Source organism: Salvelinus alpinus, chromosome 27 (assembly GCF_045679555.1).
Source record: "Salvelinus alpinus chromosome 27, SLU_Salpinus.1, whole genome shotgun sequence".
Taxonomy (NCBI): Eukaryota; Metazoa; Chordata; class Actinopteri; order Salmoniformes; family Salmonidae; genus Salvelinus; species Salvelinus alpinus.
In genome coordinates, this window is record NC_092112.1 from 23336922 (window position 1) to 23468360 (window position 131439).

The window sequence follows — 131439 nt, forward strand, 5'->3', positions numbered from 1 at the left end:
AGCAAATATATAGCCTGCATGACGTCCAGCCCTGATGTCACCTTTCCTTTTGCCCTGTGATCCAGGTTTCGAGATTCTGTATGAAATATGTGTGGGTGGGTTTTTGTCTATTATTGAATCAGTTCTGTGTCAGATTCAATCGCCATTTGGCTAATTGGCTAATTCATTGAGCCTAGGTTACGAGGTTATTTATTGAACATCCTTTTTAACATAATATTCTATTCATGGTATTAATTGAGAACATGGTTCATATTTGTATCTGTGATTTCATAACTCTTTAAATTCACATTGTGGGTCATTTAAATTCTATCGAGGGGCTTTATTATTGTGAAACATTTGGAAATGAAAGTCATTTTATATCAGTAATTCCTATTCATTCAATCATTTGGTCTATTCATATTTCGACATTGGTCCCTTATTCTATTAGCTATTGATCTTAAATACTTTATAAAATTGTAATGTTATATCCTATTGTTATTTATAGGATTTTGTGATTCATTGAGAATGTATGGCAGAGCTGTTTCCATCTGAATGAGGGGAGGCACAGCAAATATATAGCCTGTACGACGTCCGGCCCTGCCTTCCCCTTTCCTTTTTCCCTGTGATCCAGATCGGTCAATAAAGCTAACCATCAAAACCGCAGCACGACTACTTTTTAAGGCGCAAGAACACAACGGAACACACCATCTGACATAGGTGCAGCATGCTGTCTACACCAGCACTTCTCCAGAACATCTCAATCAGCAAACTATGGTTAGGATAGAACATTAATATCCCCAAGGGGAAAATTGTCTTAGACACACAGCACTGCTGTATACAAAATAGACATTACACACTCAACATAATACATACATTGCATGTTACCCTTATCATCATACACTTCTCATATAGCCACATACATAATGCTTTGCACATTTCCTTATTGGGTCAGTGGCATACTAGCATATCTCAGCTTTACTTATTGCTGTTAAGGTATTTGATGGACAGGAGAATGAGGGAGTGCTTATACTTGTTCAACTTACACGTAGGGACCATACAGTATAGCGTCTGCCTGAGGGGAGGAGTTGATACTCAGATTACATGGGAGGGATTTGAAATCATTTTCTGCACTTGTCTGGTAACAATCTGTTAAGGTCATGGATGCTGCCTCACACCCATGACCTTCATGGCAGTTTGTATCAGGCAGGGCATTTTGGGATTTCAGTTAGACTGATAAATTACCAAAGCAGGATGTGATGCAAAATCTCATGATACTCTGTGACTGCATGGAGAGTATCATTTGATATGGCATAACAATCTGGTTTGGCAATTTATCAAGAACATCCTGTCCTAACCATCGTTTGCTCATTGAGATGTTCTGGAAAAGTGCTGGTAGTATGCTAAATAGAGATGGATTCTGTGAGGAAAGATACATGAAATCAGTCAATTTTTCTCTAAAATTTTATCTCTGGTTATCTTCTTTCTCTCCCTAACTTCTTAGGGCTAGGCCCCTTTTTTTCTCAATTTCCGCCTGAATGACGTGCCCAAAGTAAACTGCCTGTTGCTCAGGTCCTGAAGCCAGGATATGCATATAATTGGTACCATTAGAAAGAAAACCCTTTGACGTTTGTAGAAATGTTAAAATAATGTAGGAGAATATAACACAATCCAAAGAAAAACCAACCGGAAATCTTTTTCTTTTGAGAGAACATCCTCTTAGAATGTCAAGTATAAGGTCATTTTGAAAATTAGCTCCCTGGATGCAATTCCTATGGCTTCCACAGGGTGCCAGCAGTCTATGTTCAAGGTTTCAGGCTTGTAACTTCAAAAACGAATAAGAAATATCAGTTTTAGTACAGGTCTTGGAAATTCGTATTTGCGTGCGCCATGAAGATAGGACGCACCTGCTAAAATCAGTTTCTTATTGAACATACTTCTTTCCGTAAGAAATATTATAGTTTGATTACATTTTAGGGTATCTAAGGAGTAAATAGAAACGTATTTTGACTTTTTTGATTTTCGGATTCCTTTCTCTGCAGGTTGAACGAGTGGATTACTCAATTCGATGGCGCCAACTAAACAGACTTTGGGATATAAAGGATTTTATCTAACAAAACGACACTACATGTTATAGCTGGGACCCTTTGGATGACAAATCAGAGGAAGATTTTCAAAAAGTAAGTGAATATTTAATCGCTATTTGTGAATTTATGAAACCTTTGCCGGTGGAAAAATATTTTTAAAGTGGGGCGCCGTCCTCAAACAATCGCATGGCATGTTTTCGCTGTAATAGCTACTGTAAATCGGACAGTGCAGTTATATTAACAAGAATTTAAGCTTTCAACTGATATAAGACACTTATACGTACCTAAATGTTTAATATCCATAATATGTATGATTATTTATTTGAATTGCGCACCCTCCAGCTTCACCGGAAGTTGTCCCGCTAGCGGGACGCCTAGGCCTGAAAAACTGCGATTTTATTCTCAGTAGGGCCAATAGGTGTGGTAAACATGATGGTTTTTAATTTGATTGGTCACAGGGATGAGAGTTCTATTCAAGTCCCCTAGCTCCTCGGTGCCACCAAACACCATTCCAGTCTCATCCACACAGAGTAATGGACAACCCAGGCATATTCCCCTGGAGATCTCTGTCACAGACTGTGTCAAACCTCTGGAAAATAACATTTGAGTCTGCCATTCACCATATACAGTAGTTGATCCGTTTTCATACATGTAAATGCTATCTGACAGTGCAATTAGAGTGGCGCTACCTAATTGTCAGTGTGTGACAGATGGTAGCAGTTATATAAAAAAATATATTTTACCTTTATTTAACTAGGCAAGTCAGTTTAAGAGCACATTCTTATTTACAATGACAGCCTACCAGGGAACAGTGGGTTACCTGCTTATTCAGGTGCAGAATGACAGATTTGTACCTTGTCAGCTCAGGGATTTGATCCAGCTAATCTTTTGATTACTGGCCCAACACTCTAACCACTAGGCTACCTGCAACCCCAAACATAAGGACTCTCCCAATCTCTCATTTGCTACTAGTGGAGATTTGACTTATGACTTGACAGTTCTCCTTGACTCAATAAAAATACAACCATACTGTAACGGATTAGAATACATATGATGAGATCATTCCAAATATATATAAATATCCCCAAAAGTAATGGATTGCAAAGCTGACAGTGACACAGTTTTTCTTATCCAACACATTAGTTTTAGTATCAAAGCGTTTCAAAATCAACTACACAATTAAAGTATGATGGTCACATCCCCATACTGTCCCTGATGTTTAAATGAGCTAAAACTGGAAGTATTATAGTAAATCCTATTAAGTACTGCATAATGTTAATCCATGAAACCAATAAGCAGCTATTAAAAGTTCAAAAATTCACTGTCCAGAAAAAAAGATAGACAAATAACAGGATTACTGATGCTGAAATATACCCTGCTTCACTTGGTTTATTCACAGAGGAACTACAAACCAGATTAAACCCAAAATGTGCCAGGCAACTGTAGGACAATTTCAATCTACTGTAACAGAAAAATGTTTCAAGTATAACACCTTTAACAAGGTTCCCAAAATATAGACTCTCAAAACATGAAATTTGATAGGACCTCAAACAATTGTGTTCGTTTCTGCGGTTAAAATACTACCAAGAGAATTCTGGTGGTGGTGACCACCAGATAAACTCTGTGCTTAAAGGCCCAGTGCAGCAAAAACATGAATATCCTGTGTTTTATATCTATTTCCACACTATGAGGTTGGAATAATACTGTGAAATTGTGAAAATAATGATAATGCCCCTTTAGTGTAGGAGCTGTTTGAAAAGACCAGCTGAAATTTCAGCATGTTGTGGTGGGATGGAGTTTTGGCCAAACTGGTGACATCAGAAGGTGGTACATTAGTTAATAGACCAGTAAGAAAGAGAGTTCCAAACCTCTCTGCCAATAGCAGCTAGTTTTCCCTTGCCAGAAAGCCTAGGCAAAATTCTTTTTTGAGAAATTGCTCTTTGCCCCTGAAGTTAGTTTTATTTATTTTCAACCACTTTATTTCAAAACAATTACAGTAAGGTACAATTTTTTTTACCCAGAAATAATATGATATTGAGATGATAACGACTGCATTGGACCTTTAAAGATGGTCCCAGAGCAGCTCTGAAGTTTGCTCAAATGGTTTTTTTAGACCGTAGAAATCCAAATGAACTTTTGGACTTTATATGAATCATATAGACCATTGATAAAGTGATCGGGTTGCTGTATGATAACGTGATTGAGTTGATGTGTATGCTCTAGAAATGGTACATCAATTTGGTATATCACACTAGTTTGGAATATTTGCTGCTGTGTCTATCTGTGGCGACTGTGCTGTGCATCTCTAGAGGCAGGAGAATGCCCACAGCAAACCCTGAAGTGATAATTCAGTTTTACATACATTTTAGCACATACATTACCAGACTGTAAAGATTGCCATGTCTGTCTTTGGGTCCAACGCACCAAGACAATTACAAAAGTAAGCCATGCATATCAGTCATGCATTGGCTTGAAATTAAACCCAGCCATCGCATTCCTGACACTGTTAACAATATAACCTTGTTTGGGAAATTGGACACAGTGGCAGATACTTATTACTCATCAGTACTAACTCATTATACTGTAGACTAGTGTAATTTTTTTATTTTTTTATTCTCCATTTCCATTTTCTTCTCTCTGGATATGAAAAAAAAAGATATGAAAAAAACTTACAGATGCAATGATCTTTCTGTCTTTGGGTTAAGCCACCCCCCCAACAATCTGTATGTTTCTTTCTTAGTACAAGGACAAGAGGACAATAATTGATTAAATTAGTTAACCTGAAACAAACTAGCTTGTATTGTTTGCATTTATTGAATGCTGATTGCAATCTTGCTGGCCATTGCTCTGCTTAGCCTAAATGTTCCCTACTGAGACAAATTATATTGAAGTAAAATAATTGTTACAACTCACTCATTTTCAGTCTGCAATACTAAAGCAGTGCTGCTAATTACCATACATTATTCAGATGGAATCAAAGGTTTCAAAAACCTCTTGTCGTGAGTCACAAGTAATTTTTGTGAGCCCAGAAAGCTGGCTTCCTGCATTTGGCAGTGTAAGCACAGTTGGATTTCGGCTTTGATTTTCTTTGAAAAGAGAAACGAAGGTTTCAATGCGGATTCTCTGATATTTATACACATAGTCAATTAAAGCCCAAAAGTCTTCAAAAACTGTGGTTTGGAACCAAAATTATTGTTTTATATCCACACATAAAACAAATAAGCAGGTGCCACAAAATTACTAAATACTTTAAGTAAAAAAGTTTTTCCATTTAATATATTTTCATGGCATCCTTTGATGAACATTGAGTTTGACTCTCCCAAACCAAAATGAACAGAACCAAAGTATTTTCTAATAAGTATCTCTAATCACATGTGCAGTATACTATAAGTATATTTCTCTCCTACAGTCCTCCATACCTCCTCTCCAGTGAGGGTGCTCCCTAGACGTAACTGGGGCACCCAATCTTCACATCATTGGACAGGGAAGACATCCCTTAGGCTCGTGGTCCACCCAGAGCAGTCAATAGAAAAATGCGTAGATCCTAATTAGGATTAATACCTTTCTCCAAGGAAGCACAAAGCAAAAAGATCAGCTCCCATGGGGCATGAACCAAATATGACCCAGAGTATCACATCGTTAGGATGTGGTTGCTTGCAACATCTGTGGAGAGAGCTGTGTCAACCAGATACGTGGGCAGAGGGATAACTGTATAGCATGTTGTAAGATATAATGTTTAATCTAAATGCTCCCCTGATTTGTTTTGCTGGTAGTCCCAGAAGCATCCAGAGGTCCACAGAACAGGCTAAAGGTTGGACTCTCAAGCCCGTCACAGTGTGTTTCCTTCCAGCTGGCCTGCTCCCAGTGTTGGAGTCCATGGGAGGACCTGGTGCAACTGTGCCATATGGTCATATGTGACTTGTTTCAGGAAACTAGGTGTATATCGCTCGTCACTACTTCACAGGATAGGCATTTGAACGAAAACTTTTTTCGTAATCAAAATGCGTTTTTTGGCAGAAATGCCTTCTGGAACATGTGAACTTTCATATGCCTTAATAACAAACTTGTAGCCACCTGTAAATACAAACACAATTGTTAAATTACAAGCCTAGTTGGCTGAGGAACCTTCCTGCTAGTCATGATTAGCTGAGATAATGGATGGGCTAGACATGCCAAGAGATAAGTTTGGATTGGTCTATACGCTTCCGTCTATAATGAGCTGCTCAGTATGTGTAGGTCATCCTTTCTAACACTGTTTTTTTTTAAGACAGCTCTCCACTTTCTGGAGGACCGAGTTTTGAAATCAATGGAATGCCTGGTGGAAGCAGAGTATGATAACTAAAGCGATGGAGAAAATTCAGGCAGAGGGAGTCGTATAAAACACCTGTCTATGGATTAAATCTTCAAACTAAGGGCAACCGTGACAGAGAGGGAGAAGTGTTCATCCATGTATACGGTAAGAGAGTCTAGCTAGCTACATTTTCAGATATTATACGTTTCAATTTTGTCAAAAAGTCCTTTTCATTGCAAGTTAAAGTGTACTGGTAGCTAGCTAGCTAACGTTAGCTGGCTGGCTCGCTAGCAAATGTTACATGTATCAAATCAAATCAAATTTTATTTGGCACATACACATGGTTAGCAGATGTTAATGCGAGTGTAGCGAAATGCTTGTGCTTCTAGTTCCGACAATGCAGTAATAACCAACAAGTAATCTAACCTAACAATTCCACAACTACTACCTTATACACACAAGTGTAAAGGGATAAAGAATATGTACATAAAGATATATGAATGAGTGATGGTACAGAACGGCATAGGCAAGATGCAGTAGATGGTATAGTGTACAGTCTATACATATGAGATGAGTAATGTAGGGTATGTAAACATAAAGTGGCATAGTTTAAAGTGGCTAGTGATACATGTATTACATAAAGATGGCAAGATGCAGTGGATGATATACAGTACAGTATATACATATACATATGAGATGAGTAATGTAGGGTGTGTAAACATTATATTAAGTGGCATTGTTTAAAGTGGCTAGTGATACATTTTTACATAATTTCCATCAATTCCCATTATTAAAGTGGCTGCGCCTTCTTCACAACGCTGTCTGTGTGGGTGGACCAATTCAGTTTGTCTGTGATGTGTACACCGAGGAACTTAAAACTTTCCACCTTCTCCACTACTGTCCCGTCGATGTGGATAGGGGGGTGCTCCCTCTGCTGTTTCCTGAAGTCCACAATCATCTCCTTTGTTTTGTTGACGTTGAGTGTGAGGTTATTTTCCTGACACCACACTCCGAGGGCCCTCACCTCATGTATGTTCTGTGTAGTAATATTATTCATATCTCAGAGCCATTTGCATTGCTAGTTATAGCCTAATGTTAACTAGCTAGCTAACATTGAACCTAGTTTGTTAGCTACCTGTAGATTCATGCAGGGTAGTAACATTATGAGTTAGGATTATGGTTCATTGTTTAGCTAGCTAGCTACATGTCTAAACAAAAGACTCCATTACGCAAATAACCATTTCACTGTACCGTTTACACCTTCTGTATCCTGTGCATGTGACAAATAAACTTTGATATAGTGTGTGTTTACCAGAGACGGTATTGTGAAGAACAACATGACCTGCATCAAAATCAAATTATGATATGACGTTAGGCCAACGAGACATTGTACAAGTACAAAAATTCCGGTAGAATTCTTTGCTTTTATTTTGTCAAAATCACAACCATAAGCTATTTTCTGTAATTAGCTCACCATTAACTTGTAAATAATGATCTTGTTGTGAGTTTATTTTCCTGTAAAAATGAATGACAACTGTATACAGACATGTCGATAGACGTAATATAAACCAGCCTTTAGTCTTGAGTTCTTTGATTGTTTAGTACACTACCATACTCACTGTTTAACACATTGCCTCACATGTGAATCCTTAAAGAGATGGGTGGGGCTAAGGCTTAAGAGGGTGTGAATGATGCTGAATGGGTGTAGACAAAGAAGAGCTCTCCAGTAGGTGTACCAAAACATGCTACATAAGACTGAATCGAGCTGGTCGGTCACATATGGCAACCAAGCAACTTGCAGTGACATAGGCCTGAGGATCAACAGTATAAGAACAAACAAGTATAGAGGCCTGTCTTTTATGTGTGTGATTTAGCCCGGCTCTTAACACACTAGTTCCAGGGCTAATTTTCACAGCTGGACCACTCTAGAAGACATCAACACCACTGTCGTGGTCAGCCAAGCAGGACCTTCTGCTCCTCCCAGACCTGCTATCTCCACAATCTTATTCTTCCCCTTCACTCTCAGCCACCAGTGTTCTAAAAAACTGGAAAATTCAAAAACACACTGTACATTTTTGCCAAAACAATGACTGGTAAGGTACAGTAATATGACCTACTCAACAATGGGTGGACTAATAGTGATTTATCTACCTTTAGCGGCTTCCATTTAAAACCCCTGTAACTATTGCCCTGTATGCTGTCCTTGCCTGTGGGTGAGTTTCCACTATCAAAGAGAGATTTCACTTCAGGATGCACAAACAACCCTGGTGGGCGGTGTGAAGTCCACCACCAGCGGATGTTTTCTAACCAATCGGAGTACGATCACCTGATCAGGAGCAGACAGGTAAACCCCTCTCTGCTCTCCTCATTGGGCGCTGATGGAGACAGGTAAACCCCTCTCTGCTCTCATTGGGCGCTGATGGAGACAGGTAAACCCCTCTCTGCTCTCCCCATTGGGCACTGATGGAGACAGGTAAACCCCTCTCTGCTCTCCCCATTGGGCACTGATGGAGACAGCATTAGAACAGAGCCGATCAGTTATAAACACTGTTGTGTGTTAATTGTGATTCTGTCACACCAAAGTTAATTACAGGCACCGGGCTGAGGCAGGGGGGTCCCCACTCTCCTTTTCTCTTGTTGTGTCACCTTTCATTTAATTTCACCAAACATTTAAATAGGCGCCGCACTTGTTGTCTTTTCAGCTCTGGATCACTGTCATCCCTCTGAACTAGCACAACAAACGCACTTCTCCCAGTTCTACCCCAGCCCAGTTGTTGTATCGCATCATCACAAACTCCATTATTGTGGGTAATTACCAGGATCTTGAGGAGTTTGAGTGAAAGTGAAATTACACAAGCAACAAAACATGGATAACATTTCTCAGGGCACTTGACGAGAGGAAAGGGGGGGTCATTAAATGATCATTCAGATTAAAATGTCCCTAAGTACTCCAACACCGGCAGTCTGGCTCCAGCACTTTGCCCTTTGTTTACCAGTTGTTTGCTGAAGGCTCTTTGCGGTCAGGCTGAACAAATGGCTGTCAGTCCTCTTTATCAACAGGTTATGAGAAAAACACAGTATGGGAGCAGACATGCTGCTTACAAGTATCTCCTGACTTTGCTGGACTGAACACACCGCAATTAACATATCACTCTTAGTAAGCAGGTGTCATTTGCCAATGATTCCATTCGTGTCATGAACTTCCGTACAGCACTCGATGTCACAGGAAGGACAAAAAGATCATCAAGGACATCAACCACCCGAACCACGGCCTGTTCACCCCGTTATCATCCAGAAGCGAGGTCAGTACAGGTGCATCAAAGCTGGGACCGAGAGACTGAAAAACAGCTTCTATCTCAAGGCCATCAGACTGTTAAATAGTCATCACTAGCTGGCTTCCACCCGGTTACGCAACCCTGCACCTTAGAGGCTGCTGCCCTATATACATAGACTTGGAATCACTGGCCACTTTAATAATGTTTAAACAATGTTTACATCGGTTTTACTCATGTGATATGTATATACTGTATCTTAGTCAATGCCACTCTGACATTGCTCAATCTAATATTTATATATTTCTTAATTCCATTCTTTTACTTTAGATTTGTGTGTATTGTTGTGAATTGTTAGATATTACTGCATTGTTGGAGCTAGGAACACAAGCATTTCACTACACCCGCAATAACATCTGCTAAATATGTGTATGTGACCAAAAACATTTGATTTGATTTGATACCACAGTGGGGTAATTTAGAGACCAGGGAGTTGACTTGGAGCCCAACTAACACTATTTAAGCAAATAAAAGAAAGCCCAACAAAAACATATTCAGGGATAGCTTGCATTAAATTGGTGACATACAGTGACTTGCAAAAGTGTTCAGACCCCTTGGATTTCTTCGCATTTTCTTGTTGCAAAGTGGGATTAAATGTGATTTAATTGTTATTTTTTTGTCAACAATCTAAGAAAATTGAAGAAAATTTAAATTTTTTAAAAGATGAATAGAAATTAAATAACTAAAATAAAGTCGTTGCATACGTATTCATCTCCCTGAGTCAATACGTTAGAAACACCTTTGGCATCGATTACATTTTTGCTTTTTCTTGGGTAAGCACACCTGGATTGTGCAATATATGCCTACTATTCTTTTCAAAATTCTTGCCATAGATTTTTCAAGCAAATTTAAGTCAAAACTGTAACTTGGCCACTCAGGAACATTCAACAAAATAAAGTCCCCAGTATTTTCCGATGTCAAGCATATCCATACCATGATGCAGCCACCACCATGCTTGAAAATAAGTAGGCAGATACTGAGTGATGTGTTGTGTTGGATTTGCCCCAAATATAAGGCTTTGCAATTAGTCCAAAAAGTTAATTCTTATGCTGTGTTTTTTGGCAGTAATACTTTCATGTTTTGCTGCATACTATACAATATTTTATTCTGTATATTTGTATTCTTATTTTCACTCTGTCATTTAGGTCGTTATTGTGGAGTCACTACAATGTTGTTGATCCATTCTCAGTTTTCTACCATCACAGACATTTAACTCTGTAGCTGTTTTAAAATCACCAATGGCCTCATGGTAACATCCCTGAGCAGTTGATGTGTCTGGGTGATTTAATATACTGTATAATTCACAGCCTAATTATTATCTTGACCATGCTTAAAGGAGATATGATGTCTGATTTATTATTGTCATCTACCAATCACTGGCCTTCTTTCTGAGGCTTTCAAAAAATCCCTGGTCTTTGTAGTTGAATCTGTGCTTGAAATCCAATACTTGACTGAGGGCACTTAATATGTATGGAGGACAGAGGAAGAGTTAGTCATTCAAAAATCATGTCAACCACTATTATTTCAAACAGAGTTTAAATTATTGTGTGATTTGTTAAGCCACATTTTACTCCTGAACTAATGTAGGCTTGCCTAAACAAAGGGGCTGAATACTTTTGAATCAACTATATTTGTTAGGAATTGCTTATTTATCTAAATAAACATATAATTGTTATTCCACTTTAACATTACAGAGTATTTTGTGTAGATAAAAAAAAGACAATTAAATCAATTTTAATCCCACTTTGTAACACAACAATATGTGAAGAAATCCAATAGGTCTGAATACTTTTGCAAGGCACTGTACCTCGATAATTAAGGATAATAGTGTCTACATAAACACTTAAAATAGTGATTTGGTCTCTCAAGAAATGTGCAAAGTAGAATTGTATCAACAGAAATGTTTTGCCTTTCCCAAACTAGTCCCCTTTTCTTAACTTTTTTTTTATTGATACAGCTTCAAGAGAGGAGAGAAAAAAAGTCTCTCTTCAAAAGGATTGGAGTGGAATAGACTGATAATTAGGAGAGTATGCTTTAATTGCATGAATATGAAACAAAAAGCCCAAACCCCCTAGAGGGGCTGTTTTCCGTTGGGATTTCTGCACCAATTCTAAAATAGATCCTCAACTGTTATCAAACAGGAATTGGTATAGCTACATACATACAGTAATGGCTCCCGTTCTGAGGAAAGCCCTCTAAGAAGCAACTCAAGTGCACTTGCATCATTTTAAAGATCCTATAGGAGCATTTAAGTAAAGAACTAATCATCTCCAGCTCAGATGAAGGATACCTTACAAAAAAACTGCTCGCCGTCCCTTACAGGTCTGATTGTGAGGTTTATAATCTATGCTAACTATAAGGACTGTTGGATGGGTGGTCATAGAGCTCTCCACTGCCTTTCTGATTGGCTATGCTGCAGCGGTGCAGAGGTCAAGGTTCAAGTGACAAAATCTAAGGTTCAAGGAGTTACTCAAAGATAAGAGCCATAGCCGTAGGGCTGCTGCGTTGTAATTTGTTTTCCCTCAACCCAGTTGTAGGCATAATGTTTCAATCACTTTGTCATGTTTGAAGTCTCTACTTGTTTCAGAGGACTTTGCCTGAGCATGCATAATGCAAATCAATGACTGCTTTGTTTCCATTTTATAAATACATGACATCACCTGTAAATGTAGATTAGAAAATGCAGAGCATGTGTCACAGAGAACACAGCTCTACTCTAGAACACTATTGATCCGTGTACTAACATTACGTTCACATGAAGTTCAGAGTGGCCTGATATGTTTACTGAAATATCACATTGTGGTTGAATTGGAGTACTGTGTACCTAGTTTGTGATCAGAGTTGTAAACAGCTCTAATGAACAGCAGGCATATGGTAAAAAAATAAATACATGACCTACCAGAGCATTACCCATACTCTAAAACCACCAGCCATGTTGATGTCTGTTTTAGCTAAACACATCCGTCACTCTAGTCAGCCACTTCTACAGATCTAGGATCTTAATTTGAGCCAGTTTGCTACATCAGGAAAACAATCCTGCAGCAACAGAAAATGTGTATTATTATGCGGTTTAAAATTAATGGACATTTTTGTGTGATAGGGGTCATTATCACAGGCTAAACACCCGAGGAGGACTCCACAGGAATTCAATATAGACCTCAAATAGACATATGATGCAAAGTACATGTATGGTATATATACACAGGGCCTGCAGTGTAAACAGTCACGCTGTAGCAGCACTTTTGTCTCTCTCAGTATGTGTGGATCCAGGGGCGACGGAGGCAAGCAGCAGCAGCAGTAGCAGCAGAGGCCTGACCCACTTTGCTAAGCTGAGCCGCAGCAGAAGAAGAGTTAGCAGTGTGCTGAGGAATGAGCATCTCACACACACACACACCACCCTGTGTGAAGGTGTCAGGCAGATGACAGACGCAGCGCCAGCCCGACAGCATGGTTATGCAGGCGCCTGATGGGCCTTCAGTGCTACTGCTGTGACAGCCCCCTCTCATCGTCACTGAGCTAATCACTCAGCCTGTCTGTCTGTCCACTACACCCCAGCCCCGAGCTAGCTCCACTCCACTCTGCTCATCACATTAGTCATGCAGGGGACAGAGAGAAGGGACAGGGACGCCATTGCATTTACATACTTCTTTGACTATTTAAAAAAAAAGTTGTTTGGAGTTAAAGAGCTTTGTCCACAAAATAAGAGTTCCGATAATTAATTACAAAACATGTTTCTAATTTAAAATCTAATCTCAAAGAGGTGGACACCAATTATTTGGCCTAATTGAAAAGCTAAAAGCAATAAAGCAGCACTCTACAACCCTAATGTGATTCTGGAATAGGTGTAGAATGAAGTGAAGGGTCTGTTATGTTCCCCCTTCTATTTAGATCTTGATGGCCACAATCTACACATCAGCATACATTCTGCTTCACTCTGTGTTGTTGCATTGCATAAAAGTATGTGCGTGTACTAATTCATATCTAGGCCTAATCCTTGCTTCTTTTTGTTGCATAACAGTGAAGCCTATGAAAAGCTTTATTTATTTTTTTTTGGGGGGGGAGCGAGACATATTACCTCCATCTGTGTGTACAGTTCCCTGGTTCCTAAGGCTGGGAGATGAGACGATAAAGTTGTTAGCGAGGACTTTTTTTTATTTTGGAACTTCTACGTTTACCAAGTAAAAATGTGATAATGTCCAAGAAACAGAAAGCTGTATATCTTGGTCTCCTACCAGAGAAAACAGTTTTGAACTCAGCTTCTCTGACTGAGGCAATTAATGTGACAGGAGAGAGCAGCCTGGTCTCATAGACTAGAAGTAACATAGTAAAAGCAAATCCGGGAAACTCAAATGAGTATAATATGTTACGTTTGGTATGGTTACATAAAACAGAATGTTACTTAAGGCAGAAACAAAAAGGGAGTGGTTGGTCGGGGTGGATGTGTGGGCGTATAACGCAAATGTCGCGCAACCCAAAGGTTCCGTGTTTGATTCTCATCACAGACAACTTTAGCATTTCAGCGAATTAGCAACTTTTCAAATACTTACTACATTTTAGCTACTTCGCAAATACTTAGCATGCTAGCGAACCCTTCCCCTAACCCTAATCCTAACCTTAACCATTTAGTTAACCCTTCCCCTAATCCTAACCTTAACCCCAACCGCTAAACCTAACCCCTAGCCTAGCCAACGTTAGCCAGCTAGCTAACAATAGTGTTAGCCACCTAGCTAACATTAGCCACAACAAATTGGAAATCGTAACATATCATACTTTTTGCAAATTTGTAAAATATAGTATGTTTTGGAAATTCATAACATATCATATAAATTGTAATTCGTAACATATCATACGAAATGGATGATGGACATCCAGAAATTAATACATACCATACGAAACATAACATATCATACTGAATGGAGTGTACGGATTAAGAATAATACGAAATGCTCTGAGACTAGGTTGGAGAGAGAGGGAAGGAAAGAACGGAACCAAACATTATTGTACACAGATAGAGACAAAACAAACATTTGAATGAATCTGGTTTCCTTTAACAATGTTACAGAGTTTTTAATCATCTCCAAACCTCCAGGTTGAGAGAAAAGGTCCACAGGGGGAAAAAAAGGGTCAACGTTTCTCCATCTCCTTGAGGGGCTGGGACACTGGCCCCCACCACCCTACACCTCCAGGAGCCCATTGAGGCCCTAGTACATGTCTCCTGCACAAAGGGCTTGTTCTCAGGGACGCACAGGCAGTGGGGATGAGAGAAATCTAGAGGCTAATTATCTCAGACCCAGCTAGGTGGATATGGAGGGGCCTGCCAGGTATGCTCTCAATGGTCTTCTCTGGTAGGCTAGCCTGGGATTAGTGAGGTGGAAAGAGGGAGGCGGACATGCCCCTGTGGCGAGGTAGCCCCAACCAGGCGAGCCCGACCAGCAGGCCTTTATCCGGGTGTGAATGGAGATTGCCTGCCACGATGGCTGACCGCAGAAGGGCCAGGGCCGTGTGCCGGGTAGAGTGTGTTGTCAGTGGTCACCTATTATCCCTGTCTTTTGTTGAGAGATGGTTACTATTGGGGAGCGTGTGGGGGATTTTAAGCATTCTGAGACAGTGCCAGGGCCTGTGAAGGCTAGAGTGGAATGTGATCAGAATCCAGCAGTGTTTAATGCTTTCATTCGTGTGACCTCTTGTCTCCCTGCCTCACCATGCTCCATGTCTCTGAGCCAGTGGAAAGATGAAAGCAGCAGGTTTGGGCCGGGCCCCTCTGGACAGAGCCCCAGCCCCTCTCCCCTGGTTCCATGGTCCACTGAGCTTTACTGGGCCTCACTAGGGTAATGAGCAGGGATCTCCGGCTAGCAGGTTAATGTGCTTTTATTGCCATGGTGGAGATAACAGAGTTGTGATGACTCTACACCTGCTACAGACAGACGGAGAGGGGTGAGAAAAAAGCCACCGTGAAACCTCCCAGAGGGCCTAGAGCTGTCTACTGTATATTGGCAGGAGTGCAGCTGACAGATAAAGCATCTGACAATTACATATCGCTGTGGGACAACAATTAAAAATGACTAAAATGTTTCTCTATCTCTCCCTCATTGTTTTTCCCTCTTGTTTCAGCTTGCTCTTGGATTTTACATAACAGAGAGAGGGTAAAAGAGAAAATTAGACTCGAACAATTCTCTTTCTACCGCCAATTCAACCCACACTCATCCACCAACAATAGAAGCTTGACTGCCTTTCCTGGACTTACTTTCTGTCCTATTCTCCCAACCTCTAGAAATCCTATTCTTTATTGATTATTGGAGGGTTTGCTGATGTAATGTACAAGTGTTTTGTTCACAGACATCTCACCTGATAATTTTTTCTTCTATGGTTAAAAGGGGCAGTGCAGTCAAGACCATGATTTTCATGTTTAATTTTGAGGTCGAATAACACTCTGAAATTGTAAAAATTATGATAATGTCGTTTTTGTGTTAGAGATGAAATTCCTGGAATTTCAGCTTGTTCCGGTGGGATGGAGTTTTTGGCCCAGATAAAGACATCACAATCTGATCTGATTATTTTGACCAATGACTAGTCATCTTTTATTTGTATATGTATCCTCCTACTTTTAATTGGTAAGCAGGTAGGCTCAAGAGTCTATAGGGTCCTATCTGCCAATCAGGGCTGTGTATGTAAATATATTAAAATGTGTATCAACACGCCCCCACGCAATCAGACTGAGCATTTCAATGGTAAAAGGAGGCTGAAGGAAATAAATTCATATACATTTATTTGGAGATATTTTCATGAAGTGAACACACACAGTGATTTAATAGACATACAGTTACATTTAAAAGACTGCATTTGGGCTTTAACTAAAAGTATTTGTTATGAAAAAGCACCTCCATTGTACAGAGTAACCTCTGCTTGAAAGCAATGATGTAACATCCTGAGAATTGTCAGTACAATCACAAGTCAATGGTTGTGCTTAAGTTAATTTTGAACCTAAGAATCAATCCTGTATTCTGGATCCCCTCCACTGTGTTTCAGTCATGTCCTGGCTGCTCAAAGCAGGGCCTCAGAGCTGAATAGCACCGTTGGACATATTTGTGGTCACACTGAAAAGCTGGCCATTTATCTGTTTGCTCTGAAATCCCGGAGTGCACTGTGCTCACCACTCCTCTGGAAGTGGGATTATGTCTCCAAAGGGGCCATTAAATCTCTAAACCCCAATTACACTGCTACCAGTTGATTTATGGGTTTATTTTTAATGACACATTAAAATGCAATTAGCATCTGTATCCAGAATAAACTGTGTGTATCCAATGAAGGTCTTTCAGTATAAATGACATGGATTCCCCTTCACTACATCACCGATTGGCTGTTTGGCAAGACCGTATATTGCCTTGCTGTATTTTACCCGTTTGCTTTAGATTGAACAGAAATGCATTTAATGGGAGTCCATTAAATCCACATGCATTAACTTCAGTAAGAGGAAAATAAAGTAAGGGAAAGTGAGAAAATGAATAAATGACATGTTCTGAACTTGATCTGGATTCTATCGTCTTAATTAGAAAAAGTGGCTATATTCTCTCTCTCTCTCTCTCTCTCTCTTTCTCTCTCTCTGTTACAGTGATTTGCAGTTATGAAATCCTGTTAGCAAATGAAAATGCATTGATTTTTCACAAAATGTATTAAAATTCTCTCTGACATGGAAGCAAGAACATCTCCAAGCAATGACCTCAAGAATTACCACTAGATTTACTGTACGTGCAAACATTTTCCACTCAATACTGCCACTGACCTGCAGTCAGCAAACAAAAGATTATGTCCCTTCAGAAAGATAGTCAACTTTACACATGGTGAAATACAGAAATGGCACAGAGATCAGCAGATTGCGTTCTGGGATGCCGCGGTGCATACTGATCGAACTGCTCGTATTGTATTCTCAGAAAAATTGAATTTGCTTTAGACAGGCCAGAAGACATGCAATGCAAGCCCAGATATGTTATTATTCTGCAGCATTTACCAGGGTTGCATATTGCACTTTGAACCTAATGCTAAGGCCTTCACTCTCTTCATCTCTTAGCTAGGTCCTCTGCATATTTTATATAGCTGGTCGCTTTTCCTCATCAGAAGAGATGTATTGACAAGGGACTAGACCAAAGCAGGGGGCGCTCATCTGTTCCAATATCCCAATCTGCCTGCAACCTCAGTTCACACATCAGTGAGCAGCTCTCCATTGAGAACAAACACGCCAAATGTCTCCATTGATTTGTTATGCTCCCTGCATACTTATGCAATCAGGGGACATGGATAGCCCATATGGTCATACCCCTGCAAAAAGAAATGAGTCGTTAGGATGTACCTGGAATGTCAGGTTATATCATGATCCACTGGACGTCTTTATGACGTCCCCTGTTTGCTGGGGACGTACAATTTCATATAGAATCATCATAAATGCATCAAATACTATACCAGTGACCCCCCTAAGTGACATAAAAGGTGCAGATTAAATTAATTCAATTCCACTATGCTGTAGCCCTTTCCTGCAGTCAAATGTCCAAATCACCCTCTAGTGGCCTCATGGGTGGAATATTATTAAAACATTCCATAATTAATAAGCATTATTTCCAAAAACCCGCAGAGAACCCGGTGTTTCTATGTCAAACGGTTTTGTTATATTTCAGTCTTCTGTGATGTACTGTATATAAAGTGTAATATTGAGGTGCAAACTCAAAATGTAATACATTTCAACTCGATATCTGACATGGTACAGGTGTCTTCTTTTTCTAAGCCCATAACCATGTGTGTGAGGTGGATACTTTTATTTCAAATTATGTTTGGTTAAGACTTCCAAGAAACACTCTGTGTGACCCTGCTTTAGTCCACTGCAGTAAAAGGTTAAAGCCAAACTACTCAGAAAGGATCCTCTTACTGAAGCACTAAAAGGTAATTGAAAGAATGTCTTAAATTGAACCTGATTCTTTAAAAAAAATCATTTTTATCTTTGGCATGGTCTGGTCTTAGGGCACAAGTGTTATGCAGACATATCAGAAGCAACAGGATGTGACTTGGATGTGTGGATGGGTATGAGATCAGAGGAGCAGTCACATGGCTGAGTTAGTGTATGGTGACAACTGGAGTGACCCACTACAGCATTATTTACATGAATACAATTGATCTTGCATCTATCGTTGGCGCGACCTCATACGTAGAGTCTGACTGACAAGAGTCAACAGCATCTTTCCATTGAGAGTCACTGCAGTCTTCCCTTCCCAGCACCTCAAGTAAAATAAGGAATTGTATTTTTATTTTATTTAACTAGGCAAGTCAGTTAAGAACAAATACTTATTTACAATGACGGCCTACACCAGCCAAACCCGGACGATGCTGGGTCAATTGTGCACTGCCCTATGGGACTCCCAATCACAGCCAGTTGTGATACAGCCTGAATTCAAACCAGGGTGTCTGGAGTGACACCTCTAGCACTGAGATGCAGTGCCTTAGACCGCTGCGCCACTCGGGAGCCCAAAAGGAAACATCACTTTAAATCGGAGCCAACCCTTCTATCTATCGCTCAATGTAATTCACTTAAAAACAAGCTGCTTGCCTTAGCACAATCCACACTGCACCACTCCCTCACCGCACCATGAACCAATTAACACAGGTGCATAGAACATATGGAACATATGGGTGGTAGGTAGTAAAGTAATCTTTATGAAAAAAAATTAAATACATTTTGGGAGGAACACGTCATGGAAAGCTGTCTAAATGTTGTAATGTACTGGGGAAGATGATGTTTCTGAGATATTTGTCTTGCTCCTCCTGTATTACTCTTCCATCCTTCATGTGACCATACACAGAACATTAGCACAATGCCATTTGTGTATGGGATATAGGAATACACTGGCCTGGAGAGGGCCAAACTGAGATTTATCAACTGAATACATACTGATAGCTATTATATGAGACACAATAGTACTCACTCACCGAACATCAACTGCAAAGCCTTATACTGCAAAGCCTTATGGGAGAATACTATTTGGAGGATCCTTTTGTCAACGACTACTCCTATCAATCATGCAAATCCCTCTCACCTTGTAATATTTATGATAATGCTACCAATGACATTGTGTTAATTGCAGCCATTTCTCACCTGTTCTGAGGGTGTGACACATATATCAGATAAGATCCTATCACCCCCCCTTCTGCTTGGACTACATCAATCATGTCCCTCCCTTTGAGGGTTATATTACATGGTGATGGAACCAATATTTGTGAATTGAATGCGTTGTCTTCCCCACTTGCATTTCCATTCAGTTGTCAAATGTGGAATTTGATTACTCGTTGACAAAGTTGAGATTTTCGAGACCCATTCTCTTGTGTTTAATGGTATGTAGTGCATAGTTTTTTTTCTGTTGAAAATGCAATGAAATAAAAGCCAGTAAAAAATTACTTTCCTTTTTTTTATGTTATAATGAATGGCAGGCAGGGTCTCAAAATCCAAACTGACAAAATCTTGAGAGACATTTATGAGTCCTACATTTGTGTAGTGGTGTAAAGTAGTTCGGTAAAAATCCTACTTAAGTCATTTTTTGGGGTATCTTTACTTTACTATTTATATTTTTGACAAATTTTACTTTTACTTCACTACATTTTTAAAGAAAATGATTTACTCCAGACATTTTCCCTCGCACCCAAAAGTACTGGTCCAATTCACACACTTATCAAGATAACATCCCTGGTCATTCCTACTGTCTCTGATCTGGCGGACTTACTAAACACAAATGCTTCATTTGTAAATTATGTCTGAGTGTTGGAGTGTGCCCCTAGCAATCTGTAAAAAAAATAATATAAATTTGTTTGCCATCCGGTTTGCTTAATATAAGAAATGTGAAATTATTTACACTTTTACTATTGATACTTAAGTACATTTTAGCAATTACATTTACTTTGATACTTAAGTTTATTTAAAGCCAAATACTTTTAGACTTTCACTCAAGTATTATTTTACTGGGTGACTTTTACATGAGTCCTTTTCTATTAAGCTATCTTTACTTTAATCAAGTATGACAATTGAGTACGCCTTCCACCACTGCATTGGTATTCACTTTACAAAAATATATTCAGTCAGGACCTTTGTTTGGGAAGTTATGGAATTCACTGATTGGTCTTTTTGAAAAATACATAGTTTACTACATCACAATAACAATGTCTTTATCTATATAAATCATAAAAATAACAAATCTGAAAATCCTGAACCTGAACCTTTTCGTTATACATTTAAGACACACTTCATTTTGACTTTCTCAAAACCAGGCAATCGGATTTATAGTTTCTCACTGGTTCCAAATCTGTCACGATCGTGTGGAGGAGAGACGGACCAAAACGCAGCATGTGGAAAATAAGCCATCTTCTTTTATTTTACTACGATGATGAACATGAAACGAAACACTATTACAAACTATACAAAAACAACAAACGACCGTGAAGCTATAAACGTAGTGCACACACACAGGCTACAAACGTTCAACATAGACAATTCCCCACAAACAGCTAAAGCCTATGGTTGCCTTAAATATGGCTCCCAATCAGAGACAACAATAACCAGCTGTCTCTAATTGAGACCCAATTCAGGCAACCATAGACTTTCCTAGATACCTACACTCAACCATAGACACAGCTAGACTACTATACTAAACATAAACCCAACTACTCTAATAAACCCCCTAAACCTTACAACCACCCTAGACACTACAAAAAACACATACATTCCCCATGTCACACCCTGACCTAACCAAAATAATTAAGAAAACAAAGAATACTAAGGCCAGGGCGTGACATAACCCCCCCCTTAAGGTGCGAACTCCGGGCGCACCAGCACAAAGTCTAGGGGAGGGTCTGGGTGGGCTTCCGTCCACGGCGGCGGCTCCGGCACTGGTCGTGGTCCCCACCCCACCATAGTCACTACCCGCTTTCGTAGCCTCCTCCAAATGGCCACCCTCCACATTAACCCCACTGGATTAAGGGGCAGCACCGGACTAAGGGGCAGCACCGGACTAAGGGGCAGCACCGGACTAAGGGGCAGCACCGGACTAAGGGGCAGCACCGGACTAAGGGGCAGCACCGGACTAAGGGGCAGCACCGGACTAAGGGGCAGCACCGGACTAAGGGGCAGCACCGGACTGAGGGACGGCAGCTCCGGACTGAGGGACGGCAGCTCCGGACTGAGGGACGGCAGCTCCGGACTGAGGGACGGCAGCTCCGGACTGAGGGACGGCAGCTCCGGACTGAGGGACGGCAGCTCCGGACTGAGGGACGGATCCTGGCTGGATGACGGCTCTGGCGGATCCTGGCTGGACGGCTCTGGCGGATCCTGGCTGGACGGCTCATGGCTGGCTGACGGATCTGGCTGCTCATGGCTGGCTGACGGATCTGGCTGCTCATGGCTGGCTGACGGCTCTGGACGCTCATGGCTGGCTGACGGCTCTGGACGCTCATGTCTGGCTGGCGGCTCTGGACGCTCATGTCTGGCTGGCGGCTCTGGCAGATCCTGTCTGGTTGGCAGCTCTGGCAGATCCTGTCTGGTTGGCGGCTCTGGCAGATCCTGTCTGGTTGGCGGCTCTGGCAGATCCTGTCTGGTTGGCGGCTCTGGCAGATCCTGTCTGGTTGGCGGCTCTGGCTGGTCATGGCTCGCTGACGGCTCTGGCTGGTCATGGCTCGCTGACGGCTCTGGCTGGTCATGGCTGGCGGAAGGCTCTGGCTGATCCGTTCTGGCGGAAGGCTCTGGCTGATCCGTTCTGGCGGAAGGCTCTGGCTGATCCGGTCTGGCGGAAGGCTCTGGCTGATCCGGTCTGGCGGAAGGCTCTGGCTGATCCAGTCTGGCGGAAGGCTCTGGCTGATCCGGTCTGGCGGAAGGCTCTGGCTGATCCGGTCTGGCGGAAGGCTCTGGCTGATCCGGTCTGGCGGAAGGCTCTGGCTGATCCGGTCTGGCGGAAGGCTCTGGCTGATCCGGTCTGGCGGAAGGCTCTAGCGGCTCCTGTCTGGCGGACGGCTCTAGCGGCTCCTGTCTGGCGGACGGCTCTGTAGGCTCATGGCAGACGGGCGGCTTTGCAGGCTCATGGCAGACGGGCGGCTTTGAAGGCTCAATACATACGGGCAGTTCATGCGGCGCTTGGCAGACGGACAGTTCAGACGGCAGTTCAGGCGCCGCTTGGCAGACGGGCAGTTCAGGCGCCGCTTGGCAGACGGGCAGTTCAGGCACCGTTGGGCAGACGGCAGACTCTGGCCGGCTGAGACGCACTGTAGGCCTGGTGCGTGGTGCCGGAACTGGAGGTACCGGGCTAAGGACACGCACCTTCAGGCTAGTGCGGGGAACAACAACAGGGCACACTGAGTTCTCAAGGCGCACTATAGGACTGGTGCGTGGTACCAGAACTGGTGGTACCGGGCTGAGGGCACGCACCTCAGGACGAGTGCGGGGAGAAGGATCAGTGCGTACAGGGCTCTGGAGACGCACAGGAGGCTTGGTGCGTGGTGCCGGGACTGGAGGCACTGGGCTGGAGACACGCACCACAGGGAGAGTGCGTGGAGGAGGAACAGGGCTCTGGAGACGCACTGGAAGCCTGGTGCGTGGTGTCAGCACTGGTGGTACTGGGCTGGGAACACACACCACAGGGCTAGTGCGAGGAACAGTAACAGGACGCACAGGAGGCTTTGTGCGTGCTGTAGGCACTGTCTTAACCAGACGGCTAGCACGCACCTCAGGACGAGTATGGAGAGCTGTTCCCGGTGACATTAAATCACCAACACGTTCATTCGGACGGATGCCGTGCCTCATGCACCATACCAATACATCCCTCATAACTCTCTCCTCCAATTTCTCCATTAACTCCTTTACTGTCTCTGCGTCACTCTCCTCCAAATCCGCCCTCACCGGCTCCTTACGGTAAGCAGGAGGAGTTGGCTCACGTCTCCCGACTGACCCAACTAAACTACCCGAGAGCCCCCCCCCAAGAAATTTTTGGGTTTGACTTACGGGCTTCCAGCCTTGTTTCCTTGCTGCCTCCTCATATCTCCGCCTCTCTGCTTTCGCTGCCTCCAGCTCAGCTTTGGGGCGGTTATATTCTCCTGGTACTTCGCGGTCCAGAATTTCCTCCCAATTCCAATAGTCCTGTGTAGGTGGGTCCTGTTGTTGTTGCACACGCTGCTTGATCCGATGTTGGTGGGGAATTCTGTCACGATCGTGTGGAGGAGAGACGGACCAAAACGCAGCATGTGGAAAATAAGCCATCTTCTTTTATTTTACTACGATGATGAACATGAAACGAAACACTATTACAAACTATACAAAAACAACAAACGACCGTGAAGCTATAAACGTAGTGCACACACACAGGCTACAAACGTTCAACATAGACAATTTCCCACAAACAGCTAAAGCCTATGGTTGCCTTAAATATGGCTCCCAATCAGAGACAACAATAACCAGCTGTCTCTAATTGAGACCCAATTCAGGCAACCATAGACTTTCCTAGATACCTACACTCAACCATAGACACAGCTAGACTACTATACTAAACATAAACCCAACTACTCTAATAAACCCCCTAAACCTTACAACCACCCTAGACACTACAAAAAACACATACATTCCCCATTTCACACCCTGACCTAACCAAAATAATTAAGAAAACAAAGAATACTAAGGCCAGGGCGTGACAAAATCCTTTTCCAAAGAATGTATTTCTGAAAAAAATCACATTCTACAAGGGTGTATTTGTGCCGTCTGTCTTCTGAAAGACATCTAAAGAACAGGACTAGTGGTTTTATGACTGTCAAACTGGATCTAATTGAACCATGCTGGAAAGAATCCACTAATCCTCTCATTTCATACCCTATAATTGCTCCCCATGTATATCCAATGTCAGACAAGTGAAATATGGGTTCGTGCATGTGTAACAACACCACTAATGATGCCCTTGTACATGTCAAAACTACCATTCCACTTCAGCCACTGAACTCCAACCCCAAATTATGCTGTTATCTATAGAGATAATTGTTTTAGCACTCAAGGGGAATCTGTTGTTTGTCTTGTTATACAAATTAGTGATTAATTTGTGAGTTTTCTCCCATCCTTATCAGAATCCCCACACCACCATCCAGCTCTATATTGGGGGAAATGGATGCATTTAATTGTATTCAAAAGCATCTCTGTTCTGGCTTAGTTTAGCTGTGCTCTTCATCCATATACCCAAATCTCCCTCTGCAGATGTGTGCTGCAGCTGACAGCTGCGTTAGTCACAGAAATAGAATAAACAATTGTAAATGAAACCTCAATTTCTTGTTAACAATTACTGTTGAATGGAGACCAGGAGGTTCATCTAGTAATCATTGAATCTGCATAAACGGGATAAGTAATGAATTATGTAAACTAGAGGCATTCCCCCGAAAAGTAAGACATAGGATGTGATTCCCAAAATGGTTATTCATATAGAAATAAAACCCCTACAAACTGGTTGAGGAAGGCGAGGAAGTGGACAAGAAACATGCCTCCGCAACTGTCATCTCAGATTATAGAACCTTTGAGCAGATACCAAAATAACCAAAATAAAACATCTATATGGAAACATTCCCAGTGCTATGGAGTAATTAACTTCCTGTAGAAATTGTCCATATAGGTCAGGGTGAATTGCCATTAGTTGATTTAGTTTCTTTTCCAGACAGTTCCCTAGCTGAGACTGTACTGAAGTACCATTTACCCTCATCTAAGTCATATTAGAAATATCAATGGCTCCCCACATCTCTCCCCTTAACCCTGGAGGGCTGATCAAGCTGGAATCAGGGCATGATGAATGTTGGTCTGGGCTTACAATTTCCCATGACCCTTTGCACCACACACCATACTTCATTGGAAAATGTGTCTGGTATCTAACCTAGTTTACATTGAATAACACCACAACAAGGTTATTAGGGGATATGTACTCCATACATCAGAGGCTGGAGTTTAAGCAGATATTCAAACAAAGGCAGTACACCATAGAGGGCAGCTTACTGTACTCCATTAGGGCTGGGAATTACCAGGGATCTCACGATATGATATTATCACGATACTTAGGTGCCGATATGATATGTATTGTGATTCTCACGATTCTATAGTGTATGCATTGCGATTCGATGTTCCAAACATATTGCTCACTAGGCTATATGTTTGCGACAGAAAGACAAGACAGAGCATGAGGAAGTTTGTTTTTCAGCCATGGAAATAAAAGCACTGAAAACATGTTGGCTCACTATTTAAGAGGAAGATGAAGAACAAGCTATAGGATGAAAAATACCAGAGTTTTGGTGCAGAAACAGCTGACTAGCGATAAGAAGCAAGGGTTTTTAATTAGTATTTTAGTATTTTTATAAATCAATACATGGAATCAAATATCGATATAACATCATCCAAAAATAATATTGTGGTATGTAACTGTAGCAATTTTTTCATGCATCATAAGTTCATTCAACATAAATTATTGATACAAGTCCGACAAGAGTTATCTTGCAAGGTGCCATTTTAAATACTCTTTGAACTGTTGATTTATCAACTGAGAATCGATCTGTGAGAGGGAAAATACAATGTGTCAGGGGCACAGTAAATAGTACTTTGTACCCTTTCCAAGGACCAAAACAGAACCATGTGTCTTTATTTTCCTCTAGTTCAGCACAGTATTTCCCATTAGACCCATGGGGAGAGCACTGGGCCCTCGGTCAATAGAGGCCCCATTAGGGACCCCCGTGGAGGGTGGGCTCTGGGCATTGAATGGCCTATCCTGGCTGCTGCTCTTAGCGGTGCTGTTGGTGGTGGTGGGTATGGGGAGCCCCTCCAAGCCCTGCGGCACTCATCCATCAGGCCCTAGTTCCTCTCTCCAGCCATACCACAGCTCCCTCTTCCAGCTACACAGCACGAATGGCAGCCTCTCATCTATTCTAGTGGGTTCCAGTGTTATTATGAGCTGTGAATATTGGCTACTGAGGGAGTGAATTTGTCATCTGTGTATATCAAAATCAAGCATCCTGCTAGAGGACAGCTAAGCAGCTGTTGGCCACTGTTTCTGCTGAACTACTATGCGTTCACAGTGTATCAATTCAGGTGTCAATGAATTGTGGCTAATTTCATTTTAGTCTTGTGGAGATTTTCTAGTGCTGTCTTTCACATGCATAGGGTCTCATGTACAGCGCCATACCACTACAAAGGGATATTGCTGTTAATGTACATATCAGACAAACAAATCTTCACAGGAATGTATGGTAATTGTTTCTATAGGGACGGGTATCGTGCATGTGTCGGTTCATAAACAGTCGTGAAGAAATATTTATTCAATATCACTATAGTGGTTACACAAACGCTGTTCTAGCACGTTTACCCAGACACCTCACTACCACCTGAGCTGTTGGCATCTCCTACAGTATTCATTTCCCATTAATAATGTGGTACATCTCATGTGAGATGGAAAGATAATGGTGTCACAATGCTGGCACACATCTCTCTATTGACAATGGGCTACTCTCTGATTTCCCTGCCTCTTCATCCCTCACATTGCTGGCCAATGAGAGGGCGATTTGCAGAGAAGATGCATGATTGACCCTTGACTCTCAGTAGAGTGGCACCCACGCAGTTCATACTACTTGACCTTTGCGTGCCGTGCATGGTGCGGAGCAGGTCTGACTTCACTGATTTCTTTAGCTTTGGTTCCTCCCTCGCATGATTCCCTTGAGGAGAAACCTTTATTGCATCGTTATTTTCCCAGGTTTGATTTATTTATTTCCTCCCTCCTTAGAACCCCACTGAGATTGAATTTGATTTTAATCAATGATCTTTGCACTTTACCTGACTGGCCCTTCCACAATGTTATGCAATGGTCATCATCATACTCTCTCATTACACAGCAGTGACTAGTAAAAGGCAAGGAGATAGATATGGAATATCTATGATGGCGAGTAAACACCATTGACTTCTCTGAACCCAAGAATTCTGATTCTTCAGGTTTCATAACAAGAGCAGCTCAACCCAAATGGCATTTCAAACTCTTCCTCAGCCCAAATATGTTATCATGAATATATTCCTTGATACTATGTGCAGGTACATGGATTTGTGAGGCTCGTCTCCTTCTCCGCTATTGGCCAGCTAATAGCAGATACGCATAACTTACTGTGTCTTTAAAGAAACCATCAGATCTGACAAATCCATCATCCTTCTCCACAGAGGCTTTTGCCAGCCTGTGAAATTGATCATCTGCCCAGGGGATGGCAGTCCGGAGAGGGGGAGCCATATTTTACTAGCCCCTAAATACTTAATGCTGCAAGGTGCCATGTGCCAGGCCATAAAAAGGAATCAGTGTGAATCCAGGCTATTCCCAATCAAATAGTCCGGGGTAGACTGGTATGGGAAAAGCATTTTAAAGGGTTTTCAATAAAGGAGGATAATGTGTCTAACTCGAGTCATGCCAGCGCGTTTCATTAAAAAAGGGAGATATTTTGAAAGCATTTAAAATAAAAAGGCTTATGATTTAGTATTCCTTGGGGTAAGACGAATGTCAGATTTGAATCACAAATTACCATTATCCATTTATCTGCCTTGAGCAAAACGGGTTTCAATCAGCTTTGAGTGAGTTTGCAAAGTTGATGTCTTCATTTGCATCACACTGGACTGATGATTCTTACCTTTAAGCATGTTTGAATGTCAAGCTAGGAAATGACTCTGCTGTCAATGTCATCATCTTAGGTGAGTGCAGAGACACTGTAATTATTATGCGTAAACCTTTCCCTGCACTTTGCCAATTATTTCTCTGCGTTTACATAAAATATAACACAAGCAAAAAAAGAATAACCTTTCTGTTTGTCTGCTGAAGGAAGGTCTTGTCTGAGGTAGATCAGTTAGGCTGATGACAGATTGTCTCTTTGATTCATACAATCAAATATGCAAATAATGTTCAAATATGCAAATCATTATTCAGCTTATATAATTTAAAGCCAAATGTGTGTTTTTCAAATGTTCTTATATTTGAGTTTGAAGCTTTTCATTTGCATATGATCCTGTTCATTTGTCCTTATTTGTCAACCAAAGGATGAATTTCTTACTTGTGAATATGCTTCCAGATGTAGGCCTAATGATCAAACCAGACTGACGATTAAGGCTAAATGGAGATGTTTGAGTTTCAGTGAAATACCTGACAACAACAGAAGACATGTTTCAAAACTGTTTTCAATTACATATAGTTGAAGTCGGAAGTTTACATACTGTAACGGCTCTCGTCGAAAGGAGTGGACCAAAGCGCAGCGTGGAAAGTGTTCATGATTTTTATTTTCAAAAAACACACTTATTTAAAAAAATAACCAAAGTGAAAACGAAAGCGCAAAGTTCTGTCAGGTACAGACACTAAACAGAAAACAAGATCCCACCAAACCCAAACGGAAAATGAGTACTTATATATGATCCCCAATCAGAGACAAAGATAGACAGCTGCCTCTGATTGGGAATCACACTCGGCCAAAACAAAGAAATAGAAAACATAGACTCTCCCACCCGAGTCACACCCTGACCTAACCAAACATAGAGAATAATAGGGATCTCTAAGGTCAGGGTGTGACACATACACCTTAGCCAAATACATTCCACAAGATTCTCACAATAAATTGGGTGAATTTTGGCCCATTCCTCCTGACAGAGCTGGTGTAACTGAGTCAGGTTTTTAGGCCTCCTTGCTCGCACACACTTTTTCAGTTCTGCCCACAAATTTTCTATAGGATTGAGGTCAGGGCTTTGTGATGGCCACTCCAATACCTTGACTTTGTTGTCCTTAAGCCATTTTGCCACAACTTTGGAAGTATACTTTGGGTCATTGTTCATTTGGAAGACCCATTTGCGACCAAGCTTTAACTTCCTGACTGATGTCTTGAGATGTTGCTTCAATATATCCACATAATTTTCCTCCCTCATGAAGTCATCTATTTTGTGAAGTGCACCAGTCCCTCCTGCAGCAAAGCACCCCCACAACATGATGCTGCCACCCCCGTGCTTCACAGTTGGGATGGTGTTCTTCGGCTTGCAAGCCTCCCCCTTTTTCCTCCAATCATAACAATGGTCATTATGGCCAAACAGTTCTATTTTTGTTTCATAATTTCTCCAAAAAGTACGATCTTTGTCCCCATGTGCAGTTGCAAACCGTAGTCTGGCTTTTTTATGGTGGTTTTGGAGCAGTGGCTTCTTCCTTGCTGAGCGGCCTTTCAGGTTATGTCGATATAGGACTCGTTTTACTGTGGATATAGATACTTTTGTACCCGTTTCCTCCAGCATCTTCACTAGGTCCTTTGCTATTGTTCTGGGATTGATTTGCACTTTTTGCACCAAAGTACGTTCATCTCTAGGAGACAGAACGCGTCTCCTTCCTGAGCGGTATGACGGCTGCATGGCCCCATGGTGTTGATACTTGCGTACTATTGTTTGTACAGATGAATGTGGTACCTTCAGATGTTTGGAAATTGATTCCAAGGATGAACCAGAATTGTGGAGGTCTACAATTCTGAGGTCTTGGCTGATTTCTTTTGATTTTCCCATGATGTCAAGCAAAGAGGCACTGAGTTTGAAGGTAGGCCTTGAAATACATCCACAGGTACATCTCCAATTGACTCAAATAATGTCAATTAGCCTATCAGAAGCTTCTAAAGCCATGACATAATTTTCTGGAATTTTCCAAGCTGTTAAAGGCAATCAACTTAGTGTATGTAAACTTCTGACCCACTGTAATTGTGATATAGTGAATTATAAGTGAAATAATCTGTCTGTAAACTATTGTTGGAAAAATTACTTGTGTCATGCACGAAGTAGATGTCCTAACTGACTTGCCAAAACAATAGTTGTTAACTAGAAATTTGTGGAGTGGTTGAAAAACGAGTTTTAATGACTCCAACCTAAGTCTATGTAAACTTCCGACTTCAACTGAATATTAGTATTTTCTTTGTGGAAAAAAATGCTCAATCAATGCTATATTATCCATCTATTTTTTTATTTAACTAGGCAAGTCAGTTAAGAACAAATTCTTACTTACAATGACAGCCTACAGTGGGTTAACTACCTTGTTCCGGGGCAGAATAGCAGATTTTTACCTTGTCAGCTTGGGGATTCGATCCTGCAACCTTTCGGTTACTGGCCAAACACTCTAACCACTAGGCTACCTGCCGCCCCATCTGCATATTTTGCTTAACAGATATCGTCAATTTATAGTCTGTTGGACAAATGTGAGTTGAATCTTCAGTCAAAACCATAATAGCTTTTTTTAAAGTCTCTTAGCTGCCATAAAACCCCCACAAACAAATACACACCTTTGCATGCTCATCATGTCATATTTTAGCATTACTACTCACCTTGGGATCAGACATGATAAATAGTCACGTAACCAGTCAACATCCAATTTTTTCATGTGTGGAAATTGCATATCTGTCCTTGGCTTTTCGTGCTGACAAGTCCACTAGCTCCAGCAGTCATATTTCAAACCAGGAAGTGAGTTATAGAAAGCAGGAAGTCAGATGGTTTAGTTAAGCCTTCCCACTGGGCACACACTGGTTGAATCAACGTTGTTTCCACGTCATTTCAATAAAATTAAGTTGAACCAACGTGGAATAGATGTTGAATTGACTTCTGTCCCCAGTGGGTTACCGTTCATCTGATTTCCATGTACAGCATACTGCCCAGCAGAACACAGCTGGCCATTGGATGATGAGCCCTCATTATTTAAAAGGGTCATGATCTTTTAACCTGCTGAGGCAGACTGGTATTATCCAATCAATGCCAAGTGTATTCTTATATATTTCAACAATATCACTATTGACCTTGGTATTAGATGTGAATTGTATGAATAATGGCAAACTAGTGCTTCAGATTATTGCAGAATTGCGAAATATAAATTATTTATTTCCCTTAATCCTCTATTGGCAGTCTTCCAGTTTTTCTCCCTCTCTGTCTGATGGTTGAGTTAAGTGCAGCATATCTGGGAGATATGAACTTTTCCTATTCTAACATTGAGAAAAGGTTTTCATAGAGAAGATAAGTATTGCAACGCCTCAAGCAACTGATTGAAAATAAAACCCAACTTTTACAGGAAAACTTGCAGAGCTTCTTTTCTATACTTGTTCTGTTGGAGTTCACATGTTTTCAACGTCAATACTATGTCCAATCAGCCTGCAGTCGTGAGAAAAAAACACGATCACATACAACCTCTACCAATGGACCCTAAGCATAAATCTGCCAAACTAGGAACCATGAGGATGGAAGAACACTCTGTGTTGATATTAAATCAGTCCAACTCTACTGTGTATATCAAAATACTCAAACATCTCTGGGTCCATTTCAGATGGCAGGACGATAAGCAGGCTGTAGTGTACTGTAGGGATTTGTGGTGACAGAGGAGTAGCCATAGAGCCTCTCCTACTCACCCAAAAATGCATGGATGGGGGCCAAACTCCCCTAGAAATATACACTATGTATGCATCCCAAATTGCACCCTATTCCCTATATAGGACACAACTTTTGACCAGAGCCCTATGCGCACAGGTCGAAAGTAGTGCACTATAAAGGGAATATGGTGCAATTTGGGATGCAACCCTTAATAATGATTGCATTCCATCAGCCCGTGGGACGAGATGTTGATACCATTCCAACTTAATAAAATAAATATTAGAATAACAGGAGATATAATCCTTATAAATCGATTAAGGTTCCTTTGTATAAAATCCCTCAGGATGGAGCTTAATTAGATGTTTTGTGCAATGTTGGAGGTTTAGTAATGTCTTCTTAATGACACCATCCCAGCTATCTTTCTTCATATAGACTGTACCCTCCCATGTCACTCAGTCTCACACACACACACACACACACACACACACACACACACACACACACACTCTCTATCACAAAAACACAAAACAGTCATGTATCACATTTGTTTGGATTGAATCAAAACTACTTTGATTGTATTCTTACTTTAACTTTCAAAGAACACAGATTAATGATTTACAAAATGGTGTGTGTTGATGAATATATTAAACACTTTGAAACTGTTTAAAAGCAAAGGTTGTACCACATGTTTACATGGAAATCCTTTATAATAGTAGCTATTTATGATGGAAAAGAATCCAATGAGAAACAAAAGATTTCTATAGAGATTGTATTATATTTCCAAAAATATATGTACAGTCTATTACAAAGGTTACAAAGCAAAAAAGAAATGTCCTATGTAACAGGAAATTGTCTAAGAAGTAATGATTTTACATTTCTGCTGTTTGGGGAAAATATTCTTGACCGATGAATACTCAAAACTCTCATCACAGAAAAAATAAATAATACATTGACAATTCATATAACTGTACATTAAACTAAAAGAGAAAATAAAAACAAAATACAATTCTAGATGGAAAACCTGTCTTTGGTCCTAAATGAGAAAGTATGTACAACTGAAATCTTCTGGGTGACAATAATCATCTGCAAGTGAGATAGAAAAATATAGTGCATTTTCAATGTATTCAGAGCTCACTACAGAGTAATGTGTGTAAAAAGACAACTATATAAATAAAAATGTACAGGTTTTACAATTAGAACATATACAAAGTTCCCCTCGGACCTCAGATCTTTCTGACACAATCAACAGTGCTGAACTCTTTGGAATCATCCAACACCTATGCATTGCAAAGGCGTGTCCACAATTTCCAACAGTTTGTCCAAAAGGTTTGAAAATAATAACCATTCAACTTTGTATTTAAAATGTGTTCTCATTCCTGAATCCAATCAACTCACCACACAAACTGCCTTCAGCTTTGTTGAAACAGAACAACACCCCCATATATTCACTTGAACATCCTCAACAAGAAAACGGGTAAGAAACAAAGTAAAAGCGGACAGTAAAAGGTGACTGCCTGTGAAGGTTACAGATTATTTATATGGCAGATCGATTGTATCCAGGTCTTAATCTCAATTTGGCTCAAAATTGTTGTCTCTACAGGACCCCAGACTCAGAGAGAGAGGGAGGAGGGGGAGTGGGGGCCTCCAGCTCCGGGGTGTGAAGGCCCCTAGGGGCCCGCTGTTGAGGATCAGAGCATGGGGGGAGTAGAGAGAGAGAGAGGGAGCCTGCTTGCCTTCCTGTGAACTGGGGACTTTTGTGCTGACTGAATGCCTTTACGCTGGTATTCAATTCAAAGGGCTGGCATGTTCCCAATTGCTGAGCTTTGCTGTATGGATAAAGAATGGGTCTGTCTGTCTGTGACATGGGGCCCAGAGCGGGCTGGGCATGGTCTGATTCCCTGGGTACCCCCCCCCCCCCCACACACACACACACAGGTGTGAGCCCCTTTGGACCGAAGACAATGGAAATTAATCTAGGAAAAAATAGACAAAGTCACTAATGGCTTTATAAAAACTAAGCTTGCAGCCATAGTCCATGATAGTGTTTCAAGGTTGGTTTTCTGAAGACCAATTCATTCTCTACAGGCATATTGAAAGGCGTCTTAAATAAACCATTGGGAAAAGCTGCAGCTTTAAAAATCTGAATCTATGATCAGTCCATAAAGACAGCCTTGGATATAATTGCAATTGGAAATACCTATATTTTCCTTACTTTAAATGACAAAGAAATGAGTGAATCAACCATCAGAGTATACAATGCTGGAGACATATTCAACGTGATAACATTCATTTTGTTGTAGAAAGAGAAGACTGCGATGGCACCATTAGGTTGGCTCTTTAGCACATCTTTGCAGAGCCCATTCCTTATCCCTGTGCCGTGATTAACATACGAAGGGCCAGGTAAGTTAAGAAAAAAAGCCTAGAAAACACTTTTATGCATGTTACATCACTCTGTTTTCCTGGAAAGGTTTGAGCAGAGACACATTAATAAACATGTGACTAGCTCTCCTGACCAGCTAGGGCTGGGAGGGTATGTGATTTTCACAGTATGAGCATCATAATAAGGAGTATCAGGATTTTCAATATATTATGATAATATTAGTTACTGTAGGTACCTCGCACCGAACTGAACGCCTGCAAATCTAGTGTGCTGCAATGGAAAGGATGATGTCATGACTAATATGTGCGACTCTCCGCTGGTTGAATGTCATTTCACTCCACTGTAACAGCCATATATTCCAAACATACTCATACTCTGTGACATTGTTATTAAGTCATTAGCATGTCACGGTATACCATTTCGTAAGTGACATTACTATTTCATTATTTGATAACTTCGGTATTCCGGGGTACTGTACCAATCTATCCTCCCAGCCCTATAATCCAGGTAATCTTCAACTGGAAAAAGGTCAATACATATTCCTTTTTCCTGTTGGTGACAGAACGTTTCCAAACAATGTTCCCAGCACAACTGATATTTCTGTAAAACCAAGCACCATAAAATCTCAGAGGACCATTTCCACCCGGGCTAATTATTGCTCTGTTCAATATTCTACCCTACACTGACTGTGTTAGCCATCACTGTACATACACTTGATTTGATCTATTCAAGTTCAGGATGACAGGATACCACAAAGAAAAAAGGGAACTTGTCCATTCAACCTTACAAAAGACTGTCTCATTGAATCGCTAAAAAACTTGCCATAGAAGTGCCTAAAAATAATGGGAATACATTAGTTTTAAGGGAGAATTACTTGTAGAAAGAACATACACAGCCTTTCATAGATTCACCCTCCACAACTGTATTCACCAAAATAGGAAACAAATACCATTTGCTGCAACAACAAAAAATATGTTTGTTTCGGCATTTCAAACCCTTTCCGGTGGATCAAGTCTCTTTAAGTTTCAATACAACTTTTCTATATTGCTGTCTGGTAACGTTCAAATAAATAATTAAATAAAACATTTCAGATTGAAAGTATATTGGACAATAAGGTAAAATGATTAATGTGGTAAACATAAACATTGCCAATTTGATGCTTGATATTAGATATAAAAGTTGTGATCAATCTGAAATCGATTTGCCTTGTTGGTGTCATACTGTTTCGCAAATTCCTACATACAAATTTGAAATGTTTTCATTATACAACAAGAGCATCTGTCTCCAGAAAAATTCATACAACAAGCCACTCCTGCAAGCTTGAAACAACCAAGTGAATACTACTATCCTTGAAGTCACTGATCTGAGGTGCAGGATACCATTTCCACTTCAAAAGCATCAGGGAGAAAAAACACAACTCACTGCAAACAGTTAAAACAGGCAGTAGTGTCTCAAGACAAACTGGTCAAAGTACCTCTAAATCATCTCCACCAAAATGTTCAGACACCATATTCATCCTCCCTGTCCTTTTGGATGGGAACGTTTACCCTGTTGTCAAGTCCAAAATAAAAGGAAGAAAAAATTGTAACGCGAAAGAAAAATGTTAGATTACTGTACGTATCACACCATATCACTGTGCCTTCTGAAACTAACAAAATGAACAAACTAGAATAAAAAATATTTTAAATAAACACTGCAAGGGAAAAAAGTTTCAGGGGGATTTTTTTTCTTTTTTAAGTGAAATCCATTTTCATGGTGCCCTCCCCCCCAAAAATTCACAAGGTTAAAAGAACAAGGTAATATGGATAAAACTCCTTTTCCAAAGCTCCATCTCTATTTGTGGTTGAGTTTCTCAGAGCGGCATCATGTCCAGGGAGTATTCTCTCAATCTCTCCTTAGTACCCGTTCTAAAGAGGGGTTAAATCCTTTGCCAAGGAACAAAGGAATGATTTTAATTCCGAAACATCCGGAAAAACAAGAGTCAGACACAGGAGACGACGTCACGTCACATGATTTTTTATGATTATCCTGGGAAGTTCTGCCCTAGCGCTGCTCTAGATAGCTCTTTGCCCCCCTGTCCACAGGGGGCACTGTAGTCTATCATCACACCTGGATGCCCGTGCCGTGGAGATTTAGCATCTGGGCTCTCATAGTCTGTATGTTGCTCATGATCTTCTTCTGATGTCCCACTAAAGTGATCCCCAAGCTCATCACATCCCTGCAAGACAAGACAACCAATCATAAATCACAGCACTGTACCACAAAGATGCTCAAAACGTCTCATGATTTATAGCACTAGGTATTTCATTAAAGGAGAAATGGAGGATAAAAAAAATACATGTAAAACTCGACAAGCTTGTTCATGAATCAAAATGATGAAATTTAAATTCAGTTTGGGCATATCCAAGGATATTGAATGAGAAAATAATTATAAGACAACTCTTCAGAACTGGCTATGGTGGCTTTGGCATCCACAAGTGTTTTAAAGTTCAGGTTCATTACTCGATTGACATCCTGGCCACAGATTCCAGTGAGCTGTAGCCTTCGGCGGTGAAGTTGTCTTTGTATCTCTCCATCTTGATGGCCTCCAGCCACTCCCCCACCGAGCGGAACGACGTGAAGTCTGGTGTGCTCTGATCTAACAGGGGACTAATCGGTCTGTGGGATGAGCAAGACAAAGACATTAACATCTTATGCAAAAACATTCCCACAGCAAATACAAATTCAGCTAGAAACAAAACACAAAGACATCCCGGGGTGCAGTAAATTGCAGGTGAAAAATAAATTAACACATTTTTTACACTTCAATATCAAATTCAAAAGTGACTACGCCATCTGATCCTCTTTTTCAGGCAAATATGTGTGCTAAGTAACTATCAAAAACCCTCAACATCAGTTGGATGGCAATTTTCGCTTCAAACCCCCACAAATGGCTACCAGTTTTTTTTACATTTTCAGGGGGGTTACGTTCTCAATTTCCCCCAGAGAGATTGTGTTCATATAATTAATTTGACAAATGTCACAGTGGGGTCCAGAGTTCCCACAGCACCTGAAAGTCCCAGGAACTCATTACAGGGATTGATTTAAAAGCCCTGCTATTGACCATAAAGCCATGGAAGCTGCTTTGGCTTATTGATTCTCAGGGATTTATCTTTCATCTGTGAACTCCTATGGATAAATCAACCACTGGATGCTCTGAATTGTCCACTAATGTAGTTCCATAGGAATGAAATATGAAGAAACAATACATACTTCCAGAGTCTTAAACAGATGTAGGATCTTAATTTGATCACTCTTTTGTTGCTGAGAATTTTCCTGCACCGAAGGAAATCTAGATGAGCTTCGTGATTGACATAAATTCACTGAAAACGCACAGTTATATTAACAATATAGCACTTTTCATGTCTACGTTTGGCTGGCTAATAGCCTAGTATAGACCAAGAAGGCCCGCACACTTTTAAAGCTCCCAATTCACCGCTTTATTGACAACGTTTCCAGCCTAAGCACCAATCAAGCAACATTGTGAACTAAACACAGGATTATTTTGCTGTGACAATATACAGGTAACTGCCAGAAAATAAAGGAAACACAAAAATAAATTATCTTACTAGGGCATTGAAACAGCTTCAATACACCTTGGCATAGATTCTGTAAGTGCCTGGAACTCTATTGGGGGGGGATGTGACACCATTCTTCCATGAGAAATTCCATCATTTGGTGTTTTGTTGATGGTGGTGGAAAAAGCTGTTCAAGAATCTCCCATAAGTGTTCAATTGGGTTGATATCTGGTGACTGAGACAGACATGGCATGCGGTTTACATTGTTTTCAAGCTCATCAAACCATTCAATAACCACTCATGCCCAGTGATCCTATGGGGGCATAGCAATGGTAGCCAAAATAATGTCTTACCCAGCATTTTTATACATGACCCTAAGCATGATGGGATGTTAATTGCTTAATTAACTAAAGAATCACACCTGTGTGGAAGCACATGCTTTCAATATACTTTGTATCCCTCATTTACTCAAGTGTTTCCATTATTTTGGCAGTTACCTGTAGGTCAAATTAAGATTCTACATCTGTAGCAAACATGGTCAAATCTAATAAATGAAGCTGAAAATTCAATTTATTTCATTGGAGTTTTGTAGTGCTCAGTCATAGGGTTAATGAGACAAGCTTTCCTTACCTTGTGCATGTTCCCAAAGGGGTTTTTAAGGTATTGGGATTGCGAATCATCTTATCAAGGATGCCAACTATTTGATCAAATTTGGGTCGATCAGCCCTGTCTTTCTGCCAGCAGTCCAGCATTAGCTGGTGCAGGCCTGGAGGGCAGTCCATGGGAGCAGGGAGGCGGTACCCCTCCTCTATGGCCTTTATCACCTGGGAAAGCCGAAACACAGGAGAGTCATTACCACCACATTAACACAAGTCACCATTTCTGTCACGGCCGTTAATTGAAGTGGACCAAAGCGCAGCGTGGTGAGCGTACATATTCCTTTTTCTAAGAAACAATACAAAAACGACCGTGAAGCTTAAGGGCATAAGTGCCACAAACCAAGACAACTTCCCACACTGAAAGGAGAGAAAAAGGGCTAGCTAAGTATGGTTCCCAAACAATAGACAGCTGTCCCTGATTGAGAACCATACCAGGCCAAAACATAGAAATACAAAATCATAGAAAACAAAAACATAGAATGCCCACCCCAAATCACACCCTGACCAAACCAAATAGACACATAAAAAGGTCAGGGCGTGTCAATTTCCTACAGTTCATTACCATTTCATCCTCTAATCAAGATGTTTGTAAACAGGAAGTGTCAGTACATAAGTCTTTTGTGGTTCCCTATTTACAGACGTGGTACATCGAGGGGAAACAAGCCAAACCGGATGTTCATCGCTCAGTGTCAGCATGTTAAGATGATGGTGAGACACAAGGACACAGAGTAGCAGGACCCAAATGAGGAGCTATTGAGAGTAGCACCCTGTATGTCCCTATATGGCACTGAGATTAGTCACTGGAAGAGCTGTTCCTGTCTGTTATAAAGAACCAATAGACATGATTGTAATTCATTTAGCCAACAGTGGCACTTTTTCCCTTTAGATGCATAATTTATACTGTTTGTCTCATCAATAGGGGGGCATCTGCATATCCTTAAAGCTACATCTATTCTCACTGTGTCAATAGTTAAAAACCAAGTCCATTGAAAGTCTATGGCGTGAGAACATTTAACATTAGGGGCAATGTGAAACTTTGATTTGAGACTCAACTGTCTCTTCCTCTATTCTAGGATTTATTTTCTGCAAATATTAATCTGTTATTCCTGTCAGGGCTATTCAACACTGAACTACGGAAGGAAGAGTGTCGAAACACTGAAACTGTTGAGGAAATGTAAATATTTCTCTTTGTGTATCCCAGAGGAGCTGTTTGCCAACATCTTGACAGAGGAACTGAAATCCCTGACATTGATGCCTGTCAAGCACTAAAATGGCCAATCATGTTTAGCATTTCTACCAGCTGATTGTTCAATCAGCAGGCTTCCCATTAGGAGGAGTTGAGAGTAATATAATCCTTTTTAGTTTTTTCTGCTGAGGAGAAGACTGTTTGTCCTATTGGATTATATCATCTTTAACTTTGCCAAGGGAGACAACTAACACTGGAGCATCTTCCAGACTAGTATTTGCAAACATTGGTGGATTTTGGGCTCCTGAGTGGCGCAGAGGTATAAGGCACTGCATCTCAGTGCAAGAGGCGTCACTACAGACCCTGGTTTGATCCCAGGCTGTATCACAACCGGCCGTGATCGGGAGTCCCATAGGGCGGCTCACATTTGGCCCAGCATCGTCGGGGTTAGGGGAGGGTTGGGCCGGGGTAGGCCGTCATTGTAAAATCATGATTTGTTCTTAACTGACTTGCCTAGTTAAATAAATGTTAAATGTTAAATTAAAAAATGTTACTACTTATAGATGTAGTATCTTAATTTGATCACTCTCATTCGTTCCTGAGTGTTCCTGTTCCTGTAAACTTGTAGTGTATTCTCAGTTTAAAATGGCCTCTAAAGTTTATTTCCACCTTAAAATATCAGACTTGTTTTGCCCTAATGAAAAATGTATCAAGCCCTACAAAACATATCCATTAATTCTAATCCATATAATAATTCACATTTTCAGTTGCTGTAAAATTGGATTAAATTAAGATCCTACATCTGTAAGTATCATCGTTACTGGTGTTTGAATCGGCGGCCAAACGCCTCTAAAGCTACTTTTGCGATCAGCATGATGAACAGCTATGCAATGTTCATCTGTTCCAATTTAGCTGAAACAAAGCAATGACTGCAGTTCAAACTAAAGGCTCTACATGACTAAGTAAATAGCACTGGAATTATTGAACTCAGCTAATGGCAAATTTGGTTTTCATTATCCTAACTCATTAGAAAGGTTAAAAGCCGTTTTGAAGTCAGAAAATTATTTTGTATGCCAAGTAGCTACTCTTTCTTTATATTATCATATATACATTTTATGAATATCAATCTCTGATTAAAACGGAATCAATTAAAACCTAACAATCCACCTCATTCAACTCTGAATAGTAATTGTGGCCCATGTTTAAATCATTTATAAGAATTCTGTTAATTCTGTTTACCCCTGAGCAATATGGTAGCTAGTCCCTGAGCTAAATGTGAAACCTGACATGACATTTGGTGTATAATTGACTTCATGTAAGAGAGCAACTCACATCTTGATTGGACATGTCCCAGTAAGGCCGTTCCCCATAGGACATGACCTCCCACATGACAATGCCATAACTCCACACATCACTAGAGGAAGTGAATTTACGGTACTGGATGGCTTCCATTGCTGTCCATCGAACAGGTATCTTTCCACCCTGTTCAGTAAAATGCAGGTCAATGGCTGGAGTAAAGATCAAATTCATTATATCCTGCATCTTCCCCTAAAACATCAATCAAAATAAAGTTATAACTCTGCACACAGGGTCAGCAAAACTTGAAAACTTCCAAAGCAAAAACTCTACCACATAGACTGCATGCTTTGCATATTGAATAGCTAGCTAGCACAGGCATGCATGGGCATGCATCCATATTTTATACTACATTTTCATGCATTGGCTGTTGGCTGGATTTGAGTATCCAGAGAGAGCGCAAGGTGTCTAGGAAGGGAAAGTAATACGGGGCTGGCTTAATTGACTCACCGTTGTTGTGTAGACAGCCTCGGGATCATCGTCGATCACTCTTGACAGGCCGAAGTCAGATACTTTACATACGAGATTGCTGTTGACAAGGATGTTTCGTGCAGCCAGATCTCGATGGACGTATCCCATGTCAGAGAGATATCTCATCCCCGCTGCTATGCCCCGCAGCATTCCCACTAACTGGATCACTGTGAACTGACCATCGTGTTTCTGTACACAACAGAGGACAACCGTCAGCTAATCAAGATCCAGTGAGATCCAGGTCACAAAGCTATTGCTTTTATTCATAGAATAAGAAGCTCTTATTGGGAACATATTGTATTATATATGTATAACTGGTAAGGGAGTTGCCATTTGAATGCATTGAAAGGTTCTCACCCTGAGGAAAGCATCTAATGAGCCGTTTTCCATATATTCAATCACAATCATCACCGGTTTTCCTGAAAACAAGGGTGACACTTTCCGTTAATTGACTCATAAATATGGCTTGCAAGTGTTTATTAATGACGGCCTGCTAAAAATACATTTCCGCCTCAGTGTTATTTTGAGCCGTTTGTTTGTAATTAAGTGTTAACATCTGCCCCTTATATTAGGCTGTCTAAATTAGAAAAAATAAAACAGGGAGCAAGGCTAATTCAATCAGATACTTCTCAATGTCATTTCTTTTGACTGCAGCACTTTCACATTGTATAGCTAGCAAAATATATTGTCAAATGTTCCTCTCATGTCTTCCTCTCGCAGTTGGTCTGGCAACTTAACCTTTTCACACATTCACGTTATTCACTAAATGTACAAAACATTAGGAAAATCTTCCTAATATGTGAGTTGCACTCCCTTTCACCCTCAGAACAGCCTCAATTAGTCAGGGCATGGACACTACAAGGTGTTGTTAGCAATTGATGTTATTCTTCAATAACACAAACTCCAAAGCAAATCAGGGGGAGAAAAATAGGTTTATTTGAGAAGGACAAATCAAGATGTTATGCTGGGAGGTAGATGTTTAGTCTCCCCTGTCCTCAGCTTTTCTCCACCGAACAAAGGAACAGGATGCCATTTATAACCCCCCACCCTAGCCTGGGGTTGACCAATCAGAAGTCCTTGCAGTACGACTGGGCCAATGGCCAAATAACAAGTATCCTGCTCCCGACTCAATGTACAGAACGTAGCACACGTAGCATACGTAGCTTTGAGTTCAGGACTGACATTCCACAGATTCTAAACAGCTGTTGAACTGAAGACCAACTATTTACATCGACAATTCCCTATTGACCATTAGTACTATATTTCATTTATTACTCTCATCCTCTCATCCTCTAGGTTGTGTATTTATCTTCAAAATATTCTTATAGTGTCGAAAGCGTTCCACAGGGATGCTGGCCAATGTTGACTCTAATGCTTCACACAGTTGTGGCAAGTTGGCAGGATGTCCTTTTGGTGGTGGACCATTCTTGATACACACGGGAAACGGTTGAGTGTGAAAAACCCAGCAGGCTTGCAGTTCTTGACACAAACCCGTGCGCCTGGCACCTACTACCATACCCTGTTCAAAGGTACTAAAATGTTTTGTCTTTCTCATTCACCCTCTGAATGGCACACACACAATCCATGTCTCAATTGCCTCAAGGCTTAAAAATCCTTATTTAACCTATCTTCTCCCCTTCATCTATACTGATTGAATTGGATTTAACAGGTGACATCAATAAGGGATCATAGGTTTCATCTGGATTCACCTAGACAGTCTGTCATGGAAAGAGCAGGTGTTCCTAATGTTTTGTACACTCAGTTTATAATGACTGTAGCAATTTAACACATGAAATGCAAGCTAAAAACAAGAAATATTGACATTTTATGTGACCTTAAAGCATGGTCTTTGAGTGCACTTGCTCTAATTCCTTGCTAGAGCTTTAGTCATGTGTGTGCGTGCGCGTGTGTGTGTGTGTATGCGTGTATGTGTGCGTGTGTGCGTGTGAAAGAATGCAGTCCTTACCTCTGGTCACCACTCCCTCCAGATGGACAACATTGGGATGGTCAAACTGGCCCATAATGCTGGCCTCACAAAGGAAGTCTCTCCTCTGTTTCTCAGAGTAGCCCACCTTCAAGGTTTTAACGGCCACTGACGTGTCCCGTTTCCCTGGAAGTTTCATCCGTCCACTACACACCTCCCCAAACTCTCCTGTGAGACAGATAGAGACATAACCTGTCATGACCCTTAAGAAAAACTAGCATTTCATGTTTTGACAAAGCGCTTAGTGTGTTTTCAGACAAAACAGCTGCGCTGCAGGACAAAACAAATTGGAGTAGGACATCTTGTTCTGCTCTGGGGAGTGTAGCAGAGACACATAATAAGACAAGCTGTGGATATATAGATACTCTCATTGACTGCATCTCTAAAACTATTGTGGCAGCAATTTATCAGCTGTGAGCTGCTTTGCTATTGTCTTGCCTTTTAAAAAGTAGCAGGGCCACACATTAATTGCAATGAACTTTTCCCCACTATCAATATACGGTGAGGATAAACCGTATCCCCATTCAAGGTGTAAATATGTGGCTGTCATTATGATGTATGAGTATACGTGACTAAACAGAGAGAGCTGGGAGACACCAGCCAGACTCACCTGCTCCAATAACTCGCTCAATCTTAATGCAGGACGCGTCCAGCTCTTTGGCAAATTGATGGACAGCCCTGTTCGGGTCCTCGTAGGTTTCAGGGTCAATGTATGTTTTGGTGCCTGGAAATTTAACTGTAGAAAGGTAAGGGGATTACTGTTACGATTAAATATGCATACAGAGCACCAGGCTGGCCAGGCGCTTGACAGGCACACCATTACCAAGGGCAACCATTCAGAAGGAATTGCTAAACAGCCAGCTGATGGAAAGCATCCGTGTCAAAAGGTCTTTCTACAAACACCCTAAACCAGACATTTATTATTTTATGTTACTCCTTTATTTTCCTCCAATAGAAATGGAAACGTTATTATATTTTCTTCCTAACCTCCTCACAAAGGACCAACAAGGATTTCAGCAGCCTGGAATGGGATTTGCTGCTAAAGTTCTCTGCTATACTGAGCAGGGTTTTGAGTTAGCTAAGTCTGTCAAGCTCTGCCAGTGAATTTAAAAGTCTGGTAAGGCAATCCCTGATATACTGTAATATGAGTCATAGAAGACAGTTATTTTCTTATGGTCTGTGACTTGATAACCTTCTGGATTTTGCTACCCAGATAATGGTGACTTTAGTTCTATCACAACTAGTACAATATTACGATTATAACACAATGATACTGGAAAGGTTCATACATATTCATGCACACATACAGATAGATGTCACGATCACTGTCTTCAAACTCCCTGTCATAGATGAGCCAAGGCGCATCGTGCTTATAATTCCACATCTTTAATAAAGTGAAACCGTCACAAAAAAACCAGGTAAACAGAAACTGAACGTGACGCAACCGTGGCGCACACAAACACACACAGAAAATAATAATTACCCACAAACACAGGTGGGAAAAAGGCTGCCTAAGTATGATTCCCAATCAGAGACAACGATAGACAGCTGCCTCTGATTGGGAACCATACCCGGCCAACAAAGAAACAGACAGCATAGAATGCCCACCGAAATCACACCCTGACCTAACCAAATAGAGAAATAAAAAGCCTCTCTAAGGTCAGGGCGTGACAATAGATGTATGATCTTAATTTGATCACTCACAATTTGCTGAGAAACGGAAATGTGTTATGTATTCAAAGTTTAAAAAGGCTTCTAAAGTTTGTAATTTCCACTTTAAAATGTCAGACTTGACTTGCCCTAACGAAAAATGTGGATTATAAATAATTCCATTAATTATAATCCACATAATAATGGATAATTTCTGTTGCTGCAGGATTATTTTCCTGCTGTAGCAAACTGGCTCAAATTAAGATCCTACATCTGTAGGGTAAAAAAAAGCCACTGCCTGAGAAAGAAGCGGTGTAGTTCTTCCCATGTATATAACACCACACTAATAAATTACACGGTTATAGTACATGAGTGTGTTCCACTGACCTAATTTGTTCATATCAAATTATACCTAATTATAACATAACCTGCCAACTTCAATACCACAAGCTATTTAATGAGATGCACATAGTGGAAGAGTAACACACAGCGAAAACACACTACAGACAGAAACAAGGAAAACAGACACACCAAACACCATCATTAAATTACTAATCAGCTCCAGGCTCAATACTGACAAACAGAAATACTTTTTTGTAATATCCTCTGCATACATCCTGGAAAGCCATGTTGGCCTATCCAATAACATAAACACAAACACATTGTGTTCCAGCATGGATCTCCAGCTATGGCAGCTGATATTTCCCTCCAATCCATCCTATAATTGCTTTGTCCATCCAAGCTGTCACTGGATCTGATAGGGAGACATCTTACCACGACTTCCGGCACTAGACAGCGGACAAATTGGGCCTACATGTTGAATTCACGCACTATCTGGCTTCTGTCACCCTGGCAGTCCCTCTATTAGGCCCAACAACACACAGCGGAGCGCTCTTGTTTGCGTTTCCATCTCCCAGTGTTTTTAGCTGAAGGACCTGTGCCTTCCTGCAGCTTGATCTGTCAGGTACTTATCAGCCGAGGATTGCGAAACGACAGCACAGCCCTCTTTCTACCACTGTGGCCATGTGACACGTTGAACCTTTGTTTCACAATCAGCAGTCTGCCTACAGCAGATCATTTGGGCTTCGCTTGGGAAGATGTCTGTGGCTGCATCTCTAGGGGCATCGTTAGGATGGGGTGGTGTGTGTCCGTGTGTGTGTGTGTATTGGTTAAAGGAGCCTAGAAGAGGACCCTTGGGATAGAGTAAATATGTGTGTACATCTCTACATCTCTACTCCGAGTACCATCAGGAGGTCAACAGCATCCTCCTATCCTACCAAAGTGGCTGAAAAGTTGGGCCTTTACATTTTTTATGAAATTTTTTCTCTTTCAGCTCTGCCCTGGATCACTGTCTCTGACAACTCTCATATTCATGTGTTTGCAGTTTGGAGCTAGGCCTCGTGTCCTCATCTCAATTGATGTGTCTATCAAATACCAACCAGATGCTACAGTTGAAGTCGGAAGTTTACATGCACTTAGGTTGGAGTCATGAAAACTTGTTTTTCAACCACTCCACAAATTTCTTGTTAACAAACTATAGTTTTGACAAGTCAGTTAGGACATCTACTTTGTGCATGACACAAGTAATTTTTCCAACGAGTGTTAATAACAGACAGATTATTTCACTTATAATTCACTGTATCACAATTCCAGTGGGTCAGAAGTTTACATACACTAAGTTGACTGTGCCTTTAAACAGCTTGGAAAATTCCAGAAAATTATGTCATGGATTTAGAAGCTTGAGTCAATTGGAGGTGTACCTGTGGCTGTATTTCAAGGCCTACCTTCAAACAGTGCCTCTTTGCTTGACATCATGGGAAAATCAAAAGAAATCAGCCAAGACCTCCACAAGTCTTGTAGACCTCCACAAGTCTGGTTCTTCCTTGGGAGCAATTTCCAAACATCTGAATGTACCACATTCATCTGTACAAACAATAGTACGCAAGTATAAACACCATGGGACCACGCAGCCGCTATAACGCTCAGGAAGGAGACGCATTCTGTTTCCTAGAGATGAAAGTACTTTGGTGCGAAAAGTGCAAATAAATCCCAGAACAACAGAAAAGGACCTAGTGAAGATGCTGGAGGAAACAGGTACAAAAGTATCTATATCCACAGTAAACGAGTCCTATATCGACATAACCTGAAAGGCCGCTCAGCAAGGAAGAAGCCACTGCTCCAAAACCGCCATAAAAAAGCCAGACTACGGTTTGCAACTGCACATGGGGACAAAGATCGTACTTTTTGGAGATTTGTCCTCTGGTCTGATGAAACAAAAATAGAACTGTTTGGCCATAATGACCATCGTTATGTTTGGAGGAAAAAGGGGGAGGCTTGCAAGCCGAAGAACACCATCCCAACCTGTGAAGCACGGGGGTGGCAGCATCATGTTGTGGGGGTGCTTTGCTGCAGGAGGGACTGGTGCACTTCACAAAATAGATGGCTTCATGAGGGAGGAAAATTATATGGATATATTAAAGCAACATCTCAAGACATCAGTCAGGAAGTTAAAGCTTGGTCGCAAATGGGTCTTCCAAATGGACAACCCCAAGCATATTTCCAAAGTTGTGGCAAAATGGCTTAAGGACAACAAAGTCAAAGTATTGGGGTGGCCATCACAAAGCCCTGACCTCAATCCCATAGAAAATGTGTGGGCAGAACTGAAAAAGTGTGTGCGAGCAAAGAGGCCTACAAACCTGACTCAGTTAAACCAACTCTGTCAGGAGGAATGGGCCAAAATTCACCCAACTTACTGTGGGAAGGCTACCTGAAACGTTTGACCCAAGTTAAACAATTTAAAGGCAATGCTACCACATACTAATTGAGTATATGTAAACTTCTCACCCACTGGGAATGTGATGAAAGAAATAAAAGCTGAAATAAATAATTCTCTACTATTATTCTGACATTTCACATTCTTAAAATAAAGTGGTGATCCTAACTGACCTAAGACAGCGAATTTTTACTATGATTAAATGTCAGTAATTGTGAAAAACTGCGTTTAAATGTATTTGGCTAAGGTGTATGTAAACTTTGTTGAAGTCAGAAGTTTACATACACTTTAGCCAATTACTTTTAAACTCGTTGTTGGACCCACTTCCTGTGAGGCGACAGGCAGGAGCATGCTGTAAATGAGATGTTTCAATGTGTGTGTGTGAGCTGATGAGGAAAGAAGGGACTCACATTGAAAATACAGCTCCTCGTCTCCTTCCTGGTCTGCCTTGCTGTAGCCACAGTGCCTGACAGGGAGAGAGGCGGAGGAACACACAATCAACTGATCGGGCCGAGGCAGAAGACTGTCTGTTTTACTAGAATCTTAATGCAGCGCCACAATGCTGCAGGTAGATACAGCTGAGAAGCATGGGAACACTGTTTGGCTGCTGATGTTGAACTAAAGTACCCACCTCTGGTATTCCATATGTATACTCTATAAAAGACTGTTTAGCAGTCCTTGTTATATGTGTAACATGCATGTATTGAATGCACCCTCGGGCAGGTAATTCGTTGTAAATGATTGTTCTATAGCACTGTACAAAATGGTTTGCTAACAAACTGAACTGATGATGGAGTGATGATTGACATGCAGGTTAATGTCAAATGGATATAGAAATCACATGTGTATGGCTCTACCCCCATGTGAGGCATGCTGTGATGAAATGCTATCCACATAGAAATGAAGGACCACTGGAGGAGAGCAGGGTGGTGACTGACACACAGGAGGGTTGATCTGGGAGGAGACGGCTACAGGCAGTGTCATGAGTGTATTACTGTTTAACACCAATGATGTAACACACGTGCAGGCACACATAGACACGCACAAACACACACTCACACACGCACACACACGCACAAAGAGGAGACAAAAGCTTTAATTAGTACTTTTGTCTCTATAATGGATCCATTACAAAAAATAAACATGCAAAACACCGAGTTAGTTGTTCTTCACAGTGTGAGGACTGGAAAATGATGCATCATAATCCATTAGCACAGCATGCCATAGATGATGGGTGCCTGTGGTGTGAGGTGGACTGTCTCCACAGCTACGGAGCCCTGTGAGTGACAGAAAGGCTAACTGACAAGCAGAGACTCACAGCAGTGGAGAGTCAATGGGGCCCGCGAGAGCGTACCTTCTCCCAATGATGAAGCCAAACACCATGAAGACCAGGATGATGGTTCCCGCCACGGCCACCACCGCGATGATGATGACGGGGTTCTGCTCGCTGGAGACAATGGTGGATGCTTGGAGAGGGACACACATGCAAGCACACACACACAAACAGACACACACAGACAAAGGGCACACAGTGTGAACATTCAGCACATCAGGCATTGGAATCTACAGGACATAATAGAACCAATGAGTAGCGAGCAGGGAGACGGATAACCCCTTCTCACCCTTTACCACAGAGACACGGAAGGCTAGTTCTATTTCTGGGCCCTCTGCATGCACGGCTCCACTGTTTCAGAAAGTGGGCTTAACGGTCCCAGATGGTAATGCTGGTGCCCTTCATTTGAAACAATGACACATTCGGTTTGGATTGTCTCCCGTTCAGAGCCGATTACGCTGTTAGACTGTTTGCATTGACAAACCACCAATTGCTCAAAAGAATGGTGCTAAGGCACTTTAGACTGTCAGTGCACATGGTGTATGACTGGGAGAATTCATGCATTTTAAATCAAGTCACTTCAGTTGCTATATAAACACCAGCGAGAGAGGAGAGTAATGATTTCTGAGCCCTGGCACTTTAGTTGGGACCTACTGCTCCTTGTGGACGATACTCAACCATATTTCTAAATGGGATAAATGGAGCTATGAGATCAGTGGCATTTTGATGAAGGTCTACACACTAATCATCTCTGCCTGTGCATGTGTTCTGCTGGTACCTGAGGCCTCCTCCTTGGTAGTGACCTCCAGCCGGGGGCCGTAGGTGCCGTATCCGGCCGTGGTGAAGGCTCGGATTTGAAACACGTAGGCTGTGCTGGGCTTCAGATTGTTCACTGTGGCTGACGTGGATCTGGACTTCACTGTGGAGTAGATACGATCCTTCTGGTCCTATAGAGAGGAACACACAGGATTTGTGTTATAATAATCCTGTCAATTTGCAACCGTAGACAGTAGACACCAGTATGTCTAGATGATGTATGACTTGACTCAATCTGAGACACCAAGATACAGACAGAATGTGTCTGTAAATGTTTGAATGCCTCAGTTTGTCTGGTGTTTTTATATGATTTCAGAAGATTTATTAATGAACTATTTAACCCTATCTGGGGTTAAATAATTACTCTCTGTGTAGACTCTCTATCTCAAACCAAGATATGATGCCAGGCTCAGAATCCGTTTAGAATTTACAGACTGCGTGTACTGTGTCTTTTGCTGTTGATCTGTAAATGATTTGCTCGGCAAAAAACCCAAATGGAATGCCAAAGCCTGTTAGGAGTGAAGTCATGCTTGCTTCCAATTTTACAGCTGGGCAGACTATAGCCACAGTACGTGACACAGGAGACTGATTCCTGGCAGCCTGAGAGGCCATGGCCAACAGGGCCTGGAACATCAGGAGTCATGGAATCTAGCCCTTTGATTTGTTGTGTTAAACCCACTCTTCTCAACCTCCTCAACGCCATCGCTACCTTGCTCATCTGCTCAGACTTAGGACACGCGAGAGCTGAGGTTATATTATATATGAGGGGGTGAAGGGGGGAAAGGAGAGAGGGAAGATACAGAAACAGATTGTTAATGATGGCAGAGTAGCATGATAAAGTGTGTGCTGCCTGGTATATGTGTGTGGGTGGCTGTGAAGAACCAGGGACTGATTAAAATCTTATGAGCGTCTCATTCATTATTGCAATTATGGGACAAAGGATCTCCTCGCAGAATCCTGCCGATCCCACTCGCAACGGCATTCAGATAGAATGTGAAGTGAAGAGTAGGCAAAATGAAACTAAAAAGGAGAGGATAGAGATAGGGAGGGGGTGGGGTTTGGGAGAGCCAAAGTTGTCTGTGTTCAAAGCTGTAACACAATCACACACACACACACGGACAGGCAACACACACTCTCTCTCTCTCTCTCTCTCTCTCTCGCTCGCTCGCTCGCTCGCTCGCTCGCTCGCTCTCTCTCTCTCTCTCTCTCTCTCTCTCTCTCTCTCTCTCTCTCTCTCTCTCTCTCTCTCTCTCTCTCTCTCTCTCTCTCTCTCTCTCTCTCGCTCTCTCTCTCTCTCTCTCTCTCTCTCTCTCTCTCTCTCTCTCTCTCTCTCTCTCTCTCTCTCTCTCTCTCTCTCTCTCTCTCAAACATACTCACTTTTTCGTAGTACTTAATCTCATATTCAGTGATGACTCCGTTGGGCTGCTCAGGCTCCTGCCAGGAGAGCTGGACGCTTCGCTGCTGCACTCTCTCCCTGATCACCTCACTGACTTGGGAGGGAGCTGTTGGAACAAGACGTGTCAATAAGTGATGGGCAAACCCACTCCGCACACATAGTTTTTTTCTCAACTTTTTCTCCATGCACTTGGTTGCATGTTTAAATGTGTATTTTTTTCTCAAACTCATCAAACGCACGCACGCACACAAATACACACACACACACACACACACACTCTATTCACATGGCTGCTCCTAAATGTTTACACCTCTTAATTACAGTGCAAACAGCGTAAGATAGCATTATCCCAGCCAGTGTAAAACTTCAACATGTGGGTTCTGAAAACATGTGGTCCTTCGTAGCTCAGTTGGTAGAGCATGGCACTTGTAACGCCGCGGTAGTGGGTTTGACTCCCAGGACCACCCATATGTAAAATGTATGCATACATGATAGTAAGTTGCTTTGGATAAAAGCATCTACTAAATGGCATATATTATTATACTGAATATTACAATTAAGTAAAATAAATTCCAGTGAGATGGCAGTCGAACCGGCAGCACTTATTCTCCCTAATGACAGAGGCATTCAAAAATCCTTTTAGTGAAATGTACCTGTAACCTCGCGCCACCTGGTTTATAGCAGAGTAATTATCTGTTGCACTGAGCATAAACTCTGAAAGTTAGTCTCTTTTTTCCCTTCGACAGCACAATTAAAGTGTCTTGTTGCTGCACCGGGTGTGAAGAGCTGTGAAGTTAAGCTTGTAATTGTACATTGTAACAGTTCTGAATATTTAAATTCTCCCACATGTTTGAATATCCATTGTTAAGCAAGAGGAAGTAAACATAGGCAGGTTTTTGTAGCAAAGATAATAAACTCAAGGTAATGAATTCAAATCTTTGTGCAGATGGGGCGTGCATTGCTCATTGCTGGTGTGAGCTGGAAGATGGACAGATTGGTGTATGATACTCTTACTTCCATCTACAGTATCAACCACACACAGGCATGCCTCAAGGCCAGTTAGGTTCTGAATGAAACAATGCTTTTATTTTCTCAGAATCACAAATTATGACACATAAGGTTTAACTCTGGAACTTCCACAGAAAATGGAAAATACTCATTGAACTTGAAGTTATGAATATACAGTAGAGTATATCCTTTCAGCTTTCAGCTTTCCCTCCCGGACCACCTGAAGGCACCACAGACTCTGGGCTCATTTAAAACGGGCCTAAAGACCTTTCTCTTTAGGAAGGCTTTCTGTTGATATCTGTGCTCCTTGGTGTCCTTGTCCCTGGTACTGTCAGCTGGGTTGTTAATGTCTAGCTGTCTCCACTTGTTTTCTCTTTATTTATTATTTTATGTACTTTGAGATTATTCTGCATAATGAAAAGCGTTTTATAAATGTAATAAATAAATAAGTAATTATTATCCTATATCCTATGAGAATGTCTAAGAAATAAGCAAGCAAAGGGATTTCCCATAGGAAGGAGGAGGGGGAGCCCTGATTGTGTGGGAAGGAAGGTTGAAGTTGGAGCTCAGAGCGGATAAAGTGCTGATGTCTCTATGTGTCATGCTGTTTAGTGACCCAGTGGAAGAGTGGCTCTCGGAGCTGTTGGGCCCCAACAGGGCCTGACCCCAGATTTGTTTTAAGATGATCTCCCCACTAATGACTGCTGCTGGATTTAAACCTTGTTAGGGCTCCTCTGCATTCCTGACAGTAACGCACACGACACCAGAGACCCTGTCACAAACTCCCTGTTTTGATATGTCATGTATAATCCTACCAATCCAACCAAAACAAGGTAACAATATATCTTTTTCACAATGGCCTCGCAGTTACTGGGACGATTAAGTTTCCACAACAAAAGGTTAGGCAGCTTAACTTGGCCATCTTGGATGCTTGTTCTTTGCACCCTGTCCTGTGACTGGTCCTTTAATAAGTACAGACAACCGCCTTTCTCCTGATCGATGGATGTTCTGGTTTGAGTTTAGAACTGCCTCAAGACACCTCTAGCGTGTGTTCCTTTCGATCCTTTTACACTTTACTGTCAGTCGCTTGGCTCCATCGACTGTTTGTTTGGAAATTGAATGAAGATTTTGACTGTTGTGAGCCTCTCTCTCTCTCTCTCTCTCTCTCTCTCTCTCTCTCTCTCTCTCTCTCTCTCTCTCTCTCTCTCTCTCTCTCTCTCTCTCTCTCTCTCTCTCTCTCTCTCTCTCTCTCTCTCTCTCTCTCTCTCTCTCTCTCTCTCTCTCTCTCTCTCTCTCTCTCTCTCTCTCTCTCTCTCTCTCTCTCTCTCTCTCTCTCTCTCTCTCTCTCTCTCTCTCGGGCCGCCAGTTGGGAAACCCTGCCCTATATAGTGCACTACTTTTGAGCACTTAAGGGCCCTGGTCAAAAGTAGTGCACTATGTAGGGAATAGGGCGCCATTTGGGACATATCCACAGGTAGGCCTCATCATCAGATCCTCCCCATTTACCCCCCCTCCGGCCCTGGGCCTTCTGCTAGGACTCTGTCAGTTACCCAGCAGCCCAAACAAACTTCAATTCTCTACTTCACCCCTCCCTTCCTCCCTCCCTCTCTAACTCAACCACAGGTGACAAACATCTGCAATGTTTTGTTTTCACTAGGTACCATCAGATCAATGCACACCATTTGCAGATCTGTTCCACAGGAGAGAAAAAAGTGAATTCTCCAACGGTCATTTAAAAAAGGAAGGGGTAGCAGTGGCCTTGAAGCATCTCAAATGTTTGAGGGGTGAGAATGAGTGAGGGAGCTGGGTTGGTTATTAATACGGACAAGGCATGTTCCTTTAAACTGTTCTATTCCTCCCCTGTGGATTACTCAGGCAGCACCCTGTGACAGCCATTAATGACGTACTAAACATTATAGGGACCAGAACCCAGTCAGCCACAAGACTTTTAACAAACCCGAGGGGCTTAGTGTACCAGAACATTTATTAATTGTTATGCCTGTCTCAAAGTGACTGTTTGGGGGAAAGCGTTTGTGCAATCACTCAGTCTGCAATATTAGAGAATGTATTAGTGACCCCCAACACCTCCCCCTGTAAAGCTAACTCATCCGGAAGTCCATTCTCTCTCATGTGCTGCATTTGAATACCTTTATGAATACATTACGCTGGAAGATTTTAATATCCGCTTCTCTTTCACTCAGCCGGTTGGTTCTGAGTAAGTCTACAGTGGCGGAAGTAGTGGCAGAGAAAATGTCAGTTCATTATAGAAACTCCTTTCTTTCTGCTCCTCTATAAACTACTCTGCTTTTAATTACCAAACTACTGAAGTCAAGCTTGAGTATCTTACGCCCACATTATTGACTGAGTGTACTAGATGACGTATACTATCTTAAAAACCATGGTTACTTAACAGCATTTAAATAGAAAATGAGTGGGAGATTGCTGCATCTAATAGGCTCTGCACAGTAGATAGGAAATCCAATAACAACAAGGTAATTTCAACACTTTAAACACCTGCAGATAACATACATTGGCTTAGCCTATGATATAATATTAGGCTAAGGAAACGGGTGTGATGTCACACAGACAGGAACCACCTCAGACATGTTTTACACACAGTCGTTGTTTTTGGTCTGTCCTCTAGATTTCATTCTGTCATGACCACAAGTTTGATATTTATGGCCCACTTAAGGATCTCAACTTTAACAGATTGGGAGCCTCTATGAAAACATCAAGATCGGCGACAGTATGGTCCCAGGGTTGACACTAATGAGCTATGACATAATCCCCAATACTTCCCATTTGACATTGTGACTCACATAGGAGAGAAAAACTCCCTGGTATTAAATGTTGGCGGCGCCCAGGAGAGAGAGGGACGTTGAAGCAGTGGGCCAGGGGAAGTAGAGCTGGTGTGTGTGTGTGTGTGTGTGTGTGTGTGTGTGTGTGTGTGTGTGTGTGTGTGTGTGTGTGTGTGTGTGTGTGTGTGTGTGTGTGTGTGTGTGTGTGTGTGTGTGTGTGTGTGTGTGTGTGTGTGTGTGTGTGTGTAAGAGGTGGGTGTACTCCCTCATTGTTATAACTAGGTTTCCAGCTATAGCCTAACTGGTGTGAGACAGTGTAGTCTTGCCTGGGCTGGAAACAGCAGACTTGGTCTACTATCCTAGTAGTGAAGGTTCTTCAATCACTCTGGGAGCAGACATGGAAAAGAAGACAGAAGGAGAATTCACCTTTTGTGTTCAGAGCAAGCAGTAGAGGCTCAGTGACTCAGAAAATAAAAACCTCAGACAATGATAGACCCAGCCTTTGATGAATGTGAGGGGAACTGTCGGGATTGGCTAGTGGGCCTCGATCTGCACTGGTGTGCGCCCTTCATCCACCCGCTCCACTGCCTGCCGCGGCGAGCCACACACGGAAATGTGCTTTCCCAGCCACCGCCGCTCACAGCTTTGTCACCTCCGCTTAGAGTTCGGGGAGGGAGATGGTGAGAGCGACCACAGCAGACGTAAATTGTTCAGCCCCGTTAAGTAACGCTTTCATTTTGTAGAGGGATCAAGGCTTCAGCTTTCATGTGGATGACATCGCTGAGTGGAGTCCTTTGTAATAGAGAAATTCCCAAGCTCTGCTCAGCACCTACAGAAGAACCAGGGTTCTCTCCTTTCACTCCCAGCACTTGGCAATCTCCTTCTCTTTTCAAACAAGTCATTAAATATAGATAATAAGCCAAAGCTAGAATGTCTTTATTCATCTATGAGTTATATTTCATTTGATCATCTCTATAGTTACCCTGATTCAAATTCAGTGTGAGTGCTACGTATAAATGAGTGTCTGTAAAAATACCCTTATAAAATACCCTTATATAATTACCCTTGTAAAAATACCCTTGTAAAAATACCCTTATAAAAATACCCTTGTAAAAATAACCTTATAAAAATACCCTTATAAAAATAACCTTATAAAAATACCCTTATATAAATACCCTCATAAAATACCCTTATATACATACCCTTATATACATACCCTTATATAAATACCCTTATATAAATACCATTGTAAAAATACCCTTGTAAAAATACCCTTATAAAAATACTCTTACATAAATATCCTTATAAAAAAATACCCTTATATAAATACCCTCTTAAAAATACCCGTATATAAATATCCTTATATAATTACCCTTATAAAAAATACCCTTATATAAATACCCTTACATAAATATCCTTATAAAAAAATACCCTTATATAATTACCCTTATAAAAATACCCTTATATAAATATCCTTATATAATTACCCTTGTAAAAAATACCCTTACATAAATACCCTCATAAAAATACCCTTATGAAAATATCCTTATATAAATACCCTTATCAAATTACCCTTGATGTGGTGTGCTTCAAAATACAGTTAGCAAGAGACGAGCTAGCTAGTCGGACCACTACCTGTATAATGACAATGCTGGACTAGGGGCACCTTTGCTGGGCATGCAGGGAGGTCAAAGGGACCTCTGCTTCAAAGTAATTAGCAGAAACTGATTTAGAGGAGGTTGGCTCTTTCATATTGCATCAGTGATCTGACAGTTTCGCAATTGATGGGCTAATGATGAATACATATCTGACAACTCAGTACTGCCATCAAGATGACAATTCCATTCCATTATTTTCCCGCTCAAATACCTTTTAGAAAACTTAGCCCATCGTATATTAATTTGAACTCCCCTGGATCAACAGTGAGATATTTTGGGGCTTCAAAACTATGTGTCACCATCTATCATGTACGCTATGTTATCTTGAAGTGACTATTTTTAAATATCAGGTAATGGTGTACTGTGTCTACATCTTTAAAACATCTAATAAAAGCTTTCTGACCAACATTTGAATCAATGATGAAAAACTTCTCGATTGGCCAATTTTATGTCTACAAATTAATTCAATTCAATGCATTTCATCAGGTTTCCTGTGTGTCACCCACCATAACAAAATAACTATAGTCTTGTGCTGAACTGTGCCGTGAGGGTCAGCGAGGGTAAAATTGCTCCAGACACATTTAATATTCATACTCACTGACATGGATACATAATGTGCCGTGCGCATCATTGCCCCTCCATCGTAAGCTGACAGGGAGTCCGAGCCGTTCAAACCTGCCCCTCAATGGTCGTCCCATGCTGTGTGAACTCTGTTCTAATCTCCAAATAGTTGTGTAACAGATGCAGAAATCACTGGTCAGCTTTGTTACATAATTGTTTAGGCAGCAGGGACCCCACTTATTGAAAATACACTCTGCTGTTCGGCGTCAGTGGCCAAATTAGGAAGCGGGGCTAACAGGGCTGGCAGCCTATCATCAGCAGCTCTGAGACACACACCCCAATTCCTCCAAGAGGATAGGAGAGTAGCTGGGGCTGCTTGGTTGTCATGGAGATATTTTTCCTCTACCCTCATGTAGAGCATGAATGGAATCATCTCCTACCTGGAGATGCACTGCCGATCACTCTTATTCCCATCATCAGTTCGCTGCAGCTAGTGACTGGAACGAGCTGCAAAAAACACTCAAACTGGACAGTTTTATCTCAATCTCTTCAAAGACTCAATCATGGACACTCTTACTGACAGTTGTGGCTGCTTTGTGTGATGTATTGTTGTCTCTATCTTCTTGCCCTTTGTGCTGTTGTTTGTACCCAATAATGTTGGTACCATGTTTTGTGCTGCTACCATGTTGTGTTGCTACCATGTTGTTGTCATGTGTTGCTGCCTTGCTATGTTATTGTCTAAGGTCTCTCTTATGTAGTATTGTGTTGTCTCTTTTGTCGTGATGTGTGTTTTGTCCTATATTTATATTTTTTATTTTTTATGCTTGCCCCTGTCCCCGCAGGAGGCCTTTCGCCTTTTGGCAGGAGGCCTTTTTGCCCTTCTTAACAGACTTGCCTAGTTAAATAAAGGTCAGATAAAATTAAAATTAAAATAAATACAAAATCTTATTAAAATAAGAGTGATTTATGAGAGAGAAACAATGTGTCATCAAGAGACTGGCTTACCAAGAAAAAAATCCAAAAGTACTTATTCCAGGTAAAAAGGAGTTGAAGCACGCAACATAAAAAGGCAGAGATTGATTTCTTATTGCTCACTTTAATCCATTGTACAGAATGCGGACAGGTGACTGATGTTTCGACGTCAAGCTGATGTCTTCCTCAGAGTGACCAGACCATTGCACTTAGCTCCTATTTATACCCTAGTGGCCAACTGAGACACAACAATATTAAACAATTATAATGATATGTTTCAAGGTAAATGGAAAATTGTATCATCGACTTCAGGATCATGATGATGTAAATAGAAGAATGACAGCCTAAATGTCTTCTTGGGTGCCAGTCATATAGTACGCATTAATGGTCTGAGAAAGATAAGTCAATGTTTTGTTTTCAAGGCCGGGGGCCCAAATAATTCTGTCTTCATAAGGACATTTCCTTGGCTATAATAGTCAACTAGGCTAATGAACCACAGCCAATAATAAGGTCCCGTGTGGCTCAGTTGGTTGCGCATGGCGCTTGCAATGCCAGGGTTGTGGGTTTCATTCTCACGGGGGACCAGTATGGGAAAAAAAGTACAAAAATGTATCCACTCACTCTGGATGAGAGACTCTGCTAAGTTACTTAAATCTAAATAAATGTGAATAAAAGTCTGAACCAAGAAAAAGAAAGATGCTGTAACATATGGAGTAAACAATGGTCCATGTACTGTTAGGGAGTAAACAATGGTCCATGTACTGTTAGGGAGTAAACAATGGTCCATGTACTGTTAGGGAGTAAACAAGGGTCCATGTACTGTTAGGGAGTAAACAATGGTCCATGTACTGTTAGGGAGTAAACAATGGTCCATGTACTGTTAGGGAGTAAACAATGGTCCATGTACTGTTAGGGAGTAAACAATGGTCCATGTACTGTTAGGGAGTAAACAAGGGTCCATGTACTGTTAGGGAGTAAACAATGGTCCATGTACTGTTAGGGAGTAAACAATGGTCCATGTACTGTTAGGGAGTAAACAAGGGTCCATGTACTGTTAGGGAGTAAACAATGGTCCATGTACTGTTAGGGAGTAAACAAGGGTCCATGTACTGTTAGGGAGTAAACAAGGGTCCATGTACTGTTAGGGAGTAAACAAGGGTCCATGTACTGTTAGGGAGTAAACAAGGGTCCATGTACTGTTAGGGAGTAAACAAGGGTCCATGTACTGTTAGGGAGTAAACAATGGTCCATGTACTGTTAGGGAGTAAACAATGGTCCATGTACTGTTAGGGAGTAAACAAGGGTCCATGTACTGTTAGGGAGTAAACAATGGTCCATGTACTGTTAGGGAGTAAACAATGGTCCATGTACTGTTAGGGAGTAAACAAGGGTCCATGTACTGTTAGGGAGTAAACAATGGTCCATGTACTGTTAGGGAGTAAACAATGGTCCATGTACTGTTAGGGAGTAAACAATGGTCCATGTACTGTTAGGGAGTAAACAATGGTCCATGTACTGTTAGGGAGTAAACAATGGTCCATGTACTGTTAGGGAGTAAACAAGGGTCCATGTACTGTTAGGGAGTAAACAATGGTCCATGTACTGTTAGGGAGTAAACAAGGGTCCATGTACTGTTAGGGAGTAAACAAGGGTCCATGTACTGTTAGGGAGTAAACAAGGGTCCATGTACTGTTAGGGAGTAAACAAGGGTCCATGTACTGTTAGGGAGTAAACAAGGGTCCATGTACTGTTAGGGAGTAAACAAGGGTCCATGTACTGTTAGGGAGTAAACAAGGGTCCATGTACTGTTAGGGAGTAAACAAGGGCCCATGTACTGTTAGGGAGTAAACAAGGGTCCATGTACTGTCAGGGAGTAAACAATGGTCCATGTACTGTTAGGGAGTAAACAAGGGTCCATGTACTGTTAGGGAGTAAACAAGGGTCCATGTACTGTTAGGGAGTAAACAATGGTCCATGTACTGTTAGGGAGTAAACAAGGGTCCATGTACTGTTAGGGAGTAAACAAGGGTCCATGTACTGTTAGGGAGTAAACAAGGGTCCATGTACTGTTAGGGAGTAAACAAGGGCCCATGTACTGTTAGGGAGTAAACAAGGGTCCATGTACTGTTAGGGAGTAAACAAGGATCCATGTACTGTTAGGGAGTAAACAAGGGTCCATGTACTGTTAGGGAGTAAACAAGGGTCCATGTACTGTTAGGGAGTAAACAAGGGCCCATGTACTGTTAGGGAGTAAACAAGGGTCCATGTACTGTTAGGGAGTAAACAAGGGTCCATGTACTGTTAGGGAGTAAACAATGGTCCATGTACTGTTAGGGAGTAAACAAGGGTCCATGTACTGTTAGGGAGTAAACAAGGGTCCATGTACTGTTAGGGAGTAAACAAGGGTCCATGTACTGTTAGGGAGTAAACAAGGGTCCATGTACTGTTAGGGAGTAAACAAGGGTCCATGTACTGTTAGGGAGTAAACAAGGGTCCATGTACTGTTAGGGAGTAAACAAGGGTCCATGTACTGTTAGGGAGTAAACAATGGTCCATGTACTGTTAGGGAGTAAACAAGGGTCCATGTACTGTTAGGGAGTAAACAAGGGTCCATGTACTGTTAGGGAGTAAACAAGGGTCCATGTACTGTTAGGGAGTAAACAAGGGTCCATGTACTGTTAGGGAGTAAACAAGGGTCCATGTACTGTTAGGGAGTAAACAAGGGTCCATGTACTGTTAGGGAGTAAACAAGGGTCCATGTACTGTTAGGGAGTAAACAAGGGTCCATGTACTGTTAGGGAGTAAACAAGGGTCCATGTACTGTTAGGGAGTAAACAATGGTCCATGTACTGTTAGGGAGTAAACAAGGGCCCATGTACTGTTAGGGAGTAAACAAGGGTCCATGTACTGTTAGGGAGTAAACAAGGGTCCATGTACTGTTAGGGAGTAAACAAGGGTCCATGTACTGTTAGGGAGTAAACAAGGGTCCATGTACTGTTAGGGAGTAAACAAGGGTCCATGTACTGTTAGGGAGTAAACAATGGTCCATGTACTGTTAGGGAGTAAACAAGGGCCCATGTACTGTTAGGGAGTAAACAAGGGTCCATGTACTGTTAGGGAGTAAACAAGGGCCCATGTACTGTTAGGGAGTAAACAAGGGTCCATGTACTGTTAGGGAGTAAACAATGGTCCATGTACTGTTAGGGAGTAAACAAGGGCCCATGTACTGTTAGGGAGTAAACAAGGGTCCATGTACTGTTAGGGAGTAAACAAGGGTCCATGTACTGTTAGGGAGTAAACAAGGGTCCATGTACTGTTAGGGAGTAAACACGGGTCCATGTACTGTTAGGGAGTACATAAGGGTCCGTGTACTGTTAGGGAGTAAACAAGGGTCCATGTACTGTTAGGGAGTAAACACGGGTCCATGCACTGTTAGGGAGTAAACAAGGGTCCATGTACTGTTAGGGAGTACACAAGGGTCCATGTACTATTAGGGAGTAAACAAGGGTCCATGTACTATTAGGGAGTACACAATGGTCTGTACTATTAGGGAGTAAACAAGGGTCCATGTACTATTAGGGAGTAAACAAGGGTCCATGTACTGTTAGGGAGTAAACAAGGGTCCATGTACTGTTAGGGAGTACACAATGGTCCATGTACTGTTAGGGTGTAAACAAGGGTCCATGTACTGTTAGGGAGTAAACAAGGGTCCATGTACTATTAGGGAGTAAACAAGGGTCCATGTACTATTAGGGAGTACACAAGGGTCCATGTACTATTAGGGAGTAAACAATGGTCCATATACTATTAGGGAGTAAACAAGGGTCCATGTACTGTTAGGGAGTACACAAGGGTGCATGTACTATTAGGGAGTAAACAATGGTCCATGTACTATTAGGGAGTAAACAAGGGTCCATGTACTATTAGGGAGTACACAATGGTCTGTACTATTAGGGAGTAAACAAGGGTCGATGTACTATTAGGGAGTAAACAAGGGTCGATGTACTATTAGGGAGTACACAAGGGTCCATGTACTATTAGGGAGTAAACAATGGTCCATGTACTATTAGGGAGTAAACAATGGTCTGTACTGTTAGGAAGTAAACAAGGGTCCATATACTATTAGGGAGTACACAATGGTCCATGTACTGTTAGGGAGTAAACAAGGGTCCATGTACTATTAGGGAGTAAACAAGGGTCCATGTACTATTAGGGAGTACACAAGGGTCCATGTACTATTAGGGAGTAAACAAGGGTCCATGTACTATTAGGGAGTAAACAAGGGTCCATGTACTATTAGGGAGTACACAAGGGTCCATGTACTGTTAGGGAGTAAACAAGGGTCCATGTACTATTAGGGAGTAAACAAGGGTCTGTACTGTTAGGGAGTAAACAAGGGTCCATGTACTATTAGGGAGTACACAAGGGTCCATGTACTATTAGGGAGTACACAATGGTCTGTACTATTAGGGAGTAAACAAGGGTCCATGTACTATTAGGGAGTACACAAGGGTCCATGTACTATTAGGGAGTAAACAAGGGTCCATGTACTGTTAGCGAGTAAACAATGGTCCATGTACTGTTAGGGAGTAAACAAGGGTCCATGTACTGTTAGGGAGTAAACAAGGGTCCATGTACTATTAGGGAGTACACAAGGGTCCATGTACTATTAGGGAGTAAACAAGGGTCCATGTACTGTTAGGGAGTAAACAAGGGTCCATGTACTATTAGGGAGTAAACAAGGGTCCATGTACTGTTAGGGAGTAAACAAGGGTCCATGTACTATTAGAGAATAAACAAGGGTCCATGTACTGTTAGGGAGTAAACAAAGGTCCATGTACTGTTAGGGAGTAAACAAGGGTCCATGTACTGTTAGGGAGTACACAAGGGTCCATGTACTGTTAGGGAGTAAACAAGGGTCCATGTACTGTTAGGGAGTAAACAAGGGTCCATGTACTGTTAGGGAGTAAAAAGGGTCCATGTACTGTTAGGGAGTAAACAAGGGTCCATGTACTATTCGGGAGTAAACAAGGGTCTATGTACTATTAGGGAGTACACAAGGGTCCATGTACTATTAGGGAGTAAACAAGGGTCCATGTACTGTTAGGGAGTAAACAAGGGTCCATTTACTATTAGGGAGTAAACAAGGGTCCATGTACTGTTAGGGAGTAAACAAGGGTCCATGTACTATTAGGGAGTAAACAAGGGTCCATGTACTGTTAGGGAGTAAACAAGGGTCCATGTACTGTTAGGGAGTAAACAAGGGTCCATGTACTATTAGGGAGTAAACGAGGGTCCATGTACTGTTAGGGAGTAAACAAGGGTCCATGTACTGTTAGGGAGTAAACAAGGGTCCATGTACTGTTAGGGAGTAAACAAGGGTCCATGTACTGTTAGGGAGTAAACAAGGGTCCATGTACTGTTAGGGAGTAAACAAGGGTCCATGTACTGTTAGGGAGTAAACAAGGGTCCATGTACTGTTAGGGAGTAAACAAGGGTCCATGTACTGTTAGGGAGTAAACAAGGGTCCATGTACTATTAGGGAGTAAACAAGGGTCTATGTACTATTAGGGAGTACACAAGGGTCCATGTACTATTAGGGAGTAAACAAGGGTCCATGTACTGTTAGGGAGTAAACAAGGGTCCATGTACTATTAGGGAGTAAACAAGGGTCCATGTACTGTTAGGGAGCAAACAAGGGTCCATGTACTATTAGGGAGTAAACAAGGGTCCATGTACTGTTAGGGAGTAAACAAGGGTCCATGTACTGTTAGGGAGTAAACAAGGGTCCATGTACTATTAGGGAGTAAACGAGGGTCCATGTACTGTTAGGGAGTAAACAAGGGTCCATGTACTGTTAGGGAGTAAACAAGGGTCCATGTACTGTTAGGGAGTAAACAAGGGTCCATGTACTGTTAGGGAGTAAACAAGGGTCCATGTACTGTTAGGGAGTAAACAAGGGTCCATGTACTGTTAGGGAGTAATAGTACAATAACAGCGTCATAAAATGTGTAATTCAGCTCCGCATTTCGGTCAAATCCTCTGCTGCTCACACAAAGGGGAATACAAGAGGCCAATTTAATTTAATACATTTTACTTGCTGCCAAATAAGGCTTTTTGTTGACTTATGTTGGCAATCCAAATTTGACTGACAATAAACAGCATGCCTGGATGTGGGAGGAGAAGAATGTAAACAATACTAAATACCAACCTGTTTTAGGGGCGGTCGTCGGAAATACATGAAAGGTAAAAAACAGAGTGAGATCTCCGTGGCTTTGTAAATGAATCTAGTTTTTGTTCCAGTCCGTTTTCCATCTGAACTCACTTAGTGTAAATCCCAGTCGGAGTACAGAACAGAACCTCCCTGGAAGATGTACAGGGCCAGATCCATGGAATTCACGGCAGAAAAATATGCCACGGCCATGCTCATCCAAATCCCTTATTGTGAGTCGTATTCTAATGATGATATCTAAGTCCTGCTCAGCACACTGAATATCACAGGGAATCAGGTGATGAAACAACTGATGAGAAATGAAAGTAGTAGGACAGGTGGTAATGTAGTAATGTACACACCTGGATCTGCTTATCGCCTGCCTCAATGACCTTTCTGCTGCAGGCAGCTGCAAGGCATGTCTTTTCAAATACACCAACAGGCCTAAGCAGAGAAAGCCTATCTGTTTGCATACAGAGTGGCTTTATCATTTATCTTAATAAAACAAAGGCTCTGGATTGAAAAAGCACATAGGCAGATTACAGCAGCGGCGCACACGGCAGAATGCTCCTAAGAGTAGGTCTGACTGTGACTGTGGACATTTACAGGATCCACTGCTAACCAGCCACAAGGCCCTCCACCTCCTCGTCGCTTCTATTAAATGTCAAAGCACAGCCCCAGGCCCACGGCGCATGCATCTAAAGCCTTGATTGGACAGCCGAGCCATAAGGGGATTGACATGAGAGAGAATTCATAAAATGCAGTGTGCTGGAGGGTGATGGGGATAGCTTGTGTCGGAATCCCGAGGCACGACTATTATTTAGGGGTCTGGAGCATTATGGCCACTTATCTATGCCTTCCTACAAAGGCAGCTCTGCTTGTCTTAGACTGCCTTAAACCCGCATCCTCATTTCCTGATCAGCGGTGAATAAATCTTAAGTTTGGCATCGGCACGGCGAATATACAAATGCCAAATGAAACCACCACAAAACCATTTCGCAGGAATCGGGGGAACATATGATCACCGAGGATTGGCATCATAAAGATCTATTTATTATAGAAATACCTCTGTCATCACCAAGATGATCATATTAATCAGAGCTCATATGCTCTTTAATCACAGTCTTGGACAGCATCCATAGCAGGGAAATTATATCCAGAGCCCCTCCAGCCAAGTCTGTAATTTTGCATTGAGCAGTCTGGTTGGACACACTCTGCTGACTGCCAACAGCTCTAAGTCAAGCCGGCAGACCTCTTTCTGTCTCTCTCTCTCTGCCTCTCTCTGTCTCTCTTTCTCTCACTGTGTAAGAACACTGAGTCAGGTCCATACCTGTGGATTCCAGGCCAAAGGCAGACCATCTCTCCCCAGTGTGGAAAATAACCCTGCCTGCTCAAAACGTTTTGCAAAGCTACAGGGGTGCGGTATGTTGGAAAATAAAGACATCATCATCACCCCTGGAGCTGCTGTGGCCAGCGTACTGAGTGACTACCTGAGTATGTCAACAGATAAAGCAGGAGCAGCACAATAATCAAGACTTGTGGTTAAAGTGTTTTTTCTTGTTTGGCAAGCAGACTGGAAATGATCAGTCGAGAGAGGGACTGTGAATGTAGACATGGTCCGTTCCAACAAACTTGGCATCACAGACTCACAGAGTGAGATAAGAGGGGAGATGGTTCTATTCAACAAACTATTGAATGTTTGTTGTAGCGTAGGCAAAACAAAAAAACGGAAAAAGACGGACAAAAAAAGAGTAAAAAGTAATTTAATTTAACGACATGGCCGACCCCAGTAGATTTCACTACAACTCTGCCCCCCTCAGTTTACTGGCAACTCTTTATGTTTCTCAAGCCACAGGTCACAGTCACGCTCTCAGAGGGGTGGTATGCTGCCTCTTAGCTCTCTTACGTCTGCCTGTAAATCACAAATCAAATAAATGCCCACGTCACAACTCTGTCATTCTACCTCCTATTTTGCCACCTCATTCTACCTCTGTCGCAAACCAGGTGATGATGACATAACATAGTAGTGGGAGGAATAGTACAAGTAGGTGTAGGATGGAGCAGAAGTCAGTCCGCCCGTGACAGGCGAGAGTGCCTGTCCATGCGATATAAAATCTGCTTAGTGTGCCGAGCGTTGAGGGACGGAGCTGGCAGGCCCACCAAACTCCAAGCAGCCAGTAATGACATGATGGGGAAGGCCCACATACTAGCAGCAGCAGCGGTCATGATGAGTAAACCCTGCCTCCGACACCCAGATAAACTCAGCCCGCAGCCCTCAACCCGCCCTCCACTGAGCCATACAGACAGCTAAGACACAGATTGCGCAGAACAGTCTGCTTAGTCACAGTATAGTTTTAGAGGTCAGATTTTTGTGTGTCATCGCCGGTGAGCTATCATTCATCTGTGTGATGTGAAGCAAGCTTGATGTCTTATGTTCAGACAAAAAACAAAATGACAGGGCATGGCGAAAATCAGACACGTGCACTTACATTGACATTGTGTGTGCTCAATTTACACTTCAACACATACTCCAAACATAGTTCCTTCAGGGAATAAAGTATGTAGATGCGTTGATGATCTTAGATGTGACGGCCCACCCAGCCATATTTATTCATGATGTATTATATTAGCTAAACAGAAACAATAACTGATTATGAGTCATGTCTGATTACCATACTAAGAGAAATCCAATGACTCAGTGTCTATGGGGCTTTCTCATATCACACTGCAAAACATTACAACTCCTTGCTTTGGAGACAATTGCAGAGTTGGTTTGCCACATTTCCCCAGCTTGCAACAATCTGTTTTGATCACAACTGTAACCATGATTTATTATAAAGTGTCAGGTAAAACCTGTTTTGGCCTGCTAGAACTCATTGAAGTCTTACGTTGTTTCCACCCCTAGGTTGGGAATGAATTGAACAGAATGAGAAAGAGCTGATTGTTCCCACCACTGTCTTCTCTCTCCTTACATGGAAACACTTGCTGATTTCAACCTAAACTGTGCTGAGTGATGTGCTACCTTCTAAAACAAGGGTCTCTCTCAGGTTGCTTAGCTGAACCCTGAACTGCTAAGATAGGCTCTCTCTCTCTCTCTCTACCCTACAAACACCAGTGAGACTGTCCTTTGTCCCTCCACCGCCCTACTCCCCTCGCCTCCGCCAGCTTCCAGAGCATGTGATTGGCCATAATCACTGGGCACAAATCGGCTTCAGTTTGCCGTGAGAAGCGCAACACCACTAGAATACCCAGAAGATAGCCAGGTCAGCTCCATTTCCCTAGAAAGCACCCCCCTAAGCCTCTTCAACATTGTTCTGGGTGGGATGACAATAACAATAAAGCGAGGGGTTTGGAGGCAGCCGCCCCCAACCTTTCAGCTGGTGGATATTGGCTAAGCTATACTATCTACAGTAGTATGACCCTTGACCCAGGAAATAGAACCACAGGAGGTTATATCTGCTGAGGTAGGAGGATATGATCTTTTTGTTGTTGTTTTGTATCAAAGATTATCTATTATATTGACAAGATAGCCAAGTGACCGCTCGCTCTAACAATGGAAATACAAGTCCGCTATGATTGAAGGTAGGCGAGATCAGGTGGGACCATCCTAGCCAATGAGAGGGCAGAAACGAGTGTGAACAACAGGCACAACTAAGTTGTTTTTCTTAAAGTTGCCGGAATGCCATGTGCATCCACTTATATCAGTATATTTGTAACAGACTAAACATTACGAGATCAAATAAGCCTCAGGTAATTCAACACTCTCTCTTAGAGTTCGATACAAAAACAGGCTTATCTCATGCGGACAGATTTTGGGCGGAGTAAATCCTTGCGCTTCGTCTTTTCCTCTCTGTTTGTATTCAGTACCTGAACTGCTTTTGGTTAGACACATTCCCCCAGACCGAAGCTCTCAGGAAAACAATGGATCTTTTAACACAACAGCTGAAATTATTCTGCTGCTCCACAAGTCAGGAAAATTTTTTTGGTATTCAGATCAACATTTTGCTCATTCAAGGGAGAGCAGGTGAGAGTGTGTGAATATGAACACGTTCTCACATTTTGACATAAGGATCATGATGAGTTACACTGGCATCATTATCTAAGGTAATCATCCATCAGAACAATGTACAGTTCCATGAACTCTTCAGAGTTTGTCTTATAAGAGCATTATTTGGTTACTAACTCTTCTAATAGACTTTGTAATGACTCTTCTTTCCTGAATGTAGGAAAAAGATGACTGCAATTCATCACTGATATAAAGTAAGCATAAGAGCTGTCAAATTATTATAATATTTTATTGAGTTATTCGCAGAATTTGCTGTGATTAATCGCGATTAATCGCATTGTCAGAATTTGCTTAAAGTGAGGTGTAATTTAAAGATTTTAGCTGTATATAAAAAAAATATGACTAGAATATTAATGTCTTAATATTGTCTAAAGTAATGGTTAACAAAATAAGGTAAATTTAAAATGCACAGTTTCTTTAACCTCAATGTCAACTTGTTTCTACATCACATTGTAGATTTTAGCTGTATATATTATGTATTTTGGAAGTTTCCATGTACTTTCAGACAATGCAAATAATCACACAAAAACAAAATGGTGCACTAAAACGACACAAATTTAACTGATTAACTGATTAACTGATGAACTGATTAACTCCGACAGCCCTAAAAACAATTGATCAACTACATAATAATATATGGCCCTTTGAAACAATACAAGTAAGTCACAGACTAATAGGATAAATATTGAATGGTAAATGTTATAAAAGCTACTAATCAAGATCTTACTCAAGGTTGAGAAACATTCTTGTAGAGGTCAGCCCAGCTACATCTATAGAGACTGATTCTGATGTGCCCACAGAAGAGCAGGACTAACGGTATTCATGAAATATAGCATGATGTAGGTAGCATACCGTGTGTCATTAAGTAATCATTGAGGGTACTTTTTGTAATTGCTCCATTAGCTGGATAATGTTTGCTCATTTAAGGATCAAAGCGAGACGTTTTCATGGCGTTGTGGTGAAGTTATTGCAAGTTGCTTAAAATGACAAACCCAGGGAATGGCCCAATAAAACTCAGCTAGGCTTGGCAGATGAATCAGTTTCTCTGGATTTATGAAAGGAGGAACATGGCCAGTGGAATGTATTGAAATGTGAAAATAGAAAGGCCTGCAGCAAGGCCTTTGAAGTCGTCAGCCTGATTAAAGTTTGGAGCTTTGCCAGATACAAAAACCCCAATCTTTACTTCCTTCAAATTTTCTCTCGGAATTGTCATTTTATTTCCCCAAAGAGAAAGCCAGTACAGTAAGAACACAAGATTCTGTGGACCTGTTCGTCTTTAGAAGAGGGGGAAGACAGGACTTCCCTTAATCTATTACAAATGAAAATGTGTTCTGGTCAAATCAAATTCTCAGCCCTCCACATGGAACTAATCAGTAGTCAATGCTTTACATCACTTTTAATTGTGTTGTCTCCTAAAATGCCTGGCCTAACGCAGCTGCCATTAATCAAACAGCACAATTAAAAAGCTGCCACAGCCTTTTCTTTGTTTATCAGTCTGAATTGCCTTAATCCTTCACTATTAAACTAAAGAACAGTTAGTCCAGCCATTCATATCCATATCCCATGCACTCTCCTTTTTGGCCATGCAGCCTCGATGTGGATTTAGGAAAGGCGGCAGCAGGGAGTGAAGGGTAAAAAAAAAAGCTGTTTGTGATGTGATATTCTACATTGGGAGGACAACCGGGAGGACCACCAGCAATGCAGAGAGCACACAAACAGCTTTTACACAGATAGAACATTCTCCTAACAATGAACCCAATGGGATAACAAAATAATCTGAAATTGGACTGAGACAGTTAAATGCTGTGCATATAGGGGAGTTAGTGACTGAGGAGCTCTGTATTGAGAGATCAAGTAAACCTTGTTGATGAAGATCAGCCAGGTGTCACTTCTCTCAGCCTTTGTGTTTTGAGGCCAGGATTTGCCATTACAGTAATTGGTGATTTCTGGGCATTGTTAGACAGTAAGGAACAGGCTTAGGGCTAGTGGGAGGGCTGGACTATCGTTTGCTTTCAGTTTGTTGAGCTTGTCCCAAACCCTGTTCCCAATTACCCGCACTGCACATTGACAGACAGAAGCTTTTGCCTCTCTTTGTGTCACACTGTATGTTTTCTTTAGCAAATCCACAAATCACCAGCTAATTGGAGGATGTTGCCGTATTATTATGTAAATACCAGGAATGTTCACACAATTTAAAATGAACAACCTTTCAATTATCTGGAGGTAACAAACTAACAAAACCGTATTGACAGTCTGGGGGTTCAGCCTGCTCCCACCTGCAGCAGCAAGCCCAGTGAAGCCACCATGCCTGGAGTATGTCTCACAGTATCAGCCAGTAACCTCTAATCTAGAGTATCCACAGCATGAAACAAGATGGTCTTGCCAAAGTGTATTAGTCTAGCTGCTATGTGACAGTATTGCTGGCTATGGCTACTCAGTGGTATGACAACGAGACCATTTGAGGAGAATTTAATTAACTCATTTAATTATTGCAGTCTCGGTGGATATCGGCTCTACCAAGTTTTTTTATATCGTTTTTCTTCCGAGAATACTTTTCAGGAAACAATCCCAAGATCTCATAAAATAAAAATATATTTATAATTCCACTATGAAATATGGTGGTTTTATGCAGGAGGAACCTAGAAATAACCTAGAAAGCACCTTTTCACCAAAGTTTCGGGTACATCCACACTATCACAACAAACAACTAACACAAAGAATAGCAAAAAGGCTGAATCTGATCATGCAAGGATAATGTATCCCCAACACAGACTATTGTCTAGTCTACTACCGGAAGAAATATCCTTTGAGACACCAAGATAGTAATTAAGCCGTTTCTCCAGCAGTATTAAGTAAAACCATGTTTTTGTCATCCAAGTATAAAATTATAAAATTGCACTGATGCACAAGGTTAAATAGGCAATTAAATTCCCAACTACATGACTCCCTAGTTAGAATAGGACACCAAAGGGACACTTAAAAAAAGTCCTACTCTAGAACTTCTTACAGAACTGTCCAAGGATTTTACAGACTAACCAAGATGACCACAGAGATGACTCCACCCTCACCACTGGGCATGGATACTGAGGAAAGGAGGAAGGGAGGGAGGTAGGTTTGAAAGCCCAAGGAAGGCCACTTCTTAGTCAGACCCAGCTTCCCTCCTGTCCCTCGCTAAATTCTTCCAGCCCAGATGTTTCTCCCATCTGCTTCACAACCAGTAACCAACATTCAGTGGACTCCACGGATGATATAATCTTTTTACTGTTGTTTTTATACCAAATCATCAAAAGCAGCGTAGCAGATGGCTGTCAAATATTCCCTGTGCTTTGCTAAAAGACAATGTGTTGCTGGTACTGATCTGCTGTACTTTGGGAAGGTGAAGAGCTCAGCTAGCACAGCTGAGGAGACAAGCAGGTGGCTAGTGGTCAGGCTATAAGGCGACAGCTTTGGGGGCCAAGAGGTCACCCATAATTACCAGCAGGCCTTTTCAGAGGTAGCAACTGCAGTTTGGAGGATTTCTGGATTTGGATATTTTTTTTTGCGTTCAGTGCCGAAGTGGTCGTCTGACTCAAACTCATTATGATTTCCAAGTGTGATGATCTGAACAAAGGGGAGGGGGTGAAGCAGGGGGTTGAAGACATAATTAGTTCCCCTCACTGCAGGAGACAGACAGTATGCTGATGAGACAATGAAAGAGTGAAAAAACAGACCTGTCAATCTGCCTCCTTTCTTTTTATCTCACAAAACAGCAGTGAGTAATGCTCACAGACCCGGAAAAAAATCTCGGTCTCTCGCTGCTACCAAAATACATTCTTGTGTGATACAACATACAAGTCCTGCCAAAGCCCATCCCATAAAAAAATCTGTGATTTTTCCCAAGCTGAATTCAAAAGAAGAAAATAATCTCTGAAAAGTAGGTAGTTGTTTTCTTGTTGCAGACGTTGCAGCTCATTTTCTTCAACTCTTCTCTCTGTATAAAAGTCATGGTGACAAGCTGAAATAGACTGCAAATGGATATCAAATGTCTAACCTCAGGCTGACGGAACCGTTTTCCTGTGTGTGGCAGTCTAGTAGATAGAGTTTTCCCTGTCAACCTGGGTTAAACTGTCTGGATCGTAAGTAAAGTATCCCACTAGTCTGCACCCAGAGCAGTGCTGGGAAAATTCCCTCTGTGAAAGAAACAAGCCACGAAGGTCTTGAAATTGGTGGTTGGCTTCGTGGGAGTGTGTGTTTTTTTCTCTCTGGTCGATGGGGATTTGGTCACTATCAGGCACCTACGACATGCATCACTATTTAGGTTATATTTCCAAACTCCTTTAAGTTCTTCGACAGGAAATGAAACACTTGAATGCCTACGCTGCAAACTGCTGGAGCCCTTTCCAGCCAGGGGATCTAGCATGGACGAGCATGTGTTCCATATAAACACAGTGTCTGGGAGTCACAGGTGCATGCTGAGCTGGTGTGTGTGTGTCTCAGAGAAAGAGAGAGTATATGAGTGTTTACTGGGGCCTCACAGTCACCCCCATGGGCAGTAAAGGGGCGTACAGACTGCATACCAACACAAAGGCCAGCCTCACTCAGTCTGCTCTACTGAAAGCCACTACAAACTTTACACAAACAAAGCGATGGAGCAGTGTTTTCTAAGTGCTCTATGTACTTCTATGTACTTTTTTACAGCTTAAATGTTGGAACAGACCGTATAGGACGCTCCATCGCTCTGTTTGCGTAGTGTGTGTAGGGCTCTTTGCTGGTCAACTGGATTGAGCAATGAATTACAACTTCTCCAAAGGATCTCCCTGGTTCATCGTAAACTAAATTTGTGTTTCAAGCAAAAGGTGAATATCTTAAAGGGATTGTTCGGGATTTTGGCAATGAGGCCTTTTATCTACTTCCACAGTCAGATTTATTATTGGATACCATTTTTATGTCTCTGCGTGCTGTTTGAAGGACATTCTTTCTAGCGTTTGCGCAATTGCCAACTACCCTTAGCCCAATGACTAGAATTCGATGAGAATAGCTACTACAGTGCCTTCAGAAATCATTCACACTCACTGACTTTTTCCACAATTTGTTGTTTTACAGCCTGAATTTAAAATTGATTACATTTAGATTGTTTGTCACTGGCCTACACACAATACCTCATAATGTCAAAGTGTAAAAAATTTATAAAAAATGAAAAGCTGAAATGTTTTCAGTCAATAAGTACTCAACCCCTTTGTTCTGGCAAGCCTAAATGAGTCCAGGATTAAACATGTGCAATAATAATAGTGTTTACCTTGATTTTTGGTTGACTATCTCATCTCTGTATCCCAGACATACAATTATCTGTAAGGTCCCTCAGTCGAGCAGTGAATTTCAAACACAGATTCAACCACAAAGACCAAGCAGGCATTGAAAATTCCTTTGAGCATCGTGAAGTTATTAGACTTTGGAGAGTTTATCAATACACCCAATCACTACAAAGATGCAGGCGTCCTTCCTAACTCAACTGCCGGAGAGGAAGGAAAGAATGGCGCTGGAGGGGAAGGCTGACATTTTACATGCTCCTAACCAACTATGCTATTATGTTTGTTTTTTGTTTGATGTTTTGTTGAATCCTACGCTCGTCGGATGTTGCAGGGCTTGAAAACTATTATGGACAACAAAGGGAAACACAGCCGCGAGCTGCCAGTGTGAAAAACGTAGTTTAAAAGTAATTGGCTAAGGTGTATGTAAACTTCCGATTTCAACAAAGTTTACATACATCTTAGCCAAATACATTTAAACTCAATATCACAATTCCTGACATTTAATCCTAGTAAAAATTCCCTATCTTAGGTCAGTTAGGATCACCACTTTATTTTAAGAATGTGAAATGTCAGAATAATAGTAGAGAGAATGATTTATTTCAACTTGTATTTATTTCATCACATTCCCAGTGGGTCAGAAGTTTACATACACTCAATTAGTATTTGGTAGCATTGCCTTTAAATTGTTTAACTTGGGTCAAATGTTTTGGGTAGCCTTCCACAAGCTTCCCACAATAAGTTGGGTGAATTTTGGCCCATTCCTCCTGACAGAACTGGTGTAACTGAGTCAGGTTTGTTGGCCTCTTTGCTCGCACACGCTTTTTCAGTTCTGCCCACAAATTTACTATAGAACTGAGGTCAGGGCTTTGTGATGGCCACTCCAATACCTTGACTATCTTGTCCTTAAGCCATTTTGCCACAACTTTGGAAATATGCTTTGGGTCATTGTCCATTTAGTGCAACAAGGCACTAAAGTAATACAGCAAAAAATGTGGCAAACAATGAAGTTGTGTCTTTAATACAAAGTGTTATGTTTGAGGCAAATCCAATACAACACAATACTGAGCACCACTCTCCATATTTTCAAACATAGTGGTGGCTGCATCATGTTATGGGTATGGTTGTGATCGTTAAGGACTGGGGAATGGAATGGACAAGCAACATCCTAGAGGAAAAACTTGTTCAGTCTGCTTTCCACCGGATACTGGGAGATGAATTCACATTTCAGAACAAGGCTACATGTACACTGGAGTTGCTTAGGTACAGTTTTGACTTAAATCTATGGCACAATCTATGGCAAACAAATTTGAAAGAACTTGAAGAACTTTGAAAATAAAAATGGGCAATTGTTGCACAAAACCAGGTGTGGAAAACTCTTAGAGACTTACCCAGCTGTAATCGCTGCCAAAGTATTGACTCATGGGTGTGAATACTTATGTAAATTAGGAATTTCTGTATTTAATTTTCTATACATTTGCAAACATTTCAAAAATATGTTTTCACTTTGTCATTATTGGGTACTGCATAGATGGTAGAGAAAAAAAACGAATACATTTTGAATTCAGGCTGTAACACAAAAAATGGTGGTATAAGTCAAGGGGTATGAATACTTTCTGAAGGCATTGTACCTCTAACTTACTTCATACTGGACGCAGAGACATACAAATGGTATCCACAAGTTCATCTGAACTCTATCCCTTTAATACAGTTGTTACAACATAATTTAATTCAGCCAAACATTTATAAATGTATCCATTTGTCACCATGAATATGTACATTAACAATCAAAAGTTTGGACACACCTACTCATTAAAGGGTTTTTCTTTATTTTTACTATTTTCTACATTGTAGAATAATAGTGAAGACATCAAAACTATGAAATAACACATATGAAATCTTGTAGTAACCAAATAAGTGTTCAAAATATATTTTATATTTGAGATTCTTCAAAGTAGCCACCCTTTGTCTTGGGGCTCCCTAGTGGCGCAGCGGTCTAAGGCATTGCATCTCAGTGCTAGAGGCGTCACTACAGATACCCTGGTTTGAATCAAGGCTGTATCACAACTGGCTGTGATTGGGAGTCCCATAGGGCGGCACACAATTGTCCCAGCGTTGTCCAGGTTTGGCCGGTGTAGGCCATCATTGTAAATAAGAATTTGTTCTTAACTGACTTGCCTCGTTAAATAAAGGTAAAAAAAAGACAGCTTAGCACACTCTTGGCATTCTCTCAAACAGCTTCACCTGGAATGCTTCTCCAACAGTCTTGAAGGAGTTCCCACATATGCTGAGCACTTGTTGGCTGCTTTTCCTTCACTCTGCGGTCCAACTCATTCCAAACCATCTGAATTGGGTTGAGGTCGGGTGATTGTGGAGGCCAGGTCATCTGATGCAGCACTCCATCACTCTCCTTCTTGGTCAAATAGCCCTTACACAGCCTGGAGGTGTGTTTGGTCATTGTCCAGATGGGATGACGTATCGCTGCAGAATGCTGTGGTAGCCATGCTGGTTAAGTGTGCCTTGAATTCTAAATAAATCACAGACAGTGTCACCAGCAAAGCACCCCCACACCATCACACATACTCCTCCATGCTTCACAGTGGGAACCACACACGCGGAGATCATCCGTTCACCTACTCTGCGCCTCACAAAGACACGGCGGTTGGAACCAATAAACTCAAATTTGGACTCAACAGACCAAAGGACATATTTCCACCGGTCTAATGTCCATTGCTCGTGTTTCTTGGCCCAAGCAAGTCTCTTCTTCTCATTGGTGTCCTTTAGTAGTGGTTTCATTGCAACAATTAGACAACGAAGGTCTGATTCACACAGTCTCCTCTGAACAATTGATGTTGAGATGTGTCTGTTACTTGAACACTGTGAAGCATTTATTTGATATGCAATTTCTGTGGCTGGTAACTCTGATAAACTTATCCTCTGCAGCAGAGGTAACTCTGGGTCTTACATTCCTGTGGCGGTCCTCATGAGAGCCAGTTTAATCATAGCGCTTGATGGTTTTTGCGACTGCACTTGAAGAAACTTTCAAAGTTCTTGAAATGTTCCTGATTGACAGACCTTCATGTCTTAAAGGAATGATAGACTGTCATTTCTCTTTGCTTATTTGAGCTGTTCTTGCCATAATATGGACTTGATCTTTTAGCAAATAGGGCTATCTTCTGTATACCACCCCTACCTTGTCACAACACAACTGATTGGTTCAAACACATTAAGGAAAGTGTCACGACTCCGACCGAGCAGGCTCTCCTTCCCGTTCGGGTGGCGCTCGGCGGTCGTCGTCACCGGCCTATTAGCTGCCACTGATTCTTTTCTCCCCCTCCTTATGTGTTCATTGGTTACACCTGTTTTGTGTTTGTTCTAATTAGTTGGGCTTTATCTGTCAGCCGGCCCGCCCGTTTCTTTGTGCGGGATTGTTTATTGTAAGCTTGGTGTTTGTTATCAGACGTTACGTGTTTGTGTATGTTCGAGTATAATACTGGACTGTTTTCGTTCCCCGTGTCTGGGGCAGTTTATGTTGAGCACCTAGTGTCGAGTGGGGTGGCCGAGGTTCCCCGTGTCTGGGGCAGTTTAAGTTGACCACCCAGTGTCGAGTGGGGTGGCCGAGGTTCTCCGTGTCTGGGGCAGTTTAAGTTGAGCACCCAGTGTCGAGTGGGGTGGCCGAGGTTCTCCGTGTCTGGGGCAGTTTAAGTTGAGCACCCAGTGTCGAGTGGGGTGGCCGAGGTTCCCCGTGTCTGGGGCAGTTTATGTTGAGCACCCAGTGTCGAGTGGGGTGGCCGAGGTTCCCCGTGTCTGGGGCAGTTTATGTTGAGCACCCAGTGTCGAGTGGGGTGGCCGAGGTTCCCCGTGTTGCATTAAATGAACATTATTATTGAATCCTCTGTTTTTCTGCGCCTGACTTCGCACTCCGACACCCAGTCCTTACAGAAAGAAATTCCACAAATTAACTTATAACAAGGCACACCTGTTAATTGAAATCCATTCCAGGTGACTACCTCATGAAGCTGGTTGAGAAAATGCCAAGAGTGCAAAGCTGTTATCAGGGCAAAGGGTGGCTAATTTGAAGAACCTCAAATATAAAATATCTTTTGATTTGTTTAACACTTTTTTGGTTACTACATGATTCTATATGTGTTATTTCATAGTTTTGATGTCTTCACTATTATTCTACAATGTAGAAAATAGTAAAAATAAAGAAAAACCATGGAATTAGTAGGTGTGTCCAAACTTTTGACTGTTACTGTATGTATACATCTTGAAAGCGCGGGAGGTAATTACACACTTGGCGTTACAGACAAGAGTTACATACTAACGCTGAACACATTCTTGAACAACTCAGAGGTACACAATAAGTGCCACCTTATTGAAAGCAAGGGTTATGCATTGCCAAATCCATTCCTCTATATAACAATGCAAGCATTGTCTCTGAACCTGTGTTGAGTAATTTTTATCAGTGCTAACAATATTTTCCAAATTTTTCATTAGCCTTGCATTGTTCCCGGGTCATGGTATTAGTTATCCCAGCCCTCGTCTAGTATGTCCGCCCAGCCAACAACTACTTCAATTAGGACCTGTCAGTCAAAGAAACTCATTAATAAGAGTCCATCCAATTTTGAATGAACTATATTAGTGTTCCATTTTTGTCCTACTCTTTGTAAGGACATTTATTTCACTGAGCTCATAATCTGTACTACATGGACTTGTCCTGTATGCCAGTATGTCATATATGCCAATGGTCTTAAAGGTTTGAGATGTGAGGTAAAACTAATGATTGATTCCTGGTCCTTGACATAAACAGTGAAGATTGGAAGATGATCAGGGAATGATCCAGTAAAAAGTTCAGTTGCTATGTTGCTACGGTGAACAATAGGCAGCCTGGGAAAAACTTTGCCTCTAACTTTGTTTGCAGTTTCACAGGCGTCTAAATAATTAACTGGTCTCCATCCTGACTTCTGCAAGGAGACACCAGCTAGAAGATGAAACTGAATAGGAATGGGCACCGGAGCCTTTTAACTTTGACAAGATTCCCAGTTGGGGAAAAAACATAATCATGAAAAAATTGCAGTTCCTGGCAAATAACACAATTTTCTACAAATGTTCACGCATTACCGCAAACACAACACTCTCAGACACACACAAACACAAAAGCTTAGACTGAGAGATTGATAGATATTGCTTTCATCAACGTTATCACAGTTCAGAATGACTAAGGAATACAACGTTATTATTATTTTTAAATGCTATTTAGTGGACGGTAACAACGCACTGGGCACAGACGTCAATTCAATGTCTATTCCACATTGGTTCAACGTAATTTAATTGAAATGACATAGAAACAATGTTGATTCAACCAGTGTGTGCCCAGTGGGAAATGTCTTTCACAGCTCTTCCACACAGTCGGTCTGCAACGGTGTCTGTAAATGTGTCCTTTCCAAGGCAGAGAAAGAGAAACAGGACTGTCATTCTGACAGGGTGCACGGAGAGCTTAAACTCTGTGTGTTCCCATAGAAAAGCCCCTCTGCCACTGGGCTGTCCACTGTCGGTGACCAAGTCAAGGGGAAAGAGGGAACACTGTGGGGCTACTGTGAGCTAAAGCTCAGTCATGCACGGCAGATTCAGGGGGATTTAGGTGGCTCGTCTGCCAGCAATAAAAGGCTGAAACAGGATACTTGGGGAGATTAATTACCTAGATAGGCCACGATAATGCCATTTAAATGGGAAAGTAATTAAAGTGCACCTTCCATGAAAATTATTCATTGCTGACGGATTGGGTGACAGACAAATCAGGAGGCATTTACAGAAAGCAACAGGTTAAGTGCCAGAGAGCTTGTGCTTCGGGGAGACCACCGCTGTCTTATTGCAGCTGTTGAATCGGACTGCTTTGCCCGGCTCTCATCAAATTACTGCATATGGAGGGACAGAGCAAAAAGAGAGAGAAAAGAATGGGCTCCCAGGTAACGTAAAACCACAGACAAACGCTAGAAAGGAGTATCCGCTTAAGTCGAAAATTACACCCGCTCGGGTGGTGGTAGTCAGTGGGGAATCCTCCGAATCAATCAATCCATTCTGTTTAAGGCCACCATGACAGATTAGGAATCAATCAATGGGTCTTATTGTTCCCAAAAGTGTTACTCTCACCAATGCATTCAGCAATATCCATTTTGTGGTGATGAAGTGTGGATAAAGTGACCGTATAGATTACCGCTGGAGAACCTAAGAGTATCGGCTTGCATGGTTGCCCTAGAAGTCCAAATACTTCACACTCCCAACATTTATCTAACTAATTTCACTGTGTTAAGGGAGATTGATTATCCAATCATTACACTAATACTTTTATGTTGCTGTACACCTTCATACAAATGACTGACATCAGACAGTCAAGTAGTCCTGACAATACTAGCAGGGCAACAACTTTGTTGAAAGGGGGATATTTGTTTCTCACGCAAAGCCAGAGCAGAGAGGCTTTTCAGATCAAAGTGAAATGCTTAACTTACATTCATGCGTGCTAGAATGCATATTTCCCTGGGTGAAATGGTAGGAAAGGGAATAGCCTGTTCTTCCCTTTGAATGTTTAAATAGGTTTGTTCATGAGGGCAAACCAATCTCCTTTATAGTACAAATGAAGTTAATCAAACAATAGTCCTGAAGGAGATTCTCTAAAAATAAACAAATAAGCAGCATTGTTTTTTCTGAATCATTTCATCTGTAACAATTTATTAAAGAAAGGCTTCCTATATTTTCCATACACTTCACCTCAACAGTTCCACCATGAAAGATGATGTCATAAAGAATAAAAGACAAACCCAATCTTCATCTAGGTGTAAATAATACATGTTGCTTAGTTACAGTATATCCCAGTCCCACTCTGACTCATGCATGCTAGAGGGCTCTGAACACAAACAGCATTGCTCAGCGATAGTAGAAGTTCCTTTCTGATCGCTGCTCCTGGCTAATATGAGCAGTCAGCATTCAAATTATTTCCCACAGCTTTTCCCTTTCTCTCTATATGATGTTGTTTATGCCTCTTGCTGCTCGTACCTCAACAGTATCATCATCTGTGGCTGAGTGTCCCGCCACCACAACGCTCCTATAGCCATTCCACTTAACCAATTCCAGTCTTATTTCTACTTTGTTCTCCAGTGAATTTTCTGTCTGAGATGTGCACACACACTCTGTTGAATAAATATGAATGGTTATTCCATGAAAGGTTCCCACTCACTGGCTCCTGCCAGAACAGAAGGCCTTGTTTACAAGTGTGGCGGCATGAAAGCAGCCGGAGCACAGAGGACCTTCGAGGATGGCTCTGTAGAGTTGTCCAGCAACAATAGAGCCCTGATTGAAATGCACTCTCTGTCTAGCTAGCCTAACTTTCCACGAAAAGACCTTCCGGAAAAACTCCACACCATCAAGATGTGATGACAAATTTCTATTCATTCACCTGTGGAGGAGGTGGTGAGGACTCGAGGGGGGGTAGTCGGATAGAAATCAAGATGATGAACTTGCACTGCGTCTCCAACAGTAGCTATTTAAACACTGAGCTGAGAGGTAATTAGGTTTTACTTGGAACAATAAGCACTCAGCACCTTGTACAGTTCCTCAGCTCCACGGCTGCAGCCTGCCTCATCACAGCCTCACTCCACACACTTCCTTTGGTATAATTAGGGGAGGTGTGAATTCCTCATCAGATGGATCACCATCTGCATTCAAGCAGCACTGCGGAGCATTCCTTCCCCCAGTCAGTCCCTCTACTCCTCTCCTCCAGCTCCCTCTCCTCTCCTCTGCACAGGCTGATTATCATGCAGCAGAAGAGAGAGGCACCACCCGCTAGAGGGTTTCTCCTCTTCCTCCTCTCTTTAAGACCTTTTCTGAACCACAGTCTCTCTCTCTCTCTCTCTCTCTCTCTCTCTCTCTCTCTCTCTCTCTCTCTCTCTCTCTCTCTCTCTCTCTCTCTCTCTCTCTCTCTCTCTCTCTCTCTCTCTCTCTCTCTCTCTCTCTCTCTCTCTCTCTCTCTCTCTCTCTCTCTCTCTCTCTCTCTCTCTCTCTCTTCTCTCTCTATCCCCAGGAAAGGTTAATCAATTCTGGATGATGAGCCGTAAAGGGTTTAATAATGCAGTCATTCTTTAACGATGTGGCCATGCATGCTTGCTCGGAAAGGGGCCATTGTTTTAGGAAGCGCCGACGTTCCAATTACAAAGCGCTGGAGCGTTCCCTAACGGCTCCGGGAACAGCAGCCGGACACAGTGAGGGGCCAGTGCTAAGAGCTGAACAGGACGGGGTTAATGTCTGGCCTTCTACGTGCACAACAACACTCGGATTCTTCCTGCTCTCTCACATGAAGATCTCACTAACAATATGTGTTTGCCCATCATCAAACTGAAGCCAAACAATCTCTTACATCCATAATGTTGAAATCAGTCATCGTGTATCTAGGCTATAGGTTAATAAAACATATATCAACACATCTCATTACAATAAATAGTACAGTGCATCTTAAAATAGGTTTGCTTCAAATAGTAGCCTACATAGCTTCAAATAGTAGCCTACATAGCTTCAAATAGTAGCCTAAAGCTAGCTTTAAGACGTTAACATCATTCCTTCCTCATCAAAATGCGTCCCTTTATTTCCTTCCATTTATGACGGCTAAATATTCCTCAGGGTGAGCAGAGTAATTGTCTGTTGTCAACATGTAATTATAAGAGGCTCTGAGAGAGCCATGTGTTAATTGTTTTCCCTGTGTTTTCCTGCAGGTCTCCCTCCTTGCAGTGTCCATGTGTCCTTGGCAAGGCAACCACCAGCACCATCCAGCGTGTGTCTCTGTCATCAACTGTGTCACAGAACATACATCATTCCCTACAGTTTATCCCAAATGTTTTCTGCTGCCTGGCAGCAATTACCATCCTATTCCACCCATTTCTCTCTCTGTAACCTTCTGGCAATTTAAGAATGGAGGTTGTCGCTATATTAGTTCCTCTACTTTGTTTATTTGATCTTTTCATTTCTCAATACATGCCAAATGTGGTACAATTTTCTATAGTGCAATCAAACATTTCAGAATGTAACAGATACTGTATGAAGCTTCATCTTACTAGGAGAGTATCATAGCACCATAGGACATGGCTGGATGTGCAGGACTAACCCAATTCGTTCAGCAAAGAATTCAAAGACTTGCAGCTCTTCGCCATTCATGTATAAGGTTGGGTAGGGGTGAAGCTAAACCCCAAAAGACAACATCCCATTCCTCATTTCAGTTAGCCAGTAATCAGAAAGGTGCCTCAAAGTAAAACATGAGGCCCAGAATGCTCGTACAAATGTAGGATCTTAATTTGATCACCCTGATCTTTTAAACATTTAAAACTGGTAGTGTATTCAAGGTCTAAAAAGGCTTCTGAAGTTTGTAATTTCCACTTTTAAATGTCACACTTCAGAAAAATGTATCTACCCCTTCAAAAATTGCCATTAATTATAATGCACATAATTCACATTTCCTTTTGGTGAAGGGTTATTTTCCAGCTGTAGAAAAGTGGCTCAAATTAAAGATCCTACATCTGTAGATATTGGTAAGCAACATGGTTATGATGATAATATTCCCCATACCCTCTTTATAAGCCTCAATGGCTATGCAATCCTATTTTTTTAAATGATTAAACCATACAATCTACTTGCTGTGAAGCCGCTCAACATTTACATTACATTCATTCATCTAACAGACTCCCATCCAGAGCGATCCAAAGGAGCAATCAGGGTCAGCACCCTGCTCAAGGGCACGTCGACAGTTCTCCCACAAGGTCAAAAACGGGGACCTATGCAGTCCTCTTTCAATAACACTAGTTAGTAGGTTATTTTTACGCCAACTGGATTTTATGGATGCTTGAGCATGATAGACAAATCTTGTTTGGTGGATCCATAGAAATAATTAACAAATAAAAAGGTCTAGTGGAGCCTTGAGTTGGAGTGTGTCACCCTAAAAAATACAGCATTTTAATTATGCTAGGTTCCCATGGGCATTTAGCGACACGCACTGTCTCCTATGGTACAACTGGCAGCAAGCCTTGCTACATTAATAATGTTTGCCACCATAGCTCTGACGCACACTATAAATTCATCTGGGTAATATGCAAACTATAAATGTTGTGGATAATATCAGCCTATGATCATTAAAGCCAATGTAGAATGCAGAAGGTACTTAAGGTGCATGTTCTCAATTGAACTTCACTAACGACCTCAGTGCAAAATACCCATATAATTCTGTCAGAATGTGCTGAGACTAAAGAGCAAACTTTTAACATTATATTGTATCCTAAAATGGCCATATTTGTCTCGCTTATCCTGAACATCTAGAAGACCAAAAAATGCTGCATATGAACATTAATTACATTTCTTTGTAACTCAATCATGAAAGCAATTCCAGCTCACACCAGCCCTCATCAGCCTACACCAGCCCTCACCAGCCCACACCAGCCCACAGCAGCCCACAACAGCCCACACCAGCCCTCACCAGCCCACACCGGCCCTCACCAGCCCACACCAGCCCACAGCAGCCCACACCAGCCCACAGCAACCCACACCAGCCCACGGCAGCCCATACCAGCCCACACCAGCCCTCATCAGCATACACCAGCCCTCACCAGCCCAAAGCAGCCCACAACAGCCCTCACCAGCCCACAACAGCCCTCGCCAGCCCACACCAGCCCACAGCATCCCATACCAGCCCACAGCAGCCCACACCAGCCCTCACCAGCCCACAACAGCCCACACCAGCCCTCATCAGCCTACACCAGCCCTCACCAGCCCACAACAGCTCACACCAGCCTACACCAGCCCTCACCAGCCCACAGCAGCCCACAACAGCCCTCACCAGCCCACACCAGCCCATACCAGCTCACACCAGCCCTCATCAGCCTACACCAGCCCTCACCAGCCCACAGCAGCCCACAACAGCCCTCACCAGCCCAAACCAGCCCACAGCAGCCCATACCAGCCCACAGCATCCCAAACCAGCCCACACCAGCCCACACCAGCCCACAGCAGCCCACAGCATCCCACAGCATCCCACACCAGCCCACAGCAGCCCTCACCAGCCCACAGCAACCCACACCAGCCCTCACCAGCCCTCACTAGCCCACAACAGCCCACAGCAGCCCACAGCATCCCACACCAGCCCAAACCAGCCCTCACCAGCCCACAGCAACCCACACCAGCCCTCACCAGCCCTCACCAACTAACACTAGCCCACACCAGCCCTCACAAGCCCACACCAGCCCTCACCAGCCCTCACCAGCCCACACCAGCCCACAGCAGCCCACACCAGCCATCACCAGCCCACACTAGCCCACACCAGCCCTCACCAGCCCACACCAGCCCACAGCAGCCCTCACCAGCCCACAGCAACCCACACCAGCCCTCACCAGCCCTCACCAGCCAACACTAGCCCACAACCAGCCCACACCAGCCCTCACAAGCCCTCACCAGCCCACAGCAACCCTCAGCAGCCCACACTAGCCCTCAGCAGCCCACACCAGCCCTCACCAGCCCACACTAGCCCACACCAGCCCACAGCAGAGGAATATTGTTCAGCTCTACTTTCTCTCAGTGTTCTAGGCAATTAAACTAAACTGAATACTGTAACTCTACGAGCCTACCTGCTTGACTGGTGGCGACGCTGACTGCGGCAAACAGCCTCTGGGTGCGGCTGAGGTCAGAGACCCCGTTGACGGCCTCCACCTCAAAGGTGTAGTTGGCGTGGGCCAGTAGGTCCACCACATTTACGTAGGTGTCCACTAATTCCGCCTGCTGGGGGGAGTATCCCACGTTCCCCCCGCACGGCACGCACTCCTCGGGCTCCCAGCTGCAGCGCCGGCACATAATCCTGTAGGTGACGTCGTTGCGACCGCCCATGTCGGCCGGCGGGCTCCACTCCAGGCTGACGGTGGTCTGGTTGATGTTGTAAACCAGGTTCTGTGGTGCCGAGGGAGGTCCTGTCAGGGTAGGAGGGAAGACAATGAGAGGAGGGAGATGAGGAAAGGCGGGAGAGGATTTAATGAGGGGAGGAGGGAGAGTTAAATAACAGAGTGCCAGGGAAGGAAAGTGTGCACTGACTGAATCTGTGGTTCACCGTTCTGTTCTGTTCCCTCAGACTGAATGCCACGGGACATGCCAGCTCTAAGCCTGACACACAATTATGACAGAACTCAGATCTAAAAAGAAAAACTAGTGCAGGTCGGCAGAGGAAGTTAAATACAAGTAAGGTCAATGTAGAGGAGGTACTGAAATGGAAACAACTCATGGAGACCATTATAATGCAAAATGACTGCATTACTACCACTCTGATATGATGCTGTGTATGCTAAATATGAATGTTAATCGATAGCCACAGGTCGTGTGCCCAACGTCATTTGTTTCCTCCAATTTAAGTTTTTTTTTCACTGTTTATCATCAACAATTATGCCTTATTAATGTCTTAAGCATTCGACATTGTAATGTCAAGTGTGCAACAGTATTTCCTTTTGAGTGTGATTATCCTGTTATAGAGATTTGACCTATTTAAAGGTGTGAATGGCTCATGCCAGGTCAAGGTAGGCCCTTTTTGGATGCCCGTTTTCTTCATTCAATGATCATGCATCCACAATTCACAAATCAATGCTTACATTAAAACTTGGAATAGGCCTATATGAAAAATGTAAGATTTGTAGGAATTTCCCATTTTGAAATGATTGAGATGTCATTACATTTTATAATTATTAATCCTGAACGGAGGATCAAAGGGAGGCATAAAGGGGCATTATTAGCTCTCCCTCAGTCCTCCCCAAAATATAATTATCCCATGGTGAGACAAAGGGTTTCCTTTCCAATGAATTGCAGAGACAAGACACTAAACATATACGTTTGAGAAAAATAGGCAGACAGACAAGTCTGACTCACCCCAGAATTTACAAGTGAGATTAAATCTCACAATAGCCTCACAATAGCCAATAGAATAACAATCAGTTCCACAAAGTCTCCAAACTGCACTACACAAACCATTGCCCTCTGAACAAGGAGTGTAATGGCAAAGAATGACAATCCTCTCATAAAAACAATGATTTACAAATTGCTGCTTTTATCATTCAAATTCTAGCCCTTGTTTTTATAACCCAGATGTTTACATACTGTACACTTGAAATTGAGTGCTAGTTTTATAGCCCCCTTAATGCACCATACAGATGTAGGATCTTAATCATACACAGTTTGCTACAACAGGAAAATAATCCTGCAGCAACAGGAAATGTGTATTATAAATAATGGACATTTTTTGTAGGGGTTGACACATTTTCCGTTAGGGCAAATAAAGTCTGACGATTGAAAGTGGAAATTAGAAACTTTAGAAGCCTTTTTAAACTTTGAATACCTACATCTGTAGATTATGATTTGTAATCTTTGTTCATGAGCATTTTTAAAAACATCTTTAATTTTCTCTCTAAAATTCTAAACGACTCCATTTTCATCCGAATTGTTCCTCTAGTGAACCCTCGGAAGGAGCTTCTCAACCCCTTTAATTAGACAGAACTATTAACAAATAGGTAATAGGTATGCTTAGAGCGAAAACTACAATCATCTGAGTCAAAAATACTGTACATTTTGTTATTTTACTCATTCATCCCAGAGGGAGAAGATGGTGAGACTCGGGGCTCTGGAGATGAAAGAGACACCTGTGGCAGGTGAAGAAGAGTGGCGGCGTGACTCTAGCGAGCACCAAGGCACGACTTCAGTGCTGTCGCCGACACTCAACCTGCGTCCTTAAGAATCTTCAGGGACAAAGAGCGAGAGTCACTCACACACAAACGTCCACACACACAAACGTCCACACACACACACACAAACGTCCACACACACAAACGTCCACACACACACACACACACACACACACACACACACACACACACACACACACACACACACACACACACACACACACACACACACACACACACACACACACACATCTCTGGGGTCTGTTTGTACTGCATTACAACGGTCACGGTTACCAACAGATAATAGCTAGTTTTACTCAGCCACTCTCATTGGGTCTCAAGTGACAAAGACCAGGGCAGTGATTTCAGAGATAACAGCTGGAGGAGGATATTGAAATAGAATTTGAGTGGCCTGTGTTTTGGTCTTGGTCTTGTTTTTGCAGACATGCAATACAGTGCAAGCTTCCCCTCTTTGTCCTTGGCTAGACATAGTGCTTCCTGTTCACTGGGTTGGCTTGGTTCCCTGCCTCGACACAGTCCTCTTCAAGCCTCTGTAGGGTGAGGTGATACTGTCCTCCCCCCGCCTCACCTGCAGCTCGGCGGCGCGACACATCCTGAGCGTCCGCCGTCTGTCTGCTGATCCTGGTAGCTCAAGGGCTTGCTGCTCTCGCCTCTGTCTTGCTCTCTTTTTCCGTCCCTCTTTCCTCTGCTCTCTCTGTCTTATCTCTTTATGTTTCCCTCTCTCACTCCCTCCTCCCAGTGAAGTTTAATTTCCCTCTCTCACCCCCTCCTCCAGGTGAAGTTTCATTTCCTTCTCTCACCCCCTCCTCCAGGTGAAGTTTCATTTCCCTCTCTCACCCCCGGTGAAGTTTCATTTCCCCTCTCACCCCCTCCTCCTGGTGAAGTTTCATTTCCCTCTCTCACCCCCTCCTACCAGTGAAGTTTCATTTCCCTCTCTCACTCCCTCCTCCCAGTGAAGTTTAATTTCCCTCTCTCACCCCCTCCTCCAGGTGAAGTTTCATTTCCTTCTCTCACCCCCTCCTCCAGGTGAAGTTTAATTTCCCTCTCTCACTCCCTTCTCCCAGTGTAACGGCTGTCAATGTCGTTCTCCTCCTCAGACGAGGAGGAGCATGGATCGGACCAAGATGCGGAGTAGGAGGTATTCATGATTTTAATGACAAACCAACAAACACTACAAATTAACAAAACAACAAACGTGACTAACCTGCAACAGTCCTGTGTGGCCCAAACGCTAACACAGGAAACAAACACCCACAAAACACCAGTGAAACCCTGGCTGCCTTAGTATGACTCTCAATCAGAGACAAACGATACACACCTGTCTCTAATTGAGAATCATACCAGGCCGAACACAAAACCCAACATAGAAATAGAAAACATAGACTGCCCACCCAACACTCACGCCCTGACCAATAAAGACATACAAAACAAGAGAAAACAGGTCAGGAACGTGACATAACCCCCCCTTAAGGTGCGAACTCCGGGCGCACCAGCACAAAGTCTAGGGGAGGGTCTGGGTGGGCATCTGACCACGGTGGTGGCTCAGGCTCTGGGCGAGGTCCCCACCCCACCATAGTCACTCCCCGCTTCCGTATCCCCCTCCCAATGACCACCCTCCAACTCAACCCACCTAAATGAAGGGGCAGCATCGGGATAAGGGCCAGCACCGGGATAAGGGGCAGCAGCTCCGGGATAAGGGGCAGCAGCTCCGGGATAAGGGGCAGCAGCTCCGGGATAAGGGGCAGCAGCTCCGGGATAAGGGGCAGCAGCTCCGGGATAAGGGGCAGCAGCTCCGGGATAAGGGGCAGCTCCGGACTAAGTGGCAGCTCCGGACTGAGTGGCAGCTCCGGACTGAGTGGCAGCTCATGACTGGGTGGCAGCTCATGACTGTAGGGCAGCTCATGACTGTAGGGCAGCTCATGACTGTAGGGCAGCTCATGACTGTAGGGCAGCTCATGACTGTAGGGCAGCTCATGACTGGAGGGCAGCTCATGACTGGAGGGCAGTTCATGACTGGAGGGTAGCTCATGACTGGAGGGCAGCTCATGACTGTAGGGCAGCTCATGACTGTAGGGCAGCTCATGACTGTAGGGCAGCTCATGACTGGAGGGCAGCTCATGACTGTCTGGCGTCTCTGGCAGCTCCTGACTGGCTGGCGTCTCTGGCAGCTCCTGACTGGCTGGCGTCTCTGGCAGCTCCTGACTGGCTGGCGTCTCTGGCAGCTCCTGACTGGCTGGCGTCTCTGGCAGCTCCTGACTGGCTGGCGGCTCTGGCAGCTCCTGACTGACGGACGGCTCTAGCGGCTCCTAACTGACGGACGGCTCTAACGGCTCGGGACAGACGGGCGGCTCTAATGGCTCGTGGCAGACGGATGGCTCAGATGGCGCTTGGCAGACGGATGGCTCAGACGGCGCTGGGCAGACGGATGGCTCAGACGGCGTTGGGCAGACAGATGGCTCAGACGGCGTTGGGCAGACAGATGGCTCAGACGGCGTTGGGCAGACAGATGGCTCAGACGGCGTTGGGCAGACAGATGGCTCAGACGGCGTTGGGCAGACAGATGGCTCAGACGGCGTTGGGCAGACGGATGGCTCAGACGGCGTTGGGCAGACGGATGGCTCAGACGGCGCTGGGCAGACAGATGGCTCAGACGGCGTTGGGCAGCCGGGCAGTTCAGGCACCGCTGGGCAGACGGGCAGTTCAGGCACCGCTGGGCAGACGGCAGACTCTGGCCGGCTGAGACGCACAATAGGCCTGATGCGTGGTGCCGGAACTGGAGGTACCGGGCTGAGGGCACGCACCTCAGGGCGAGTGCGGAGAGGAGGAACAGGGCTCTGGAGATGCACTGGAAGCCTGGTGCGTGGTGTAGGCACTGGTGGTACTGGGCTGGGGCGGGAAGGTGGCGCCGGATATGCCGGACCGTGAAGGAGGACACGCGCTCTTGAGCACCGAGCCTCTCCAACCTTACCAGGTTGAATGGTCCCCGTAGCCCTGCCAGTGCGGCGAGGTGGAATAGCCCGCACTGGGCTATGCAGGCGAACCGGGGACACCACCTGTAAGGCTGGTGCCATGTACGCCGGCCCGAGGAGACGTACTGGAGGCCAGATACGTTGGGCCGGCTTCATGACATCCGGCTCGATGCCCAACCTAGCCCTCCCAGTGCGGCAAGGTGGAATAGCCCACACTGGGCTAAGCACGCGTACTGGGGACACCGTGCGCTTTACCGCATAACACGGTGTCTGACCAGTACGACGCCCTCTCACTCCACGGTAAGCCCGGGGAGTTGGCTCAGGTATCCAACCCGGCTTCGCCACACTCCCCTTTAGCCCCCCCCAAGAAATTTTTGGGTGAGCCTCTCGGGTTTCCAGCCACTCTGCCTTGCAAGCGCCTCATAATGCCGCCTCTCCGCTTTCGCTGCCTCCAGCTCCGCTTTGGGGCGGCGACACTCCACTGGCTGTGCCCAGGGTCCTTTACCGTCTAGGATCTCCTCCCAAGTCCATTCCTCTTCTCTCCATTGCTTTGGTTCTTGCCGTCCTTCTCCAATCCGCTTGGTCCTGGTTTGGTGGGTGTTTCTGTAACGGCTGTCAATGTCGTTCTCCTCCTCAGACGAGGAGGAGCATGGATCGGACCAAGATGCGGAGTAGGAGGTATTCATGATTTTAATGACAAACCAACAAACACTACAAATTAACAAAACAACAAACGTGACTAACCTGCAACAGTCCTGTGTGGCCCAAACGCTAACACAGGAAACAAACACCCACAAAACACCAGTGAAACCCTGGCTGCCTTAGTATGACTCTCAATCAGAGACAAACGATACACACCTGTCTCTAATTGAGAATCATACCAGGCCGAACACAAAACCCAACATAGAAATAGAAAACATAGACTGCCCACCCAACACTCACGCCCTGACCAATAAAGACATACAAAACAAGAGAAAACAGGTCAGGAATGTGACACCCAGTGAAGATTAATTTCCCTCTCTCACTCCCTCCTCCCAGTGAAGTTTAATTTCCCTCTCTCACCCCCTCCTCCAGGTGAAGTTTAATTTCCCTCTCTCACCCCCGGTGAAGTTTCATTTCCCCTCTCACCCCCTCCTCCTGGTGAAGTTTCATTTCCCTCTCTCACCCCCTCCTACCAGTGAAGTTTCATTTCCCTCTCTCACTCCCTCCTCCCAGTGAAGTTTAATTTCCCTCTCTCACCCCCTCCTCCAGGTGAAGTTTCGTTTCCTTCTCTCACCCCCTCCTCCAGGTGAAGTTTAATTTCCCTCTCTCACCCCCGGTGAAGTTTAATTTCCCCTCTCACCCCCTCCTCCTGGTGAAGTTTCATTTCCCTCTCTCACCCCCTCCTACCAGTGAAGTTTCATTTCCCTCTCTCACCCCCTCCTACCAGTGAAGTTTCATTTTCCACTCTCACCCCCTCCTACCAGTGAAGTTTAATTTTCCTCTCTCACCCCCTCCTACCAGTGAAGTTTCATTTCCCTCTCTCACCCCCTCCTACCAGTGAAGTTTCATTTTCCACTCTCACCCCCTCCTACCAGTGAAGTTTCATTTTCCTCTCTCACCCCCTCCTACCAGTGAAGTTTCATTTCCCTCTCTCACCACCTCCTACCAGTGAAGTTTCATTTCCCTCTCTCACCCCCTCCTCCAGGTGAAGTTTAATTTCCCCCTCTCACCCCCTCCTCCAGGTGAAGTTTAATTTCCCTCTCTCACCCCCTCCTCCTGGGGAAGTTTCATTCCCCCCTCTCACCCCTCCTACCAGTGAAGTTTCATTCCCCCCTCTCACCCCTCCTACCAATGAAGTTTAAATTACCTCTCTCACCCCCTCCTCCAGGTGAAGTTTAATTTCACACCCTCTCACCCCCTCCTACCAGTGAAGTTTAATTTCCCTCTCTCACCCCCTCCCACCAGTGAAGTTTAATTTCCCTCTCTCACCCCCTCCTCCAGGTGAAGTTTAATTTCCCTCTCTCACCCCCTCCCACCAGTGAAGTTTAATTTCCCTCTCTCACCCCCTCCTCCAGGTGAAGTTTAATTTCCCTCTCTCACCCCCTCCCACCAGTGAAGTTTAATTTCCCTCTCTCACCCCCTCCTCCAGGTGAAGTTTAATTTCCCTCTCTCACCCCCTCCTCCAGGTGAAGTTTAATTTCCCTCTGTCACCCCCTCCTCCAGGTAAAGTTTCATTTTCCTCTCTCACCACCTCCTCCTACCAGTGAAGTTTAATTTTCTTCTCTCACCCCCTCCTCCTACCAGTGAAGTTTAATTTCCCTCTCTCACCCCCTCCTCCAGGTGAAGTTTAATTTCCCCCTCTCACCCCCTCCTCCAGGTGAAGTTTAATTTCCCTCTCTCACCCCCTCCTCCTGGGGAAGTTTCATTCCCCCCTCTCACCCCTCCTACCAGTGAAGTTTCATTCCCCCCTCTCACCCCTCCTACCAGTGAAGTTTCATTTCCCTCTCTCACCCCCTCCTACCAATGAAGTTTAAATTACCTCTCTCACCCCCTCCTCCAGGTGAAGTTTAATTTCACACCCTCTCACCCCCTCCTACCAGTGAAGTTTAATTTCCCTCTCTCACCCCCTCCCACCAGTGAAGTTTAATTTCCCTCTCTCACCCCCTCCTCCAGGTGAAGTTTAATTTCCCTCTCTCACCCCCTCCCACCAGTGAAGTTTAATTTCCCTCTCTCACCCCCTCCTCCAGGTGAAGTTTAATTTCACTCTCTCACCCCCTCCCACCAGTGAAGTTTAATTTCCCTCTCTCACCCCCTCCTCCAGGTGAAGTTTAATTTCCCTCTCTCACCCCCTCCTCCAGGTGAAGTTTAATTTCCCTCTGTCACCCCCTCCTCCAGGTAAAGTTTCATTTTCCTCTCTCACCACCTCCTCCTACCAGTGAAGTTTAATTTTCTTCTCTCACCCCCTCCTCCTACCAGTGAAGTTTAATTTTCTTCTCTCACCCCCTCCTCCTAGTGAAGTTTCATTTTCCACTCTCACCACCTCCTCCAGGTGATGTTTCATTTCCCTCTCTCACCCCCTCCTCCCGGTGAAGTTTCCTTTCCCTCTCTCACCCCCTCCTCCCGGTGAAGTTTCCTTTCCCTCTCTCACCCCCTCCTCCAGGTGAAGTTTCCTTTCCCTCTCTCACCCCCTCCTCCAGGTGAAGTTTCATTTCCCTCTCTCACCCCCTCCTCCAGGTGAAGTTTCATTTCCCTCTCTCACCCCCTCCTCCCGGTGAAGTTTCCTTTCCCTCTCTCACCCCCTCCTCCAGGTGAAGTTTCATTTCCCTCTCTCACCCCCTCCTCCCGGTGAAGTTTCCTTTCCCTCTCTCACCCCCTCCTCCAGGTGAAGTTTCATTTCACGGATTAGCCTTCCATAGCCCTCACAGTCTGAGATGTCTCAGTCACATGCTAGCTTCTTCCTACCAATGCGGCATTGTGTTTTGTGTGTGTGTGTGTGTGTGTGTGCGCATATGTGTGTGTCAGCACACACGTACGTGTGTGTGTGCGTGCGTGTGAGTGTGTGCATGTGTGTCCTGCCACCTCCTTCTCATAGCGTAATACAGCTATTTCTCCAGAGACAGGGTGAACCTGTGATATTGCTGATGAATAACCGCCTCTGACAGCACGTTCTCACTCCCCCAATGTGTCAACAGAATCTAATGGATGTTTCTCAACTGAATTATATTACATAAATCAAGATGGCTGACTATTTTGGTTAATAGCAGTTAGTTGATAATTAGGTCATCATCCTGAGCCTGTCGCTGGTCTGTTTAGAGTTGAGTTAGTCAGAGGGCTTAGGAGAAAAGAATCCTGTGCTTCTCTGGTGTGAGAGAAAGCTGCGCTGGGAGAGAGAAGTGCTCCAGGCTGTCTCAGCCCTCCACTGCCCTACAGATGTACAATCTTAATTTGATCACCCTGTTGCAGGAAAACTTTCCTGAAATGCAGGAAATGTAACATTTTGGAGTTTAAAAAGACTTCTGAAGGTTGTAATTTCCATTTAGAAATGTCAGACTTGATTTTACCTTAAATAAAATGTATCAACCCCTACCAAAATTAAAATCCACATAATAATTAACATTTCCTGTTGCTGCAAAATGATTTTCCTGCTTTAGCAAACTGGCTCAAATGAAAATCCTACATCTGTATTAGCTCACTAATTGGAGGGATGGAAGGAGAAAGGGGAGGCTGCTATTCAAATCAGCCAAGCACTAATCCTTAATCTACAAACACGTGTCATGACCTTTGACCTGGGTGATTAAAACTTGGCTGAGTGAAGCCATGCAGAAGAGAGGGAGGCTGTGATAGGAGGAGAGGAGTGGGGCTCTTACATTTCACTGGCACCCAACCATCCCCTAGCAACTACAGGCAGGAATCAGAATGGACTCTCCCTCTGTGAGATGTCAACTTGTTGAGGTGGCAAATTTGAGTGGGACGGGGGGCGAGAGGAGCTGGGGGGAAGGAAGAGGGAGATGGGGAAGAGGGGCTGGAGGGGGGAAGGGGGAGATGGGGGAGAGGGGCTGGAGGGGAGGACGGGGGGAGATGGCTGATCACAACTGCCCTTTTCAGATGCTACTACCACCAGCACTATTCACAGCTGTCACATGATTGATGCCCACTCCCCAACCAGTCAACAGCTTCAAGTCTTTCCCCCAGCTTCTGCTTGGAAAATTTTTCGCAGCATTCCTGCAGTGTCACCCCCATACAGTTCTCATTATCTCTTGGCTTTGCATAAAAATGGAGTGAGAAAATATTGTAAAAAGATTATCATACAATGTTTTTTTCCCTTCTCTCCAAACATGCAATATTTGCAACAATTATAATGCAAAATATATTGTTTGACTAGTGTCCTAATTTTTATTCTGCGTGGCTTTTTGCCTCTTGCAGTGAATTACCTCCCATCATGTTGCATCTTTATATTCCCCTTCGTCCAATCTTCATTTTAGATGTCTAATCCATCTGCTGCAGAGATCTATCTGTTTGTGCAGAGCCTAACATAAGGGAGGTTTACAAGCGCCCATTTCAAAATATGTCAATCAAGCTGTTTACTCAAGCAATGTAAATTCGCTTTCGTTTACTATTGTACCCCAGACCATACAAGACCCCACAAAGAAAATGTCCACGAACATTGATGTGTTCACAATAACTTCATCCAGCAATAATTTACATATGCAGGTATAAAAGCATTGTTAACCTTCTATATTGGTTGAATGGGAAGAATTAAACTTTACTTAATATTGGTCATTTTGAACACAATGAATATTTTTCTATGTTGTATAAACCTAGACATAGTGAATCTGTGAAATAGAGAGCTGAATCCCCTGTTTCTTCCAAAGTGATTCTTCACAGCAGAACAGGCAAAGGGCATCAAAAAATAACAAACCAAATGTGTTCTGCTCTTGGTCAATGTAAGAGGGAATTGCAGAGCAGTAAAGTGAGTATTTTCATCTTCAGGCATAAAAGCAGCAGGACGGCCCTGGTGGAGAGTGGTTACCGTGGAAATGTGGCCTTTTTTTCTACCAGTTTTTGATTGTAGAAGGTAAGAGGTGGGAAGGGATAGGTACCAGGCAACAATTAGGTCAAATTGCATACAGTGTGTCCTGTCCTTGTTTCAAGTCAATGACTGTATTAAGACTGGCCAGAACAAACACGGGAAGAGCTCAACAGAGAGAGATATACCATCCTGATTCCTGCCTGTAGTTGCTAGGGAATGGTTGGGGGGGCAGTGAAATGTAAGAGAGAGAGAGAGAGAGAGAGAGAGAGAGAGAGAGAGAGAGAGAGAGAGAGAGAGAGAGAGAGAGAGAGAGAGAGAGAGAGAGAGAGAGAGAGAGAGAGAGAGAGAGAGAGAGAGAGAGAGAGAGAGAGAGAGAGAGAGAGAGAGAGAGAGAGAGAGAGAGAGAGAGAGAGAGAGAGAGAGAGAGAGAGAAAGAGAGAAGACGCTGGAATAACTCACTAATGATAAATCAGCCTGTCAGACTTACAGAAGAAGTCCACTTTTCCACCTCACCTTATTAGCCCAGTCTTGTACCACCCTGCCCACGCTACTGTTCCTTTAAATGAAGACTAATTTCATTGTCGCCCTATCTCTCCCCGTTCTCTCTCTCTCGCTCCCTCTTCCTCTCCCTCTACATCTACATTTATATCTACCTCTCTTTCTCTATCTGTCCCCCTCTTCTCCCTCTCTCTCTCAATCTCTGTGTAGACTGTCATTGGTTTGAGGGGGTGGCCTTGTAAAAACACCCCTTGGCTCTCCTGAATCAACCTGTTTGGGAACAACAGGAGTGGATTTGGGAGCAAATGAACCCCGCCCTGTAAAATGAATCCCCTGGCCTGTGTAAACAAGTCATCAATGCTTGTCACATAATTGCAACATTGGCCAGGACAAATGGAGATACAGGGTGCTGCCAGGGCTACTGCTGCTGACTGTAATTGCAATCTTTTAGACGGGAAATGGCAAATTAGCTACCAACTAGGGGGGGGGGGGGGGGGGGGGACAGACACCCAGGACCATTAACATCATTCTAAAGACATATTGGGAAGCATAGCAGGGCTCTGGTATGGAGTCTGAAGTGGATTTTCACCAGACTTCTCCAGATTGAACATTCTCAGGGTGGGCAGTAAGGATCTGAAAGGGGTGCGAGATTGTTTGTACGTGTGCGAGGATGTGTTAATGGGGGCATAAATGCAGACTCTACTACAGGTCCTTCCTTCATTTACTTAGCAACACTCCAGTACTTACTTGTGCAGGCCACAGAGGGTGGGTCTGAGTGCGCCCGGTAGTAGCCGTCCTCACAGTCGCAGCGCCACAAGCCCTCCCGGTCATTGTAGCTGTGTGCTGGGCAGCGCGAACACTGCAGGTCCTGGGACGAGGACTTGTAGAACCCACGGCCACATGCTATGACCAGGAGAAGAGGGAAAGGGAGTAGGGGGGGGGAGAGAGAGAGAGAAAAAAAAACTTTAGTTCACACTTGAATTCCCATAAAAGAGAAAGGGCATGATGGAACAGAGCATTACACATGTGCTCACATCACAGAACAGCTGGTGTTTGGATCAACCTGCCCCTCTGGCTTCATCAACAAGCTTAACAAACTCTACTTAAAAACACATCACAAATATCACCATGGCAAAGCCTGCACTGCATGGGGAAAAATCACTGCTTATTAACCAGAGGAAAAATCTGGCTATATTTGGTCCATTTTTTATCCTTTAGTCACTTGAAGTTCCTCTGTGTCACTAAGGACTTAAAATGGTCCAATCACACAGACACAGTCGTGAAGAAGGGGTGACATCGCTTCTTCCCCTTCAGGAGGTTGAAAAGGTTTGGCATGGGCCCTCAAATCCTCAAAAAGTTCTACAGCTGCACCATTGAGAGGATCTTGACTGGCTGCATAACTGCTTGGTATGGCAACAGCACCGCCCTCGATCACATGGTGCTACAGAGGGTGGTGCGGAAAGCCCAGTACATCACTAGGGCCGAGCTCCCTGCCATTTGAAAAAAAGGCCTGGAAAATCGTCAAAGACTCCAACCACCCAAGCCATAGACTCTTCTCTCTGCTTCCGCATGGCAAGTGGTACCGGTGCATCAAGTCACAGGACTCTACACACTTACGCACACTGACACTCCAACAGACACATAACATACACACGCATTTATAGACTCTACACACACATACACACACACAGTAATAATTTACTCTGCTGCTACTCAGTTCATCATATATCCTGATGCCCAGTCCCCTTACCCCTACACATATCTACCTCCATCACTCCAGTATCCCTGCACATTGTAAATATGGTATTGGAACTGACCCTTTATGTAGCTTCTTACTTTATCATGTTCTTCTTATTTTCATTTCTTGTCTGTTTTTGTTCTACCTTGTTATTTTTAGTATTATATTGTTATTGATTACTGCATTGTTGGGTTTAGAGCTAGCAAAAAAGCATTTTACAGTGCTTGTTCACCTGACATAAAAAAAACTTGAAACTTGAAATAAATAAGGGTTTTTTGCTAATCAAAGCCCAGTCTGAGAGAGAATGTTGTCCTACAGTGCTCCGTGGGGTGCTACCATAGAACACAGACAAGGTTGTATAAATCCTAAATGGATTATTTTACTGTAATGTTTCACCTTCAAAAGAAAGAGGTGAGATGAATAGGCTTGTCCACCAGGGATAGGAGACAGTGAATAATTCACTATCGTTCACATGGTTGTTTGTGTGGGTCCTTTGACATGTCTCAATGATAATTCATTAATTCAGCCGCTGATTCAATCTATCCACATGAGCATCTTGAATTATCACAGATCATTGTTTTATGCTTTGGGCCACAAACTAAATCGTGAGGGGACAAAAAAGGGCATACTTCCAGACAAAATCCAGCGATAATAACCGTTTTTTTTTAGCAAAGAAACAATTCCAGTATAATGAATAAAATGATTCATACAGAGGGCTTTGTGAATCACATTATCCAAATTCACTTTTAAGCATAACAGGCTGACTACACTGCTCGCATCACGTGAGCGAGCGTGCAAAATAAATTTAGACATACATGTTATTCAATTATTGCATCCACACCGCTCGCGTGCGCCAACGAGCGTCTGCGTTGCCAAGGGCTAAAATAGAAGTCAGTTCTATTTCTGACGCAGATCTCGCTGCAAGTCCTGCCTCTCAAATCTCCTCATTGGTTTATAGAAGCAGCTACCCACGTGCCATCTCCTCATTGGTTATACCCGCGTGGGTGACTGAAAGACGAACGAGGTCAGTGCCGGTAATGCACCTAATTTATGAAAGTTGCCAATCGCAATATAAAGTCAAGAGAAGAAAAAGCCTGGAAGAAGGAGAGATGACTAGAAACGATTCGGTTGACCGTTTAATGTGTGGATTAATTGGCGGAGTAGAGGACCTTGTGCATTTCAGGTAAAATAACAACTCAATGTTTATATCCCATGACAAATTAGCTAGCAACAGCAAGATAGCTAAATAGGACAAATTAGCTAGCAAGTGCAAGCTAGCTAGCTAAATTGCCATAAATGTTTAATGCTTTTCGACCTGTCCCCAAATTAATATAATTGGTTCAGAGTTTGTTTTGATATTTTAACCTGCGTGTCGTGATCGTGTTTGGTGTGGGTGGACAAAATACATTTATGCACGATGGCACACGCACGCGCACAGGCGGTTTGGGTTCCATGTTAGTGAATAGGGAAATTCTGGCTTTGGCTTTTTTTGTCTCAACACTTTAAGTCTGCTAATCCACGGTGACCTACTGTTGGTGTAAAATCCTTTGCTAAGCCTTCTGGCCACATGATTTCTATTCCAATCTGCAAGGAGTCTATACGCCTGTAAATAGCTCTGCATACAAACTAGCAAATTATATTTAAAAATAATAATTTTTAAATTTTTCATGAGCTGCTGGGGAAATGGGCAAAGGTTTTCATGCCGATGTTTCCCATTTCAGATCTCCGTTGCACTGTTTTTTCAAGCGTTCAAAATCTTTGGCCGTACTTCTGTGACAGATCTAAAATAGAGAGGATAAGGGAACCCAGGTTTCCTCATTCTAACACCGCCTCTGCGCCTGGAGGAGAGGGAGGGACGGGGTATCCCCATTTCAGCAACATAAAAGCCCTGTCACTCTCTATTTATCTCACCAGCCTCGTGAAACAAGACATTTTTCGGAGAGAGGGTGGGAAAATACATGATTTTAGCTCTAACATTACTTTAGCTGAGATAGCTAGTAATTGAAAACAGGGTTTTAAGGCTGTGAGAGAGGTGCCTTTGGTTGGAGTTGTGTGCTGCCTGCCGAAACATATTAATCACACATATTCTAATTTACCAATCTACCATAACATTAGACTTTAAGTGCAAACAATGTACCTGCGCAAAGACACACACATAATGCGCTATACCATTCTCTGATAAGACTATGTAAATATTCACATGTTGGCCCGTGTCTGTGATCACACAGAGCAGTCCATTTGAGGCAAGTTAAAGATTGGCCAATGGTGCTGTTTGAAAGGCTGCTTTCTCCTCTCTTCTCTCACCACGCATGGCTGTTTCAACACTCTGATAAGCCAGTGTGTCTGTTTACCTTTAGGTTTGAGTAGTGGTGCTCCGCTAAGTGGCCAGCAGTGTGGAGGGGAGGCCCAGCTGAGCCCAGGGCTGCCTGGCTACCAGGGTCCCAGGCTGAGCCTTCACATCGCTAGCTAGCAGGCCCAGATTAGTGCCATCTCAGCCACTGAAACCACAGGGCTTTCAAAAGTAAATAGTACTCCAAGTTAAAGTTTCCATGAAAAAACACTTTATTTTCCTTGTTTTGTCATCAGGGCCCCTGTGTTTATCAACGTGTCTGACCGGCTTTGGCATCCGGAAATGTTTACAGAAGCAACAAGGCGGCAAATTAGGGCCTCAAATCCAACAGCTATGTGACATGGGTAACCATTTTCTGGGCTCGCCCTGCCTCTCCCTCTCCAGCACTCTCTCACAGTGCACTGAGTGACATGCACAAACACAGCCATCCTAGAGCCTGCATTCCAGTCCCAGCAGCACAGACGCTTTTGGCCAGTCCCTGTTCCTGGCATCATCAGCTGAAAACACACTCTTTAATGGAGATGTTGAAGCATTAGGTAAAACAGGGTGATAGTTTTTTCCCCCTAATTTTTCCCTTGCAGCAACACATTTCTTTGGGGGGAAAAAACACGTCACTGTATAATTACCCTGGGTTTAATCTCTAGTGCTTGTCTGTAATATCAGGACAAACCCGGCCCGCCTCTCATACAGTATTTGAGAACTTCACTGACAGAAGTGTCACACTGACACGGAAACACATTAGAACACCGTACACGTCCATCTCCTGACTCACAATAATCCATTGCATTTTACATTGACGCCGAATCCGACCGACAAACTCATAAGTGGGGGAAATGTCTGTTTTTGTGACACCCGCCCTACTCTACGACGCAGATAAAGGTTAACAGGCTGTGCTTGTTGACACAGACGGTGGGTTAAAAAACATGGAGCAGGAGCTGGGACAGACAACACAGGCCTTATTTACACTACACTGTGAAATTAGCCGGTCTTTAGAGAACAGGGCTGAGGTTGAAAATACAAGTCTGACATTCCACCAGGCTCCTTAGTGAGGGGCAACAGACAGCATCTGTAATTTACCTTACAGTGGTCAAACGCTTTCAATCAGCGATGGGGGGGAAAAACTGTCTGCAGTCAGCATTTTATACACTGAACTGATAGAACAGGAAAGGCCTCACTCTGGGGCTAGGAGCACAGTTAGGGAGGAATGAGTCCCTATACTGAGGACGTCTCAATCACTCTCCACATCACTCTCCACATTGCGGGGCCACGAGAGGATGAAACAACAAGCCGTTATCTCCAACAGACACACACTAAGAAATTAAATTCCCTCATTTTTCAAGATACTGCTTTGTCTGTTTCCTCCGAGCTCGGCTTCTTAACATTCTTCAATTCCATCCAGACGCTCTCTATGTTTGGCAATTGAATGGCAATCTGGGTAAAGGACACAGAGGCAGAAAAAGGAAAGAGGATGGATGAGATTCTCATCCTGTGTTGACATTTTGTGACAGGCTGACATATCGCTTCCTGTGGCCTTACCAGATGATAATTATTCCTAATGTCTCGGCGTGACGCAATGGCACTTGGGCTGTTTTTCCTTCGGTTAATCTTCCACTTAGATTGACAGATCGCATTTCATAAAGGGCCCATTGCCTTCTAGCTAGTTTTACCATTCCAGAAAAGCAACGGTTTTACCTCATTTTTATAGTCGTGAAATAGGGAAACAAAACTTCCCTATTAACCCTCACATCTAAACAGGCTAGTTCTCCATATCAACTACTGAGGACAGAGGGGACTTCAGGGATTAGACAGGTATGTTCTCCCTAACAACTACTGAGTAAAGACGGGAATACATGGTCTAAACAGGCTAGTTCTCCCTATCAACTACTGAGGACAGAGGGAACTTCAGGGATTAGACAGGTATGTTCTCCCTAACAACTACTGAGGACAGAGGGGACTTCAGGGATTAGACAGGTATGTTCTCCCTAACAACTACTGAGTACAGAGGGGACTTCAGGGTCTAAACAGGCTAGTTCTCCACATCAACTACTGAGGACAGAGGGGACTTCAGTGTCTAAACAGGCTAGTTCTCCACATCAACTACTGAGGACAGAGGAGACTTCAGTGTCTAAACAGGCTAGTTCTCCACATCAACTACTGAGGACAGAGGAGACTTCAGGGTTTAAACAGGCTAGGTCTCCACATCAACTACTGAGGACAGAGGAGACTTCAGTGTCTAAACAGGCTAGTTCTCCACATCAACTACTGAGGACAGAGGGGACTTCAGGGTCTAAACAGGCTAGTTCTCCACATCAACTACTGAGGACAGAGGAGACTTCAGTGTCTAAACAGGCTAGTTCTCCACATCAACTACTGAGGACAGAGGGGACTTCAGTGTCTAAACAGGCTAGTTCTCCACATCAACTACTGAGGACAGAGGAGACTTCAGGGTTTAAACAGGCTAGGTCTCCACATCAACTACTGAGGACAGAGGAGACTTCAGGGTCTAAACAGGCTAGTTCTCCACATCAACTACTGAGGACAGAGGGGACTTCAGGGTCTAAACAGGCTAGTTCTCCACATCAACTACTGAGGACAGAGGAGACTTCAGGGTTTAAACAGGCTAGGTCTCCACATCAACTACTGAGGACAGAGGAGACTTCAGGGTCTAAACAGGCTAGTTCTCCACATCAGCTACTGAGGACAGAGGGGACTTCAGGGTTTAAACAGGCTAGTTCTCCCTATTAACTACTGAGGACAGAGGGGACTTCAGGGTCTAAACAGGCTTGTTCTCCATATCAGCTACCAAGGACAGAGGGGACTTCAGGGTCTAAACAGGCTAGTTCTCCCTATCAACTACTGAGGACAGATGAGACTTCAGGGTCTAAACAGGCTAGTTCTCCCTATTAACTACTGAGGACAGATGGGACTTCAGGGTCTAAACAGGCTAGTTCTCCATATCAACTACTGAGGACAGATGGGACTTCAGGGTCTAAACAGGCTAGTTCTCCCTATTAACTACTGAGGACAGAGGGGACTTCAGGGTCTAAACAGGCTAGTTCTCCCTATTAACTACTGAGGACAGATGGGACTTCAGGGTCTAAACAGGCTAGTTCTCCCTATCAACTACTGAGGACAGAGGGGACTTCAGGGTCTAAACAGGCTAGTTCTCCCTATTAACTACTGAGGACAGAGGGGACTTCAGGGTCTAAACAGGCTAGTTCTCCCTATCAACTACTGAGGACAGAGGGGACTTCAGGGTCTAAACAGGCTAGTTCTCCACATCAACTACTGAGGACAGAGGAGACTTCAGGGTCTAAACAGGCTAGTTCTCCCTATTAACTACTGAGGACAGAGGGAACTTCAGTGTCTAAACAGGCTAGTTCTCCACATCAACTACTGAGGACAGATGGGACTTCAGGGTCTAAACAGGCTAGTTCTCCCTATTAACTACTGAGGACAGAGGGGACTTCAGGGTCTAAACAGGCTAGTTCTCCACATCAACTACTGAGGACAGAGGAGACTTCAGTGTCTAATCAGGCTAGGAGTAATATAGAGTTTCACAACATCTGTCTCCTTGTGTCAGGGTCGTTTTTCACAGGGCCAGGCGGGGCTCTTAGTAGTACCAGTAATCCTGCCTAGGCTGAGAGTGGGGTGGTGGTGGTGGTGAGTGTGGTGGTGGTGGTGGTGGTGGTGGTGGTGGTGGTGGTGGTGGTGGAAGTGGTAGTAGTGGTGATGGTGATGGTGGTGGTGGTATTGGTGGTGAGTATGGTGGTGGTTGTGGTGGTGGTGGTGGTTGTGGTGGTGTTTGTGGTGGTAGTGGTGATGGTGGTTTTCGTGATTGTGGTGAGTGTGGTGGTGGTGGTGGTGTTGGTGGTGGTGAGTGTGGTGGTGGTGGTGGTGAGTGTGGTGATGGTGGTGGTGTTGGTGGTTGTGAGTGTGGTGGTGGTGGTGAGTGTGGTGGTGGTGTTGGGTAAGTGTGGTGATGGTGGTGGTGTTGGTGGTGGTGAGTGTGGTGGTGGTGGTGAGTGTGGTGGTGGTGTTGGGTAAGTGTGGTGATGGTGGTGGTGTTGGTGGTGGTGAGTGTGGTGGTGGTGGTGAGTGTGGTGGTGGTGGTGGTGGTGAGTGTGGTGATGGTGATGGTGGTGGTGGTGAGTGTGGTGGTGGTGAGTGTGGTGATGGTGATGGTGAGTGTGGTGATGGTGGCTGTGGTGATGGGGGTGAGTGTGGTGATGGTGAGTTTGGTGGTGATGGTGAGTGTGGTGATGGTGGTGGTGGTGAGTGTGGTGATGGTGGTGGTGGTGTGTGGTGGTGGTGGTGGTGGTGGTGGTGGTGGTGGTGGTGGTGGTGGTGGTGGTGGTGGTGGTGGTGCTCCAGCTCTTCTGACCCTCAGTGAGATGGACTGGTGTGGGCTAGTCTGAGGGCCCTGACTGTGCCGGGCCTTCCCCTGGCCACCCTCTCATCCAGCCTGATTATGTGTTAAATCCGCCTGCGTGTCTGTCAGGATGGATGGAGAAAGAATGTGAGAGTCGGCAGGCCGGTGAGTGGAGGCCGCAGAGACCCGGAGTGAGAGAGCAGCTTAGAGAGATAGCACCCCATTAGAGTGATAAAGGAGGCCTAGGGAGAGAGCTGCAGTCGACAGGGCCAACAGCCAGGCCGACCGGGCTCTGCTCACTGATGTATGTCAGGTGAAGCAGGTCAAACACGATAAAGGAACCAAATTATTTTCTCATTTCAAAACGCCATTGCCTTTCCTTAAACAGTCTCTGTCGCCACCGCCACCACCGCCGCTACGATAGGGAAATGTCTTTACAAATATCAACTATAAACGCAGGCCCCACAAAATATGGGAAGCTTGTCTAGGCTGGTTTTTATGAATCCATTTCCTCCGAGAGTCTTTTCCTTCTTCCTTGTTTTGCTTGTTCTGACCTCAGTGCTCCGTTGTCTGGCTACACAGCATAAACACATCTATCTCCTATTCACCCTGCGAGGTGTTGTTTCATCAACTCCATTATACTGTTAACTCAATGTTCATATTACCGGGGACATTCTCTGGCAGTCATTTAAAAACACCCTGCTTCTCAACGTTCACAGAGCCATGAAATTCTATTCCAGAATCATTGCTTTAGGTCCATGTCTGGGTTTTATTCTGAGGGCATAATATATAATTATGAACGTGACACTGTGTTGTTGGAGAGGGATGTCAATAGCCCTGGAGAAGCTGAGTTCTTCTGCATACTGTGTGGCTCTGATTAGATGGGTGTTTTTGCCATGGCAAGTAGTGTGTTAGGACATCCATCAAGCTCTGTTTACTGACATGTTGTGTACTCTACACAGTTGGTTTTTTTACGCTAATGCCCTTTGGTTTTTCTTCAACAACCTCTCTTGTTTCCCATGGAGTAAATCTTGCGAGTAATTCCACAGCATCCGCCTAGCAACAGGTGTTTTTAGACTTCTCCACCTCTGCGAGAAAAAAATCTTGAGGTAGCGTACTGCACTTTTCTACTAAATCTCCCTCTTTTTTATCCATAAAGAAAGACAAGAAAGAGAAACTAAGCTGAACAGTTGGGCTTTTGCCCCGAGACATGTTAATCTCCCACCTTTGAAAGGCGAGGCGCCTACCCAGCTCCTGGAAACAGTGGCACAACACACAAAGGAGAGGAGGGAGAGAGAACTGAGACCCTGCTGGAACCCTCTTCACAGGGGACGGGGATAGAGTTTCAATGTCTAACCCCTTCCAAACAAGCTACTTTCAAACACCTACACCTCCTGTGGGCTTTTGAATGGAGGGGTGGAGATAGAAGGAGAAAGGAAACAAGGCTACAGTGAGCAAAAAAAAACTAAACAAACTTTCAGATGAAGAGTTTTAGCTAGAAAGACCAGATTAAATGGCTGGAAAACCTAAAAACGATCATATTGTCACTAATTCTTCCCACATAGGCCCACACCACGCATAGCTTGAATGCCTGTGCCTGGCTTTGCGTGCACTCGGCACACCCAGACAACCCCTCCATTCATCGGTGCTACCTGTGCTTAAGGGGAGATAAGTAGCTTTACTATGAGAAACAAAGAGAAGATTAGCATTCCCTTACACTGTGTTGGATGGCACACTGCTTTGGCCTCCAAACAGCCAAACTCTTGAGGAAGTGTCTGGTTGGACGTACTGAGCTAAGATCAAAGCTAGCTAGCCTACTGATCAACTTTTAAAAGTCTAAAAAATCTATTCTGGCTACCTAAATATTATATATTATTTAAATCTTAAAGTATTTGCATTTTATAATTAGAAATATACACATAATTAGGAATGAAATATAACAGAAAAATGGAACTGATTTAACTTACATTAAGTAAAACAGCAGGATAATGTAACAGTTGTGAAATTACTGCTGAAAACATTATATTTCTGACATTCCCATTTTGTTTGCTCCACTTAGTCGTCCCCAACACCAAAGGAAGAATCTTTAGCCTCACTTGTAATTTTTTGTGTCAAACCTAAAACCAAGGCATCTATATTAAAAACTAAGGCTTAGAAGAGAACAGATTGTATTGGGTGTGATGATAATTATGCCAATAAATCCAATTCAATAATCAATATGTACAGTTGTTTTGGTAAATGTCACATTGATAACAAAGGTCACATGATAAGTGTGAAAAAAACTATATTCACAACCAGTTCACAAACTTTTCAAATCTGTTCCTAGTGCATTACAGCCTGCGCTACGGCATGTTGTCAGAAATTGAAATAAGCAACAATAAACCCCAGCACCTGTTTCCTCACTTAGCTATCACACTGATTTACTGCATGGGTCTGCAGGTGGAAAATGAAGGACGTTTTCACATTAAATCATTACAGAATTTATAGCGCTGGTTCCGCCTGAGCAGAAACTGAACCTTGTGTCCGTACAAAAGTACACCCTCTTCCAGAGAAAGAGAGAGAGAGAGAGAGAGCGAGGTCTTCACTTCTTTAATTCATCATGCAGGGTAAGGGCTTTCCAAATGACTTTCCAGTGACATGGAAATGTCCCTGCCTAATCGTCTTTTGTTTAGTTCATTAAACTCGCATGGCGACGGGAGAAAAAAGTCTTAAGGGCAGCTAGCCCGGGCGGCTGGCTACCTTTAAATGGAGGATGTGGCTGGATGTAAGAGGACCTCTTATTGCTGAAAGACTTCTAGAGAAGAGACTTATTGCTGAAAGACTGAAGAGAAGAGACTGTGCTGCTCTCGGGATCAAAGCGGAGGGCCCAAAGGTCTACCCCGACCCAAAGCCCCCTGCAGCCACAACGAATCAGCGCTTAAAATGTCCCCAGTCAGCAACCAAGCATTATCTCCAAATCGTGCCCCCCTCTCCCCACGCCCCCCTTTCCCTCCTACCCCACCCCACTCCAATCCCCATGGACCCACTGCTGTGACAGAAAGGACTGAAACACAGGAACAATTTCAAACCAGCCACTAGTCTCCCTACAGCGGTCCAGCCCCCGTGGCCTCCAGTTACACACAAAGGCGTCCGTTTGGCCTCAGATGGCCGTGCTGATGTGCGCGCTGCTCCACAGAGAAACAGCCAGGTCAACTTAAGGAGGCAAAGAGAACCATCAATCCAGATTTGACAACCAACTACACAGCAAATCTAAACCCAGCTCCTGTCCTGACAACAAACTACACACCACATCTAAACCCAGATCCTGTCCTGACAACCAACTACACTCCACATCTAAACCCAGCTCCTGTCCTGACAACCAACTACACACCACATCTAAACCCAGCTCCTGTCCTGACAACAAACTACACACCACATCTAAACCCAGCTCCTGTCCTGACAACCAACTACACTCCACATCCAAACCCAGCTCCTGTCCTGACAACCAACTACACTCCACATCTAAACCCAGCTCCTGTCCTGACAACCAACTACACACCACATCTAAACCCAGCTCCTGTCCTGACAACCAACTACACACCACATCCAAACCCAGCTCCTGTCCTGACAACCAACTACACACCACATCTAAACCCAGCTCCTGTCCTGACAACCAACTACACACCACATCTAAACCCAGATCCTGTCCTGACAACCAACTACACACCACATCCAAACCCAGCTCCTGTCCTGACAACCAACTACACACCACATCTAAACCCAGATCCTGTCCTGACAACCAACTACACACCACATCTAACCCAGATCCTGCCCGTGGCTGCTCCAGTTCAAACAAATGCTAATCACGAGTTTATGGATTATAATAATCACGATAATTAGAACAAACATGCTTTTTTGCATCTGAATAAGCGGTACAACTGTGCTGCTTTGCTTACGTGAGCAGATCAAATTATTTGGAGTGGGGAAAAACAGACGGCTTGAGTCAAGAGAACATTGGCTGTTTTATTCATTTTTATACAATGAATTTGCTTAGATTTTTGATTTAGTAATAACCTAGCACAGAAACACACTCATTGCCTGCCTCACAAAGTAGCTTGTATTCCTCTGTGCAGTGCCTTTGCTCTTTGTAATCCCTTGTTATGAGAAAAAGGCAGTTTCTTCTGCTTCTCATTAGTAGACTGAATCATAGTTTCTTCCTCAGAGAACTGGAAAGAGCACAGATTGGTTTAAATTGTAAATGTGGAGAGCTATAATAAACAGGGTAGTCATTTTAATGTTGGATACAATGTATCTCCCTTTTAAATATACACCACCACTTCCGAATGAGAAATAAAATAATAAAAATAAAAGTTTCCCTGGATACAAGACTCCTAGCTGCACAACGCTGCCAGGCCTGACATTCTGCGGGAACTTTAACATGTGAAATGAAATACAAATGCCTCATTTTCTAAACAAAACAGTTTCACAGGGCTCACTCATTTCCATTTCATTTAGGTATGGTAAATATTTGTTTCAAAGTCATATGCAAAAATAGAATATGCCCATATGCATTGATTCACATCCAGTGGTCGGCAACCATGCTTTTTTTTTTTCGGTCCCCACAGTTTTAATTAAAAACACATACAGTATACAGTACTAAAATATTTTGGGATTTTAGTTTTGGGTCAAAAAAGACAGTACAATCACCAGGAATTCAGAAAATAATAAAAAATAATTTCGTAAATCTGTTCTTAAGTATTCCCACTAATAAATAATAAGGGACATTCGTGAACATGTCTCAATGTTATCAAGGTTATACAATTATTGCTATTTTCAAATAACATCTATTTTTGGGCTTAGTCAATTTGCAGTGTAGAAATTATAATTATGTTCCAGCCCCCGAACATCCGCTCTGAAACAAATCGGCCCGCGGCTGAATCAAGTTGTCTTTACTCTAACATAATGCATATTGGGTTAGGGCTATATCAAATCAAAAGAAAACTCTATTATCTTTAACGTTTGTCCCTACTGTTTGTCATTCTTGCAGATATTATACCTAGAGATAAAAGTTGATACATTGAGGGTGTAAAATCCAGACCTAAAAATATCTGGAATAAGTCTCCCTGAAACAGACAAAACATTGCTGCTCGCTGCCTGGTCATTGGTAATAGGTTTTTCATTCACCTCGCTTGATAAGCTGCTGGAACTAAATCATGTATATATAAATATAAATCAGAGGACAGTAAAATATAATCCACTTAACACTTGTGGGGACACACCAACTTGCCCAGAAGACACCATTAGATGAAATGTATTTAACCCCTTAGCTGAATACCTGTTAATCAAATGGGGCAAAACCACACATAATATTCCTATTAAGCACTCTTTGAGTCATGTTAGTTCAAAATGGAGGCTAACTAACTGACACACATTATTCATCTATAGATGTGTCACTAAATCAGAGCTGTCAGGCCAAATTAGAGACCCAAGTTGAATTTCATCAATAGACAGAATCCTAGTAAACATTCTCCATTTTGACGCAAACAGAGGACAATAAGAAGAGATATGTGGGTAGACATTGTTGACCCTAAAAGAGACACCTTTGCTATTTTGTGTCAGATGGTGTTATTTCCAAGGTGACACTGGGGTCTCTCATTGGCTATGCTTAAGGTCAGTGAATATTAACTTAATTTACACATGGCTGCAAACAAGTCCGGGCTGGACAATGGGTGCCTGCCTTTTGTGCTTAGTAACGTGAGCGCCCTGGATGACAGGACACTGCCAAGACGGAAGATGGATGATCGCAGCAGTTGACCCTTGTTCATCAGAAGAGTCACCTCTCTGGCCCCCTCTCCCCGCACAACAATAGCCCCCTCCCCATGCCTCAGCAGCCCTCATCTCCACTTGCACTAACAGGTTCAGACACTTCCATCGATCCCCGGTTCCATACCTCTTGAGATTGCGGGCTTTACTTTCCTTTGGCTATCTAAACTGTGGCACAGATGTCTTTTTTGTAATTGCTCAGCCACCATTCTGTTGGGAGGGATCCGATCGGACAGGGGAACACTATGTCAGATGACAACGTCTTGCCGTTTAGTGTCCCTGTGGCATGTGGGGGAAAGTGACTCGGCCCAGGGTCTTAGCACCTTACCGTGCGTCAGGGAGAAAGGCAGAGAGGGAGGGAGGGAGGCAGGGAGGGAGGCAGGGAGGGAAGGCTCTGTCTGTTGTCTCCTCTGGGAGCTTTGTAGACCGGTGGCTCTACACTTCAATCTTCCTTTAAGAGGAAAATCAATAACTTATTACATAAGCTCAACACTTTTCCCCCACTTACACCCCGAGCAGGCAGAGAGGGGACTTAAAAATGTGCTTAGAAGTGCTCTGTAGCATAAAAGCCTACCATTTCTTTCCCAGTGACTTGTTCTCCTTGTACAAAACAGGCACATACTTTATTATGCTGTGACTATACATATGGGGTGTGTAAGTATGTGAGGGTGTTTGTTTCTGTCGATATGTGTCTCTCCAGCTTCTCACAAAACAAAAATGTAAATCTCCATATCAAATATTAGTAATATCTAAGGCTTAATGAACACTTTGTATAAGCCTACATACTATTTATTTGAATCCCCCCCAAAACTAAACTAATTCATTTTGAGACGTGATGCTAGCTGTCAACCATGTTTTTGTTTCAAAGCAACAGATACAATGGCCCCACAGTCTATCACCGTGCTACCTGCCAGGTCAAACAAACAAAAACAGGAACAACCCTGAAGCTGTGGAAGAATGCAGCTTTTCACCAGAAGCTAGCCGACACGGGCGGTGACAAGACTAGCCACCATCCATCACCAAATTATTTCAATCTTGAGTGATTTCAATCCAGTTGTGTCTCCTGGGGATTCCGTGTGCAACACCATTTGAATAATTAAGCTCAGGAGCGGTTGTAAAGGACGGCCATTTGGAGCATTATTAAAATCCCACCTTATCAATCAGGAGGAGCGTCAAGATGCATGAGGACCCCTGACTCCTGGCTTCATTTGAAATGTTAAGTAGTGGCCTTGCCTGGGCCTGGAGCTGGGGCTGCCTGGTGCCCCTCTCCCCTCCACATAGACAGACACACCTTGGCTTGTGTGGTCAACCACATCACAGTTAGGTCCTTCCCTCAGGGGTCTCAGCCCATCAATCAGCCGTAGACTAACTCCTGTCTGAGTTCCTGACACACCAAGATGGATGGTGTCAGTGTCTGCAGGATGCTGTATCCTCTCATGAATTCTCTTGTTAGCATGTAGCGATAGCGCTGGGATAAGGTTGTGTTTTTATCTGTTTACTTGAGAGACTAGGCCTCCCACACTGGAGAAAGAGTTGAACAGGTGAATAGTTCATCAGTTCTCAAGAGTCGGTTGCTTTAGGGTATAATTATGTGATGTGTTAAAATTGGACAACCTACATTCCTGGCAAAACAAAGAGACCAATGTCTGTCCACAAGGGCCCTCTATTTCTCGTAACGACTCAGTGGCTCCATTTCTGAATGGCCACTATTTTAACACCACACACTTCTATGCAAATAAACCCTGTGCACGTTGCAGGACACTTAAAATATGCCCTTTTCAACACCCATAACACTGATTCTCCTAACATTGGGAGAGAGAGAAACACAGGTATTTATAGTGCTGCAGATGCCACAAAATAGTTAATGAGAGACAGAGACGGGGAGGGAGAGGAGTGAAAGACATGCAGTCCCTCTCCAGTGACGGTGATGAATGAGTGGATCACAACACGTTTTGGAGGAGGCCTCTGCATTCACAGAGGGGGGGCTCCTAGTCCTTGAATGACATGACTGACAGCTCAACTCACTTGCTCCTCCTGCAGCCTTCTGCTCAGTATTTCACAGATGGACATTTTACAATTGGAGGATACTGCAGATATTGAAAATAGGACAGTGAGCGGAATGTGTATCTATTTTCTATATAGAAAATCACAGTATTGCAAGCAGGATGCTAAAAGAGAGGCCTGGGTGAAGACTGAGGAAACTCCAACACAAGTATTGTAGATGTACTGTAGCTAAGGGGCAGTTACAAAGGACAAAACCCTCTTCCATTCTAGGCCCCATTGAAGTGGTGTTCAACCGATGGAAAACTGTTGGATTTTCCCCTTGCTCTAGGAGAAACCACTGAATGGCCGATTTAATATTACCAGACCTCTGCGAGAAGCTGCTGATTCTGCAGTAAGATGTTCATTTTATTTAGATGAACTACCCCACTACCCCACTAACTACAATGGCCAGCCATGCCCCAATGGAAATAAATCTCTTATAAAGTTACCATGTTGAGAAAGGATTTTAATCACTCATACACAGGTGGGTATGTTTTCCACCTCATTAAGGACAGTTTTAGCTGGCACAGTAGTTGGACCAGTTAATTGCCTCGAATGGGCAACAGTTCAGTTCTAACAGGCCTGCTTTACAAGCAGAAGAGCAGGCTTCAGCTGGTACTTTTAGACAAAGCTTTTATGTAATATATGCTACATTGTTTGCTCCAAAATAATATAAACGACTACACAAAAAAGGACTCACCGGGTGTTGAACAAGCTCTAACCTCTAACCACATTTTAGAGCAACATAACTCAAGAGGCAATTTTTGTTTGTTTTTGATAATATCACCTAAGTACACGTCACATGGTAGAGGGTATAGACCTAACTCTCTGGTGGAGGACTACGTGTTGTAGTATTGGCCTGAAAGTGGCCTGCCTGGACTTCTAGTTTGTCCTGAGACACATTTCCTTTAATTATTACTGGTCACTACCCCTCATTAGCTGCTTAGAGGGACACTGCCCATTCCGTGAAAGAAAAAAAAGCTTGGCTGACAAGACAGAGCACTTAAACTCGGTGACTTAAGTAGTTCCCCTTTAATCCACAGTGATTTTTATCTTACAAGTCAGGTGGCCGCTGAAAATAATCCTTTGTGCAATTAGAGTGACATAAAGCATTTAATGCTAACTGCCGAGGAATGGTGCTAGGACCAAACAACACAAAATGCATATCCGCAGCGGCTTTAATTGTGTTTCCTGTTAGGGCCCTTCATAAATATCTTGGGGCCTAAATGCCACAGTATGGCGGCTATTTGTTTTCTCTCTCTGTCAGGGTTGTTTGGAAGGGGCAGAGGGATACTGAGATTGGTTGGACATCCTCCAGACCTGTGTATTCTGCAAGTGATTGCCTTGGCCAGCAGCCAGCCAGAGAGGGAAGTGCTCTTACCGAGGAGCACTGAGCTAAACTGAAGTGCAAGTTATCATTTAATCCCAGTGTCAACAGAACCATGGCTATAAATTAAGAGCCTGCTAATCAAACAATTAACATGGATTCCAATTATTACACTGAGGATTTTCAGGCCTCCATACTTTATCCATCATTAATATGGCCCTCAAATCAGCTGCTTTAATTTTATTTGCCACCACAACTATTCAATGTGGCCTAAATTGTCCTTTGCCTGTTTTGTATAATTAAAAACTCAAATAGTCAACAGATTCTTTCTGTTGTTTATTCATGGGTGACCCTGTGCAAAACGATAAATCAAAGGGAAAGACTATTCTAAACATTTACATTTGAATGAGGCACATTTTCTGCTTACCAATAAGTTTCCTATTTCCCCTAATTAAAACAATGTTTGTGGCTGAATAATATTTTTCTATATTGAAAATTGCAGTGTAGCAGAGGATGGAAAAAGTTATGCCACTAATGAAAACGGCGTATAGAGAGGATAGAGCAAGATGAATATAACTGCACTCACGTTCACATGCATCGCCCTTCTGATGAAATCCAGCTTTGCATATACATTTCCCTATAGGCACCAGCCATTCTCCCTCTGCGCTGCAGTGCATCTTGGGAGCGTTATCGGCCTCCTCCTCGGCGTCACTGACACACATGCCCTCGACCTCGACCAGAGAGGAGAATTCTGATCCCGTAACAGTGTCTGGGAAAGTGGCCAGGTTCTCAATGATGGACCAGCACTTCTTGTAATAAACTTTGACAGAGACCAGAGCGATGCATGCCCCTACATCCTGGAAGGCCAGGTAAAACCCTCGTCTGGACAGCGGCCCAATGATGCGCACTTCTGTATTCAGCTTCATCTTCCTCTCTCCCAGGTCCCCCTGAGTAAAGCTCTCATCTGCTGCGATTGTGTCAATTTTCACGTACTGGTTCTCTCGTATATTCCTGCCGACCTCCGAATCGGTTTCCTGGTAATACAAGTTGAATGTCTCCTTGCACGTGCCCACCACACCGGGTAGACTGTTACAATCCCTCAAGGTGAACTTCAGTTCCACAAAAATCCTCTGGGCATCGCCCTTCTCTATCCAGCTAGTCCGAAGCCAGTTGTTCTGATTGGGCTCCATGACCTGACAAACCTGGTATGTGCGAATGGGGGTGTAGTTTTCATCCAACCCGCTGATCTCTTCCCACTGAAAAGAACAGAGCACAAGTTTGGTACATTTATATGGATTGGTTCTCAACAGCAACATACTTTTGCAAGGAAATCAAAACACAACAATATAAATACTGGCTGGTTTTCTGTCCTTCTGTAGTGTTGATTCAATACAGTGTTTTAACATATTAATAAAGGAGTGTACAAGGTGTAACAACTAGTAATAACACTGTCTAAAGGTGGGTTAGCTAAATGAAATCAGAAAAACATAGGGCATGAAAAAAACTCCATTATTGGAGCACTTAAAAAAAAAAAAGTCATCCATTTTGCTTTTACAGTATTTGGAAATGAGTATGGAACTATTAAACAAAATCCATAAACCTCTGCACTGTTATTATGAAATAAGACCTAAAGAAAGATTAGAAAACAGAGATAAGCCTAAAGTTAGATATTCCTAATATAGCAAATAAGAAAATCTGATAAGCATAAAAACAAATGGATCAACTACGATTACTTTCCAGTCATATTGCTAGATTTGTATTTATTTATTATTTAAATGTTGTTATTTTAGATTAAGATTTTAAAACCTTTACGTACAGGCTATTATGGAAAGGTGACTTGAGGCCTGGGCTACATCAAAAACAAAATCAATATCTCTTCACTTAAATGCCACCCATCCTATAGATTTTCAGGACTGCTACAATTAACAACAATTAACATAAACAAACACCCCACCCAAATGGCCTTTCTCGAACTCGGTCCGACACTGTGACAATTTTAAAAAGCTTGCCTCTGGATAGTGCGGCTGATAATGACCCAGAGGCACATATGCATGGTAATGACCCAGAGGCACATATCCATGGTAATGACACAGAGGCTCATATCCATGGTAATGACACAGCCAGAAAGACATAATAATACTGGACCGTGTTGAAATTTCACATTTAAATCTAGATGTTCCTCCATTGAGGTAGAGCATGGTAACGCTGAAAAGAATAGTGTGAATTGGAGTATTATATATTGTCAGGGGTATAGGCTAGTTAGTGTCCCACTTACCCCACCAGGAGGAGAAGATATCCACTCCAGCTCTGTCTGCTGTGCCTTGGAATCCAACAGAATCACTAGCGACAGGAAAGAAAAGAGTAGAGCAGGTGATTAAATCTCTGTATGTGCCACTGTCAGTTCGACGAATATTATTAAATGAATAAGCTATGAAAGTCTACAGCCTGATACCGTATGTGAGGGCTAGATGACTAGACATGACCCATTTTCTGCAGCCAGCTATGAAAATGAACAATTACAGGCTGTGCAATAGGGTATTGATTTGATGACAATACTTTTTACCTCAATGGCACTGCCTGAGAACTGCTTTCATATTGTAGACTACTGGATAAACGCATGTCATATACAGTAGGCTACCCTTCCTATTAAGACTAAGGCTTTTATCTCCATTAAGCTAAATGGTAAGTGTTATTTGTGACAACTTTGGGTTTCATGAAGCCTACAACCCACATAAACATGGGGTAAAATGGCAAAATGATTTAAACCTATCTATCTGTTTGTGTCTTTTCAGTATGGAGGCACACATGCAGGTGCAATAGGGTCAGACAAGAACACCTGACTCTATACTAAATCTAAGACAATAAAAAGCAATGCACGAGTCCTTGCTGTGCCATGGGCGACAGGCCACTGACAACAGAAATATAATCCTAAAACTGTTCGGCTGTAGTCTACCAACGGCGACATGAATTTGGTGTAAAAGTGTCACTTATCTAACATAATATATATATGCATTTAATAGATTATTAGCGGGTAGACTTTGTATTCATTCACCCGAATAGAGCCTCAGAGCGTACTGCCGATTTCTCTCCTTGAACGCAGAGCCGTGAAAGAAAGTGTTTAATAGCAGAGTTACTATAGGCTAAATATCATTTAAATATATTGATCAGACATGCGATCATATATTATAGCCCCATATGCTTTAAATAATTTACACAGCCCGTTTCAAACTTCAGACAGACTCGAAAATAGTTTGTATTTCAGAATCATTACAGTGTGTTTACGAATACAATAATCACCTTAAAAGTGAAGGTCAGCAACTTGGCAATAATTTAATATTATGTATCTCCTTCCAATTGTATTTGTTTATTAATAAGTCAATTTCTTTAGCAAAATTAACCTTTAGTTCATTTATATAAACAGTATATCTTGATCTTGCTATCTCTCCGTGTCTGTGATATAGACTTTCCTTGTGCGCTCGCTATGTGCATGTCAGTTTTTATAGACTAATTTCAGGTCTTTCAAACATGAACTCCTGTAATGACAAGGAGGGTTAATGTGTACCATACTTAGGGTGAATGGGTTGGTATTAGCTTACCCATCGATCTTGGAAGTTTATTCCAAGTCATGATATGAGACTGAGTAGAATGACAGTCTAAATGTAGACTATCTTAGCCTTGAAATCAACAATTTCACCATCGTCCGTATAGAGCCTTATTTTGGATTTGGTGCCATGCGTAAAAGCCTACTAAAATAGCCTACAACGGGTCGTTTGTCACACAAACGCTGTGTAATGCGCACAGACTGCAATCCACTGACTAACAACACTGTCATGTCTTTGAACTAATGTCATGACATATTGTATTTTTTAAACATTTGACAAATACAGTAATGATCATTCGTGCGCAAGCAACAAAATCGCAGGATAGTCTACTGCGCGCTATTTCTCTGGATGTCACTACGCGCGATTGCCGATCAGTTTTCGAGATGTAGCCTGGATGAGGCGATGATGAGAGGTTATCAAACTTTATTACATACCTTCTTTCGCATTCTGCGCTTTTCCAGTGTTCATCAAACTACATAAATGAAGGAAAAATGTAATCCACAAACACGGAATCGACGTAGAACCCATGTTGTAAATGGAAGTTAGCTAGACAGTATTCGCTTTTCCACCTTGGCGTGCACTTCCCATTGACGACGCTAAAACAGCTCTATGTACGAGAACCTGCCGTGTCTCACTCAAATAGCATCCGCATCTGCTGGGCGTGGACTGTAACACAACTGATGTCACTCAACTAGACTGACAGAAGACTGATCCACTCACGGCTGGTAGAAAAGGATCCTGTGCAAGCATTGTGACAAATAAATTCGTTGCAGAGGCTGTTCTTCAGGATAATTGAATGAATTACGATTTTAGTCAATGTTACAGTCTAGTCTTCTTTGGCCAAGATGGACCTCTTTGCTTTGGGTAAGATGATGTTAAGAAGCTTTCCTTCCTTACAAGACAAAACAAATAGTTATCAGCCTACATTAACATAGCCTAAACCAAAAATCTCTCTCTCTCTCTCTCTCTCTCTCTCTCTCTCTCTCTCTCTCTCTCTCTCTCTCTCTCTCTCTCTCTCTCTCTCTCTCTCTCTCTCTCTCTCCTGTCTCTGGGAATATGTAAGAGTTTGAGGATGAGGATTAGAAAAGGGGATATACTCTAATCCAAAGTATGTGGTGCATTACCCTGAAATATCAACATAAATATAAAAAAATTAAGGGCTATCTGGGCAAATAATGTTGTTATAAACTGTTACCATACTTTTACCATGTTACCACTTCGCTGTAATGTCCCAGGTATTTGTTTAGAAGAGTGAGTAAAGACAATTGGTAGAGACATTGGAGTAGTGTGCATCATCTTCAGAAAAACAAACTTCATGATTGGTTAAGGACTTGTAAGTAAACATTTCACTGTAACACCTGTTGTATTCGGCGCATGTGACAAATACAATTTGATTTGAGAAGGCCACCTTAAGACAGGAGTTTGGGCATTAGGACGAGATGAGTTGACTCCTTATGTTGTGTTGTGTTGCTGCATGAAAAACTGCTACAGTAAAGATTGAACTAATTGCATCCTGAGGTTCTAAGTAGCGCTCTACATCAAGATAAACACAAAACACAATTAAAAAGTGTAACGTTAATTTCCCGTGGCTCAGCTGACTTGGAAAATCACTGATAAATGAAAGTGTAAAAGAGAAACGCATTAACCTTTTACATATACAACATGTGTTTCAGCTCACTAATTAATCACAATTTACCTCTACCAAGTAAAAACAGCTGTAATTATGGCCCACAAATATTGATCAATAAACTATGTACATCATGAATGGATGTAAGGAGACAAGGCATGAATGAATGTAAGGAGACATTCAAGTTTTATGTACCTAACTTTTTGTTTGACATGTTTATTATGCAAATTACTCTTAATCCTCTTCACCTGTGAAACATGTTCCACCATTGCATTATGCTGTATCCTTCATTATTAGAGAATCAAAATGTCTTAAAGTTACCTTCATTATACAGCATGTTTTATTATTTATAGTTATAGCCTATCTCAATAATTTAAACCGTGACTTTAATCATTGATTTTAAAAATAATTATTATGTTCAGTGGGGCATCATTTCAGACCTGTTGACTGTGTTTATTTACTGTACCACTGACTGTCATTATACTCTGTCTGTTGGATTTGTATCAAAGACATTTGAATATTCATGGCTATTTGTTATTCACTCTCAATCTTTGGCTTGATTCCCACGTGACAAGCTCAGGCATTGCAAAGCTTCCCCATCTCTAGAATAGACAAATGATCACAAGGATATTCAAAGAGTAAACAATACATAAAGGTTTCTACATTTTCCAAGTAGTTTCCCGAAAAGCACAATGCTGTCTTTTTATGATGTTAATAGTAACATTCCGGCATTAATATATCACAGAATATCCATGATCCATCGAACCATATTCTATATCATGCCAAGGAATTGTCACTCTGGGTCAGATCTCAGGTCATTATAAGCTTCCGAGATGCATTACCTCTATTTGTTTTTACTATCTGTTGCTGACTGTGACCATGGCACTCTCTAATTGGGTTCTTATTATTATAGCCATGCTGTGGTTAGTGGTCATGTGGAAGTGACACTCTTCACAAGGGAAGACTTATTGTTGTAGTGGTAGTGTTCACTGTTTTATAGATTGTGTCACAAATGGCACCTTATTCCCTTTTCAGGGTGTGAATTTTGACTATATAAAGAATAGGGTGCCATTTGGTACGCAGCTCTAGTAAAGCTATCAGCAGCAACTATGCCTATCCTCTGCAATAAGGTGTGGATAAGTTATTACACAGGAACCCATATATATGTGACAGATGAAAGGTACACATAAATAAACATAAATCATAGTTTTTGAATGGTGTAGACTAGGCAATGAAATCCTATTTTTGCATGTAATATTTAAATTATAGCAACTTATGTTGAAACGGGTGTCGAACTGTCCGTCATATGAGGAAACAATGATGAGAGAGTGGCCGGAGGGTTAGATGCAGCTGTTGCTGCAAAACCAAGTGTTATTTCAAGCTGTGAACTGACAGACACTTACTGCTCCCATTCAGTCTGTTTAAGGAACCCCCTTGTTGTCCAGATATCATTGGAAATGAATGTGACATCATTAGGGAAGTGGATGTACTGCAGCCTTCCAAAACCAAAACAATTCATAAAGCCTGAGAAGAAATTACCATCTGCGACCAATAATTCACAAGAGTAACTACACGTTTAGTGACACATACACAATCGTTTATTATACAGCATTATACAATATTTATTTTCTGGTGAAAGCTGATCCTCCACCAACCATACTGTCGTCATCAGCAGGCAGTTACAAAACACTTTTTTTTAGCTTCTTTCCCTGCAGGACTGAATTATGTGGTTCTCACCAAAAGCAATCTGAAGACTGCTGAGAAGTTAGTGACTGGCTACTTATAACATCCTGGACTCAGGGATAGACGTAACATAGTTCACTTGAATCCGAGACACTACAATTAGTATGATGTTACGTTTCGTGTGGTATGTATTGATTTGTCATCGTCCATCATTCATTTTGCATGATATGTTACAAATTACAATTTGTATAATATGTTACGAATTTGCAAAATGTATGATATGTTATGAATTCCAATTTGTTGTGGCTAAAGTTAGCTAGGTGGCTAATGCTAATGTTAGCTAGGTGGCTAACATTAGCAGGGTTAGGGGGTAAGGTTAGGGTTAAGGTTAGTATTAGGAGTTAGGTTAAAGGTTAGGCGAAGGGTTAGCTAACATGCTAAGAAGTTGCAGAGTAGCAAGTAGTTAGGGTTAACTGCCTTGTTCAGGAGCAGAACGACAGATTTGTACCTTGTCAGCTCGTGGATTTGAACTTGCAACCTTTCGGTTACTAGCCCAATGCTCTAACCACTAGGCTACCCTGCCACCACGTTATAAAGTTAATAAAGAGCTAAAACGCTGAAGTTGTCCGTGATGAGATTCGAACACAGAACACCCACCCCAACCAACCACCCTACTTTCGTTTTTACCTTTAGTAACCTTCTGTCTTATGTAACCATACCAAGCGTAACATATTTTGCTAATTTGAGTGTCCCAGATTTAACTTTATTATGTTACGTCTGGTCTATGAGACCAGGCTGCTTATGCATACAGCTCTTGTCTTGTTCCCATGCACCTCTGGATGTGGCAGTAAGTAGTGGGAAACACCTCCACAGCAGCTTGCTACAGGATGATCCTGGCATCCTGCATGACTGGGTGGGGGCAGTCTGAACATCTGTGAGCGCTGGAGGAACACACCACCCAGAGCTGTAAAGTGGCACTCCAGTCTCCTTTTCACCTCATTTAACACCTGATTTACTTTTCTTCGGGATCGGTGTCCCATCCACGGGACGGTTGAGCTAACGTAGGCTAATGCGATTAGCATCAGGTTGTAAGTAACCAGAGGTAGTCAATATAACTATTTGTTAAGCGCTTTTGATATGTACAGCGACAGAATTCAGAACATAGGCTGTTCTTACAATGTTCTCCCTGTACACCAAGTCAGAACCGTAGGATAAATAAAGGGGGCATACAAGCAGATAATGAAAGCTCTTACAATATTCAATGATTACATTTATCAAAAACAGGTTATAGGCTACATGTGCACCACTAAGTCAGAACAGTAGGCAAAATTAAGAGGTGACAATAGACCAAATTATTAGGGCGAGGCACATGTGCTACTAAGAGCTTACTACACAACATACACTTAGTATTACTTTCTTAGCTACAGTATATCTCTCTGGCATATTACATAATTTATTCAGCAGCATATAAGACAATTTTGATGTGCTCATTTGAACAGGAAGGTGGTGCTGCGGTCCTTCGTGGGCAAATTTTGTCAACAAAGAAAGAGAAAGAGGCCGGATTTATAAATCCTTATTTGATTGACCGTTCAAAACATATTTTCCCAGTTTGAGCTCGTTTATTTCCAACTTCCCAGCTGTAATTCTTGCACTTAGCAACTGTCACCGATTACTTCCAAACCAGTCATTGTTGAATTTGCGATTTCTAACTTGTTCTGTCATGTTACTGTCCAATGGCCAATGAGCACCGATACCTTTCATCTATAATTTCTCTTCATATGACAAGGATTAAAAATGATATGCCAGTAGATTGTCGACTTGATACATGATGATGACTGCTAGCTGAGATTTTGAAAGTAAGATGTTGACATGATCAGTCCTATCAAAGCTACTGTACATATAACGGGTGATTTGACGTCATTTTATTTGTGGCCAATGACCTTGAGCCTTCTTGGAAGGGCACTTACAGTATAATGTAACTCTATGGCAGGACCCAAAGGGCTTAAACATTTCAATGTCTACCCTCACTAAGGACTTAGAATTGGTGATGACGTAGTGTTCCCATGAGTGACAGAACACTGAGCCAATCACGGCGCAATGCTCCTATTTTTCACCATAGACAGCACTGAGCTAGGATGAAACACCTGCATTTTGGAGCTGCCTTACTCAAGAAAACAAAAAAGAGACCATGTTTGTATGCGGCTTTATTAACTCAATGATATATATTTTTTTACATTATTTGCAAACTGATATGTGACACGTATTAAGGCCAAAATAGCATGCAAAACAGGCAAGTCCCCGCCCCCCCCCCCCAAAAAAAACTATTTTTTTTTATTTAAAAAAAATAAATTATATGGGGCTCAAAACAGGTGGGGCACTGCCCTGAATGACGTGTCGCCACTGCCCCTACCTACATGTACAAATTACCTCGACTAACCAGTCACATTGACTCGGTACCGGTACTCCCTATATATAGCCTCGTTATTGTTATTTTATTGTGTTACTTTTTAGTTTATTTGGTAAATATTTTCTTAACTCTTCTTGAACTGCACTATTGGTTAAGGGCTTGTAAGTAAGCATTTCACAGTAAGGTCTACACTTGTTGTATTCGGCGCATGTGACAAATAAAGTTTGATTTGATTTGATCTCTCCCTTCACTCCATGCACAAATTGGGAAGAGGGAGTGAGAGCAGGCAGCGAAATAGGGACAGGACAGATACTTTCAGTGCAAGAAGCAGGTTAATGCATATTACTATTGACCAAATGAATGAAATTATGCCAAGTTCACGAGGCCACTGATGATGTGAAGCCTCAAGCAATTGAGTTGCCTAATGGTAAGTCCGCCTCTGCCCATGACCTTGGTGCCTCTGTAACGGTGTTCCTCTCTCTCTTCATACGAAGAGGAGGAGTAGTGATTCGACCAAGGCGCAGCGGGTTGTGAATACATAATGATTTATTAGAACACGACGAAAAACAAACTATACTTGAATAAACTAACAAAAACAAATAAACGATGCAGACAGACCTGAACACGAACTTACATATAACGTGAAGAACGCATGAACAGGAACAGACTACATAAAACTAACAAACCGAAAACAGTCCCGTGTGGTGCACAGACACAGACACAGACACGGAAGACAACCACCCACAAACAAACAGTGTAAAAACACCTACCTTAATATGACTCTCAATCAGAGGAACTGAAAAAACACCTGCCTCTAATTGAGAGCCATATTAGGTCACCCTTTAAACCAACATAGAAACAGAAAACATAGACTGCCCACCCAAACTCACGTCCTGACCAACTAACACATACAAAACTAACAGAAAACAGGTCAGGAACGTGACAGCCTCATCTATCTTGTAGTTGTTATCTATCCAACCATGTGACGTTTTTGGCTCGGTAGGTCTAGCATGTGTTAAAATTTTCACCTTCGCCCTTAATTTTACCATTATTATTACCACCATACACATTGTCCCAGGAGAATGTCTTGTCTAGAGGTGAGTGTTCTTGAGGTCATTTGATGACTGTTCTAAAATAATGTTTTTTAGAACCAACATGCAAATACATTACCACCCTTAGGAGCTTGCTTGCCTTAATTTAGCTTGCATTTATAGTCTTGCCCTTTCATGTTACAGTAAGTGGACATTTTAAACACCCCAAATGTGAAATAATAATAAATCATATTGATAAAAATATACATGTAGGTGATATTGCCCGACTCGTGTAATTTACCCCTGGAGTATTGTTTATGTTGGCATTAATATGCTAGTGGTGTACGTTAACTCGGAGATAAGTCATTGTTGCATGCCCACACTTCCCAGGGCACCTGAATTAGCATGTGAAAATATGCCACTGTTAACTTGTGTGACTTTGGGGTTTACATGGCTGTCAGAACAAGCATAGTGAGTCTTTTTTTTTTCTTCTCTCTCTCTCTCTCTCTCTCTCTCTCTCTCTCTCTCTCTCTCTCTCTCTCTCTCTCTCTCTCTCTCTCTCTCTCTCTCTCTCTCTCTCTCTCTCTCTCTCTCTCTCTCTCTCTCTCTCTCTCTCTCTCTCTCTCTCTAACTGATGTTCACAGGGAGAAATGAAGGAGTGTGGCTTCACAGAGAGAGTAGTAGAGGGAGAAAATGGGAGGGAGGGAGTTTCACATAATGCAGTACATATAGACAGAGGGGGAGATGGGAAATGACGAAGCAGTACAAAGAGAGTGAGAGGGGGTGCGAAATACACGCACATACGCACACAAACATGTGCACACACACACACACAGAGAAAAAAAGAGAGCGCAAAAGAGAGAGAGCAAGAGAAATGGAGAAGTACAGGTAAGGAAAACTAGGCAGAGACACATAGTGGTGTGGAGACAAAAGACACATGGTGATGTGAAGAGAGAAAGAGAGAGAGAGAAGAGATGGAGAGAGAGGCTCCTCAACCTGTGTACTCTGAGCAGAGAAAGGACACCGGTAGAGCAAAGTATGTACAGTGGCAGCATGGCACGGCGGGCCCTGCTTCAAAGCCATTCTCTCGCTCACTCAGCACTTCTGCCTCATCCTTTACCCAAAACAAGAATTAACCCAAACAAGAGATGAAACGGAACAGAAGAGCAGGGCTAGATGGCGGCCAATCCCTTTAAAGCTTACATAATGCCTTTTGTTTCCTGCAGGAAAAATTAACTAAGTCTGAAGTTGAGCCGAAACTTTGGAGCGAACCAGTGGCATCTCATTAAGGTGTCTCACAGGTTAAAGGATTTATTTCCTGCTCTCTTACTTTGTCTCCTTTCTGAGTCAAGGCATACAGATGCAGGATCTTAATTTGAGCCAGTTTTCTACAGAATGAAAATAATCCTGCAGCAACGGGAAGTGTGAAATATTATGTGGATTATAATTAATGGACATTTTTGTACGGGGTTGATACGTTTTTCGTAATGAAAAATCAAGTCTGAAATTTCAAAGTGGAAATCACAAACTTCAGAAGTCTTTTTAAACCTCAAATACACTACACATTTTACATTTGAATTATTGCATTACAGGAAATTTATACTGCAACAGGGTGATCAAATTAAGATCCTATATCTGTACAGGTTAAAAAATAGTGGTTTTCTGAGAAAAGGGAAAAAGTAGTGCTGAATAAGTAGCAGCCTCTTGATGAGACAATTGATGTTTTAATGATAGTAGGTTCTTCCCAAGGCCACTAGTTCATTATCTGAAAGCTCGGGGCTTCTGCAAAATCTGAAGAGCGTAGAATTATTTTGCTTTGATTTGCCAGATGAAGGATCTTGGCCATTTTTCTCCGTGGGTAAAGACACTCAATTTATAATAGAGAGGGATAGGGAGCACTGTAAGTACTAATTGGCTTTTTAGGACAAAACTTCTGAAATGATACTTACCATCTCACACCTTAACGCAGTAAAGAATTACTGTCTGTCGAATTGGTGAGTTTCACTTTTGGGGTCAATTGCAATGAAGTAGTAGAGTTGTAACGTGTGTTACCATGAAAGCCTAAAATGAAAATGAGAGCTAGCATTGTTTGCTCAAATGAATTTCAGGCCTCTTTACTCCCATATTCCTCTGTTTTGGTGTAAATTGAATAGTTCAGAACCATCAACTTCAATTTATGTTGGATTATGGACTTTATATCTGGGGTTCTGTCTGGATTTTGTCCGTCAAAGGTTTTTCCATGGGAATACAAATATTTATTTGGACTTGGACTTTGACTCAACCAGAGGTTCTGGTAGTACTAAGGTTTTTAGTAAATTTTTAGTTAATTATTGAATAATTATTTTGTTGTTTAATGTTCCCCAATGTCTCATTTCAGACAAGTTTACGCTTTATGCAAGTTTGTTAGAGAGTAAGCTCTTACACTTCATGAAAAAGCATATTCAATTGACAAACTAACCAAATATTTGCCAACAAAAACATTGAAGGCAAATACCAGTCCCATAAGGATGAGACAGTGGAGAAATAACCTTGGTTGTGTTCACAAGAGGATACGATTGCAATATCCCAAACAAAAATGCTTAAAAGAATGAGAAATTGTCAATATCTTGTGCAGGGACCTGATTAAACCATAATTGGAGGATAGGACATATATTATTTTTCAGGAGCAATGGCTGCTTGACAACGGCTAGCTGAGCTGGGCTCTGTTCTGTCTGGGCTGTGGGTCGCCGTTTGCCTGGCTGGCTGCACATGCTGGGAGAGGCAGGCCAACCATTACCAAGTGGATACCGTCAGCATTTCAGAGCAGGCAGCTGGAGAAACAGTAAAATAAAACACCTTTCTGCTGAGCATCCTTCAGATTCAGAGGGGCCACCGTCTACTATTTCACGCTATGGAAATCCTAACTGACTCCCTGGTTGCTTTTTTCTCTCTGAGGTAGTTGATTTATTAGAGACAGTCAAGTAATGCTATACTGTTACCACATTTGGATCTTAGTGACACGTACAGTAACACTCTGACAGAGCTGCAATATCTGAAAGAGAGAGGCTTTGAATGTGTCCTAAGTGGCACCCTATTCGCTACATAGTGCACTACTTTTGACCAGAGCCCAATGGGCCCTAGTTAAAGTAGTGCACTATGTAGGGTATAGGGTGCACTATGAAATATGGTGCCTTTTGGGACGTATCCCTTGATTTGAGCCCAGCAACCCGTACCTATTTTTGTCTTTAAAATGAGATTCATCGTTGCATGAACAGCTGAATAATGATAACTTTAAATTATGAGTTTTCATACGTGAAGTGTATTTCCCCACCACAGAATCCTTGCAGCACATACCGTGCTGAAGTCTTGCAGCAGGTTATTAATAAATTTATGGTAACACTTTACATTATACAATACATACTATAAACACTATGTTTGCATGAATTATTGCAGAAGAATAGTGAGTAACACTTTATTGACACCCAGCATCGTAACACGTTATAACACGGTCGTAACAATGTCATAATATGTCATAACAGCTGACATAACTTGTCATAACATGTCATAATATGGTCATAACACTGTCATGACCAATATATTTACACCTGCTATGACAGGTTATGATAAGTTATGTCAGCTGTTATGACATATTATGACATGTTTATGACCGTGTCATAACGTGTTACAACGCTGGGTGTCAATAAAGTGTTACCCACTATTCTTCTGCAATAATTCATGCAAACATAGTTTTACATTGTGTTATTTTATGGCTGGTTATGACACCTCCATAAGAGCGTCAAAACCTACAAAACTTACCACACAAGGCAAAACATTCCATTACACCAGGGATCATCAACTACATTCAGCCGGGGGCCGATTTATTTCTTGAGCGCATGGTCGGGGAGCTGGAACATAATTACAAATAACTGACTGCAAATTGACCGCAAGAAGCACAAACAGATATAATATTGGACTAAAACATTATGATTTCCAACCTTGCTTGCATTTGTATGTGATCACATCTTACTATTATGCATGGAAATACTTGGGGACAGATTTCCCAAATTAATGTCACTTGGAGATGATTTCCTGGTGTTTTTTACCGTTTTTTTGTCCAACAATGAAAATTCAACAATTATTTTATTTATTTATTGCTCAGAAAACTTGGGGGGCCAAATAAAATCACCCGCGGGCCTCCAGGTGGGTAACAATACGTGTCAACAGTATGTTTATGATATAAATTATAACCGTTTTTGACATTGACCATGTTAAATGATCAATGTAATTGAGCACACATTGATGTCAGACATGCACCTACTCCAATGCTCTGTTGCTGATGACTGGAATGAATGCAGGAGCAGATTTCAGGAGCAGGACAAGACACCCTCTTGTTGACTGTTGACTGATATAAGGGAATGTACATGATAGGCCTGGCTTATATGGTTATGATGCTCATAATCCTTCCTGACAGTATCATAAAGTGTATTTTCTTAGTCCAAGTAAAGCGACACAGGATGATCATAATGGATCATGACAGCGTCATAAAGTGTATTTTCTAAAAGTCATTTAAAATATGATGAAAAAACATGACTTGTAGAGAATTCATTACAACAACAACAAAGGATCTAAGATAAAAACTTTTTTTTTAAAGGAAACTTCTTAGCAGGGAAAAAACTAATTTGAATTAATGTGGGTTTTGACACTCTTACAGTATGTCATAACCAGCCATAAAATAACGCAATATATGTCACAACAGGTGTAAATATAAATTATGTTAGGTTATGACAAATGATGTCAGCTGTTATGACATATTATGACATGGTTATATCCTTGTATATGACACTGGATGGCAAGTAAAGTGATAACGAATAGGGTATTGTAAATGTACTGTTCATTGAACAGTGGTCTGCATGAGACATGGACAGTAATTGGCGGCTTATAGGTTCTTAGTGTCATTGTCACACCTCATCCTTTCATATCCTTTCAGTCTTAACTTTGAAACTCCTCAGCATATCATAAGATTATATCACAAGTCTGATATTTGCGCGGGAACCTGTCAATGTCAGTTCTCACCATGTGCTGTCATCTGTGTTTCAGAGGATATAAAGATCACATTTATAGTCAGGTATAAGGAGGAAAAGGTTTATGTATCTCAAAGCTACATCACAATGACTTAATCATTGTTCACAAGAATGGCCTACCCTTCCTTGTACAGTTTATGCAAACGGTTTATTTGTGATTTTATTCTTGGCCAAAGTGACCCTATAGTTCATAATTTTTCCAGGTACAAAGTGACAGCTGTTTAAACATCTGAAGTTATGTAGGCGGGTCTTTTTCACCATTCCAAAATATACAGGTAGACATTAATGATCCTGTCTCAGCCAATCAAATTGCTTCTCCTAAAGAACGAATGAGGAACTGACTAACCACATGGTTCCCGTACATATGGGTGTCTGGATGTCTTCATCTGTCACTCCAAGAATCCCGCCATGTCTGGGGTAGCCCAAAGACCCATGACACAGGCACTGACCCAGTCATTAGTAAGGCAGACCTCTAAGGAACCAGCACGCAGAGGAAGAACTCACACCACACAAGCAGAACTGAAGGCTTCCCTGAAAACTACTGGAACTTCAATGTTAAAGGAAAATTATGGACGGAAAGCAAAGTATATATTTGCATAAAACCAACCGACTCTATCCCCATTTGCAATGGGTAAAACGGCAGATTAATTTGACATCGGTGCAAAAAAGCAGTGTTTTTGTGTACATACTGCAGATAGTTTGAAAGCTTTAATTCATTTCCACTTGCTATGAAATAACATGCTTGAATTGAAAGCACAAGTATCGTTGTAGCTTAACTTTAATGTGAGCACATCAATCAATGCTTGTTTTTTCCTCTGTTGTGTCGTTTGAGGCTCCATTAGTCTTCAATTGTGTATAATTTTCCATTCCAACTTCTGTTCTACGTGTAATTAAATGAAATATAAAAAAGTGTACTTTTTTTTATTATTGCTATGACAATTACTCAAGCTTAACAGCCTGCCTTTATACACTGACAAATCATCTTACCCTGGTTCCAATGGCCTACACAAGTAGCCGAGAACACCGCAATACAATACGCTCTCTCTACATATGCCTCAAATTAAACCTTCCTGCTATCCTTACTTCCTGTTATCCCTGAATAGAACTACACACCAGATAGGAAAATGCTTAGTAAAGATAAGTTTTCATATCACTCTATTGGAACTGACTAATTGGATCACTGCTTATTAAGGATTTTCTGCCGATTTCCCTCCTTTTCTCGCTACTTTTCATATGAACTTAATTGTGACCCAAGGCATGAATAAGAGCCTTCTACTGTTTAAACATGGGGGAAATTATGTGGCATGATTACTGTTTCTTCAGTGCTTTGCATTTTTTTAACTTCACCCGGGCAGAGACAGACTCTCAGAAACAGAAATGTGATTTTATCAACAAACTGGTGTCAGATGCAAATGGGTGTGAGCTGCCCCAC

General features: G+C 42.6%; 1 protein-coding gene across 8 annotated transcripts; it reads right to left on the reverse strand.

Annotated features, from left to right (window-relative positions):
• Positions 1-32858: 32858 nt before the first annotated feature.
• On the reverse strand, positions 32859-118820 carry LOC139556192 (ephrin type-A receptor 7-like). Of its 8 annotated transcripts, none has more exons than XM_071369823.1 (17): positions 118634-118820; positions 116873-116937; positions 115184-115853; positions 97713-97868; positions 85878-86213; positions 51646-51770; positions 50231-50399; positions 49474-49585; positions 48530-48585; positions 44307-44420; positions 43679-43864; positions 42070-42131; positions 41692-41901; positions 41218-41367; positions 38671-38864; positions 36986-37141; positions 32859-36701 (listed from the first exon to the last, which is right to left on the reverse strand). In XM_071369823.1, exons 1-17 carry the CDS (start codon positions 118725-118727, stop codon positions 36587-36589), a joined length of 2970 nt encoding a protein of 989 aa, XP_071225924.1. In that variant the 5' UTR covers positions 118728-118820; the 3' UTR covers positions 32859-36586. The 8 variants fall into 8 exon arrangements, with proteins under 8 accessions (XP_071225924.1, XP_071225921.1, XP_071225923.1 ...); XM_071369820.1 differs by having other exon boundaries at positions 41218-41433; XM_071369822.1 differs by having other exon boundaries at positions 44307-44432.
• Between the last annotated feature and the right edge of the window lie 12619 nt (positions 118821-131439).

Coding starts and splice junctions, on each gene's coding strand:
- LOC139556192 (XM_071369817.1), bottom strand. CDS start 118,727: ATGGGTTCTACGTCGATTCCGTGTTTGTGGATTACATTTTTCCTTCAT. Junction 116,938..118,633: donor AGCGCAGAATGCGAAAGAAG/GTATGTAATAAA, acceptor TCCTGTCGCTAG/TGATTCTGTTGGATTCCAAG. Junction 42,132..43,678: donor GGAGGGAGTGGTGACCAGAG/GTAAGGACTGCA, acceptor CCTTGTTTTCAG/GAAAACCGGTGATGATTGTG.